Here is a 132,243-nt window from a genome sequence, read left to right as displayed (position 1 = left end):
AAAAGTTGGTTAAGCTTCTTAGGACAAAAAGCATTCAAAATCTTTGAAAAGGGAATTCCAATATTTATAAAAGTTTGGACTAGACAAATCAAGGTTATTCCCACTACAACCTTCTATGATTTTGTGATAATAACATTCTGAATTCACATAGTACCAGCTGTATTGTATGTAAGCAGATATTATTTAAAGGAATGGCCATTATTATTAAAACAATTCATAAAACCACACTGTGTGTATGTCAAGGACATTCTGTGTGATTTTCCTAATGGCTGGAGTTAATGCCCCTAAACTGGCAGTCAGACATCCCCTGCAGGGTCCCAGATTGGAGAGGGTGCAGGACGGGCTGAGGGACCCCCCGCCCGTGCATGAATTTCGTGCACCGGGCCTCTAGTATTACATACTCTTGTGTCTATTTATTACCTTTATCTTCCAAGTAGAATATAAGTTCCCTGGGTGCAAGCACTTGTTTTGTTCATGACTATCCTTTCCACACCACCATCCAGCATCTAGAACAGTGTTTGACCGATGTTAGATGCTCAATAAATATTTGTTGAATGAAGTGAGAGATGGACTGCCTGTTGATTTCAGGAGACACATTGTTGCCCTTGTGAACCCACCTATAGACAAAGATAATAGGACACATTTTAAAATATCAAAATGAGGATTGCAGCCCTGCCCCACCCTCATACTATCCTAGTTTTAAATGCAGGTAGATGTATGCCATTAATCCTATCTAATAAAGAGGGGATATGCAAATTGACCATCACACCCTCACAAAGATGGTGCCCACAGTCAATAGGAGGGAATATGCTAATTGACTACCACACCCTCAAAGATGGTGGCACCCAGTCCTCTTAGCCCTGCCAGGGCAGCAGGCACACCATGGCCGGGCCCGCCCCCAGGCGGGTCCAGCCGCTCCGCGTGCCTGCCTCCAGAATCCTCCAGTTCCCTCAGCCCCCCAGGGCCGGGCCAAGGCTCAGGTAACCAGGGCCAGCCAAGTCTTGTGCTGCTGGCAGTGGCAGCAGCAGAGGTGTGATGGGGGCGTCGCCTTCCTCTGATTGCTGGGTCGCCTCCCGCCCTTGAGGGCTCCCAGACTGTGAGAGGGGGCAGGCCAGACTGAGGGACCGCCCTCCAGTGCATGAATTTTCATGTATTGGGCCTCTAGTTTGTTAATAAAGCTTTAACTTCTATTTTGTTAAAACATACATAATACTTATCCTTTTAACAACTTATAAGTATACAATTCAGTGGCATTAAGAAGATTCCCAATGTTATATAAGCATAACCACAACCCATCTCCAGAATCTTTTTCATCATCCCATAAATTCTACCCACTAAACACTTATTTCCCATTCCCTGCTCCCTAACTCCTCGGTAATCTCTACTCTGCTTTTTGTCTCTATGAACTGGCCTATTCTGGGTACCGCATGTAAGTGGAAACATACAATATTAGTCCTTTTGTGTATGGCTTATGTCACTTAGCATAATGTTGACCTTAAACAGCCATTTATTTTACCAGCACAAATGGGTTTACTAGGGAAGTGCCAAGAATAGTAATTCAGGACAAGCAAGTTATAGCAAAAGCCATAGACAAATTGACAAACAAAAGAGAGGAACATTGTTTTATGGAGAGAGAAAAAGAGGAAGTTGGGAGTTGTTGTCTAACAAAAGTCCATTGGAGAAAGGCAAGAAGCGTTCAGGGAAATGAAGGTTCTCATTACCTGAGTTGCTGAGGTGGTGGATTTCTTGTAGGAACTGCAATGTAAATCTTTTCTGTTGGGGTCTGTAATTGACAATTATTATCGTTAGCATTAGTGGTACTGAGTGAGAGCTCCCCCTACTGGCCTTCTGACTCCTTTTTAGTGACGTTTTCCCTTTATTTTCAATGTCTTCAAGGTTCATCCACTGTATAGTGAGTGTCAAAAACACATTCATTTTTTATGATTAAATAAAATTGCATTATATGAATAGACTACATTTTGTTTATTCACTCATCTGTTGATAGGCATTTGACTTGTTTCCACCTTTTGGGTATTGGGAATAATGCTACTATGAACAGTGGTGTACACATCTGTTTGAGTCCCTGTTTTCAATTCTTTTGGCTATATACCTAGAATTGGAATAGCTTGGTTATATGGTAGTGCTATGTTTAACTTTTTGAGGACTCACCAAACTGTTTTCCACATTTTACATTCTACCAGTAATGCACAAGCGTTCCAATTTCTCCACATCCTCACCAACACATTAATTTTTTAAAATTAAGGACTGAACTGTAATAATTATTCAGATTACATCAAGTTTGGTTACTCCATGGCTACAGTTAATAATTACAAATTCTAGAAATTTGATTTAAATATGTAGTTTTCCTTTCTTTCCCCCCCCCTTTTTTTTTTTTGCACCACCCCCCCCTTTTTTTTTTCTTAAAATATGTACTGTTTCTGGCCCTGGCCAGGTAGCTCAGTTTGTTAGAGCATCGTTCTGATACATCAAGGTTGTGGCTTTGATCCTCAGCCAGGGCACATACAAGAATCAACCAATGAATGCATGAATAAGTGGAACAACAAGTCAATGTTTTTCTCTCTCCCTTCCTCTTTCTCAAAATCAATCAATCAATAAATATATGTAATGTTTCTAAGCGTCTTTCTTATTTTAAGAATGAGATTCAATTTTATAGCTTCAAAAAAGAATCTTAATAAAATTCTCATTAGCCTGGCCTGCGTGGCTCAGTGGTTGAGTGTCGGCCTAATTACCAGGAGGTCATGGTTCGATTCCTGGTCAGGGCACATGTCTGGGTTGTGGGCTCAGTCCCCAGTAAGGGGCATGCAGGAGACAACTAAGTTGATCAATGATTCTCATCATGTTTCTACCTCTCCCTCCTCCTTCCTCTCTGAAATCAATAAAAAATATATTTTTAAAAATCTCAGTAGACTTTATTGGTAAAAATTGACAAGCTGATGCTAAAATATATAGAGAAATTCAAAGGACCCAGAATAGCCAATATGGTTTTGAAAAAGAATGAGATCAGAGGCCTCACAGTGTAATATTGGCATAATAGAAACATATCAAAACATAGATCTATGTAACAGAGTAGAATCCAAAAATAGATCCACACATATATAGTCAATTGTTTGTGACAAAGTGAAGAGAATTCAGTGAAGAAATAATAGACTTTTTAATAAATAAAGCTGGGATAGCCAGACATCCATATGGGGAAAAAATGAGCTTTGATTCTTCGTAGCCTATACAAAAAGTAATTAAATATTGATTATAAACCTAAGTGTAAAATGAAAACTATTAATTAAGCTGTAACAATAAAACTTCTAGAAGAAAATGCAGGAGAAAATTTTTTGTGACCTTAGGTAAGCAGAGATTTCTTTTGATAGGACATAAGCATGAGCCATAAAAGAAAAAAAGTGTGAAATAGCCCTAGCCGTTTTGGCCCAGTGGATAGAGCATCGGCCTGCGGACTAAAGAGTCCAGGGTTCAATTCCGGTCAAGGGCATATGCCCAGTTGCAGGCTCAATCCCCAGTGTGGGGCGTGCAGGAGACAGCCAATCAATGATTCTCATCATTGATGTTTCTATCTCTCTCTCTCTCCTTCCTTCCTCTCTGAAATCAATAAAAAAAATTTTTTAAGTGTGAAATAAATACAAATCTATTCTTAGAAAGACATCATTAGCTAAATGAAAAGGTGAACCACAAACTGGAAGAAACTATTTGCAATACACATGTTTCAAATTCGAGACTGGTATCCAGATGTATGAAGGACTCTAAAACCTCAATAACAGAACAAAACAGCAAACACTTTGGAAACTTCACAATAGATGACATGAAGCCAGACACAAAAGAGTACATATTGTATGATTCCATTTTTATGACATTCTAGGTAAGACGAATTGAATTAATAGAATCAGAAAACAGATCACTGATTGCTTGGGGCATGGGATGGGCGTGGGGTTGGCCGGGAAGAGGCACAGGGAATTTGGGGTGGTGGAAATGTTCAATATCTTGATTGTGGTGATAGATACGTGGATGTAAACATTGTTAAACTCATTGAACTGTACACTCAAAACATATGCATCTATTGTATGCAAATGTACCTTAGTGACATGGATTTTTTAAAACAAGTGAAATACCTGCCCTACCACTTCTGTGCTGATTCCTTGAGTGTCTTCACTTCTCAATTCACTCACCTGTAAAATGGAAGAATAGTGTCTCACAAGGTTTTTTTGAGATTTAAATGAGATTCATTCACCTGAAAGGTCCTGTTGCGAGCACTCCACAAAGGAGATGTTACTGTTGGGGGAGGGGCGTCTGGTCCCTCCTGGCACCCAGGGAAAGCCCGCTTGGTCCCTTCAGTTGCATCTTGTGCCTCCCCATCCTGAAGGCAGAGCCACTCCAGGCCTGCCAGCTCTTTTTTAAAAACGCCACTTCACAGAGAAACATCGATCAGACCATCAAACCTTGGAGGGAAGGTAGGGGAGGGTGGGGGTAAGGGAGAGAGATCAACCAAAGGACTTGTATGCATGCATATGGGCCTAACCAATGGACACAGACAACAGGGGGGTGAGGGCATGAGTGGGGGGGTTGGGGGGTAATGGGGGAATAAGGACACATATGTAACACCTTAATCAATAAAGAAATTTAAAAAATAAAAAATAAAATACTCCCAAGTTTATATTTTCACCCCCCCCAAAAAATGCCACTTCAAGGCCTTTGCACTGTTGCTTTCTTCCCCTCCCCCAACTCCCCTAACCACCCCCCTTTGGCAACCATCAGCTTGTTCTCTATATCTATGGGTCTCTTACTGTTTTGTTTATTCATTTGTTTATTTTATTTATTTTTTAATATTTTTATTGATTTCAGAGAGGAAAGGAGAGGGTGAGAGAGAGAAACGTCAATGATGAGAATCACTGATTGGCTGCCTCCTGCACGCCCCCTACTGGGGATCGAGCCTGCAACCCAGGCATGTGCCCTTGACCGGAATTGAACCTGGGACCTTTCAGTCTGCATGCGACGCTCTATCCACTGAGCCAAACCAGCTAGAGCTGTTCTATTTTTTTTAGATTCCACTTCTAAAGTGAAATCATATGGTACTTGTCTTTGTCTGACTTATCGCACTTAGCATAATACCCTCTAGATCTATCCATGTTGTTCCAAATGACAAGATTTCATTCCTTTTTATTGCTACCTAATATTCCATTATGAAGACACACCATATCTTCTTTACCCATTCATCTATCGATAGACACCTAGTTTTTGCTTCCATGTGTTGGCTATTATAAGTAATGCTCCAGTGAACACAGGAATGCATATATCTTTTCAAATTAGTGTGTGTTTTTTTCTTCTACCCGCTCTTGATGCTAAATCACTCAACTCTTGGTGGCTAGGGGAGCCTTCTTCTGTGCGCTGATCCCTCCCAAGGCCCAGGGACTCTGTGAAGCTCCTCACACCAACTCCCAGGCTCCCTCTTGAGCATTTGGATATCCCCTTGGCCTGGTTCCAGCCCAGAAACACGGCACAGGCATCAGGGGGCCAGCAAGCCTCTCTCTCTGGTTCTCTTTTCATTTCTACACTTCAGCTGGGGCTGAGGCCAGGAGGGACTGAGACACAGGCTCTTCCTGGGAACACCCTGACCTCCCCACTCCTTTCTGAACTTCTGCTGTTCCTCTCTTCCCCTCTCTCCATCTTTTCATCATTCCCCTTGGTGGAGGGTGGTAAGTTGATCAGTTCAGTATCCGAGCATTCGTTCTTCCAAATCTATTGTTTATGACACTGAAATCAGTGACTTCTTTTGTTCCACTGTGTCCTGAGTCAGTGACTAAAGAGGGAGTGTCTCAGGGTACAAGGAAGTGTGTGTGTGTGTGTGTGTGTGTGTGTGTGTGTGTGTGTGTCCTGCGATACTATCTCACAGCGTTCTCCCGTTCCAAAGATGTGTCAGGTTGAGGAGGTGCAGAGGAAGGGTGGGAGTCTAAGGAAACAGCACTGACTCCTGGTCTTGGGTGATGCCTGGACTGAAGACAGAGGAGGGACTGAGATATGTGTGTCTGGGGGCACAGCGAGAATATGCCGGCAAGCTTTGGGCTGGAGAAGGGCCGAATGTGACTTGGGTCAGAAGTGCCCAGAGGCCCTGGCTAGGAGAGAGCGGAAGCAGAGGCAGGACTTAGCTGGTGGGAGGGGGGAGGGGGGAGGGGAATAGGGGCGTCTGGCCTTGGGAGAGGGTAGGAGGCCAGTGGAATGGACGTGTCTTACTGCCTGCTTGTTTGGTGTATGGCAGCTGGAAATGGGATTTTCTTTTCCTTTTTTTGCCAGGATTTGGACAGAGTGAAGTTCTAGGATTAACTCCGAGCCCCAGGAACAAGCCAGGGGATGCCTTGTGGGGTCATCACAGGCAGCCCCATGGTCCCGTTCTTGGTGTGACTGCCTCATCTGGGACATTTCCAAAGGGTGTCGAATCTGGAAATCTGGAATGATCCAGAGAGGCTAGAAGGGGACAGGGTGTGTATGTGTGTCACTGTCAACATGGAGCTTATGTCTGTCTCCTTTTAAAACATCAACTCCAGCCCTAGCCAGATTGGCTCAGTGGATAGAGCATCGGCCTGCGGATTGAAGGGTCCCAGATTCAATTCTGGTCAAGGGCACGTGCCCTGGGGCTCGATCCCCAATAGGGGGCGTGCAAGAAGATCCGATCCATGATTCTCTCTCATCATTAATGTTTCTATCTCTCTCTCCCTCTCCCTTCCCCTCTGAAATTAATTAAAATATATTTTAAAAATAAAATAAACATCAACCCCACCAGGGCTACGACTTTGTCTTGTTCTCGGCTCTGTCCCAGGCACATCGTAGGCACACAGCCAGTATCTGGTGACTGAGTGATTCAGGAGCTGAGGCATTCCCTAGCGTGGGGAGCAGCCTTATGCCTTCTCTGAGGGCCCATAGGGCAGAAGGCTGACCCTAACAGGGAAGCCAAAGGGAGACAGATTTTGACCCTCCATCAGAAAGGACCTTGAAAAACCAGAGCATCTGTGAGCATCCTGTTGCCTAACCTGACCAGATTGGGGCAGAGATGGATCTGGAGGGACACCGAGGAAGCTGACACTGACTCTAGGACTCAGCTCACGGTCACATTGTGATAGGTAACTGCACAAGATGTCCACTCTCAAGTCAGACATAACCGGTTCAAATCCCGACTCCTCCATGAAGCTGTGTGACCTTGGGCATGTTACTCAGTGTCTCTGAACCTGTTACCATGTGGAGATACCAATGGTACAATACCTACCCCAAAAGTTAGTTGTAAGCTTTAGATTCAAATGGTCACCCATGTACAGCATTTAGCTCAACATCTGGCACACCGCCAGTGCTCAAGCATGAGCTGTTATTACAGTGCTGGAGATGGGCCGGGGGCTGCTTCCCAGGGCCCGGTGAACAAGGACGGCTCACATGTAAAGTGGAGGAGAGAGATGGAACCAGCAGCACCGTTGGTCATTTATATAAGCTGAAGGATGGGTATGTGAGGTTAATGATACCATTCTCCTTAATATTGAGTGTGTTTGGCCCTTAGCTCAGTGGATAGAGAGTCAGCCTGTGGACCAAAGGGTCCCCGGTTTGATCCGGTCAAGGGCATGTACCTTGGTCGCAGTCTCCTCCCAGGCGCTGGCCCTGGTCGGGGCTCCTGCAGGAGGCAGCCAATTGATGTGTATCTCTCACATTGATGTTTCTCTCTGTCTTTCCCTCTCTCTTCCACTCTCCCCCCCGCCCCGCAAATATCATAATGAAACATTATGTGTTTGAAAATGTTCATAATGAAAAAGTTAAAATCTTTCTGCCGAGGAAAACAACAGCTACAGGCAATTTTACTGGTGAGTTTTACAAATCCTTTAAGGAACAGCTATAGCCAGTTAGGTTCAGTGGATAGAGCGTTGGCCCTCGGACTGAAGGGTCCTGGGTTGGATTCCAGTCAAGGGCAAGTACCTCAGTTGTAGGCTCGATCTCTGGTCCTGGTGGTCGGGGTGCGTGTGGGAGGCAACCAATCAATGTGCATCTCTCACATCAATGTTTCTCTCCCCCTCCCTTCCACTCTCTCTAAAAATCAATGGAAAAATATCCTGTCCTCGGGTGAGGATTTACAACAACAACAAAATCTTTTAAGGAACAAAGTATTCCAAACTTATGTGTACTTTTCCAGAGAATAGAAAAGGGGGTATTTTTCTTCAAATCATTCTATGAGGCTGATACAACTTTGATACCAAAATTAGACAAGGCCAGGACAAATAAAGGGAAACTACAGCCATTTCATTTACAAAGAGAGTTGCAAAATCCTCTCCTAAATATCAGTGAATCAAATTCAACAATATGATAACACCATGAGCAAGTTAAGTTTATCCCAAAATACAGGATGGTTTACTATTAGGAAATCTATGTCATACTCTACATTAACAGATAAAGGAGAAAAATCTTGACCTTCTCTATAGATGCAGGAAAAGCATTTGATAAAAACCAACACCGATTTCTCATAACCATTCTTAGTAAATGAAGAGTAGAAAGGAGCTTCCTTTTTTTAAAATATATATTTTATTGATTTTAGAGAGGAAGGGAGAGGGGGAGAGAGAGAGAGAAATATCAATGATGAGAGAGAATTGTTCATTGGCTGCCGCTGCCTTCTGCACGCCCCCTACTGGGGATCAAGCCCACAACCCAGGCATGTGCCCTTGGCCAGAATTGAACCTGGGACCCCTCAGCCTGCAGACCGACTCTCTATCCATTCAGCCAAACCAGCTAGAGCAGAAAGGAGCTTCCTTAACTTGACAATGGATATGTACCAAAAATTACAAATAGCCTAAGAACAAGAACTGCAAAAATACGTTCTGTTTCAGTAATCACATTATTGGCGATAGAGTTGGTATTGTTATTCTGAGAGTGTTTTGTGTATAGTGTGAGGTAGATCAAATGAATAACTGATTAGTATCACTGATAATTTATATTCTTTGGTAAAGAGTACATAAAATTTACCATTTTAACCACTTTAAGTGTACAGTTCAGTGGCATTAGTACATTCACATTGTTGAGCAACTATCATCATTATCTCCAGAATCTTTTCATTATTCCCCAACATAAACTCGGTATCCATTACACACTAACTCCCCATTCTTGCTATCCTAGCCATCAGTAGCCATTATTCTACTTTCTGCCTCTGTGAATTTGACTCTGTACCTCATATAAGTAGGATATACAATGTCCGCCCATTTGCACCTGGCTTACTGCACTTAGAATGTATTCAAGGTTTGTCCTTGTAGTAGCATGAATCAGAATTTCATTCACTTAAAAAATATATATATATATTTTTTTATTGATTTCAGAGAGGAAGGGAGAGGAAGAGGGAAAGGTAGAAACATCAATGATGAGAATCATTGATCGGCTGCCTCCTGCATGCCCCTCACTGGGGATTAAGCCCACAACCTGGGCATGTGCCCTGACCAGGAATCGAACCCTGACCTCCCGGTTCATGATTGATACTCAACCACTGAGCCATGCTGGCCGGGCTCATTCTTTAAAATATATATATTTCAGAGAGGAAGGAAGAGGGAGAGAGAGATAGAAACATCAATGATGAGAGGGAATCATTGATCAGCTGCCTCCTGCACACCCAACCGAGGATGGAGCCTGCAACCCTATTACCTGACCAGGAATTGAACATGACCTCCTGGTTCATAGGTCAAGGCTCAACTACTAAGTCACTCTGGCCAGGATGTTGAGCATTTTTTCATGTGCTTATTTATTGGCCCTTTTATTATCTTCTTTGGAGAAATGTCTACTCAAGTCCATTGCCCATTGTTTGAATTGGGTTATTTGGCTTTTGTTGTTAAGTTTTAGGAGTTATTTATATATTATGAATTTGATCCTTATCAGATATGTGATTTGTAAACATCTACCATTCTGTGGGTGGCTTTTTTACTGTTTAAAGCTTCCTTGATGCAAAAAAGTTTTAAATATTGATAAAGTCCAATTTATTTTGTTAATCCTCATCCGAGGATATTTTTCCCATTGCTCTTCACAGAGAATGGAAAGGAGGGAGGGAGGGGGAAAAAGATAGAAGAGAGAGAGAAACATTGATGGGAGAGAGACATATCAATTGGTTGCCTCCCAAAAGTGCCTGTTAGGGGCCAGGGATGGGTATCAGGGATGGAACCTGCAACCAACCCAATGATATATTTCAGAGAGGAAGGAAGAGGGAGAGAGAGATAGAAACATCAATGATGAGAGAGAATCATTGATCGGCTGCCTCCTGCATGCCCCCCACCTGGGACTGAGCCCCCAACCCAGGCATGTGCCCGTGACTGGAATTGAACCTGGGACCCTTCAGTCTACAGGCCACGCTCTATCCACGGAGCCAAACCAGCTAGGGCTATATGAATTTTTAAAGAGGATCATGCAAGGGTCAATGATGATTGCGTGTCATTAAGCAAAGGTTATAATTAACCTATTCTGTTCATCTGAAGCCGGCGCCTCAGAAAAGTAAACTGACTTGACTAACCCGGGCCAGCCACGTGAGAAACTGAAATGAGTGGGAGGGTGGTAACTGTTTTCACTTTTCTCTTCCTGTTTTTTCAGGGCCTGAGAAAGCAACTCAGAATTTCCAATCTTTTCCAATTCCCACATGATTCCCTAATTTAGAACGAACTCATAGAAAATAAAGTCTTTTTCCATCTGGGGAAGACTCCGCCGCCCGCCCGCCCGGGAGCATCCTGCCTCCGGGCTGAGGACGGCCCGGCGTGGCGGAGCTCCAGCTGAGCCTCCACCCGCTCCAGCACTGACGCCGCCGCGGGCTGCGGGAGGACCCCCCGTCGGGGTCACATGACCACCACTTGGTGGAGACGCTCCGGCCAACTTCTGTCCCTGCCGGAGGCGCTGGGAGCGGCGGTACCTTGTGGGTCAAGCGGCCCAACTGGGGGTCCCGGCCCTTCTTAGGTGCAGGCGTCAGGCTGCAGTAACGAGGCCCCGGGGATACCCCAGCTGGGCGCCTCCGGCCCACCCAGTGCCCCGGGGGCTGGCGGTGTGATGTACCCCAAACCCGTGCTTGAGCGGCGAGGCTACGACCCCTGGGCCCTCGGGAGCGTACGCGGCGCGGAGCTTCGGTCGCCCCTCGCGCGTAGCAGCTCCCCGCAACCCCCCATCCGAGCAGGGCCCGGCGGAGAGGCCCCCCGCCCCCCGCGGCAGCGAGGTCGGGGCGGGGGGAGGTTAACTGCTGCGGCGGCGGCAGACAGACACCTTCCCGCGGTTTGGTAACCGAGCGGGCTCGGCGCTCGGCTCTGCGGTCGGAGCAGCCTGCGCCTTTCCCTGCAGGGCGGGCGGCCGCAGCCCAGCAACCCTGGCTGGGCTCCAGCCCGGCCCGGCCCGGGGTGACATCATCAACTCCCCGAGCGGCAGGAGGGGGCCCCGAAATCCCCTAAAAACATTGTGAGTAATCGCCGGGCCCGCCCTCCAGGCGGGGCGCAGACCGAGGAGCGAGCCGAACCCGGCCGCCCCGCCAGCGGCCTGCGGACCAGAAGCCCTCGGTCCCCGGCGCGGCGCGCACTCGCCCGGCCCCGGCGTCGCGCAGCCTCTCGGAGCCGGGCGCGCGGCGGCCTCCCGCGCGGAGCGGCGGCGGCGGGACGCAGCGCGCAGGCGCGGCCAGTTCCCGGCAGTGACGCGGCGGCGGGCGCGCGCGGCGCATTTCCGCCTCTGGCGAATGGCTCTGCTGTAGCGCGCGCCGCGGGCCCAGCTGCGACCCCGGCCCCGCCCCCGGGCTCCCGGGACCCCGGCCATGGACGGTGAGGGCGCGCCCTGACCCCGGGGGATGGCCGTGCGGAGGCGCGGGGACCGCGGCGGGAACCTCCGCGCCGCCTTCCGCCCCTTCCTGCGCGGAGGGGCCGTGCGGGAGCGGCCGCCGGGGGTGCGGTGGGGCGGGGCAGGCGCTGGGGGGCTGACTCACTTGCCCTCCTGGGTGGACGGGACCTGGACTCAGTAGGTGGCGGAAGGGGGGGCTTTGACTCAGTTTCCCCCCAGACTCCGGGGGCAGTTCCGAGTTAGTGTCCCTATTAGGGGAGAATGTGCCTGACTCAGTTTCCTCTTAGGATCCCGGGTGGGAGGTGCCGCCCCGTCGTTTTCCTTAGGAAAGTAGAAAAGGCCCTGACTCAGTTTCCCCGAGTAAGGGGAGAACGCCATCCCGGGGTCCCGAGGACACAGGTGTTCCTGGCTCCTTTCCCACCCCTGAGTTTCGCTCAGGGTCCAGGGAGCAGGCCCTGATTCAGTTTCCCTGGGAGGCCCTCCCTGGTGGAGCTGGGAAGGGGCTTGTGCTGACCCTTTTCTCCCTCCCCTTTCAGACCTGTTCCCCCTCATCTTCCCCTCCGGTAAGTGGACCTTCCTTCCTCCCTGAGCTGCCCAGCGTTGGGGCCGGCGGGGCGCCGCCTGATGGGGGCTGTGTGTCCGCAGAGCCCGCCCAGGCCCCCGGCCCCTACGTGGAGATCATCGAGCAGCCCAAGCAGCGGGGCATGCGCTTCCGCTACAAGTGCGAGGGCCGCTCGGCGGGCAGTATCCCCGGCGAGAGGAGCACAGATACCACCAAGACCCACCCCACCATTAAGGTCAGCAGGGCCTGCAGGACCTGGGTCGGTGGGGAAGGTTTGCCTCCCGGCCCCGTGGAATCCGGGTCTGGCATTCCTGAGCCTCCAGCGTGCTCTCTGTGCTTTGGACAGATCAATGGCTACACGGGGCCAGGGACGGTTCGCATCTCCCTGGTCACCAAGGACCCCCCGCACCGGCCTCACCCCCACGAGCTGGTAGGGAAAGACTGTCGGGATGGCTTCTATGAGGCTGAGCTCTGCCCGGACCGCTGCATCCACAGGTGAGCTCCCCCAGGCCCGCAGGGCTTCAGGGTGAGGTGGGAGGACAGGGGGAGGGCCAGTGTCACTGTCACAGGGTTCCTTCTTTCTGGACACGGGGCAGAATTCTTACTGCTGCTCTGTCCCCAGCTCTGCAGGCAGATTGCCTTTGTCTTGAAATGATGTGTATGTCTACTCTCTGAAGCAGATCTACTTCACTGCAGTGCAAGTGGGAAGCCATATCAGATGGGGCTGGGTCCCTAATTACCTCTGACCCCAACCCGTGTGGCTGGAACCTCTCTTTCTCACTAGAAAGAAAACCACAGAACCAAGTCTCCCCTGGAGCTTACATACCAGTGGACAGAGACAGGCTGTAAATAAAAATATAAATAATAAGCAAAATACTGTTGGAGAGTAATAATCTAACGATGAAGATGAAACAGGAATAAGTCGGGAGAATAGCCTGGGGTGGGGAGGCGAGGGAGCTGGTCTCATTGCTTTGAGCTGGGAGGTCAGGAAGGCCTCCTCCAGGTCAGATGAAGGTGAGCTGGAGCAGGGAGGCACGGAGAGGACATTGCGCGCAGAATGAACAAGTGCAGAGGCCTTGAAGTGGGAATGAGGTTAGCGTGTTTGGAGAACAGAAAAGCCGCTGTGACTGTGGGTAGGGAGCTGGCAGGGGCTGTGGCTAGGGCCAGATCACAGGCAGAGGGTCTTGTCAGCCAGAGTAAGGAGTGGGCTTCATTGCAGCACAGTGGGAAGCCATTCCAGAGGGTTAAGCATGGAGTGGCGGTCTGGTGAGGGGATAGGGAAGGAAGGGACAGACTGGGTGAGGCAGGATTGCCCAGGCGCTGCTGGAGACAGTGCGACTGATGCCTGGGGGAACTCAGCTTCCAGAACCTGGGGATCCAATGTGTGAAGAAGCGGGACCTGGAGCAGGCCATCAGTCAGCGCATCCAGACCAACAACAACCCCTTCCAAGGTGAGGGCTGAGGGGGTGAAGGCCGGGGCCCGCCTGGAGCACCCCCACCCTCTGTCACCCTCCCAAGGCCACGTCCCTGCATCTCCCTCATTGGCCAAGACTCACAGTACAGATGGAATCTTGCTGGCCATTCGGTCCCTCCCATTTTACCATTGGGGAAACAGACCCAGAGAGGGGACGTGACAGCCAGGGTCACACAGGTCAGTGATGGGTCTAGAACCTTCTCTTCCTCCTCTAGGACGCCTCCTGTTTCACACACCCTCAAACAGCCCTTCCTAGCCCAGAGCTCCCTGCCCCCACCCCTGCCCCGGCTCTCCTGACCAGCATTTTTCTGGCAGTTCCCATAGAAGAGCAGCGCGGAGACTACGACCTGAACGCTGTGCGGCTCTGCTTCCAGGTGACAGTGCGGGACCCATCAGGCAGGCCCCTCCGCCTGTCACCTGTCCTCTCGCATCCCATCTTTGACAACCGTGAGTGGCCAGGGAGTGCAGGAAGGGAGAGGAATGGGCCTGTGAGGAGAAGGAATTGGTGGTTATGGCTTCGTTTGGTCATCTGGCCTTTTCATCATCTCTCTGTGCCCAGTCCTGCTGGCCTGGGAGACAAGGCAGAGAAGACTCCGCTGCCCTGTGGTGTAGCTTCCAGGCCGGCAGGGAGTTAGATGAAAGGGTGGCGTGCCCAGAACTGTAGTAATGACTCCAGGAAATGAACTCCCAGAAGCAAGACAATGTTAGAAAGTGATAATTCAATGATGAAAGCTGACAGGAAGTTCACAGATCAATTGGGCTGACATTGATTAACTGCAGTCTTTAATTAAATAACCAAAAGGATGAATGAAAACAAATGGGGCTCTTGCCCTGGCCGGTGTTGCTCAGTGGTTGGGCATTGTCCCATGCACCAAAAGGTTACCAGTTTGATTGCTGGTCCGGGCACATGCCTGGGTTGCTGGCTTGATTCCCGGTGGGGGGTGTGCAGGAGGCAGCCTATTCATGTTATGTCCTCACATTGATGTTTCTCTCTCTCCCTTCCTCTCTTATCTAAAAATCAACAGAACTATTCTAAAAAAAAATAAAAGGGCTCTAGGCCCTAAGGACAGGAAACTAGAATGAACGGGGGCGGGGGAGGGGTCGGTTCAGGAGGGAAGGGTTCATTGCCAAAGTGGGTGTAATAAACTGGGCCTTGAAGTCAGGTGGAGAAAGGAGGTGTGGCCAGACTGGTTCCCACTGGACTGTAAGCTCCATGAGGGCAGACATGCTTCAGTTTCAGTTGTCGCATTCTTGCCTAGCAGAGTGCTGGGCACATAGGAGGGGCCAGTGGAGAAATGGGTGCTGAATTGGTTGGGGTGAGGAGCCAATGGGAATGGTTGAACCGTGGCTGCAAAGGTGTGGTCAGCAAGCTCTGCAGAATCCTGACTTTGGGATGGACCAGGATGTTGCATCCTCTGCAGGCCAGTCCTGGAGACCTCTGGTGGTTCAGGGCTTTTTTCCTTGTTCCCACCCCCCAGGCGCCCCCAACACAGCAGAGCTCAAGATCTGCCGAGTGAACCGAAACTCTGGGAGCTGCCTCGGGGGGGACGAGATCTTCCTGCTGTGTGACAAGGTGCAGAAAGGTACATTCCAGGAAGCAGGGCAAGGCTCTGGAGCAGGAGTGAGGGGCAAGGCTGAGCAGAGATGGAAAGTCAGGGAACTGGCTTTAAACGCTCCCGCCACCACCTCGGGGGAGCCTATGAGTATCTCGGGGAACAAGCATCAGCGATGGGGCGGGCGGCGGGCTGTGGGTGAGGCGAGCACACAGCCCACACTGCCACTCCGTCTCGCGCAGAGGACATCGAAGTGTACTTCACGGGACCAGGCTGGGAGGCCCGCGGCTCCTTTTCACAAGCCGATGTACACCGACAAGTGGCCATTGTGTTCCGGACGCCTCCCTATGCGGACCCCACCCTGCAGGCCCCCGTGCGCGTCTCCATGCAGCTGCGGCGGCCTTCCGATCGGGAGCTCAGCGAGCCCATGGAATTCCAGTACTTGCCAGACACAGGTACACAGACACAGCTGGGGAGGGTGACTCAGCCGAGGAGAGCGAGGCCAGGCTGGATGTGTGGGGCTGTAGTTGAGTCTAAAGCTGGAGCTGGGTGGGATTTACACAGTAATCACATTCTCTTGCCTTGCTTAATAATAACAATATTCAAGACTATTGAGCTCTTATTACACTCCTGCCTCTATTTCAAGCATATCAGTGCATCACCTGATTTTATCCTCAGGAACTTTTTGAGGTAGGAGATAGCATCTGATTTGCCTGAGGTCACACAGATCGTGAACCAGAGTCAGCAACTGCACGCAGGCTTCTGGCTCCAGGTCCTTGTGCCACGCTGTGTCTCTTGTCACTCACACAGCCATGGTTTCGTCAAGGCTTTTGTGCATCTCACACAGTAGGAACAGCCAGAATGACCCTCTCTCCAGTGCCCCTCATCTAGCCTGTTTTCTGCCCTAGGAGCTTGGAAAGCAACCCCAAACCAGCCAGCAATTCATTCCACAAATAATTATTGAGGGCCCGCTTCATGCCAGGGCCTGTGCCAGGTATTGTGAACACAAAGATGGCTAAGACGTGGTCCCTGACCGCAGAGGTTCAGTCACATGAGGAAGACATGCAAACAGAGGGACTTTTGGAACGGAGGGAGGTGTGTGCTGGAGGCAGCAACATGGAGGAGGTGGCACTGAGATTGGAGAAAGACAGCAGCAGCTCCCCAGGCAGGTGGACCAGCGCCGGGAAGGGCAGGTGTTGGAGCGTGCGCAGCGTTTGGGGCAGCTTTGTGGTGGGAGGTGACACTGGGCAGCGAGCAGGCCCGGGCAGGAGAGCCTTGAATGCTAGGCTTTAGACATTCATCCAGGGTTTCGTCCTGAAGGCAGTGGGCAGCCACCGAAGGTTTTTAAGCAGAGAAGTGACGTGAGCAGATCTGGAAGCTCACCCTGGCAGCAGTGAGGAGAGGATCTGAGAGGGAGAGACTGGAGGATGGAGGCCATGCCGGAAGGTGTCACGGTAGTCCAGGAAGAGAAGACTCGGCGTGAGCCTTGCAGAGGGAATGGCAGCACGCTATCGTACGCTGCTGTCCTCCTGTTACCCAGCAGCCCCACGGCCCTTTCTGAGTTTCACACACACCAAGCTCGTCCCGCCTCAGGACCTGTGTTCTCGCAATTGCCTCTGAAGGGCTTGGCCCCGGATCTTCATGTGATGGGCTTGCCCCAGTGCTTTCCTGGCCATCTCTAAGCTAGCCTCCCTGACCTCACCTTTGGGACTGTTGATGTCACCCGGTGTCTTCCTTGGTGCTCTTATCACTTGTGTTTGGTTGTTTCCCTGCCCCTCTGTCACCAGGATGTCAACTCTTAGGAGCAGGAACCTTGTCTGGTTACTCAGGGCTATATCCGCAGTGGCTGGGATGGAGCCTGGCACATAGTAGGTGGTTGGTAAATAAATGTCAAGTTAATGAAAGGTGTGAGTGAGAGGAAGATGTTGAGGATGATTCCAAGATTTCTAGGTTTGGTGACAGGGCAGACAGGTGGGGAGGGAACACGGGAGGAGAAAGGTTTCTGAGGAGAGGTGATGAGGCTGGCTCGGGACTGATGGTGTTGAGTACTTCGGAGTTACCCAGTTGCTGCCATAGCTAGAAAGACAGTTCTGAAAGCTCTAGACTCAACTAGCAAGCCAGCAGAGAAGATGCCTCTGTGGAAGCCGTAAGCAAGCCTGTCATGCCTCAGCTGTCCCAGAGCACAGGAGGTCACCGCCAGGCCTGGATCGAGGCTGGAGATGAGCTAGGAGTGAGCAGTGCCAGGAAGAGGGTACGCTGAGATTAGGGCCTCATGAGGACCCTGTTCTCCCAGACCGCGGCCCCTTTGCTTGGCGGCACTCCTGTGCCCTTCAGAGGAGACAGACTCAGGCACAGAGACCTCAGAAAGCTGTGGGATTCTTAGTCACTGTGTCATGCAGCTCTTCTCACTGACCGGGAAGGCTTGGAGAAAGGGTTTCAGGGAAGCTTGGCTCATCGCCTTCCTCCCGAGGGCCCTTTGAGGGCTTGGGGGTCTAGCTGAGAAGAACAAGACTCATTTCTCCCCGTTACTTTCCCAGACGATCGTCACCGGATTGAGGAGAAACGCAAAAGGACATATGAGACCTTCAAGAGCATCATGAAGAAGAGTCCTTTCAATGGTGAGATGGGGGCTGGGGAGAGTTAGAGAGAAGGCATGGGTGGGGAGTGGAGACCCTGGGGGCCAAGAACTGACCCAGACTTGCTCCACAGGACCCACCGACACCCGGCCTCCTCCCCGGCGCATTGCCGTGCCTTCCCGCAGCTCAACTTCCGTCCCTAAGCCAGGTAACGATTTCCTATTGTCACACGGAATTATAGGCTCAAATCTGTTCGGCCTGTGGCTCACACACCCGCTGGGAAAGAACAGAGCGGTCAGCCTCATCCGCAGGTGTCTGAAACTGCTGTGTGTTGGGCTCATGTTTCTCAGGGCGTGAAGCCTAATTATCTCTGCCAGAGCCATCTGGAGAGTGGTAAAGATGCAGATCCGGGCCGTTACACATCTGGGATCAGAAGCTTTGGAAGTGTGGTCAGGAACCAGCTACTTCCTGGGGACGCTAACGCACAGAGAGGTCTGAGAACCACTGTGCCAGTTAGAAACTCCATATTGGATACCTGGGGATCCAGAGTTAAAAAGCACACAGTCTCTGCCTTCAGCTCTCAGTTGAATTAGGGAAACAAAAATCACGTCTAAAGTAGCAAAATGTATGTGCTGGTGTGTGGCTCAAAAAAGAGTAGTGTCCTGCTTCAGGCCACACTTACTGGATACTCCTTGGGCCCATGCCTCCTGGGGCTTGGCTTTTCAGCTCTAAGATGACACTTGACCAGCCGACTTCTGAAAGCATCCCTTCCTCAGAGCTTTCTGGCTGGAGTGGATAGGGCTCCAAGGAGGTGGGGCTGGAACTGGACCCCCAGCCTAGTCAGATTGGGTGAAGGGTGCTGGCAGTGACTCCACAGGGAGGGGTTGGGCATACTGATGGGCTGGGATACAGAGGACGGGGTGGGTCTCAGGCTTCCTCTGACCCTTGTCTCTCTGTCTCTCTTCCAGCTCCCCAGCCCTATCCCTTTACGCCATCCCTCAGCACCATCAACTTTGAGGAGTTTTCCCCCATGGTCTTCTCTTCTGAGCAGATCCCAAACCAGCCCTCAGCCTTGGCACCAGCCCCTGCCTCAGCCATGGCACCAGCCCCTCCCTCAGCCATGGCACCAGCTCTGGTTCAGACCCCAGCCCCTGTCCAAATCCTAGCCTCCAGCCTTGCTCAGGCTGTGGCCCCGCCTGCCCCCAAGCCCACCCAGGCAGGGGAAGGGACACTGACGGAGGCCCTGCTGCAGCTGCAGTTTGATGCCGATGAAGACCTGGGGGCCCTGCTGGGCAATAACACTGACCCAGCCGTGTTCACGGACCTGGCATCCGTCGACAACTCTGAGTTTCAGCAGATGCTGAACCAGGGTGTCTCTATGGCCCCCCACACAGCAGAGCCCATGCTGATGGAGTACCCTGAGGCTATAACACGCCTGGTGACAGGGTCCCAGAATCCCCCTGACCCAGCTCCTGCTCCCCTGGGGGCCTCTGGCCTCTCCAACGGCCTCCTCTCAGGGGATGAAGACTTTTCCTCCATCGCAGACATGGACTTCTCAGCCCTACTGAGTCAAATCAGCTCCTAAGCGGGTGACTCCTGCCTTGCCCAGAGCACTGGGTTGCAGGAGATTGAAGCCCTCCCAAAGCAAGCACTTACGGATTCTGAGGGGAGGGGTGTTCCAACTGCCCCCAACTTCTTTGGGTGATGTCTTTGTGGTGGTGGGGGGTTGCATTTTATTCTTTCATTGGCAGTATCTATCTCTCACTTTGGAGGTGCTTAAGCAGAAGCATTAACTTCTCTGGAAATGGAGTTGGGAGGACTCAGACCCTTCCCTTGTCCTGATGTTCAGCTCCTCTCTGTAGGAAATTCTGGAGGCTCCCATCCCCACCCTCCAGCTTCTAGTACTCTCCTAGAGAGAGGGACAGGCTGGAGCTATGCCTTGGAGGCCACAAAGCCTTATTATCAAGTGTCTTCCTCAAATCATGGATTCATTTACACTTGAGCCAAAATGATGCCCCTGTTACCAGCTCTTCTGTGGTACTGGCATTTCCCATGTGCCTATCACCAGCATTTGAGAGGCTGGACTTCCTGCCCTGCCAAGGTCTCTGCCGGCTTGTGCTTTGCTCAGCTGTGGCTGAGGAGACTGGTGTGACAGCTCTGGCCCTCTCCTCTACGTGATCCAGGGAGGTTAGGTCTGAGCCTTTTCTGTTCCCCTTTTTGTAAGTGCCTTAATAGAAGGGCGAGTTGTTTGGAGAGTGGGGGGGAGGGCAGGCTGGCAGCTCTCCAGTCAACAGGCTCAGTTTTTACTGAAGAATCAAAGCAGTTGGACTCTTGCTTTTACTCTGAACTAATAAATTTGTTGCCAAGCCTATCAGAGGTTTGCCTTCTTTCATCACACTCGTGCTGGTCACGTCAGACCGGGCATTGGTGATACAGACTTGGATGAATATTTAGTCATTGGGGAGCTTGCCCTCTGAGGATGCCCTTGGAAACCCCTAGTCACTGTCCAGTGGATGAAAGGCAGCTAAGATGGGTGGGGTTGTCAGCGTAGTGAAAGCCTCCTAGGGCCTATTGGCTGTGGGGAACTTCAGCTCGTGGATAAACAGAGGAAGGTGGGTTTCAAAGGGACCAGCCAGCATCTGTAGGGGAGCAGGGTAAGAACGGTGAGGAAAGGTTCAATGGGGCCAGGCTGTAGAAGATCAAGAACGCTGGACTAAGGTATGGCCTTCATCTTTGGGGTGGCCAAGGGAGAGAGCGGATCTGTGGGGGAAGTAAGTGCCAGGTAAAGGTCTGTGGTTTGATAGCCTGTTCTGCTAGGACCAAGGACCTAAGAAATCCTAACTCGGCAGCCCCACGGGGCCTAAACAAAGCCAGGCCACGACCCAAAGGGCTAGAGCAGAGGCATTTCCGGTTTGGCCTGACGCATGCGCAGTAAAGCAGAATTCCGGCGCTCGGGGCCCGGCCGCAAGGACCAGCCTTTCTGAGTGCGCACGCGCACATGTAGTAGTCTGTGACCGGAAGCCAGGTAACGCGCTTGGGGAAAATCCCCGTCCTGTAGCAGATGACGTCTGTGTTCCGGGTTTTGCGCTGTTGCAGGAGGGTGAAGGCGGCGGCAAGCGATTTATCAGTGGGACTTGCTACAGCAGCTAGCGAGGCCCGTGGGAACACCGTAGACGCTGGGCGCTGGGGCGGCGGATGTTGTGAAACCGGAAAATGTCTAGCGTGGACCTCGCTGCAGCCTCTTGGTCAGGGGGCGGGGTCAGCGGCGGGGCGTGAAACAGGGTGAGCTACTCAGGGGTCAGCACCCACTGCACTTCCGTGCGAGGGGCGGGACCTGACCGTAGTGGCCGGGTCAAGACCCGGGCGAACCTGCCAGGCAGCCCTCGGGGAGGCGGGGCTTGATGGAGCCCCGGTACTGGGCCGCCTGGGGAGCTCGAGGCGGGGCCTTGTCTGGTGAGAAGGCTAACCCTAAACTGAGGAAGTGGATGGCGGGGCAGGAGCTGCCCGAAATTTGGCCAACCTGAGGCTTAGAGGGGTCCTCCAGCCACGCCTCGTTTCGCTCTTCTTGGCATTCCCAGCGTCCGGCAGTGTCCTCCCGTGACCCCCGGAAACCCTTCCCACACTTCCTGAGTGACCTCATCCTGTTCAGGGCGCACCAGCCCCAAATCCTTATCTCCAGCCCAGACCTCTCTTCTGCGTGCCGGCCCACTGGACATCTCACACCGACGTCCCTCTCCAAAGAGCCTGTTTCCAATGGCCAGAGCTATCCCCAGCCTACTCTCCCCAGCTCAGCGATGCCCCTGGCCTCCTCCAGGGGCTACCACTGCGGATGCTGCATGTTCTCCCCAAACCCAGGTCCTGGCAAGTCTGCCTACTTCTCCCCATCTCCACCCCTATCACGCCTAGTTTAGGCTTCCACTACCTCCCACCACGGCTGCTGCTACAGCCTCCTCCCTGGCTTTGCTCTCCCTGCAGCCAAATCTCGCCTCATTAGTCTCATTTTGAACATCTGTCAACGACATGACCAGATCTGTGTTCGGCAGACACACACCCAGAGAGCGACCAGAGCCTTCCACGCGGCCCCGGGAGGGCTGCTCAGTATAGCCCACTCAGGTAAGAGCTGGAAGTGTTGGGAACTGCTAGTCCAGGATCCCTAGTGCACCCTTCACAGCTCTTTCTGGTTCAGCTCCAGCCTCTCGCCCTGACGCCAGTCCAATAGTCCCCAGACTGGTGCTACCCAGAATGCCTTCAGCTCAGCCTTCACAACCCAGCCCTCACATTGCCTTCCCATGAAGCCTGACACCCTGATGCTGTGACTCAAAGCCTCGCCATCAGCCAAAGCCTAAGTTAATGGGTGGACAGAGCCGGTCTCAGCAGGGTGAGCCTCAGCCAGCCAGCAGGAGCGGGGCAGGCATGTGATACTGGGCAAGTCAGTGCCCTGTTGGGGCCTCAGATCCAGAAAATGGGTTTAGATGAAATTCAAGTTTGGACATGCCCATGGGAAGGCCTAGGCTGGTGAGGGGGACATCGGCTGGTGAGGAGAGAAGTAGGTCAAGGACTGATTTCCTCCGGGACATAGAAACACCTTCCAGGCAGCTGAGGCACAGACACTGCCTCCGGAACTGGGCCCTGTACGCTCTGGCCCTTCGGGAGGGGAGTAGGGAGTGCCAGGCTTGGGAGCTCGGTGACTAGAGAGGAAAGGAGGGGCCTGCATGGGGAGGTGAGCGGGGGGAGGGCCTTGCAAGGTGAAAAGGGGGTGGTCAGGCTCCTTGACCCCTAAACTCCATCTCTTCCCTGTCCTGCAGATCCACCCTCTGCCCCTGATCACAGCCCATCAGGTCTGGTTCCAGGGCAGGGACCTGGCTGGGCCTCGTTTGGACAACTGAGCAGAGCAGGTGTGGGGTGTGGCCACGTGCCTCCCCACAGACCAAATGAATGTTCATGGAAGAGAAGCCAAAGATGGCCGCGCATCAGAGACCCCTCAGTGAGCGCCAGCCCAGCCCTGTCCCCTGGGCCTGCCTTTCTGACAGGTCCTGGGAGCTTGGCTGGGGTCTCTGAGGGCAAAGCCCCTCCCCCTGTCATGACCATCAAACACAAACGACACAAACGGCGGCAGTGGCTTCTTTAATCCCTGAAGTCCCCTTTTCTCACAGAATATTTACAAACAGGCACGGGGCAGGGAAACTCCGCCACCAGTAATGGGCCGGGGAGTGGGGGCAGTGCTAAGATGCGCCTGTGCGCAGGGCGCGTTCCTGAGGGGGCCCAGGGCCCGGTGTGACCCCGTGCCCTGAAGGACCCGGGCGGTGCGAGCAGGTCCACAGCCAGGCGGAGGCTGGACCGAGCGGCTCAGGCCAAGTCCGTGGTGGGCGAGCCCAGGTGCTTGGAGGCCAGGAGCAGGCGGTTGTTGTTCCGCAGGCTGCGAACCTCCTCCTCCAGGGCCGCCCGGTCCGCCTTCTCCTAGGGGGGTGGGGCGAGGACGCACGAGTCAGAACGGGGGCCCTTTCCTGTGGCAGCCCTGCGATTTCCCCGCAAAGCCCGGCCACCCTGTCACCTTCTGCAGGTCCTCCTGCAGCTTCCTGAGCAGGGACTCCAGGTGAGACACCTTCTCTGACAGGCTCCTGGGTTCTGGCCTGAGGACATGGGGGTCAAGACTCAGCTGGACTGAGGCCGAGGTCAGTACCACCGCCGGCCCCAGGCCCACCGGAGAGGGCCCCCCGTCTCCTCAGACATGTGTATGCTTAAGTCCACTGAACGGGCACCGATGGTGGTCACATAGACACGGTGAAGGGGCCAGATCAGGGTGGGGAGCCTTACTCAGCATCAGGTTTGGGGGTTCCCCTGGCATCTCCACTCTCTGGGATGGGCTGTCCTGTGGGGAAAGAGGAACAGCAGGTCGGTAAAGGAAGTAAGAGCCCCATCCTGGCTCCTCCCCACAGCACTCACCCTCAGTGGCCTCACCCTCCCGGGACAGCGCCTCCAGGATGGTGTTGCAAGTGGAGGCGATCTCCGAGATGGACTGCCACTCGTCCTCCAGAGTCTCCACGCCCGCCTCCGACATGACTGGGCACAGGAGGCGGGCTCAGCCAGGGAAGCCCAGGCCAGCCGCCCGCCGCCCGCCGCCCGCCCTGTACCCCGCCGTGCTCCACACTCACTTTTGCTGATGGAGTTTCGAAGAGACAAGGTCCGTGGCAGGAAGGAGGCCCTCATCTCTGGGGCCGGGTCACCTCTGTCCTCCTCGCCACTGGGGCTGGCCGGCCCATCCTGAGGGGCAGAAATGGGCATGGACGCAGGGACGCCCACCATCACCACTGTGCCCGCCCCTGCCGGCAGGGCTCCAGCGCCTTGTTTCTGCTCACCTGGGTGGGGGGTGTCTCCCTGCCAGCACCCGGAGGTGACGGCTTGGCCGTGGCTGCCAGGAGGAGGTCTGGGGTGGTGTTGGGCAGGACTGGGGCCTCATCTGACAGGGAGCTGGGGAGAGCGAGGAGAGCTCGGCACTAGAAGCCGCACCCACGGCCCTTGCTGGCAGAGGCCGGCCTGCGCAGCCTCCCTGGGCGGGGAGCGAGGGAGGGCCGAGGGGGCGCACCTGCAGGGCGATGGCGAGTGCTGGCTGTGCAGGAACTCGGTCCTCTCCTCGGCTAGGTCTCCGGGCCCCGGCGGGCCGCTGCCGTCACTCAGGCACACGTGCAGCAGCTGCTGCGTGGTGGGCATCAGGGCCACTTCAGGCGCCTCTTCCTGCACTGGCCCTGGGGCCCCGCGCCTGCCGGGCTCCTGCAGAGACAGCCTGTACAGCTCCGAGAAGCTCCTGGGGAGGAGGGGCAGCTTCAGCCAGGAGCACCCCGTCCCCAGCACCTGCACCCCCAGCCCACCCCCGCTGTCGAGGCTCACTTCTGGGAGAGCTCTCCACTCGCCCTCACAAGGAGAAATGTTAGCCTGGCACAGGCCGTGTTCCCAGACCTAGATTCAACCCGCAGTGCTGCCCCTGTGTGTCCAGGGCAAGTCCCTCTGTCCCCTCGCCACCTGGGAAATGGGGTAATAGTCCTGACCTCACACCTCGCTGTGAGGATTTAAACAATAACACAGGTGTGCCCGGCTGGTGTTGCTCAGTGGTTGAGCGTCAACCAATGAACCAAATGAACCAGGAGGTCACGGTTCGACTTCGGTCAGGGCACATGCCTGGTCGCAGGCTCGATCCCCAGTGTGGGGCGTGCAGGAGGCAGCCGATCAATGATTCTCATCACTGATGTTTCTATCTCTCTCTCCCTCTCTGAAATCAATAAAGATATATTTTAAAAAGATAACACAGGTAACTCATTTAGCATAGAGACCCAAAAGCTGCTGTGTGGGGACCAATCGGCCTCTGCCTTTTCTCTTTCGGGTGTGCCTGCTTCTTTACTAATGCAAGCTACGAAGAGTGGAAAGAAATCAGAACATTTCATGGCACGTGAAACTCATAAAGTTCAAATGTCAGTGTCTGTAAATAAAGCTTTAGAACTCTGGCACATCATTTACTCCCTTCACTCTAGCGACACAAGGCCCCGCGCGGTGGCAGCTGCCCCGCCCTCCCACCGTCCCGCATCCTCGCCGGCGCCCTGACCTGCGGGGCCGGCCGCTCTCGTCCGGGGGCAGGACGGTGATGCAGACCTTGGGCGCGGAGCGCAGCCGCTGAGCCGCGGCCTCGGGGCCAAGGTTGGGCAGCGTCTGGCCGCACACGCGCAGCAGGCGCGCCCCGGGCCGCAGCCCCGCCGTCTCCGCGAACGTGAAGCGCTCCACGTGCGTGACGAAGCCCTCGGCGTCCACTTCGAAGCCCAGGCGGCCCTGGCCGTCGCGGGGCAGCGCGAGCTCGCGGGTCTCGCAGCCGCGGCTCACCAGCTGGGGCGGAGCGAGGCGTCAGCGGGGCGATCGGAGGAGGGGTCGCCCCAGCGCCAGCCCCGGGAACCTCGTCCAAGGCCACACAGACCTCCCCCGGGGCCCCCCACCCGACAGATGAGGGCTCGCGGCTCGGAGACTAGGGTCCCCCCCCAGGACCCCGCAGTTCCGGCTTGGCCAGGCTGGGGCTGGGACTGCCCAGAGACCTCCCACCGCGGGCTCCGCCCCGGCGCCCCGCCCTTCCCCTGGGTCTCACCTGCAGGCGCGCCACCACCTCGCCCACGGCTTGCTCAGGGGGGCCGTCGAACCGCAGGGTGATGGCCTCCCCGCGGCCGTGGTACAGATCGAGCTGCTGCTCCGAGAAGGTCCAGGCCAGCACGTCGCGACAGGCGCAGTTAAAGACGACCCGGCCGTCGCGGGGCGCCACCAGCACCAGCGCCTCGGCAGAGATGCCCAGCAGGCAGGGCACCTCGGGGTGGTCGGGGCTGCCCGCCTGGGCCCCGGCCGCGCCCCGCGCCCCGGGCGCCGCGCGCACTCCCCACACCAGCGCGCCGGCCGCCTGCAGCTCGGCCCCCGCGCCCCGAGGGGCCGCCCGCCGCCTCACGCCCAGGGAGGGCAGGCCAAAGCGGGACGCTGAGTCCAGCGACGTGGTGGTCACCTCATTGGTGGCCAGGTCCTGCAGGTACTGCTGGCGCGTGCGCGTGGCCATGGTGTGGAACTGGCGTGCGTGGCCCGCCGCCTGCTCGCCATTGAGCGCCTTGGCCAGCAGGAAGGCCCGGAAGTCGGCATTGGCCGCGAAAGGGCCTCCACCTAGGGGCAGAACCGGACCAAAGGCTGGGGTGTCCTGGGTGCGGCTCACAGCCACCCTACGGGGAGGAAGACGGTAGTCAGGGGCAACAGGAAGGAGCCAGGGAGGCTTGCCCAGGGCAGGACTGGGGCGCTGGAGCACCCACCTGTAGGAGGTGTGCGCGGTGCAGGGCGCCTGGGCCCGCACCACCAGGAACACGTGCTGGAAGTGCGAGCGGATGGTGCTGGGGCAGAAGGCCTTGCTGCCCGGCTCCTGGAACACGATGGTCACGATGTTGTTGCCGATGTGGCGCTTCCGCAGGAGCTGCGGGTCAGATGGTGGCGGGTGAGGGGGACCTGTCTGCCCAGTCCCTCCTCACGCAAGCAGGGCAGAGCCTGGGCACCGGTGGATCCCGCCCCCCCCCCCACTTAGAGGAGCGTTAGCAGCCGGGAGGGTTGTTGGAGGTCAACAGCGCTCAAGCCAAGGCTCACAGATCGCCATCCCCACAGCACCCCTCCCTGGCTCCCGGAAGCCCCTGACACCCCCACCCCAGCCTCTCGCACCTGCTGCTGATTATTGGGGGTGTAAGGCAGCATCGTGGACACGTGGAACATGATCTCGTGGTCCTGGTACACGGTGTAGAGCGAGTGCGTGCCTGTGGAGTCGGCTGGGACAGAGGGAGGAAGGGTGATCTGGGCGACGTGCCTACCGTCCCTGCCTGGCGTCAGGAGCCTCTGTGCCCAACCAGCAGGTGGAACCCCTTCATGCCACCAGCCCATGGCCAGGCCACGAGGTTTTCAGCCTTGGCGGCTCCCTTCCCCCTTCCCCCACAGGTTCCAGCCGCCAGCCTGGGGTTAGGTTGGGGTGTTGACAGAATGAAGACAGAAATAAGAAATGGCCCGCTACGAGGGAGGCAGGACAGATGTCCTAGGAGAGGACAGAGAGAGAATGGAAGGCAGGAGGTGCTCAATAAATCACCTCCCGGGGGCCTGGGGGCCTTCTCGCCAGGAGGCAGGCGCACTCGGAGTGGGATGTGCGTGTTTGATGGAGGGTGGTGCCTCCAGACCACCGTGGCCCCGCTCAGGCAGGGGCACCAGGGCCTTGGAGACAGTCCCAGCCCCTCCTCCCAGCCCAGGGGTTTGCCTTTGCAGCCCCTGACCCATGTCCCAGCTCCCCAAAGACCCTCCATTCCTGGTCCCAACCCTAGGACAATATGAGACAGAACAGTGACAAGACAGTGGTTCTCACCAAGGCATCCTGCCCCTCAGCACTGGTCTGTCCCCACCCTCCACCTCCACCCCCAGCTTCCTGGGTCTCAGAGGATATTGTTCCATTGATTTTTTTTTTTTTTTTTTTTTTAGAGAGAGTGGAAGGGAGAGGGAGAGGGAGAGAGAGAGAGAAACATCGATGTGAGAGAGACACATTGATTGGTTGCCTCCCACATGCCCTCTAACAGGGCCGGGGATTGAGCCTGCAACCGAGGTATGTGCCCTTGACCAGAGTCAAACCCGGGACCCTTCAGCCCACAGGCTGATGCTCTACCCACTGAGCCAAACTGGCCAGGGCTGGGTCTCACTTTTGGTGTCCAGCTGGGCCCGGTAGCTCTCAAAGCCTTTGAGCCGCACCACGTCGCCCAGCAGGGTGAGGAACTGCATGAAGGCGGGTCCTGCCTCCTGGTTGTTGTACATCTCCTCTTCGGAGCCCTGGCCCGCCCGGCAGTACAGGATGCCCACCTTGCGCTGGAAGCTCAGCTGGGGGGCAGGGAAGGCACAGGCCTCAGACACAGGCCTCAGTCCCTCCGTCCCCCCCACACCGGGTCTTGGGGAATGGATGGGGCGCTGGCCTGGAGGCTGGGCTGTCTTGATGCCCAGCCCTGAGCGCCAGCCTCTCTAAGCCATCTGTGTCCTCGCCTATCAAGTGGGTTTTGTTTGTCTGCCCCAGCGCTCAGGAGGGTAGAGCAGGTCCCAGGTGGGACAGGACGGGGAGGGGGTTGGTTCTCCTGTGTCCACAGAGGAGATGATTCATGGAAAGGATCCTGAATACGGTGCCCTCGTCTTGAGACATATTCACATCCTCCTCATCTCAGAGCTAGCCTGCCCCCTGCTCCCTCAAACCCCAGGCACCCCACCCCAGCCTCTGGAGGCCTTGCGTCCCATACACCTCTGCTCCTTGTCTGCTCCTGCTCCTTTCCCTCTGGGGTTAACTGCACAACTCAGGGCCCTGTGGCCCCATACGAACAAGACCCGTTCCCCTTCAGCTCTGGCCTCCCCTCTTCATGCTAATCCTGTCTATACCATGGTCCCCACTTTAATTTCACCCCCCAACTCCTGCAGCCCCACTCCCACCCCAGCTCCTAACCCCCAACTCCCTCCCCAATCCATCAGATCTTCAAGCACCGGCTCTCATGCGCTGGGTCTGGGGCCGGGCCCAGGTATCTGCATTTCTAACAAGCGCCCAGGGGATGTGGACGCTGCTGGTCTAGATCTGGTTTGTAGAGGCCGGGCTCCAGATGGCCGCTGATAGCCTCTCTGAAAAGCCAGCTTCGCGGGGTTCCACTCCTGTCCAGGATCAAGGTCAGGGCTAGGTGTGTGAGAGCTGGGCAGGCTGGGTTCAGACCAGGTCTAGCGATAGGGCTGGGGGTACCCCGGCCACTCACCACTTGCTCGTCCAGCGTGAGCAGTGTGCGTGGCACCTTCGGTGAGGCTGAGCCCAGGCGCAGGCAGGTCAGGCTCAGCCTGGGCGCCACATGCTCCAGAAGCTTCCTCGGGGACAGGCCCCTCGGGGGCCCCGGAGGCAGCACCTCCTCCGAGATGGTGCCACGGAGGGTCCGGAGCTGAGGAGGAAATGCAGGGGCACTCAGGACACGTACAGGTTGTGGAGGATGAAATCCGCGGTCTGACCCATGACCCTGGCCCACCTGCGTGGTCCGCACGATGACCCGGTAGCTGTGCAGAGTGCCCCCTCCGCTGCCCTCCTTCTCCTCCCGCCGCAGGCTCACTGCCACCGGGCCCAGCGCCTCGTCCAGTCCGAAGAAGTTCTGGTGTTCTGAGGGGGCCCAGGCAGTGGATGACTGGTCCTGCCGCCCGCCCAGCAGTCCCACCCTCGCTGGACCACACCCATCACGAAGTCCCTCTCTTAGGCCCCATCTCACCACCTAGTGCCGACCCTAGACTAAGCCCCCCCGGCCCCCGAGCCCGCCCACATTCTACCAAGCCCAGCGCCTGCCCCTCCACACCAGGCCCTAAGCCCCCCCACCTCTGCATCCCCGTCCTCGCACACCTTGTCTCAGACTGAGGGCCCAATGCTGGCCTTCTCCACCTAGAGCCTGCCATGACCCTGCCCACCACCTCACATTCTCCAGGATGTGTGGGACCCTCCCTTCTGGACACAGACAAGGATCAGGTTCTGGTTTGCGTGTGTTTTCAGGCCTCAGTTTTCACCTCTCAGAAATGTAGATAGGAAATCTCTCCCCAGCCCAGAGGAGGCTGAGGCTGAACCAGATGGAAGCGGAGGGGCGTGCCTGGCTGTGGGTGGAGGCTGGGGGTGGCCGTAGGGAGGTGGTTAAAGCCGGGCCCAGCCGAGCAGCCCTGGCCCAGGGGCAGAGCCTAACCCTTCGTCTGGCCAGCGGCTTGACAGGGAAAGGCCAGCTCACGAGTCTCACAGAGCGCGTCGCAGGGACAGGGAGCGTGCCCTCCCCGCGGCCGGCCCTCACCTTTGTTGTAGAAGTACTTGCGGTAGTAGCCGGCGCCCAGGTCCGCGTGCTCCAGGCTGTAGGCTGAGGTTCGGTTCTGGGGCTCCTCCAGGACCGACACGGCTGCGTTGGGCAGCGCAGGAGGCACAGGCGGGGACACCGGTCCACCCAGGCCCAGCTCGCCCTCACCCCCGAGCTCACTCACAAAGCCGGGCGCCTCCAGCAGCAGGTCTGAGCGGGCAGTCCGGTCCTCAGCCGAGGCCAGGGTCCCAGAGCCGGGCTCCGTGTGGCCCCCCGCCCCCCGAGGCCGTGGAGCCCAGTCGAAGAGCAGGCTCTGCACGTCATAGTGGGCGAACCAGCGGGGCTCAGGCACCGGCGGGAAGGAGGGCTCTGGCTCCTCGGCGGGCAGCCCCAGCAGGGCCAGTGGGTCAGTGAAGAGCCGGGTGGGGACCACAGCAGGGCGGCCGGCCTCCTCGTGGCTGTGGGCACGGGCTCGGGGGCTGGCCGGCGTGGGGGGCCGGGCCTCGCCTGCGTCACTGCCGCTGCGCAGGAGGGGGCCCCGGCTTGGCCTTGGCTCGAAGGTATGTGGTGTCAGCGGCGGCCGTGCCGGCTGGCGCAGCTTCCGGGCGAAGAGGTCATCGGTGGGTGCAGGGGCCGTGCCCCGCCGAGGGCTCCCAGCGCCGCCGGCCCACATGGGCATGCAGCGGGCCTGGCTTTCCCGGGGCCCGGCCGCATTGGCGGGCACGGCGATGCTGGACGCTGGGTTCCCAGCCGGCAGGCCGGTTCCTGCCCTGCGGGAGGAGGGGGCTGCTCAGACAGGACTGGGGAGAAAACAGGAACCCAGGTCTCCAGCCTGGTCCTCCGCCACGCGGGCTGGCTTCCGGCCCCCTCTGAGACCATCAAAGCCGCTTCCGCTTTCCTGGCCACTTCCTCTGCCTCGGGCGAAGGTTTCCAGCCCCCTCCTCCAGCTTCGTGCGGGGCAGGGCCAGGCCTGGGCTGTCGGGGCCTTGGCCCTGAGGATCGGGAGCCTGGTAGCCCCGAGGCGGCCAGTGCGCCCCAGTTCCCACTCACACACCTCGGCTTTGGCCGGGGCCCAGACCGAGGTCCCCACCAAGGCCTGGCCCAACTGGACAGATGATTTGTCTCGGCTGGGACGGGAAACCCATGGGGCCAGTGGTGTCTGGGTCCTGCCCACTTGACAAAGGGAGGACGTCCTGTCCCCAGAGACTTTCCTCCCTGCCCTTCCCACTTCCTCCGGGGTCCCTGAGGAGGTGAGCACCCAGAGGCCAGGTCTCAGTGCCCTGGCCCTCACGGCCTCAAAACCTCAAGGATACAGGGGTCCCCAGGGGCACTGGCAGGGCAGCAGGAACGACAAGAGGACTTCCTTTGGCACAGGAAGTGGCCCCAACTCTGGGCCCAGCCCCCTGCCCAGCCCCACATCCTGAGGAAGGTGGTGGGGTCACACCAGCTCGGTCATGGGACCCAAGTCACACTGGCCTGAAGGACAGGCCTGGCTCAGCCTCCTGCAGGCTACTGTGGCCATGCCTGGGGCGGGGGAGTGAGTCACAATGACTGGGCCCCTTTTCTGGAACTGAGACCCTTGGGGATCTCTGCCTACCGGGCCTCACTGATGCTGACAGGGAGGTCTGAACCCAGGTGACAGACAGTCCAACTGAAGTCCCGATAAGGGGATGCTCTTGCCTGAAGCCATTTCGTGTCAGAGCTAGGATTTGAGCCTGGGTCTGTCCACTTCCAGGGCCTAAACAGTGCCGTACCCGCCCACTCCTGTCCCTGTGTGTATAGTGTGGGGCAGATGGGGGGTTGGGCCGAGGCTCAAGATCTCACAGGATGTAAGACTGAGACACCCCAGGCCCCAGGGACCTGCTAGGTGCGGAAATGTGTGGAGGCCAGGGGCAGGTGCAAAGGGCGGTGTGTGAACCCAGGATGGAGGTGGCCACTAGGGGTGCAGGCATCTGCTAGCGCCGTGGTCGGCAGACTGCGGCTTGCGAGCCACATGCGGCTCTTTGGCCCCTTGAGTGTGGCTCTTCCACAAAATACCACGGCCTGGGCGAGTCTATTTTGAAGAAGTGGCATTAGAAGAAGTTTAAGTTTAAAAAATTTGGCTCTCAAAAGAAATTTCAGCCCTATCCGGTTTGGCTCAGTGGATAGAGCATCGGCCTGTGGACTGAGGGGTCCCGGGTTCGATTTCGGTCAAGGGCATGTACCTTGGTTTCGGGCACATCCCCAGTAGGGGGTGTGCAGGAGGCAGCTGATTGATGTTTCTAACTCTCTATCCCTTCCCCTTCCTCTCTGTAAAAATCAATAAAATATATATTAAAAAAAAGAAATTTCAATTGTTGTACTGTTGATATTTGGCTCTGTTGATTAATGAGTTTGCAGACCGCTGTGCTAGTGGGTCTGTATACATCATCCAATAACATTGTGTGGGACTGGGCGAGGGGAGGGTTGGGGCAGAGGCTCTGTGCATCCCTCAGCTAGTTCCAAAACCAAGCCAGGGGGGGTCTCCAAGGCTGAGTGTCTCCCTCCTTCTAGGACAAGCTCTGACGCTGACCCTGAGCCTCTGTTCTCTAATCCCTAAAATGGGGTTAACCAATCCCATCCCTTCTCAACACTTTGGGGAGACTGGAGGGTGAAGAAAGTAAAGCTGGCCATGTGTTAGGTGTGCAGAGGCAGATGCAGGCCCGGCTCCATGTGCCAAGCTCTTGGGCCTGGACTGTGCTGTGTGGTGAGAGCGAGGGGACAGAGGGAGGGGTCGGTGCAAACCCTGCTCTGTGTGAGCTGAGCTCCGTGTGTACAAGCCCATGGGCTGCTCTCGCTCTGGCCCAGTGCCAGGCTCTGGCCGTGCCTTGGGGGGTGTTCTTGGGCTCTGCCCCCCACCCAGCAGCTTCACACAGGGTCCATTGAGGCCGGGACATTCCTCCCCGCCTGTGTCACTGGGGAAGGGGGGCTGGCCCCGCCCCCACAGATCCGGAAGGCCCGGCTGCCCCAGGAGAAGGCGCTGGATGCTTCCCAGCACATCTGGAGGTCACGACCCTACTTCTGCTGCCAGGGGGTGCGACAGATGTTTCCTCCCAGGCCTGGCCCTGGACTCGGGGCGGTGTGCAAAGGCTAGGGAGGAGGCCACCCAGGGAGAAGGGGAGCCCCAAAACAGGGGAGCCCTGCAGACAGCCAGCAGCAGGGGCAGCTGCAAGTGCCACCGAGAGAAGTCAGGGGGCGGCCGCATCCACTCCTTCGCATACTCGCACACTGGCCGGTGAGGCAGTCAAGCAGAGGTCAGAGTGGGGACCTGGGAGCCGGAGGCAAGGGACTAGACATGCCGACTCGGGACTGGAGCTGGAGCCCAGAGGGAGGTTGGGAAGCTACAGGCAGCCAAGGCGGCGAGGGCCCCCCTCCCACACACACAGCACCCGAGCCCACGCCAGTCCACGTTCTTCCCTCCAGCCCGACCGCGGTGACTCCATTCCCCCGCGCCCGCTGGTACCTCTGGGGCTCCCGCCCTGCGGCCGCCTCCCGCGCTGGGGTCCCACTGCCGGCTCTCCAGCTACCGCTCCAGGCGCCGGCTCCGCCTGGGGGCGGGGCCACACAGGGGCGGGGCCACACAGCGGGGCGGGGCCTGCCCAGGAGCTGGCTGGGGAGGGACTTGCTGGCCAGAGCTAGGCCCAGCCCAGCAAGCTGCCCGGTTCTCCAGGCCCGGGCTAAGCCGCACAAACAAGTATACCTGCCCCCCAGGCCAACGGGGAGGGCTAGGGCAGGACACCTAGTGTGCAGCTCTCCCAGGCACAAAACAGGTGCTCAGGAACAGACTACTGCTGCCCGAGCACTTGCTAAGCGCAGGTCCTGCTCTACACACACCCATTTGTCCTTAAAACACCGTAGACAGGTGTCATCTTCTTTATAGCGGGAGAAATTTAGTTCAGAGGAAGGTCTTGGCCACATAAGGCCAATTATCAGGGCTGATAATTGTAGGAGCCAGCCCCTGTAACAAAGTCTTCAAATGTCATACAGGTGAGAAGAAATGAAATAAAATGGATTTTAGATCAGGCTTGAAAAGGGAATAGGCTTGTAAGGAAGGGGACCCAGGCCTACTTGAACCCCACCTTGGTCTTCTGAACTTTTCTCACCCCCCAGCCTTTATACTCCTCTTTATGCTCACTCACTCTGACCTGGCCAACTCTACCTTCCACCCAAACATTCCCAGATAGAAGTAGAAACCACCAACCAAAATCAAAAATAGTGTTATTAATTCTGGTGTCTCCGAAGCACGGAAGAAAAAAAAAGAAAAAGAAACCACCCTTCCCACATTTCAGCCCCAGGTCCAGGCCAAGGGGCTGCCCCTGCAGGCAGTGCAGGCCCAGAGGCCGAGTCAGTCCTGGCCACAGGCTTGAAGCGGGACCAGCCCATGGGTTTGGCTCTTAGGGCCTGGCTGGGAGGCTGCCTGCCTCAGTTTGGGGAGTCCAGGCCCTGGACGAGGGATGAGAAATCAGGGGTCAAGGTAAGAGTTCTGGGCCACTTAGTTCTGGTGCTCTGGCTAAGGCAACCAGAGGTCAGGGTTCAGACGTGGATGGAAGCCAAAACCATTCAGTCCTGTGGTCCAGCAGAGAGGGCCAGAGGCCATGGTCCAAGTTACTGAATCCTGGGCGGGGATCCAGAGAAGAGTGGGGCATTCAGTATTGATGGTCCAGCAGGGGCTGGGCGGCTGGGCTCTCACGCTCCTCGGAAGGGGCAGGCCAGTCACCCGGGGCCCCCGTGGGTGTGCCACTCTCAGGAGCACTGCTGTCCAAGCAAGGAATGTCCTGCGCTGCTCTGGGGGGTGAGGCATCGGTGCTGACATCCAGGCTGAAGCTGAGGTCTAGGGGCGCCTGCGGGAGGGGAGATAGGTTGGTAGAAGAAGACCTGAGCTGCCCAGAACCCACCCCTCCCACAGGATCCTTACCTGAGATTTGGGGGTGCCTCCTTTGGGGCTCCCTGAGGCTGGCTCCCCCTCGGATCCCCCTAGCCCCTTCCGACCTCCCAAGCTCCACTTCCCACTGGGACCTTCAGAATAGAGGAGACCAGGGCCAGGGGGCCTTGAGGGCCGGGGACCCTCAGTGGGGGCAGGTGAAGCGGGGGGCTGTCCAGGGAGCCGAGGGGGTGGCCATTGCAGCAGAGGAGGGGGGCGGCCATCACCAGAACTGCTGAGGGAGGGCCTCGGGCCCCAGCCAGCACCTGGTGGGAGGAGTTGGTCGCCACTGCCTGTGGAAGACAGATAAGAGGGAGAGGCTCAGCTGGGCTGTCCCCTCACTGACGGGTTCAGCCTGGCCTCGCTGGCTCACCTGCTGTGTTCTCAGGTGTGGGGTGTGCCAAGGGGGGGTTATTGCTGAGGGAGGTCAAGCCACCGCCTCCACCACAGTCCGAGTCGTCTACGTTTCCGCCACTATTGCAGCCAGCACCACAGCCCTTATGAAGCCTGGAGGGGGGAGGCGAAGAAGTTGGTGGAAAGGCCAGAGACCTCACAAACAGAAGTTCTCAGTTCAGGACAAGTCTCCTAACATTCCTGAGCCCTGGGGTGCTGTCTCTAAGAGATTTTGCCATCTGCTTTACAGGATCTTTTCAGGAAGGCATTACCAATGGCTCTTAAGGCTAAAGGCCGCCTTCAGCTGGGGGTGGGGTGGAGCCAAGTCAGCTCTGGGAAGGGTCAGCTCTGGGCTCCATCCTGGCTCCAGCACTTCCTCCCGAGACCCTGGAGGAAGTGGCTTCATCTCTCTGAGCCTCAGCTTCCTGCCCCATGAACCCAGCCTCCCAGGCTGGGGCGGCGGTGAGGGCTCACCTTTCCCAGCTTTGCAGAAGCCAGCGGGCAATGGCGCCCAGGCTGACGGGGCCACCCCACAGCGCCCGCAGCTGGGGGTGGCTGCCAGCCAGTGAGGTGGTGAGGGGCGACACGTAGATGGGGTAGCCGAGCGGTTGGTCGCAGGAGGAATTGATCATGTTGCGGAGCGCCTGTTTGGCGTTCTGGATGCTGCCGCGCTCCGGGTTGCGGTTGCGCAGGAACACCAGCTCCTGCTGCTGCCCAGCCCACAGGCCGCGCACACACTCTCGGTTCACCTGCGGGCGGCCACAGGGAGGGTCAGGGGGCTGCGGCAGGACAGGGCGGGGCGGGTGGGCGGGCGATCCCCACCTTGATGACGCGGAAGCTGAGGTGGCGCCGGTTGAGCATGATGATCTTGTACTCGTCAGAGGCGTCATCCAGGACGTGGCGCAGCGCCAGCAGCGAGGGCGTGTTGCTTAGGATGGCGCTGCGCCAGGCCGGGTCGCCCTCATGCGAGATGACCAGCCGCTCCTCGTTGGCTGCGATGGCGTCATACAGGGCAGCGGGCTCCTCATACTCATCCGGGGACGTGAAGTGGTCCTGCGGGAGGACCGGAGGGCTGGGGTCAGGGGCCCCTGACCTGAGGGGCTTCACCCCCACCTGCCCACTCTGCCTGGGCACGCCTCTCCCCACCTGGTGAAGCTTGAGGGCCATGCGAACCCCAGGTGCCACCACGCGGTGAAGCAGGTCCATGTCCGCAAAGACCCACTCGTCTCTCGGGGAGGTGATGCGGAAGTCCCCCTTGAACAGGGCGTGCAGGCCGTACAGGAAGGGCTCCAGGCTGGAAAGGAGCGAGGAGGTGAGCGCCCAGGTTTCTTAGCTCCGGCTCCACGAGCAGCGTCTAAGCTGAGGCCGTTCTTCACGCTGGGCCTCAGTTTCCTCGTCTGGACAAGGAGGTCAGTTTCTGCCCAGGCCCCTCACAGGGTGGTGAGGAACAGACAGGTCACGACTATGGGGTGCCTTGCCCACAAGAGAGCCACACTGAAGGAAGACCAGAGGGGATTCCTGGTGGCCTCTGGCATGGAACTCTTCGTGGATGGGGTGGAGGGAGTGACAGGCCCCCCGGACCTGTGGGCACTCACCTGGCAGACATGCTGTGAGAGGCCGTCCCCAGGGCCCGGCGGCCCAGCACACAGAGGCCGAAACACAGAGTGACCAGCGGCGAGTTCCAATCCTGATCCACGGGCTGTGGCACAAGGACCCCCATCCCCAGAGCCCAGCTCAGACCTGGGACAGGGAACCTGGGTTGGGGTTGGGGCTGGGACCCAGGCCAAGGGAGGCTGAGGGTGAGAGGAAGCCCCGGAGCGGAGAAGGCAGCCCAGGGTAGGGGTGGCCAGACCTGGCTGCGCCGGGAGGCGCAGTACTGGATCCACTCCAGGTGCACCGCGCAGAAGGAGGGCAGCGAGAGGCCGGAGAGGCGCAGGTCATAGTCCTCGTCCACGCTCAGCGAGAAGGTGGGGTCCGAGTCAGCATAGCCAGGCGCCCGCACAGGCCGCAGGGCTGCCGAGATGCCCTCATGGCTCAGCCACGCCTCCAGCTTGGGCGAGCGGCTCACATAGTAGATGATGCTCTGAGAGGAGACGCAGGCGTCAGGGCTGGGCCAGTGTCGGGGCAGTGCCTTAGCCCTGGCCGGGCACTGCTGCAGGAGTCGGGGTACAGGAGCTTCTCCCGGACACTGAGCCGGGGCCTGCGTCCTGGGACGCTTATCCATGTCCCACCTCAGCTTCCTGAAGCCACACGGGCAAGTCTGCTCTCCCCTGGGCCACGGAGGAGCTCGAGAAAGCGGACGGCAAGCACCCCTCCTTAGAGCGGCCCTGGAGGGTCCTGCACTGTGGCAAATGCTTCAGAAGATGTCCCATCTGTGAGGGAAACTGAGGCTCGGACAAACCACAGACCTGCCTAAGTTTACACAGCAGGGCTGACTGAGGTGTGATGGGATCCCAGGACCTTTAATCTCACGATGCCATGGGGTCCAGATCTCAGAAGCCTGGGAAGACCAGGCTGAGTTAGGGGGGCTGCCTACAGGCCAGTGGGGCCGGCGCAGGTCTCTTTAGGCAGCTGAAGCGTGACAGGACCTACCCTCAGAAAAAAATCATCCTGGGCCCAAAGTCAGGGCCTGCCGGACCCCTCAAGAGACTGCTGGCTTCTAAGCAGGGTTTGGGCAAATGGAGAGGAGCTTTTGGAAGCCACGGCTATGAGTGGGGCCCCATCAGCTCCCAGTACATGGCAGCTGGAATGGAAGCAGCGCCAGGTCACTGGGCTGTGGGGGGAGGGGGGGGCAGTCTGGAGAGGGCTGGGCTGCCCCCTTCGCAAGAGGAAGGGCTACCAGGAGCCTAATGGGTGAGCGGGGCAGCATGGCTAGGAGGTCACTTTGGGCTCCAGGCAGACCAGTTCCTGACTGACCATCTCCAGTCTGGGCCCACCACAGCCTCCAAGAACCAAAAAACGAAGCCCTTGGGAATGCGGGGAGGGGCTGGCTGGCACAGTAAGTGCTGCCCACCTGCCCTCAATGCTCCTGCCCCAGGCGAGCCTTCTGAAGGAGGGCGCTGGGGCTGGCATCCAGCCTGCACACACTCGGGAGGCCTCTGCTTCCCTCGGGCACAACTGGCTCCCCACAACCCGGAAGTGGTATCGGGGTGCTCCCGGCAGCTCCGCGGCTGTACCTTGACATAGTAGGTGATGAGGATCTTGCGGAGGTCGAAGACCTGCAGCATGGAGGCTGCGTTGTTGTCGCTGATGCTGTAGCCCTCCAGGACGTACTTGCTGGCTGTCACCTCCCAGGCCAGCCAGCGCTGCCCGAAGGCAGCATTGAAGGACAGGACCCGTGGCAGGTGGCCAGGCTCACAGCAGCAGCAGCCCTCGTCCTCCTCCACGCCCTCTGTGATGGCCTCCACCTCACGCTGCTGGCAGTACGTACCTGTGGGGAGAGGTGCCCTTCAGAGGACCCCCAGGCACCCCGCCTGCCTCCTCCCCAGCGAGTGCGCAGGTGTGGCACCAATCACCCTCCAAACGGGGATGCTGTGTGCGTAAGTTAACAAACAGGCCCCTTTCTCCTGACTCCAAGGGCCACAGTGGGGTGGGAGTGGAGGGCACAGGGCCCTGGGCCCTCATTTAGAGACAGACTGAAGCTCAAAGAGAAGTGGCTTTGCTCAGGCTCATGAGCCGTGCTGAGAGCCCTGTGCACCGTTAGGGTATCCAGTGTGTACGTCTTACTGCGGGTAAGAAGCTAGTTCACCCACAGGGGTTATGTGGGGCACCCAACCTGGGCCAAGCCCACGGCCATGGAGCAGGCCAGCAGGCACTGGCGGGAGAACTCAGAGCTCCAGGCCCAAGCCTTCACCACGCAGCCCGTTCAGTCACGACAGCCCCCAAGTCCAGGCAGGGACAGAGCTTGGCCAAAGGAGACCCTGCCACCCCACTGCTCAGACTGGCAAAGCCAGGAAGGAAGTGCGCCTTGCTCAAGGTCACCCGGAAAACCAGGGCAGAGCTGGACTGGCATCCAGCCTGCACACACTATGAAATAGCATCCTGCGTCAGGCCAGGCCCCGCAGCTCACCCCGGAACTCAAGGCCACGCAGCTGGAAGGTGACGAGGCCATTGCCAACCTCGATGAGGTGCACCAGGGCATTGAGGTAGTCGGAGGCCAGGACGAAGCAGTCGCCGGGGCCGTAGTTGCCCCAGCGGCCCAGCACCAGGTCCCCACACAGCGTGTGCTGCAGCGAGCGTGTCAAGTGCTCATAGAAGATGGAGTTGAGGTTGTTGTCGTCAGCGCCTGGGACCCAGGACAGACAGACAAGTGGACAAAGTGGCAGGTAAGCGAGGCTCCTCCTCAGGAGACCCATCGGAAAGCCCCCTGAATGGCTGAGTACACACCGGGGTTCCGGTCCAGCTGTGTGACCAGGCGGGTGTTGGAATGATCCACACGTTTAGTGCTGTTCGGAGAGAGCGACAACACAGTGGGCGCAGAGGCGGCGGCTCGGATGGCAATCCGCATCGGCCCACCCTCACGTCCCGCTGAGCCCGCCCCCATGCCTGGGCGGATGCCATGACAGCACCGTTACTCAGGAGGAGGCCGAGATCAGGGGCAGGAGAACTCTCCCAGGACCACACACCAAGCAGCCCAGGGTGTGAGCCCGAGGCCTTGGCGTGGCCTGGGTTTTGCCCTCATCGGACCAACCACCTGAAGCCCACTATGCCCGGGCGCTCCGCCCCGCTGCAGGGCCCCAGCTGGCCTCCCTCCCAGAAACCTGCCCTGTCTCAGGCAGCAGCCCCTTCCTCCCAGGGGCCCTCTGAGTGAGGTGCCGGTCTCCCTGGAGACTCACTTGTAGTCGCGCTCCCAGAACTTCAGGGGCCGCGCATAGGACATGATGAAGACAGCGCTGCCCAGCAGGGGGTTAAGGGGCGTGGAGAAGAGCGCTGAGAGCAGGGCCTGAACGAACAGCATGGCCGAGTCTGGGCACGAGTCAAGGAGGTGGCCAGGACATTGGACCCTCCCCGCCCCCCTCACCCCCCCTCAACCCCTGCCAATCCATCCTGTACACCCCCATCCTAAGCCATGGTCTTCTCTGCACACCCCCACCCAGGCAGCGGGCGGTAGGCCGGGTACGTGGCACGGCGAAGGGCTGGGCAAAAGCGTGGAAAGCCGAGCCCCAGGTGATCTGCCAGGGTGCGATGTAGGTCAGCACAAAGCGCAGCTTGTACAGCAGGTCCCACAGCTGGCAGGGTCAGAGGGGAGAACGTCAAAGACATGAGGTCACTCACAGAGTGGGGTCTACCAAGTGCCCACTCAGAGCCTTGGGGCACCCCACTGGCTGCCCACATGGGAGTCAAGCTCAAGTTCACTCCCAGCCCTTTCTCTCTGGATCTGGCTCAAAGCACTTGTTACCATTAGCAACCACACTGAGGGGCATTTAATTCGTCCAACCACTCGAGGAACTTTCCATTGCAGGCTCCCTTCACAGACGGGAGAGCTGAGGTTCAGAGGACGAAGAGCAGGTACAGGACTAGCTCAGGCCATCCCTCTGTCAGTGATGAGGCTGGGCCTCGACTATGGTACCAAAAGGCAAGACACAGTCCCAGGCCTGCCCTCAGAGGGGACAGGCTGGCTCTCCGTTACCATGGGCCAGACCGGAAAACCAGATCAGAACGCCCAGTGAGCGAGAAAAGGCTCGGGCCTACGGGCGGCTCGACTGCAGGACCCAGGGCAGAGCCAGGACCAGTCCGTTGTTCACTGTGAGCCCAACCCACTGGGGAGTCCTGCAGCTGGCAGAGAGGGGTTTTTTGTTGTTGTTTTGTTTTAATTCTTCTTTAAAAAAAATATTTTTATTGATTTCAGAGAGGAAGGGAGAGGAATAGAGACATAGAAACATCAATGATGAGAATCATGGATTGGCTGCCTCCTGCACGCCCCCCATTGGGGATCGAGCCCACAACCCAGGCATGTGCCCCTGGCCGGAATCGAACCCAGGACTCTTCAGTCCGCAGGCTGATGCTCTATCCACTGAGCCAAACTGGCCAGGGCTAGAGAGAGGTTTATACACATCCAGGTCCTAGGGGCTTCTGCAACTCAGCTCTTTTTTTTTCTAATATATTTTATTGATTTTTTACAGAGAGGAAGGGAGAGGGATAGAGAGCCAGAAACATCGATGAGAGAGAAACATCGATCAGCTGCCTCCTGCACACCCCCATTGGAGATGTGCCCGCAACCAAGGTACATGCCCCTGACCGGAATCGAACCTGGGACCCTTCAGTCTGCAGGCCGATGCTCTATCCACTGAGCCAAACCGGTCAGGGCTGCAACTCAGCTCTTAACTGGGCTCCAGGACTGTTGCTGGCCAAGGGGCAGAGCTCAGAGGTCGGTGTCCCGAGAACAAGGCCAAGACCTATCTACTGCTTACAAGGAAGGTGGTCAAGTATCGTGATTCAGAGAAAGACCGGGATTCAAATCCTGGGTGGTGCCCAGCCAGTGTGCCTCAGTGGTTGAGCATCGACCTATGAACCAAGTGGTCTTGGGTTCGATTTCTAGTCATGGCATATGCCCAGGTTGCAGGCTCAATCCCTAGTGTGGGGCGTGCAGGAGACAGCCAGTCAACGCTACTCTCTTTCTATCCCTCTCCCTTTCTCTCCAAAATCAATAAAATATATATATATATATAAATAAGAAACACAAATCCTAGTTGGCCACCAATTCTCTTGGGGACCTGCAGCAAGTCACTTAACCTCTGTAGACCATACCTTCCCCTCTGCCCCTCAAGAAGCTGCGGGGAAGGCCCGCGGCGGGGCTGATGTGGGACAGCAGCTCGAGGGGCGCAGGCCCCTGGGGAGTCGCCGCCCAGCCCCGCGCTGAGGCAGAAGAGCTCTTGCTCCTGCCGCACAGCCGAGCCCGCAGTGCAGCCACTGGCTCACCTTGCTGCAGAGCAGGGACATGAGGAAGTAGTCGAGCAGAAAGCCCTGGGAGAGGCGCGGGTAGTCAAAGTGGAAGAGCAGGACGGTGAAGGCCAGGGTCAGGTACTGCTGGGGTGGACAGCAGAAGGCAGAGCGCAGCAACTTCAGCCCGGCCACGGTCATCAGCAGCGCCCGGCAGCTATGGGTGAGGGGCAGGCATTGTATTAGCTGCCTGGCGGGGTCGGGGGGAGGGGGGGGGGGGAGACAGTGGCTGTGCTGCCTGGGCTCTGTTGGGCTGGCCCTGCTCTTTTGGGCCAATGACACCTAGTCTCTTCCCTCTTAGGGTCACCCTCTTTAGACCTATTTGGGAGACACACTGCTTTCCAAGAGGCTGCTGCTCAACGGACAGCGAGTGAGGAGCTGGGTCCCCCTTTAGCTTGCTGGGCACTGAGTAGGTCTCATTTCCTCTCTGGGTTTCGGTTTCCCGTGCATCACATGGGACTGCAGGTGGTGGGATGGGGCGTCCTCACTAGAGGCAGAACTTGTCCGGGTGGCTGACCACCGTGTGGGCGTCCACCGTGAGGGCGTTGAGCACCACGGCGGGGTAAAGGAGGTACTTCTCCACACACTGCAGGCCGGCGTACAGCTTCTCAAACCACATCACCTGGGCAGCGCCTGCAACACGAGGCGCCATTGTCAGCACCCGGCCCTCCACCCTTCCCTCCCGCCGCACGGCCAGGACCGGTGTGCCTCGGAGGAAACCCGGGGGAGGGCAGACCGTAGGATGTGGTGTTCTGGGTCCCTAGAGACTCAGTGGGGGAGGCGGGTGATCTTGGGCACGCCAACAGAGGTGAGGAGGCCTGGGCAGGGCGCATTTAGGGGCTGAGGGGAGGTGCTCTAAGGCCTGACAAGGGCTTCCCAGATGCCTGCTACAGCCAGGGCAGGTGGGTGAGGCCAAGTACACAGTGACCCTGAGCTCTAGGGCCCTTCTGAAGGGGCACTGCCACTTGGCTCGAGCTAATTATAGCCACATGGAAATGCTGGCCCAGGGCTAAATCTCCCATCGTTTTATAAAAACAAGGCCCGTGGACCTTTGTAGAACAAATCCAGACGTTTAAATACAGGCTCCAGAGAGTTTGTTGCCCCGCCCAAGTGAAAACGTGCACCAGGCAGATTTAGTCCACTGGTAAGCAGCTGGTGATTCTGGACAAGAGATCTCTTCAAGGCCCTGGACTTCTCCCATCTCCTTGGAGAACAGGGTGAGCAGAAGAGGGCAGAGCAGGCAGGGGAGGGCACAGCGGGGCCCAGCGGGGCCCAGCGGCAGGAGAGGGCACCTAGGGCCGTGAAGCAGACGGGCAGCCCAGGAGGAGGCTGCCCCCTGCTGGCACTCTAAGCCGAGAGGACCACACTGGGATCAGCCAGGAAGTCAGGGCGGGGGGCGGGGGGGGGGGGGGTGGAGGGGTCCCAGCACAAAGGCGGGCACTCACCGCGCACTTCGTACTGGCTGTACTCCAGCGGCTTCAGCACAGGCTGCGACAGGCAGAACCAGGGCAGCTGTTTGCGGAGTTGTGGCAGCAGGTAATGTGTGAAGAAGCCCACGGCCCCAGCCAGTGCATACAGCACGAACCCCAGCACTGACTGCAAGAGGGAGAGGCCAGAGGCTCAGCCAAGGGGAGTGAGGCGAGGGGCCACAGGGGGCCTTGGGCACAGGCTGGGCAGGGTCCGAGGGGACGTGAGGCCACGGCTGCTCAGGGCCCTCAGGTCAAGTGGGCTCCTGCAAGAACCAAGGGGGAGGGGGTGGCCTCGCCACACAAACCTTCAGGGCAATGAAGACGGTGCTGGCGCTGATGGCAAAGGTGAGCACGGCGATCACCACACACATCACCAGGTCAGAGTGCAGGACCTCGCGCTGCAGGGCCAGGAGAAACCAGCTTGGGTGCCCGCCACCCAGTGGCTGACAACACCCTCTCTCAGCCCCCTGCCCCAATACTAGAGCCCCACCCTCGGGCCCCTCACCACGGACTGGCGCATCTTGTCTGGCAGTGGGTCTGGGGGCTCGGCCCGGGCTGTCTCCAAGCTCCGCTCCTCCAGCTCAGGGAAGAGCTTGCTTCGGATCAGAGACCTGGGGGGTGAGAAGAATCAGGTACCCAGGTCTGGAGAGAGCCCCCTCCTCCCACAGCCCCCAAGGTCAGTAGGTGACAGGCACATGCACAGACCCACAGACCACCCCCCAACCCTTGCCATGCAGACACACATACAAACACACATGTGTGCACATAGACTGCACATGCAGGCACCCACCAGAGCACGGTGGGGTCACTGCTCTGTCGGCTCAGGTGGTAGGACAGTGCCACCAGGAGGCCACAGAAGACCGAGAAGAGGACTGGGACGTGCTGCTCTGGCCAAGGAGTCTGGGGAGAGAACGCATGCTGGTCAGGGCAGGGGGAAGAGGTGAGGTGGGAGGAGGGGATGCCACCCCCCATGGGAGAAGCCATTGCTGAGCTAAGCCCAATACACAGCCCTGTCCCGACAACACCTGGGCCTCAGCGTGCCCTCCGCCCCACAGTCATCGCTACCTTGATGGCCCCGAGGCAGAAGCCGTAGAGCAGGGCAGCCGCCAGCAGGCTGCGGGAGAGGCTGAAGACTGCAGTGAGTGGGCTGGTGGCGGCTGCGAGGTAAGAAACAGCAGCTAAAGCCCTACTCCCACCTGCTGGCACCCCACCTCACCCTCGCCCCTCAACTCCCAGAGGCTAACCTCCCTGGGACTCCATCCCTAGCCCCTTCTGTCCCCCCAGCCCTGAGAGGCCTCCAGAGCTTCTGGCATTTTGGGGTTTAAACCACTTGCCTGGGGAGGGGAGGGGAGGGGAGGGGAGGGGAGGGGAGGGGAGGAAAGGGGAACAGACGGGCTCTTCGAACCCATGGTGCCCTCCTGGGCCCCACCCTGCCCCCCAACCTCCAAGCCACCTGTGGGCACCGTACCTGTGCCCCCAAAGCCGTGCATATCTATCTGCTCCAGCAGGTACATGAGGCAGGTGTTGACTTGGGGCAGGAGGCCCAGGAGAAAGACGAATGGGAAGCACAAGGTGAACACTGGTGGGAGGGGAAGTGAGGACCAGTCAGCCTGGAGGCTGGCCCTAGGTCCACCCTGAGGCTTTGCTCCCCGGGGCCACTGCAGCCCTGCCCAGTCTCACCAGTGGCCACGTCACGGGCACAGAAGAAGAAGGAGGCGGAGAAGAGCGTGAGGCCGTAGAGGGAGACGGGCGGGAAGGGCTGAGCCGAGCCGAGGGCGTCCAGCAGCCAGATGAGCAGACAGCAGATGCAGAAGTAGACGGGCCGGCTGTATGCGATCACCCAGTTGTGGCCCTGGGAAGTGGGCCTGTGAGGAGCTGGGCCTCCCCCACTGACCACCCTGCACGCATGTGCACACATCATGCACGTACATGCACTCTCAGGTGCCCCAGGCCTGGCCCTGGACCAAAGACAGAAAGCCTGGCAGGGGAGGGGCAGAAGGACGGGGGATCTGGGGCTACCGAACCCGCCCCACCCGGTCTCAGCCCCGCCCAGGACCTGGCACAGGGGCTGCTCCTCCAGGACTCACGTGCATGGGAGATGCCGCATCAGGCTGGACACTCTGGAAGAGATGGGGGCTACATTGCATCGAGAGCCAGCACCCTTGGGGGGACAGAGGCCCCAGGAGCCGCTGGGTTCTACCACTGGGCTGTTATGAGTGACCAGGGAAGGACCCTAAACTGTACTGAGCCCCAGTTCTCCCATTTGTAAGATGGGGGCTGGCTATAGGGGATTTAGGCATCTTGCCTTCTAGCTAGCTCACCTCCCTCAAGACAGGCCATGGGAAGGAGGTGCCAGGAAGAGGGAGGGGAGGAGCCGGCCTGACCTTCAGCAGGGAGTACTGGCAGGAGGCGATGACCAGGCAGAACTGGAAGACCCAGATGTCGGTGAAGAAGCCCTTGAGCAGCAGCAGGTAGCCTAGGAAGGCGACCAGGCTGCTCAGGCCGACACCAAGGACGTTCTCCAGCAGCCCCCGAGTCCTGGGGAGACAGCGGGTCAGGTCACACAACCTCCTCACCACTAATGGGGCAACAGGGCGGGGGCGCCGAACCTGACCACAAAGGCCCCTGTCTGGGCCCGTGCCCAGTCCTCATCCTCTGACCTCTCAGGGGCGTGGCCAGGTTGCACCTGCTCCAGGAAGCCACCTTGTGTCCCAATCTGTGCCCCCTCTAGAGACTGAGGGCTCCAGGTGCCACCACTCGTGGGACCTGCCCATCTCCCGCTAAGGCATGCCACACTGACACAGGCAGTGCCCAGCACACACTGGTCACAGCCTGGGGAAACCCAGAACACAGGAAGCCAGGACGTGGGTCCGAGGCCGAAATTGTCCACACAGACAACAAAAGTCATCTGACTTTCTGGGCCTCAGTTTCCCCTGAGAAATGGGGTGACAAATAGTTTGTCAGCTTTTTTAGGCAAGAGGACTCAATTTACCCAAATATACTATAGAAACAAATAAAACAATAGACTAAAAAGGAACAGTTTGTTTTGAGCAGAGCTTTGGGAGAGAGAGTATTACCCACTTGGCCATCTCTTTGTGCCCCAGGGGAACCCAAAGAAACCCCACTGCAGACTTGTCTTCGGTGCCCCCTCAGTGACCCCCAGCAGTCAGGTTCTCTGATGCCATGACAGCCTCCACATGTACAAGGTCTGGAAGAGACTGGGGGCTAACCGGCGGGCACTCACCGGTCCAGCAGGGCCAGCAGGGCGAGACGCTCGTAGCGCACAGACGTCCAGTGGCCAGGAAAAAGCCAGTACTTATAGCTGTGCTGGGCTCGGGGCGGTGCCTCCTCCATCAGTGTCTGCTCCTGGGATTCGTGCAGGGAGTCCTGGTCCAGCAGGTCAAACTGCAGTCCCCACAGCCGCGGCCATCAGCCCCTCGCCCTCTACATGGTCCATCCCCCCTCCACCCCTCCACCTCCCACTGGGCACACTGTACTGGTTGACCATTTCCTCCAGCACAGAAAGTCCCCAACTTCTAGCAGCCCCGTGACCTGCCCTGACTCTCCATTGCAAGGGCCTCCTCGTTGCTCCAGGTTCCCAGGACATGGCTCACTGCCTGCCCGGGACTAGCTCCTGCATCTGTCTGTCTCCTCCACTCGGGCAGCATCTCCTGCCTCTTCCTGGGCTCAATGAAATTCACCTTGTCCTTCAGGACCCAGTGTGAATGCTGCTCATCTCCCAGACAGAGCCATCGAGGTCGCTTTGACTAGCCACCCTGGCGCACACAGAACACCGGCCTCGGACAGACCTGGTGCCAGTGTCACTGCTATAACCTCTCTGACTTGTGTTCTTCATTCAACAAGTACTTCTAGGGCACAACCTTGGGCCTGGCTCCGGGCTGGGCCCGGGGATAGAACGGAGAGCCAGAAACACAGCCCGCCTTTGGCGGTGACTGTCGGCTGTGCAAGGACAACGCTGCTACTGCACGTGGAAGTGAAGGAGAATGTGCCTCAGGAAGAGGCACCTGGGGCTTCTGCGCGAAGCCCATGGTCTACCCGTGGGCCTGGGTGTTAGAGGCCTGGGTGCTCCTTTTTTTTTCTTTTTAAAAAAATATATTTTATTGATTTTTTACAGAGAGGAAGGAAGAGGGATAGAGAGTTAGAAATATCAATGAGAGAGAAACATCGATCAGCGGCCTCCTGCACATCTCCCACTGGGGATGTGCCCACAACCCAAGGTACATGCCCTTGACCGGAATCGAACCCGGGACCCCTCAGTCCACAGGTCGACGCTCTATCCATGAGCCAAACCAGCCAGGGTTGGGTGCTCCTTTTATCACTACTCTTTAACCTCGGAATCTATGTTCCACGCGTGCTTAGTACTTCCAGCCCTGGCTGACCCTGCAAATTACTGTCCTAATCAGGACACTTTTAGGAGTAAAAGAGCACTGTAACTGCTGAGATGACAAGCAGGAACAGTGTCCCCCAGCTATCCCACGTGTCAGGTGCCCAGGCAGGCAGGGAGCAGCAGTGACCGTCTAGTAAGTTAGTTAAACTGCCCCTTCTGTAGGTATCACTGCTAACACCCGTCATCTCCACTCACTATGGGTCCCTCCAGGATTAAGAAGATACTCCATGCCCAGCCGGCGTGGCACAATGGTTGAGCATCAACCTATGAACCAGGAGGTCATGGTTCGATTCCCGGTCGGGGCATATGCCTGGGTTATGGGCTCAATCCCCAGTGTGGGGCATGCAGGAGGCAGCTGATCAATGATTCTCTCTCATCATTGGTGTTTCTCTCTCTCCCTCTCTCCTTTCCTCTCTGAAATCAGTAAAAATATATTTTTTTAAAAAAGAAGAAGATACTCCAGCTGCATTTGCTGAATAAGCAGCTCCCTGAACCATTCAGATTCAGGCAAATCCTGTGCCAGCCATCAAAGGCCAGAACAGACACCTCAAGGCCCCTGGACCCCTCACTCAGCCGCCTGTCCCTCCTGGTAGCTGGGGGAGGGCTTGGTGGTCTCCCCCACCCCACTGCCCCCTCCTACAGGTCCTTGCCTGATCCTGATAGCTCCTCACCTCCGGGATCTCCAGGGGCACTCGGCGCACCTGCATGCCCTGCAGAACCACGGGCCTCGGCTGCAGCAGGTTCAGGCCACCGGCCACCTCAGGGACATCAGCCGAGTGGAAGCTGGAGGAATGTGAGTGGCGGTCCCTGTGGAAACCACAGCCATTGGCACAGGGCGGGGTTGAGGCCAATACCAGGCCATAACTGGAGGGGCTGCTCAGATCAGAAAAAGAACAGAATAGGGGGTTCCAGAGGGGGCAGGTGGCCCTGGGTTCCTGGAAGACCCTGGGAGCCTCCTGCTTAGAAGTATCACAGTCAGGGACCCAATAGATCCTTGTAGGCCTGCCCTTCACTGCCCCCACCTAGAGGTTCTGAACTGCCCCTTCCCCAACCCAGTGAACGGAGACATGGGGAGACACGCAGAGCCACCTCCACCCCCCACCGGGGCCTCCAGTTCAGCCTTGGAGAGAAAACTTCCCAGCAAGGGCAGCCCAGCTGCGGGCCCAGGAGAGCTCACACTTGGGAGACTCACCAGGTCCCATTGGCTGCCTGATCGCCCTGCTGCCCTACGGGGTTTTCGTAGCCGCCTCCAGCCAGCCCGAAGGTGTAGGAACGCCGCACGCCTGGAGCAGGGGTGTGGGGCATTTGACAACATGTCAGAGATAGGAGCACCAAGGCCTTCGAGAACTCTGTGCTATGTCCCTCTACCCAGCCCCTGAGGACAAGAGCAGGAGAAGGGAGGGCCTGCCGGTCAAGAGCCTGGGCCCTGCACTCGGGCACCCGGGTGTGGGTCCCAGTCTACCACTGACTTCGCCTCTGACTTCAGGCTGCGCCTCAGTTTCCTCATCAGCAGACCGGGCACAAGGAGACCATCCACACCTCAGAGAGGCCGCAGGTGGGGATGCAGGTAAGGCGCTCAGCAGAGGGCCAGAGGTTAGGAGGTGCCTGACGGCGAGCACTGCTGCTGGGCTGACAGGACCCTCAGCAGGAGAAAGGGGGCACTGGGCTGGCTGGAGTCAGAGGCTGGGCCTACAGGGCTCTCAGGACTCAGGGGGGGGCTCACCGCTCTCATCGTAGAAGTAGTGCACAGCCCCCTCCGAGGTGTCATCGAAGGTGCAGGCCTCGTGCACGTTGGCGCCAGCCCGAGTGAGCAGCAACGACGAAGCGAAGTGCAGGGCGGAGGGCAGCGTCAGGGCCCGGGAGTGGGAGGAAGCCCGGCCCCGCTGAGCCTCGTGCAGGCTGCTGGGGAGGGCCAGCCGTGGGTCAGCACCACCCAGAGCCAGCTGGCCCCTGGCCCCACCGCCCTCCGACCGGTGGCAGGTGCTCACCTCGGGGGCGAGCCCATGACAGATGCTGGAGGAGTGGGGTTACTGCCTGCGTTGTGGCGCCTCCGGATCGCCTGGGTCCGCCTCACATTGCTCGAGTGGTCCCGCTTTCCAGTCTCCTCAGCTGCTGCCCAGAGAGAGACCCCCAAGCATAAGTGACAGTGGCTTAGACAGAGCTGGGGGGGTGGGGGGGCAGGCACTCCTGCCTGGAGATAAAGTCAGGCCTAGTCCAACCATGCCCTGGCTCTAGGCCCCAGTGAGGTGACCAACCACTCATGCCGTTTCCCCATCTGAAAGTAAGGACAGTATGGTCTGCCCTGCCCCACTGGTGGCCCAGGATGACAGAGGTGATGCTGAGTCCTCAGGGGCAGAGGTTTCAGTTACGAACCGCGGCACCGAGGGCAAGGTGCCGAGGTCTCTGCCTGTCTCCTCATGGCTGCAGCCCTGCTTACCCGAGGGGTTTGGCAGACAATGTCACTCAAGCGCTGAGTTCACGTCCATCTGCTGCCTGAGACAGGCTGAGCTGCTGACCAGGCCCACTCCAGCCTGCCCCTTGCCCGAACCCAAGCCTCTAGCTGGCTCACCTCCCGCCCCGCCCTGGAGCTGACACTCACCGCCGCCCACAGCGCCTTCCTCCTGCAGCTCCCCCCGCCAACCAGGTTGGTTGGCAGCAGGTCCCCGGTGGGCCTCAGCAGACAGCACAGTGGGCTCCCCAGCAGCCAGCTCCACCCCTGCCTGGGCCTCCAGCTCAGCCTTGGAGCCAGCCAGGGGGGCCCTCAAGACATCACCCCCCGCCCCATCCATGCTCAGCACCCGGGCATGTGTTTTGGCGCTGGCAGTACTAGGCGTCCGCTGGGTCCCATAGGGCCGCTTCGGGGGCACAGCAGTCCCTTCCTCAGCCCCGTGAGGGGCCCGTCGCTTCCGAGGACCCCCTGCCGCGCCCCGGGAGCTCTCCGGGGAATAGCAGGAAGAAGAGGAGCTGTCGGTACTGTAGCGGCGCTGAGATCTGAGACTGGAGGCCGGGCTCAGTTCACTGCCCTCGCTGGTGTCTTCATCTTCAAAGAAGCCCCCACCGTCCAGCAGGGGCCTCCGAGGGGCGTGGCCAGGTGGGGAGTGTCTTCGCACCGGCGGCCGCCGTTTGCTAGGCCGCAACAGGGCCAGGTCCTTGGGCCGCACAACCAGGAGCGGCTCAGCTGGGCCCGGCGGTGTCCCTGCTCCTATGACTGTGTCAAAAGAACGCAGTGTGTCATCTGAGGGGACTCCAGCATCTGGTGAGGCTGGCAGCTCAGCTTCAGAGGGTGGGTCTGTGTCGCTGCCCTCAGGGGCTTGCCCACCAGGGGGGCTGTCCAGGTGGGTTGAGTTGGTCTTCTCACTCTTAAAGCTGCTCAATGTCTCCCTGTCGGTGCCACTAAAGCAGGAATCTGAGGAGCCAGCTTTCTGGGTCATGGGCTCCCCTGAGCCCCGCCGGTCCAGGGGCTGGTAGCCACCCACTCCCCGACGTTGTTCTCGTCGACTGCTGGTCCTCACCAGGGCCCGGTCAGGCCGAGACAGGGTCAGGAAGCTCTTGCTCAGCTCCTGGCTGAGGCTCCCCTTCAGCAGGGGACTCATAGGAGTGTCAGCGACACTGCTCCCACTCCAGGGGGCTCCCTCTCCAGCCAGGGGAGAGCGTTCCGAAGAATCCGTACTGGGGAGAGAGGGGTCTGGGGCAGCCCCCAAGGGCGTCTGGGGAAGGTCTCCAACTGTCAAAAGAAAGGAAGGCAGAAGGTGAGTGAAGGACACATTGCAAAAGAAACTGGTGGCTAAGGGATCTAGGGCCCGTGCTTTCTCTGAGAGCCCAGCAGGGATAGGACCCTGAGGAGGCCCCATCCAGAACAAAGAAAGCACCAGGGAAGCAAAGCTGGGGTGACCCTAAGACAAGGTAGTCTTCCCCCAAGCCCCTGCCACACCAAGCCCACTCACTCAGTTTCTCCTGTGAGCTTAACTTTAGCATCTCGCGGTCGGCTGAGGTCACGATCACGTTGTTGCTGCCCTGCTCCCGCACCAGCTCCTTGATGTCTGCAACCGGGGCCCCAAAGGCGTCAGCAGGACCCCAGGGCAGCTGCCTGCCATCCCGTGCCACACCACCACCTTCAGCCCTGAGCAGCAGCCACCTACCTCTGAGGGGCCCAGAGTCCTCCATCCGGGGAAGCAACTCCTGAGCAGATGGAAAAAGATGTGAAGGAGCAAACAGGACAGGAAGTAAGCCCAGGACACACCCAAGGTGGGGAGGGCTCCCAGGAGAGGAGTAGGAGAGGCTGAAGGCTGGGATCACTCACCGAGACCTGGTTGAAGCCAAACACGGAATGCTGGGAGCTACAACGTACTGGGGGGGTGGAACTCACTTTCCGAAACACTGTCATCTCCACTCCAGGGTCCCTGAAAGTGGAAAAGAGCGTCTGCTATGAGCTAACCTACCCTCTTCACATAGCACTTCGTCTGCCATCCCCATCACTTCTCCAGCACTCCCTCACAATTCCAGGGCCAACCACAGAGCCAGTACTGCCCACTCACGGAGCCAATGTTCCCTAGGCCCCTCCTCCATCCTCCAATGCTCAGGCCCAGGCACCGAGAAGCCTTCAATCCCCGACAGCGCCCCGCCCCGCCCACCTGAGCAGATTGCTGTCCCCCTGGGCAGGCTCCTCCTCCTGCTCCCCCATGGTAGAGTTGCGCTTCTCCACAATCTCGCCCTGGTCGAACATGGCATGCAGCCGATAGTTCACCGTCTTGATGGTAGTGAAGATGACAGCCACCACGAGGCAGTACACACCGGCCACCATCAAGCTGGGGGGCAGGACCTGGAGATGTCAGCAGGAGCAAGTCAGGTCCCTTCTCAACAGCCCGACCACCACAGTATGGCTAGGATCCACAAATTCCCAAGAAGCTCTGCCATCCCTCAGTGAAACTAGCGAAATACCTCACCAGGGGTCCTGTCTCCTAACTCAAGAAATTACATGAGGTGCTCAAGGTCACCCAGCCCAGCAAAGGAAGAATTTGACTCCTTCTCCACACGACCCGGAGATTCCCCTGTCCGCACCCCGGCACCCAGGGCGCAGTCCCGAATCCCTGCCAGGCTGCCACCCTCGGTGACATCTGCCTTCACTTTTGACGGCGGGAGTTACAGGTAGGTGGTGGCAGTGTCTCACCATGTACAGCAGGAAGGGGAAGGTAAGCAGGAAGATCCAGACGTAGAGGTGGAAGCAGTTGGAGAAGGTGCTCTGGTGCGGGTCGAAGAACCAACCGCCGGTGAGCGAGGCCCACACCCCCTGGCGCAGTATCTGTAACACCTGCGACCCCATGGCCCCGCCACTGCTGCGCGCGCCCCCCTCCTGGGACCCTCATGGGGGCGGCCCCCGGCCCATGCCCCGCCTGGCGCCCGAAGGCCCCGGGGCTGGCCGCGCTCACGCCATGGCCTCCCCTGGCAGGGAAGAGGGGTCCGCGAGGCGAGGTTGCGGGCAGGGGGCGGGGCCGGTCGGGGCAGTCAGCGGAGCCAGGCCAGGGCGCGGCGGGGGAGCCGCATCAGGGGCGGGGCCTGGGCCCCCACCCCCGACCCAGAACTGCTCCGAGAGGCCGAACCGGCGAGCAGGCGCGGGGCACGGGCCGGGCACCCGTCGGCGGCATCCAGAGGTGGGCGTGGGGTGGGTGCTCCGGAGATGCAGACGACGGCTCCCCGGCTCCGGTCCGGGAGAGCCCCGGGACCCTGAGGTCCACTTCCGGGGTCACAGGTCACTCGCTTCGGGATCCACACTCGCCCCGCTCCTGCAGGCGCCGGCCCAAGGGGGAGGCCGGAAGAAGGTGCCGCGAGCCGCCAGCCTGCAGTGGCGCATGCGCCCGACAGGCCCAGTTAGGACCCGGAAAAGGAAAATCTGACGGCATGAATGCGCAAGCGCGAGAAGTCGTTGGAGCGCCGAGAAGCCGGGAGCCCTTTGGGCGTGCGCAGAGTCCAAGTCTAAGGGCGGAGAATCCAAAGGGTAGAAGTGCTTGGGCGCATGCGCACACCTAGGCGTTGCCAACCAAGCGAAAACCACAGCTGGTGGAACTAAAGGTGCTCTGGTGTGGGTCAAAGAACCAACCGGCAGTGAGCGAGACCCCTCCCCCCGGCGCAGGATCTGTTAATTGGCGCAAAGCTCTTCCAATGCCCTTTGGCTCAGTGGATAGAGCGTTGGCCTGCGGACTGAAGGGTCCCAGTTCCAATTCTGGCCAAGGGCACATGCCTGAGTTGCGGGCTCCATCCCCAGTAGGAGATGTTTCTCTCTCCCTCTCCCTTCCTCTCTGAAATCAGTAAAGAAATATATTTTTTAAAAAGCTCTTCCAATGAAGGTGGTGGGGAAACGGATGGAGGCGTGGACTCCTCAGGGCTACTGCGATATTTCAGCTCCACTGGAGCACCTCCCTCTAGGTCAGCCCCTTTTAGGGCTGGACCTCAAACGTCAAGAGCATCTGTGGACTGGAGCTGCCTCTACTTCCGGGTCAGAGCTCAGATTTGGAGCGTAGAGAGCGACACTCCAGAGCAGGCGGGAGTAGTCGAAATAGGATAGCGTCGTTTTTCTTAAAGTGACAGGCTCAAGGCAATTGGGGTCAACACTGTGGCGGAGGGCGACTTAACGATTCTGACTCCAATCACTGGGCTAAGTTCAGGACAGGTCTCAGGTTTCTGCCTCCTTGGGAAGAGGCATGAAGAAGCGAATAGCTTCCCTGGTGAGGGGAAGACGAGCGCCTTAGACAACCCGTTCCAAGAATTTGAGGTGCAGCCAGTTCTGTCCTCCAATCTCCCCCACCCCCGCCCCACTATCTCTGCAGAGCTAGCCCCCATTTCAGACAGGAGAATGAGGCGCAGAGAGGATGGGTCACAACGTCGGAGCCGAGACCAGACTCGGGTTTACTCCACTTCCAAGCCAGGTTCTTAACTGACTCTGATGCAGAGGGAGGGTGGCCCATCCTTATCAGACACAACTTCGACCGGGGCCGGGTCTACCCTTCCCTCCTCTGTCTCTTCTCCACCGCGACCCGGGAACTCCCCTGCTTCGTCTCCCACAGCCTCCGGTCCGGGAGCGGTGCTACCAGCTCGCGTCATCTGATGCTGTTTCCTGCAGGAGGGAGAAGAGCGGAAAAAAGTGAAACTCCACCCTCCACCTCTGCCTCCCGCCCCCGGGGCCAAAGTACAAAGGGAGGAGGAAGAAGGGAACGGGGGTTGGAGCCGTCGGGCCGAGGGAGCTGGGCCAGGAAGGGGCAGCTCGGCCCAGCTAGGGACGCTCCAGCCACCCCTGCGCGAAAAGACCCAACCGGAGTCCGGCCGCTGCCCCTCGCCGGCTCCTCCTTCCACTTGGCGGGCGCCGGAGCCAGGCTCCCGGGACTGCGGAGGGACGCCCAGGCCCTTCTGAGCTGGCAATGGTGAGACGCCGGAGACCCCGGGGTCCCACCCCCCGAGCCTGACCGCACTGCCTCGGCTGGCCCTCCTCAGCAAGCCCGAGATGCGGCGGGCCAGGAGGCGACACTCCTGGCTCCCCAGAGAGGCGTGGGTCTGGGGCTGAGGGCCAGGGCCCGCATGCCCGGCTTCCAGGACTAGGGCCTCCGCAGCCAGCAGGGGTGGAGACCAGGGGCACCCAGGGAAGGTCCCCCACACGCCCCGACGCCAGCTCCCAGCCATGGAGCCCTTGAAGAACCTCTTCCTCAAGAGCCCGCTGGGTTCATGGAACGGCGGTGGCAGTGGGGGCGGCGGTGGCGGCGGCGGAAGCTGGCCAGAGGGGTCCCCGAAAGCGGCGGCTTATGCCAACCCTGTGTGGACAGCCTTGTTTGACTACGAGCCCAACGGGCAGGACGAGCTGGCCCTGCGGAAGGGTGACCGTGTGGAGGTGCTGTCCCGGGATGCAGCTATCTCCGGCGATGAGGGCTGGTGGGCGGGCCAGGTAGGCGGCCAGGTAGGCATCTTTCCGTCCAACTATGTGTCTCGGGGCGGCCCGCCCCCCTGTGAGGTGGCCAGCTTCCAGGAGCTGCGGCTAGAGGAGGTGATCGGCATTGGTGGCTTCGGCAAGGTCTACCGCGGGAGCTGGCGAGGTGAGCTGGTGGCTGTGAAGGCAGCTCGACAGGACCCCGATGAGGACATCAGTGTGACAGCTGAGAGTGTGCGCCAGGAGGCCCGGCTTTTCGCCATGCTGGCACACCCCAACATCATTGCCCTCAAGGCGGTGTGCCTTGAGGAGCCCAACCTGTGCCTGGTGATGGAGTACGCCGCTGGTGGTCCCCTCAGCCGGGCCCTGGCTGGGCGGCGTGTACCCCCCCACGTGCTGGTCAACTGGGCCGTGCAAATTGCCCGTGGGATGCACTACCTGCATTGTGAGGCCCTGGTGCCCGTCATCCACCGAGACCTCAAGTCCAACAACAGTGAGTTTTGGGGAGCAGGGGTGGAGGGTGGCATGGCCCAAGCACACACAGCTGAACCTGCCTGGGGCTACCTGGCCTCTGAAAGGAACCTGGCTCCCAGCCCTCTCCCGGATGGCTCTGTGGTACTAGAGGCAGGAGCTCTTGCCCGAGGGGAGTCCCAGTTGACTGGGATGCCCACTGCCCCCATGCAGGAGCACCAGGCACCAGAGTCCCTCAGGCCCCAGCCGAGAAGTGCTTGACCCCAGATTCCAGCAGCTAAAACACTGGGACCGCTCAGGTGGGCCACAATGATCCTGCCTAACGATGGCGCCTCAAGGTAGCAGAACACTGGCTGCGGGCACTCACCTTCCTGTCCCCTAAAATTCACACTGGCGCTTTGGCTCTCTCCTCTCCCCTCCTCTTGTGATGGGCAGGTACTCCAGCACAGAGATCTCCGAGGGGAGAGCCTGGTGGTCGTGGGCTGCAGTTCCGGCCCTCCCCCTCCCCCTGGCTGCATGGCCTCTAGGTGGTTATTTCAACTCAGAGCCTCAATTTCAGACTCTGTAAAAAGGGAGTAACGGGGAGGGGAAAATGGCTTAACAGTCTTGGCAAGCCCTGGTGTCTGCTGCCAGCACACAGTAGGTCCTCAGTCGTGAGTGTGGACATTCGTGGATTGGATCACCAACGGGGCCTCGCCTGGAATCAGCCCTTGGGGTGGGTGTGGTGGGACTAGGCCTCCATCCTCAGCCATTTGGGATTGCACACTGCTCAGCAGGGACCCAAAACAAGGAGTGACAAGTTCAGAGCGCTTCAAGCAGGCAAGCTTCACACCGGCCAAAGGCAGTCAGCATTCAGAGAGGCGCCCCATTGAATGTCCAGCAGGGCCTGACAAGAGCAGAGGCCAGGAGGCAGTGCCCAGCACATAGTGGGGGGACACAGGGCTGGGCCTGGGGAGGCCCAGGGGGTAGGCTGTAGAGCAAAAGGAAGCGCAGGAGGGCAGTGGATTACTGGAGAGGCATGGGCAGCTCTCGCAGGGGTGAGATGTATATGTTGAGCCTCCTGGCCTGGGCAGACCATGGACAAGGGACCTGGAGGGAGAACGCCAGGCCCTGGTGATATCCAAGTCAGGGCCAGAGGGGGGCAGGGGATGCCTGCCAGCCACCCACCCCCTCCTGTCATCTGTAGTCGGGGGCAGTTCCCACCTCTCGGCCTCACTTCTCGGTTCTAGCCATCTAGGACCCCCCACTCCCAGCCCAGCCTGAGGGGGATTCCCCGAAGGCCCCAGGGGGAGGGGACTCCATCTTCTGTTTTTCCTCCAGTTTTCTTTCCAGAAAAAATGGAACAATAGCCCAGGCCCCTGCTCCCCACCCTCCCCACCGCTTCCTGCATTTCCTGCTGCCCCTGAGCCAGCTTCCTGCCCCTGCTCCAGCCTCTGCTCCCTCCCCAGTCCAGCTGCCTACAGGGGAGGAAAGAGCTGGGGGTGGGGGGCTTGTGGGAGAGGAAGGAGCCAGGGATTGCACCCCCACTCCCCTCCAGTTCCCCTGCTTCTCTCCCAGAGTCTGGGTGGTGGTGGTAAAGGGCAGGCAGGGTGCCCTCAGCCTCCCTGAGCCTGGCCTCCCACCTTGCAGACCCCAGTCCTAGGCCTGAGGTACTGTCTGCGGGATTGGGGCGGGGGAGTCCCTGGACTGGGGGGGTGCAGGCAGGAAACAATGGCGTGATTTTCCTGGACAATGGGGGCCTTGTGAGGAAGCCTGGCGGGGAGTGGAGGGGGAATTCTCCAGGCCCACGAGTCACAGGACTGACCAGCCAGCCCGGCCTGGGGCTGACCTCCCCCAATTCTCCCCCAAAGGACCCCCCCAGTTGGAGACCTGTGCCAGGCCCCCAGAAAGGAGAAGTAGAGACCATGGGAGGGAAGCGGAAGAGGTGTGAGCGGCCTAGGCCACTCCCGAGCCCCACAGAGGCCAGCCTGGGAGGGGGCTGGGGCCAGGGAGCCCTAAGAGGGCACTGAGAGGGGGATCTCCAGCTCTCCCTCTTCCGGATGGCCCCTGACCACCCATTCCCGAGGTCTACATCAGACACCAGAAGAGCAACTTGGGTTGGGACAAATTCAAAGCACTTGGAGGAAAACAGGAGATGCCGGGGAGAGGATGAGACATTGAAGTTGTCAGGTCAAGCCGGGGGTGGGAGGTGGCAGACAGGCCGCCCGTACAAAGAAGTCCTGAGACTTTGGGTGAGTTATCCGGGTCTCAGATTAGCTGGCTGAACAGGAGCGGCTGGCCTGCCGGCCTGAGACACTGGTACAGAAGGTGCTTCACTAGTCTGTGAGGTCTCACCTGTGGCTAGAGACACAGCCAGGAAGCAGCAAGGGCTGGTCTTCAAGAGGATGGGTGGGTCCTGGCACCAGAGGAGACAGGAGTCCCTTCCCAACCCCGGCACTCAGACCCCTTTGGCTGGTCCCACTCCAGCCACCTGCCCCCAGCCTGTTGCAGTCCTTGGGAATGAGCTCCTCTAGGGTTTACTAAATGGTCCAGTTCTGAGCCTCCAGCAGCCAAGCAGAGTAATAGAGGATGGAGAAGAGAGAGTCTGCAGAGAGATGTGAGTGAGTGACAGAGTCTTCAGCACAACTGGCATTCAGCATGCTCATGCTGGGGGTCAGACCCTGTGCTAAGGCTTTCAAAAGTGGGATCTCATGACAACCCTCCTCGGCTTTATTAACTGCTCAGGACTCAGCCCCAGTCGGGCTCAGAGGAGAGGGGAGATTGTAGGACATTTCTCTGAATTAGGAGAAATGGCAAGAAGATTTGCCGGGCCTGGTGGGATGATGAAGGTGGTTGTTGAGGGGCTGTGGACATCAGGTAGGCCAGCTGATGGGCAGCTGAACTGACTTCTGGCCTAGAGGTCCAAATATGGGAGATGCCAATGGGTGGCTGGCACCTGGGAGACCAGAACAGTCTGGGAGCAGTGGGCAGAGAGGCCAGGCCCTGAGGGCCACCTGCACTGAAAGGGCTGAGGGCAGGGGAGGCCCTGAAGGAAACACAAGCAGTCAGAGGCCCCAGGAGACAAGGACATTGGGGAAGGGTTGGGGAGCCAGATGCCCCCACAAGGCCCAGAGAGCTTGGCCAGAGCAGGATCAGGAGTTGTGGCTTTTAGGCCTGGAAAAGTGAGTACCCTGGTTCTGCCACCTTTTCTGAGAAGTCTCCTCTGACTCACTGGGCTGCGTTAGGTGCTGGGGCCCGCCCCTGACCGAGTGGCACGCTGGCACTCCACCCCACGTACCCTGTGCTGCCCCCGTTATGAAGCTGCCACCTGGGCAGGAGAGCTGAGGTGTGCTCTGGAAGGACACAGATTCAGAAATGTCGTGGCTTGGATGGCACTCCTCTGCAGCGCAGTTTTCTACAACCAGGAGAGGCCCTTCCCGAGCCTGGGTGATTCTGTTACTTTGTCCTCTAAAACGCCTCTCGTTTGAGCCATGTTTTTCCTGATGAGAGGTTTGCAAGTTGCTGCTTCTCTCTGTACAGATATGGTGGCCCCATTTGGGCCAAAGCCATGAGCCCCTGCCAAGTCTAACCATCCACTCCTACATTTATCCCAAGCTCCTCCTTTCTGGGCAAGAACCATCATCTTCTCAGACCCCTCCCTTTCTCTCCACGTCCAGCTGCGTTAGGAGTTATCTTTTGGAGTCTCGCTCCCTCGGGAGTGGCTGCACCGGCCACACTGCGACATGGGCACCGGGGGTCTGTGGCGCCTGTTGGGCTTCCTTTCTCCCCAAAGGGCTCCCTGCTGCTCCCCACCCCAAGGGAGGTTCTGATTCACACCCCTGCTTTAGCAAAATGATAAGACACAGGTTTCTCTGGAAATTAAGGCCATCAGGGCTAAGAGGCTGCTATATTGCTAGTTTCCATTCAATGCAGTATTAGGAGAAAGTTATAGGCCTGGCTTTGGAACCACACAGACCAGGTTGGAATCTCTGTTTAATTTGTTTAGGACCTTAGCCAAGTCATTTCCTTGCTCAGTTTCTTCATCGGTAACATGGGGATAATGATGCCTACCTCACAACGTTTTTGTGTGTGACTGCTAGAACTGAGTGTAAAATGCATGGCTTATCCTGGGAAACATTTCCCAGTATTGTTACTTTTGTCTGATTCCATCCCAGCTCCAGCAGCGAGCTCTCCTTCCCGGGCAAGATCACCTCCATGCCCCCAGTACCCAGCTAGATGTCTGTCAGAGGACAGTTAGCTCCCAGCTCCTCCCTTGTCCCTCCCACCTGAGCCTGGAGCAACCACAGTCCTGCCTCTCTCTTCCCCAGTTCTGCTGCTGCAGCCCATTGAGGGTGATGACATGGAGCACAAGACCCTGAAGATCACGGACTTCGGCCTGGCCCGCGAGTGGCACAAAACCACACAAATGAGTGCCGCCGGCACCTATGCCTGGATGGCTCCTGAGGTCATCAAGGCTTCCACCTTCTCTAAGGGCAGCGATGTCTGGAGGTGCGGCCTGGATGGAGGCTGGACAGGGCCAGCTGTGGGGCTGCAGCGGGTAGATGTGGCTGCCAAAATCTAGGGCTGGGCAGACAGGTGGAGCTCAGGGGGAGGGACCCAAGCCATTTAGTTCCTGGTTGCTTTGGGGTGAAATGGCAATGAGGAGAGAGGACACACCCTTCTCTCTCCCACAGCTTTGGGGTGCTACTGTGGGAATTGCTGACTGGAGAGGTGCCCTACCGTGGCATCGACTGCCTTGCTGTAGCCTACGGAGTGGCTGTTAACAAGCTCACACTGCCCATCCCATCCACCTGCCCCGAGCCCTTCGCACAGCTCATGGCCGGTAAGGGGACGGTGCGGGAGGGTGAGGGACAGAGCCACCCACAGACCTCTTCTTATTCTGTCCCCGCTCCATGCTGTGTCCCCAGATTGTTGGGCGCAGGACCCCCACCGCAGGCCCGACTTCGCCTCCATCCTGCAGCAGTTGGAGGCGCTGGAGGCCCAGGTCCTGCGGGAAATGCCGCGGGACTCCTTCCATTCCATGCAGGAAGGCTGGAAGCGTGAGATCCAAGGCCTTTTCGACGAGCTGCGGGCCAAGGAAAAGGTGGGAGGAGTCAGTGTCCCGGGGTTGGAAGGAGACACTCGGGTCTCCTTTGGGCGGAGAGTTGGGGCGGGCGCCAGGGCCCTATCGGACTGACCCCACTGTCCCGGGCACAGGAACTACTGAGCCGCGAGGAGGAGCTGACCCGCGCGGCGCGTGAGCAGCGTTCCCAGGCCGAGCAGCTGCGGCGGCGCGAACACCTGCTGGCTCAGTGGGAGCTGGAGGTGTTCGAGCGCGAGCTGACGCTGCTGTTGCAGCAGGTGGACCGAGAGCGGCCGCACGTGCGCCGCCGCCGCGGCACCTTCAAGCGCAGCAAGCTCCGCGCGCGCGACGGCGGCGAGCGCATCAGTATGCCACTCGGTAAGGGGCGGGCCCGGCGCGCCGCCCGCCATTGGCGGCGGGGGCGGGGTCAGGCGTTCGCGCTGATTGGTTCGGGGAGTTAGTGGGTGGGCCCGTGAGCTGAAGGCTGGTCGGGGTTGGAACTCGGCGTGTTTGTGGGCGGGTCCTGGCGGGAATATTTGCATGTCGGCCTGAGAGTGGCTGCAGCGGGGAAGGGGCGGGAATCCTGGAAGTTCGGGAAGGCCGAGGGGCGGGGCGGGGCGGCGGCCTCTGGGAAGCTCCGGCTCTCGCTCTCCTCCGGGTGCTGGAGTCCAGGCAGGCGGTCCGCTTTCCCTACTGAGAGCCCGGGGCCCAGGAGGGCAGTGAACTGGCCCCAGTCACATTCCCATCGCGCCAGGCCCGGTCCCCGCACTGCCTACGAGCTGGCCCAGGGCCCCTGCAGGTTGGGATCTTGGCTCTCCTTCACCACGAACTGGCCCTGCTTCCTTCCCAAACCCAGACTTCAAACACCGAATCACTGTGCAGGCCTCGCCCGGCCTGGACCGGAGGAGAAACGTCTTCGAGGTCGGAGCTGGGGACTCACCCACCTTTCCCCGGTTTCGGGCCATCCAGTGTAAGAAACCTCACCTCTTTCTGTCAAACCTGATCCTGGGCGGTGGGTCCCGGCCCCAGTCTCCCTCCCCTATCAGTCTAGACTGGCACCTTCGAGTTCCCCAAGCAGCATTTGTTTTACTAACTTTTAAAACGTCAAACAGTTGTATGATACTAGAATTTTCTAATTTTATGAGTCCGCATTTTTCTAAACATTTTGCTAATATTGACTTAATTCCTCGCAATAACTTTGTGAGGGAGCTGTCCTTTTAAGTTTTATAAGTAAGGAAAGTGAAAAAAGTAACTTGCCTAACATTACACAGCTAATAATAGAGCAGAATTCAAACCCAGGTCGATTTCTGCGGTGTCTGTAGGACTAGATGAGATGCCCCCCAACCCCTGCTGCCCACCCCAGGACCCAAACCCACCTATGAAGCCCCAGTTCTGTTAAGTTCTCTGTGGCCCAAAGCCCACCCGGGGATGGATTGGAGCCGGCCTGCTCCCATCCTCTAACATGTTACCCCGGAGCCCGGTTCTTATGATGGGAGAGCACACGGACCAGAGCCTTGCCCTCAGCTCAGACTCCATTGGTTTTCCCTCCACAGTGGAGCCTGCAGAACCAGGCCAGGCATGGGGCCGCCAGTCCCCCCGACGTCAGGAGGACTCGAGCAATGGAGAACGCCGAGCATGCTGGGCCTGGGGTCCCAGTTCCCCCAAGCCTGGGGAAGCCCAGAATGGGAGGTGAGTGCCTGAGTGCCCCCAACTCCAGTATTATCTGCCTTCCAACAGTCCTGAGACTCACAAAGCACAACTCCCTTCCCTTCCTGTAACCAGGAGAAGGTCCCGCATGGACGAAGCCACCTGGTACCTGGATTCAGAGGATTCCTCCCCCTTAGGATCTCCTTCCACACCCCCAACACTCAATGGTGAGTGGCCTTGTTGCCCAGCAGAAGGCTTTTTGCTGTACTCTCTCTGTGGGGACCGTGGGGAGACTACCAGAAGCCAGCAGGCACAGCAAAGCGAGCCCTAGAACCCAGTTTTGAACTGTAGGCCCACAACTGAGCTGGATAAAGCCCAACCTCAGGGAGCCCAGAGTCTGAAGAGGGCTCTTTCCTGGCTCTCTGGCCCCCCTGGCAGGCCTGGCCTGGGAGAGGGCACTTCCCTGGCCCCAAGGCAGTCACTGTGCCCTCGGCAGGCTCTAGGGAGGGAGGGAAGATGGAATGGTTACCTGAAAGGACATCACCTGCCCCAGCCCAGCCACCGGCTGAGCACTGGGTTCCCCTAGCCAAGCCGCCCTCCAGTCGCCCGCAAGAGTACATGACCTTAACCTCCCAGCCCCCTGCAAGAACTTCCTTCCACTCCGGTTCAGTTCATTTCTGACACTATTTGCCTGGAGTGAGTTACCTGGACCCCACCGGCTAAGGGCTCAGTCCCTCCAGACTGCTCCCACTTCAGATGCCAGTGGCAAGTCCAGGTTGTCACCTGTGTTTCTGACCGACTGGCTATCAATTGGAGGTTCCCACAAGCCCTCCTCGGGTTTGATAATTTGCTAGAGCATCTCACAGAACTCGGGAAAAGGTTACTTACTGGATTACCGGTTTGTTATAAAGGATCAGATCAAGAACAGCCAGATGAAAGAGATGCACAGGGCAAGGGACATGGGAAGGGGCGTGGGCACTAGCACCCTCTCCGCACGCACCACTTTCCCAGCGCCCAGATGGTCACGGTCCCGGAAGTTCTCCGAGCCCCTTCCGCCGGGGTTTTTATAGAGGCTTCATGAAGTGGATATGATGGATCGATGAAAACATCGTGACTGAACTCAATCTCCAGCCCCTCCCCTCTCCTCCCTGGAAAGTTCCAACTCTAATGATGTGGCTGGTTCCTCTGGCGACCAGACCCCTATCCCTAAGGGCTTTCCAAAAGTCACCCCATCACTGTGAACTCAGGAGTGGTCAAAGGGGCTTGTTACGGATTTTAAAAGGTGCTCCTTTTACCTTTGTCACTCTGTCACTTAGAAAATTCCCAGGGTTTTAGGAGCTCTGTGCCTGGAATGAGAGGAAGACCAAGTATATATTTCTTATTACAAATTACAATGCCAGCGTCACAGAGGAGGCGACGTCTGAGCTGGGTGGGAAAGGTGTGCTGGGCAGAGGGAATGGTGTGTGCGCAGACGTGGGGCTCACCAGACCTGAGCAAAGGCAGTCTGGCTGGAACGCAGAGCAGGGCTGAGAGCCAGGCAGTGACGGAGAGCACTAGGCCTGCACCTCCTGGTCTGTGAAGCCCCGTGCGGCCCTGACGATGGAAGTTTGTCAGCAGAAGTTTGTCGAGTGAGTGAGTGAGCAAAGCTGGAAAGATAAGCAGGCACCCGTTAAGGAAGAGCCTGAAAATGATGGGAGTTTTTATGCAACTGAGACCTGTCTTCAGAGGCAGAGAGACTGGGTAAGGGTTGTGGCTGAGAACAGGGACACTCCCCCCACAAAAAAAAAAAAAAAATACCACCAAGGTCTGATTCAAAGTAGAAGCTCATTTTCCCCAGTTTTAGTTCTTTCTCTTGACACCCGCCCAGTGCTCCACTCCAGGCAGGCCCACGGTAACGCTTGGCCCAAAGAGAAAGGGGAGGTGGAGGGGCAAGGCTGGGAGGACTTTGAAAGCCCAGCCAAGGAGCGTGGACTTCCTTCTAGGGGCCATGGAGAGCCATGGCAGGTTCTAGAGCCAAGGAGGGCCGGACAGAATTGGGGTTTGACGGGTCCCCGAGGCCCACGCCTAGGACACAGATGTCCAGAAATCCAGAGCAGAAAGGTTGGGAAGTGGTGGAGAGCAAAGGCTCTGTTGCCCCAGAGTGAGGCCTGCTCCACCCCATGGTGGCTGTGCAGCCTTAGACAAGCCCTTAACCTCTCTGATCCTGGGACTCTTGCGGAATGAGATCAGTCAACGTCATTCCCTAAACCAGTGATGGGCAACCTTTTGAGCTTGGTGTGTCAAACTTGGCCAAAAAACTGAGCATAACTCGGGTAGTGTGTCACTTTGAGGGAAAAACATTATTTCGCAAATGTTTCATCCTCGGCATGCGGCCGCCTCAGTGGCCGCGTGTCGTCAGAAATGGCTACGCGTGTCAGTGCTGACACGTGCCATAGGTTCGCCATCGCTGCCCTACCCCGTTCAGCTGGGGCCTGGCACAAACAGCGGCCTCTCTGAACCCGTTTGCTCATTTCGGGACGAGGGACAGTGGTGCGTGTCTCTCGGGGCTGTTGTGCACATTGGAGTTCACCTGCTGCCCCAGATAAGCTACCCCCGAAGTGGGGACAGGCAGGCCGAAGGACCAGGCTCTGCCCATCCAGGAAGAACGTGGGCGGAGGGCTCAGGCCCTAATCCTGTCCCCGGGCCCTGCAGGTGCTCCTGGCGGCCATGGAGGATCTGGCCAATGCTTGCCGCCTGGTGACCCCTTTTCCTCCTCCTACACCTCCATCTCTGGCTCCAGGGCACCTGGCTGCCTCCCAGGCTTTGCCCTTGCTGCTGCTTTGGCCTGCACAGCCTCCCCGCGCCCCCACTTCTGAAAGACCTGGATGTGTGCGATGGGGGAGGCACGATGGGCGGGGTCAGGGGAGATGTTACCTCAGTCCTCACACCAGGGCCAAGGGGGGATCCCAGAGCACCCCACCTGAAGATCCCCTAACTATGCCCCTCCCTCGCCACCAGGTAACCCCCCACGGCCGAGCCCAGAGCCTGAGGAGCCCCGGCGGCCGGCCCCGGCTGAACGCAGCGGCGGCTCCGGGACCCCCAAGCTGATCCAGCGTGCACTGCTGCGCGGCACTGCCCTGCTCGCCTCGCTGGGCCTCGGCCGCGACCTGCAGCCGCGTGGGGAGCCCCAGCCAACGCCCCCCACCCTGTCTCCCAGCCCTTCCTCACTCCCCTCCCGGCTCATCCGCTCTTCCCCCAAGACGCCTGAAGCCCCCGCTTCCCGGTTGAGCCCCGACGCCCCAGGCCCACCCACCCCTGCGCCCCTGCTGCTGGAGCTGGGTGTCCCTGCAGGCCAGCCTTCGGCCAAGAGTCCCAGACGCGAGGAAGGGAGGCGCGGTGAGTGGCCCCGTGCAGGCCTCCTGCCCGGTGACGGAGGGAGGGAGGGCTGGTGGGGACATGCAGGGCAGCAGGGCCAGGCCCCCTGGTCTCCACGGGGCCCCACACCTGGGCGCTGGGCATGCTTGAAAGGAACTGAATTCCAAGTTCAGCCACCAGTGCTCAGGAGTGGAGCGGGGCCCGCCAGGCTGGTTGTGAAATAAAAGGAATAATGGTGACAACAGTGATGGCAGACGCCTGCTAGTTGCCTGCGTGCGCCAGGTCACAGAGATTGTCTCAGGTGGGGACAAGGGTCTGGTGGGGACAAGGAGCCCTGAGAATAGCTGCTCCTGTTAGACCCATCTTTAAGTGAGGACATTGAAGGCACAGGGAGAGCAAGGGACCTGTGGCTCCCACTACCCAGCGGTAGGGCTGGGATCCAGGCCCAGGCCCGCCTGCTCCAGAGGCTCCTCACCTGCATTACAAACAGGCTCCACGGAGCATGAGGGGCCGTGAAGTGATGAGTCAAGCAGCTCGCTGTGCAGATGGGAGAACAGGCCCAGAGCAGGGCATGCCTCCTGGGGACCCAAGAGTAGGTGCTGCCTGACCCTCTGCTCCTCTCCCACTCTTCACAGGAAGCACTGTTTCACCCCCGCCAGGGATATCCCGCTCTGCTCCTGGCACCCCCGGTACCCCACGCTCACCGCCCCTGGGCCTCATCAGCCGACCTCGGCCCTCACCCCTTCGCAGCCGCATTGACCCGTGGAGCTTCGTGTCAGCTGGACCGCGGCCTTCGCCCCTGCCCTCGCCACAGCCTGCGCCCCGCCGGGCGCCCTGGACCTTGTTCCCAGACTCAGACCCTTTCTGGGACTCTCCACCTGCCAACCCCTTCCGGGGGGGGCCTCAGGACTGCAGGGCGCAGACCAAAGACATGGGTGCCCAGGCCCCGTGGATGCCGGAGGCAGGGCCGTGAGTGGACCAGCTGCTCCCCACGCTCCAGCTGCCCCCGAGGAGCCACAGCATACACTGGAACAGGAGCCGGACCAGCCTCTGTCGCTGCCCTGGCTTCCCCCAGGGACCCGCCCCCTTTGGGGGTCAGGAACACTACACTGCACAGGAAGCCTTCACACTGGATGGGGGGCCTGCACCCCCCGCATACCTGCAACCTGTGGGTCCCCCGACTTCACCTGCCCCACTGGGGCCTGACACTGTACCCAGCTGGTTGGGAGGACCATAGCCTGTCTCAGGGAATTGCCCCCAGGGGTAGCGCAGGGAGGAGGGGAGGTGCGAGGGAGAGGGGCCGGCCTCAGCTGTCACCAGCACTTTTGACCAAGTCCTGCTACTGTGGCCCCTGCCCCAGGGCTTAGTGCCTGAACCCCCTGCCCTGGGGGTCATCTAGGGCCAGGGTTCTCTAGGTGCCTTCCTGCTGCCCCGGCCAGGGTTGGGGCCTTGGCCTCAGGATCCAATGAAGCCAAATAAACTCCCCAAGCTATCTCTCCAAGCACAGCCTGTCACCGTTCTTGGAAGTAACCAGGGATCCGACCCATCACACGATGCTGGGGACTTCATGCCCCCAGCAGACGGGCAGTCGGCCTGGGCCTGGGCTGGTGCCGTGCACCACACCCCTCTCCTGGGATCAAGTCCACCGGCTTCAGTCAGGCATTCAAGGCCCTTGTCAGCCTCCCTGGCACCCACACAGACTGGCCTCACCCACCTCCCACCCTTGCCAGGCTCTTCCCGCCATTGCAGGTGACCACAGAGTAGTCCTGCTGCCGGAAGGCCCCTGCCTAGCCTCTGCGGCCAGCTCGTGTGCCCTCCCCTGGGACTCGGCCATGCTGCTCCCAACCCGGGAGCTCGCTGACCGCAGGAACACAGCCCTCTGGGCAGCATTTGGGAGGTTTGTCCTGACTGTCTGACTGTCTATCCCAGGGTCTGGACACAGGAGTGACCTACCCTGGCACCTGGCTCCACTCACACTTTCCTTACTACCATGGGGTTCTGAGGTTGATGGGAGTCCCAGTCTGGGCTCCCCTCCCCTCATGGTCCATGGCAGCCAGGCTCACTCCAGTGTTCGGGGTTTGGGGGGGGGGGGGGGTTACCAGGAAGGACTTGGAATGGAGACCTGACAGCACCATCTGTCCCAGGTGCTCTGTGTCCTCAACGCCCTGCCACCCTTGTCCCCACCAGACCCATCCCAATCCCATATTCCTGTCCCACTCGGCTGCCCAGGCCACTACCTTCCGTCCAGGATGCATACAGTAATGCCCCCCTAGGTCTCCGGGCCACGTGTCCTCAAGGCCCTGTGTCCTTACCCTCACAGCCCGTTCCTCTCACCCCAGCTCTTTCCCACCTTGACCAGCCTCTTCTATCCCCAGCTGAACGGTCACTCCTACAGGAACCTTCCCAGCGAGAGCCCCTGCCTGCCCCAGAGCTCGCCCATTGCCCAGGGGTTTCCTTCAGGGAGCGGAGGACCGTGTGAACCGCATGCTTCCTTGCCAACAGGTTTCTTGTGTGAACACCACAAAGGAAGGGATGTGCGTCTGTCCTCTCCCGCTGTGTCCTCGGGATCCAAGCCACGGCTGAGTGGACGGGGTGTGTGTGACCGAGTGGTCGTGCCCCTGGGTAAACCACTGCCGTGTGGTTTTAAGCCAGTCATTTACCTCTCCGGGCCTCGCCTTCCTCCACCTGGTCCTCGCCACCCAGCTTTGGGGAATTGGGCAAATAATGGCCGTAGAAACTGGGAGGAGTGATCCAGCTCATCTCCGAGCCTGAGCTGCCTCCTCCCTCCCATTCACACTCACCCCAGCGGTGTCCCAGGCTTCCCTCACTCTCAGCCACCCACGCAGCACCTCCTCCCGGCCCCACCTGCCAACCCTCCCAGTTGCCTGAGGTGGAGCAGCCAGCTTCCAGGACACCTCAGACTCCCAGGCAGCACACCATGGGGGGGCTGCGGCCCTGGGCGCGATATGGGCTGCTGATGGCGGCTCACCTGCTGGCTCTGGGCCTTGGGGCTGCGGTGCTCCAGGCCCTGGAGGGGCCCCCAGCACGCCGGCTCCAGGCCCAGCTCAGGGCCGAGCTGGCCACCTTCCAGGCGGAGTATGGGGCATGCTTGCCAACCGGGGCACTGGAGGAGCTGCTGGGCACCGCCCTGGCAGCCCAGGCCCATGGGATCTCCAGCCTGGGCAATGTCTCAAAGGCTGGGAACTGGGATCTGCCCTCAGCCCTGCTCTTCACTGCCAGCATCCTCACCACCACGGGTAAGGCTGCCAGGTGGCCAGGCAGAAGGGCGCCTCCTAATTCCTGGGGTCCCTGGGGGTACAACCCTTCCCCCAGCTCCAAAGTGCCAGACAGAGCCCAGGCCCTATTAGGCCTGACATCACAGCTGGGTCTCTCCACACCAACACACCCCAACTGGTGCCTCAACTTCAGCTGCCAGGAGGGGTGTGGCCTCCCCAGCCCCACCCCAAGGCACACTTGGAGACCCAGGAGAGGTGCCCAGACCCCATGGGCCTGCAGCAAGGCAGGGAACGCATCACGGGATGGACTCTTGGGCGGAGGGAAGTGGAGTGGACCTGGGAGAACAGATGAGCAGCACTGACCCCGGAGGGAACGTGAGGGAAGGCTCCTCGGTGAGAAGTCTTGACGGGATGTTAGCCAGGGCACAGATCTGAGGGATGGGGGAGTTCCTGGCAGAGGGAACAGTGTGTGCGAGGGGCCGAAGAAATAAAGCCACGGGACACACAGCCCTGGCTTTTTTGGTTGGTGTTTTTTTGTCAGCAAAGTCTCCAAATATTTTTTTTATTCATCTGTTTTCCAACTTCGGTTGGAAAAATCAGGAAACCTATTTGCATTGAGCCAGGATTCCTGTGTGGCACGGCCGGCAGGAGCGGAACGGGCCTGCCCTTCTGGGCAGAGCACAGGCTCTCCGGGGCGCCTGTCCCCACCACTCCCTTTTGTCTCCTGGTCCCACCACTGCCTGGCTCCTCCAAGCTCTGGACTGGCTGGTCCTGTCCTCCCGCTCTCTCATCTCCCTGCTTTCCACACGCTGTTCTGGCGCTGAGGCCTTCTCGGGCAGCGGCCTCTTCGGCAGCTCTTCCTGGGGAGAGCCTTGACAGATTGTCCTGCCCGTCTCCCCCAGCGCATGGCAGGGCCTGAGCAGACCCAGGTTCCAGCGCAAGGCCCAGCTCGCAGGATAACGCGAAACCCCTTTGGGGAATGAAAGGGTGGGTGATGCCCTGCCCAGTGAGTGCAGAAGTATCGGTCAAGGGCAGAGCTAGGGTTCTTAGAAAGCCAGGCTCCCTCTGGGGCAGGACAGCAATTCTCAGAATTGTCCCAGCTACAAGAGGGCAGACTGTCTCTTTTAATTTTCCATTTTCCAGAAAATAAAAGAGTAGTCCAAAGAGGTGAAGGGACTTGCCCAAGGCTCTCCGGTTGATGAGGAGCAGAGCCAGAGCCGGAGCCGGAGCGGTCCCAGCAGTTTCAGCCACTAGAGGGCAGCCTTCCACTGAGGCTTGTTGGGGGAAGTGGGGACCCTAGCCGGCGTTGCACACAAGGACTCATTGCCCACCGTCTTCCTCCTGTTCAGGTTATGGCCACATGGCCCCACTATCAGCAGGCGGAAAGGCCTTCTGTGTGGTCTACGCGGCCCTGGGGCTGCCCGCTTCCCTAGCCCTTGTGGCCACCCTGCGCCACGGCCTGCTGCCTCTGCTCAGCTGCCCGGTGGCCTGGGCAGCTGTCCGCTGGCAGCTGACCCCAGCCAGGGCCGCGTTGCTGCAGGCACTTGGACTGGGCCTGCTAGTGGCTGGTACCTTCGTGCTGCTGCCAGCGCTGTTGCTGTGGGGTCTGCAGGGCAGCTACAGCCTGCTGGAGGCCATCTACTTCTGCTTCGGCTCACTCAGCACCATCGGCCTGGGGGACCTGCTGCCGGGTCGTGGCCGTGACCTGAACCCAGTGCTTTACCACCTTGGCCAGATCGCACTTCTTGGTGAGTTCAGCTGCCAACGAGCACCCAGTGGGAGGAGAGGAGCCTGGACTACAACTCCCATACACCACTGGGGGAGGCCGAGCCTCACAGGTGTAGGGAATTGTGAGTGGCATCAGGTACCAGGGTGGGTCACCAGGCTAGAGCAGTGGTCGGCAAACTCATTAGTCAACAGAGCGGCAAACCTCAGCTCACCAGCCGCATGTGGCTCGCGAGCCGCAGTTTGCCGACCACTGGGCTAGAGGGTGGGCAGAGAGCATCGTCGCATCCCCAAAGCTGCCCCAGAACCTTTTCTCCCCAGGTTACTTGCTCCTGGGGCTCCTGGCCATGCTGCTGGCAGTGGAGACGGTCTCGGAGCTGCCCCAGGTCCGTGCCTTGGTGAAGTTCTTTGGGTCCAGTGGCCCTTTGACTGCTGAGGACCAGGGTGGCATCCTGGGTCAGGATGAACTGGCTCTGAGCACCCTGCCCCCCTCAACTGCAGCCCCAGAACAGGCCCCGCCTGCTGACAGGTGTTAGGTGATGGAGTTAACTCCTTTCAGGTGAAGAAGCCTGAGGAGGACTCCTCTAGAGGTGAAGGGGAAGCGTGGATGTGGGAACTTCAGAGAATAAAATGTTAACAAAAAATAAAATGGTTGCCCTAGCTGGTTTGGCTCGGTGGATAGAGCGTCAGCCTTCAGACTGAAGGGTCCCAGGTTCAATTCCAGTCAAGGGCACACGCTGGGTTGTGGGCCCAATCCCCAATGGGACGTGCAGGAGGCGGCCGATCGATGAGTCTCTCTCATCATTGATGTTTCTATCTCTCTCTCTCCCTCTCCTTCCTCTCTGAAATCAATAAAAATATATTTTTAAAAAAGAGTGAGACTTTAAAAAAATAAAATAAAATGGTCAACAATCCCAACTCTGTGTTTGTCTCTTCTTTGGAAATGGTTGTTGCCCACAGTCACCCCAAAGCCCCATCAACCTTGGAGGGTCCCGCCTCCATTGGCATCTGGGAACCTCCAAGCCCGCACAGCCCCGTTTAGGATCGCAGACAACCTTATCGGCCTAAGCGCCAACCCCTTCCGTCCATTGAAAACCCCAGCTGCCCCGAGAAAGAGAAAGAGTCGGTGCTGTGAGGCCTTGTCCAACTTTATTGCTCACAGCGAACAGGAAGCAGAGGAGGGGAGGGCGCGGCAGTTCACAACCGCCCCGCTCCCCTGGGGCTGGCCACCCGGGCCCTGCCGTCGAGGAGGGGCTCTGCGCGGCGCCCCGGGGACCCCCAGCCCCCGCGAACACACACTCACTCACACACAGACAAATAAATACGGCCCGAGGGCGCGCCGCTCCGCCCCGCGGCACCCAAGGGCCGCCCGAGCCTCCCGGTAAAGGAGCGACAGCGGCCCCTACAGGCCGCGCGCGGCAGCCGAGAGGGCCGGGTCGTCGGGAGCGCCCGGCGGGGCGGCGATGCGCCCGGCGACCGGCAAGCGAGGGCTCCGGCGGCGGCTCAGCTCAGCACACAGCGTTCGCGCCGGCTCAGCTGCCGGCTCAGCTTGCGGCGCCGCTGCTCCAGGCCGCGCTCCAGGCGCTCGTCCTCCTCCAGGGCGCTGGGCGGGGCGGGGGCGCGTCAGCCCGCGGGGCCATGCCCAGCGCCCGGGGGTGCGCTCCCGGGCCCTCCCCGCTCCCCGCGCGCCCCGGCCACACTCACATCCGCTCCTTGTGGTCCAAGTCCCGGACCAGCTCGTCGCGCTGGTTCACCAGCGACACCAACTCCTCCAGCAAGAGCTGCTCTCGGTGCTGCTGCGCCGCCGTCTTCAGCCAGTCTGAGGGCGGAAGGGGCGGAGGGTCAGGAGGCACCGGCCGCGGCCCCGTCCTCGACCCAGGCCCCTCCGGCCCCGTCTCCCACCTTCGATGGCCAGCATGGCCCGTAGCTCCCGGCTCAGCAGCTCGAACCTCCGCTCCAAGTCCTGCTCCTCGATGCTGGGAGGCGGAGGTGACGGGTCAGGGGAAGGGGAACGGAGAGCCACTCCCTGGCCCCCATCCACCTCACCACCAGGTCTCCCGAGGACTGGGCCGAGGGCAGAGCTATCTCCTGGAGTCAGCCATCTCTTTGGTTCCAACTGTTCCCCAGTTGGAAGTTTATATTGTCTCCTCCCATCCCCCACCCCTTTTATTTTATTTTTAATTATTGATTTGAGAGAGAAACATTGATATTGTTGTTCCACTTACATATGCATTCATCCTTTGCTACTTGTATGTGCCCTGACCAGAGATCAAACTTGCAACCTTGGCCTACGGGGATGACTTTCTAACCACTGCACTACCCGGCCAGGGTGCCCCACCCCTTTTAAAAATATAAAACAGCCCTCTGTGTTGCTCAGTGGGTTAGAGCATCGCTCCCTGCACTGAATGGTCGTGGGTTCAATCCCAGTTGGGAGACATATGGGAGGCAACTAATGGATGTATCTCCCTCTCTCTCTCCCCCCCCCCCTTCCGCTCTCTCTCTAGAATCAATGAAAAAAACAAACATTTCCTCTGGTGAGGATTTAAAAATAAATAAAATAATAAGCAACTCAGTGGGATTATTCGCATGAACATTACTTATAAACAGCAAGTATTAAAATTATTCTGAAAAATGATCCAAAATGCAGGATTCCAAAGGCGATTATTGCCAGAGTGGCTTCTCTGATGCCACTGGGGGGAACCAGCTCAGGTCTCTCTGGGCCTCAGTTTTCCTGACTGTAAAGGAGCAGGGTCAAACTAGGGCCTCAGCCCCCACCTGTCTGTCTGCACCACATTTTTCTCTCATTAGCAAAATTAGCACCAATTTAAGAGGTACACACTTTAAACAGGAAATTGGGGGGCGGGAGAGAATAAGATGGCTGAGCAATTTTTCAAAAAGATCTTCATAGAAAGAAGAAAGCAGTGAGTCGCTCTAATCAAAGTAGCAAAGCTTCTCTGCTCTGTGGGCCGTGGGTGGCGGGGTGGGGCCTGGACAGCGAGGGGCCAGCACTCACAGCAGCTGCAGCTGGTCCTGCCGCCGGATGAGAGCGTTCTTCTTGTTGACCAGTGTGAACCACTCCTGGATCAGCATCTCCTCCTGCAGCTTGTTGGCACCTGAGCCCGGCCTGACAGTCACCAGGCTGCCCCTGAACCCGGGGGGGGGGGGGGTGCTCCCTTATGGCATCCCAGAAGCCAGAGTGTGTGTCTCCAGCAAGCTGCTTCCCTGCTCAGGGCCTCAGGGTGCCCAGCTGTAAACGGGGTTGATGAACCCAGTCTTGCCTCCCCCCCCACTCCTCCCCAGGTCAGGAAGGGCCGCAGGACTGGGCAGATCTGGTGGCATGTGTTGGGGAGTGGACTCTAGGTGCCTGGCCCACCTGATGCCATAAGGCTCCTCAGCTGCGTCTCCACCTCAGCTGCCCGCCCATCTATCTGCCTCTGCTCCTGTTCCAGGGCCTGCAGCTCTGCGCACACGTACTGACTTGTGTCCTGGAACCGTTGCTGGGGAAAAGGGAGGGGGAACAGGGTGGATTCTGCCCAGGCCCTGCCTAGGAAGTGCCCACTCGTCAGCTCCTCCCCCCTCAGCCCACCTTACCAGCCCAGCCTCTTCCCCTGGGTTTGGGGATGGCTCCTCCAAGGGGGGACTGCCGCCTGCAGACAGAGACCAGGCTAAGGCACCTCCAGCTGACGCCTGCCCCCAAGAGGTCCCCAGTGCAGGATCAATGAGCAGCTTGGGTTGAGCTGGGTCCACCCGTCAAAACTACTCACCAGAGGGCTGCTGTGGGGCTGGGGCTGGGGCTGTGGGTGGGCTGGGGGCAGGGCTCAGGCCTTCCTGTGGAGGAAGGGGACAGTGACGGCTTGGAGGGCTCCCCCACAATCCCACCCTGGACCCAGCCAGAGCCTTACACACGTAGGGAAGGACCCGCAATTCCATACCCTGCCCACCCAGCTGTGTCTCCAGTCCTGCCCACACAGCGCCCCAACCCCTAGCTCCTCTAGGAAGAACGCCTCCTCAGAGGAAGGCGGCCTCCACCCCTGGCCCTGTGGTCCTGGCCAGTCGACTCCCACTCTCTGAGCCTCACCTGGGTCCTCACAGAGTACTGGTGAGAGTCAGGGGTGAGAGGCTGTGAAGCGGCCAACTGGAGCCTCTCCTTCCCCCATTGCCCCCTCTTCCATGGCGCTCCCTCTCTCAGGCCACCTCTGACTCCTGCCACCTAGTGCTGGCATCCCATCAGGGCCAGGGCCCCACACCGCGACAGAGCTGGCCTGATGTGGCCATCCTGAGCCAGCACCTCCACCTACTGACCAAAAGGGGGTGCTCTCCTGTTACCAATTTCTATGCCTAGAGCCAGCCCCACTTCACATATCACTCAGAACAGGAAAGTTGCCTGGAACTACCATTTTAGACTGGAAGGGCAGGACTGGCCCCTGATGTGCCCCGCCCCTGGCGACTCCCGGGGACTGACCTGGGGGCCCCCAACTGTCAGCTCAGCTGACAGCCAGGCTCCAATGATGGCTCCTGCTCTAAGTCACCCCACTGTCCACCCCTCTGAGAGGGAGCCCGAGACACCCCTTGCTCAGGTGCCATCTCTCTGGCCTGAGTCAGAGGTGGACTCCTCACCAGCCACTACCCGTGCCCTGCCTGCTAACCACCCTAAGGCCACAACTGAAGGGTCTTCCTAACCCTCCACCTCTCCAGCCCCCAGCCTCGTTGCCAAGGCCTACCGGCAGCTGCACCCTCAACTCCCACTACCCTGAACCCCACCCAGTCGCCACCCTCCAGCTGCAGTCGTGGACTTCACTTCCCCAAGTAGCTTCCTCAGCCTGGAGTCAACTTGACCTTCATGACTGGGCTCATCCACCTCCTCCAGAAGCCCCTTCGGGCTCCCGTACCGCTTTCTGCTTCCCTCTTTGCCCTTCATGCCTCCGGAAGCGCCCCCTCAGCCCCAGGCTGGGCCGATGCTTCCTCCGTGGCCTCCTGGGCCTCCCCCATCATAGCCCCACCCCCCACCCCATCATGGCTGTTAGTTACCCATGTCTCCCTGGCCAGAGGTAGCCCCTGCAGACAGGGTGGGGCCCAGAGAATGCACTCAGAGTACACTGATTAACATAAAACATTATTATTATATTAGCATTAAAGAATAGCTGACATTGATTCAGCATCCTTACACTGGGCACTATGCATGTATTAGCTCCTTTAGTTCTCCCAACAACCCTGAGAGGCAGGGACGACTACTATCCCCACTTTACAGATGAGGAAACTGAGGGTCATAGATGAGGCTCATACAGAGCCTGGCCTAGGGCCCAGGGATGTCTAATCCAAAGGTTTGTTCCCAGCTTGGCCACTGATTTGCTGCTTGCCTCTAGGCTGAACAGAACCACTGGGCCTGTTTGTGTTCTTGAATGTCAAAGGGGAAGAAATCCCAGCCCTGTGTGACCTGGAGTTGCAGGCTCCAGACAGACACTGAGGGAAACACAGGTGCCTTTTCAGAAAGCACCCTGCAGTGGATTCCCAGGCTCCTCTGCAAAGAACTTCCATGCCTTTGCCTCTCGTCGTCAGGAGAAGAGCACAGAGGGGAGGTGGCTTTACCGGGGTCACACACCAGTCAATAGTGCTGGGCCCAGAAGAGGCCACCATGTAGGACAGTGATGGCGAACCTATGACACGCGTGTCAGCACTGACACGCGTAGCCATTTCTGATGACACGCGGCCGCATGCCGAGGATGAAACATTTGCTGCTCCTGAGGATGAAACATTTGTGACTAGAGTCTTGGAGTTAGTTTTTTCCTCAAAGTGACACACTACCCGAGTTATGCTCAGTTTTTTGGCGAAGTTTGACACACCAAGCTCAAAAGGTTGCCCATCACTGATGTAGGAGTTCAGGCTCAGAAGCTGGGTTCACACCCTTTGCCTCTTTCATCATCTCCCTGAGCCTCAATGTTCTCACCTGCAAAATGGGCTAGTCATTCCTCCCTGGAAGGGGCATTGTGAGGAGTCAGTATGGGTGTGGAGGCAAGCCAGGCACACAGCAAGAGCTCAACCACCAGGCAGGCAGAGGCAGGACAGTGGAGAAACCCCAACCTCAGCAGCAACTGAGCTTACTCACACCAGCCCTGGTGGGAATTCCAATACTTCCTCCTGTCTGGCCCAAATTCCCCTTCCTGCACCCTTAGGTACGGCCCCTGCTCCAGGAAGCCTTGCTGAACTGCCCCAGAGGCATGCTGCCCTCCTCATGGCATCGCTTCAGCCCCACCCCAGCTCCAAGGTGCCTGACTTCATCCTCCTCCAGGACACTGGGAGTGCCCAAGGGTGAGGCCAGGCCTGGCATGCTCCCCCTGCACACAGAAGCACGGGGGGATGGGAGTGGCCAATGAGGAGAAGTCCTCTCCAGTCCCATTGGTCCAATATCTCCTGTGGGACAAGAACAGGAAGAGGCCTGGCTTGGAAGGACCAGGTACTGAACTTGGGCCCAGAAGACTGTAGGATGAAGTCTCCCCTTTATTTATTTATTTTTTATATTTTGATTAATTTCGGAGAGGAAGGGAGAGGGAGAGAGGATAGAAACGTCACTGATGAGAGAGAATCACTGATTGGCTGCCTCCTGGTCCTTAGATAGACGCTCAACCACTGAGCTACGCCACTGGGAAGCCACTGACATTCACAAGGCTGTGTCCAGAGGCCAGCAGACTGGCTAGGCCGGGTGGCCGTGGCCCTCTGACTCCTGTCTATCACACCTCCTGTGGGTGCCTTCGGGCCCTCCCTGTCTCCCATCACGGGCTCAGTGCCGTGCCTCTGACCCTGCCCTCAAGGCTTCTGCTGCCCGGGCGGCCTCGCCACCACCTGCGGACCTGACCCACGAGACCTGAGCTTCCCTGCTGCCATGTTTTGGCTTGTGCGGCCCCTCCACTTTAGAACCACCCCTCCCATCCCCTCTCCCCCCCCCCCCCCGGGAAACCTGCCTGACCCATCGGCCTGGCTCAGAAAAGGCTTCCCAGTGTATTCCCTCCTTTCTTAGAACTCGGGAGCCACCCCCGGCAGCTGGAGGCTGGAGTGGTCTGACCGCTGCTCCTGCCGTCACAGGCAGGATGATGGAGTGGGCAGACCCCAGCTGGAAAGCCCACGGCCTGGACTTCAGTGGCTCGGAGTCCTTGCGCAAACCCCTGCCCTCTCTGGGACCATCTCCCCTTTAAGATCTGTCGTGACCACGTGACACCCCGGCAGACTCTGACCTGAGACCTGCAGGGGATGGGAGTACATGGGTGCCCAGCAGGGTATCCAATCTCCAACCTCCCATTATCACAGAAAGGAGGAAATTGGTTTCCAGCATCTGGAGTTAAAGACCCAAGTAAGTCAGAGACTCTTGGTGTTGGGAGTCCCTGAATGGCCCTCTTGGGTATGGGAACCTTGCCCCCAGCTTGCAAGGCAGCGATGGATCGCTACGGGTTAACCCTGGGCCACCTGCAGGGGAAGAAAGGCCCAGCCCACCCTAAAGGCCACATGGCGTGCTGCCCTGCGTGCGGACAACCTGGAGCCTTCTGGGCCTTCCCTCTAGAGCCCATGATTCCCCGAGCTGGGTGCCAAGACTTAAAGACCCACAGCATGTGCCTAAGGCTGGAAGCGGCCAGGGCTCTTCCCTCCGATCAGAGTGCCTCCGAGCCCCGCTGAGTGCCCCTCCCCCCAAACCCCTCCCCCACGCCAGCTCTGCCCTCGGGGCACCTCGGGATCCGCCCCTGAGCTCCCCATGACCCACACCGCGGGGAGCACTCACCGCAGCCGGGGCTCCGGAGTCGGGGTCCTCCACGGAGAAGGAGTTGCTGTTCCGCAGCCGCGAGCGCCGCTTCTTCAGCAGGTCGGCGTCCCGCACGTGGGAGAAGGAGCCGTGCGCGCGGGGCGGGGGCACCGGCCCGGCCTCCCCGTTCACCGATGACCGCCGCAGCCGCACGCCGCCGCCCGCGCCCGGCGCTCCGGCCCCGTTCACCAGCCCCTCGGCCGCGGGCACCGCCGCTCGGGCTCCGGGGCCCTCAGCCGGGGCCTCCGCAGAGCGCGCCTCCTGGGCGGCCTCGGCCCCTCGGTCCTTGGACGCCCCCTCGGGGGCTGCCCCTTCCCCGTGGCTCGCAGCCTCCTTGGGCTCCTCCGGCGACTCTGCCCGGTGCTCCCGCAGCCGCTGTGCCAGGCCACTGGCGTCCAGGTCGTCGGGCGGGCTGGACTGGGTGCTGGCCACACGGTACGTGCCAGCTCGGCCACCGCCCTCCAGCTGCACCAGCTGCAGCTCCTGCCCCGTGCAGAAGGCGCGGATCTGGCACAGGTAGGTCATGACTATGAGCTTGTCGGGCACCGACAGCAGCACCATGTCCGCGGGCTCCAGCAGCCGCGACACGCCCAGGGCTGCGAAGCCATCGAAGGCCTAGGAACGGAGCGCTTGGGGTCAGCGGTGGCAGCCCGGTTGGCGGTGGTTGCCCAGCTACGCTGTGGCACCACCCTGGACCGCCCCGGGTCCCCACGACCCGCATGCCAAGGTTTGCCTAGCAACGCCTTCGCTCTCCCATTGGAGGAAGCGTAGCAACAGTGCTACGCTCATGTAACTCAGCAACTGCACACGAAGGAGTGGTTTTGGAAAAACCAACGAGTGGAAATATGCTTTAAAACCCACACAACTAAACTCTGGGAAATGAGCAATTTAAATTTTAAAAGACCGAAAGGGTAAAAGGTGGCAGAACTTCCAAAAGCCAAGGCTGGGGCCGCCAGCCCAGATTCCTCTCCTGCAGACATTGGGACCGCAATCTGGGACCCTCCTTCCCGCCAGGCCCTGCTCCCTCCCATCTCACCTGCTTGTTGTTCTGCTTGATGTTGAGTGGGTCAAGGGAGGCATAGTCGCTGTGGAGAGAGCGCTGGTCAGAGGCTGGTTCACACTGCCCTCCCGGCAGGCTCCCCAGTGCATTCCTACCCCCTTTGGTGGCTCACATCTTGTCTGGGTAGAATCGGTGCAGGATGGCGCAGAAAGCCAAACCATTGCGCCAGGATGTAGTAAAGTTGGTGACTCGGACGCCGCGGTAGCCAGCGGTGACTTCCTGGCACCACTCCAGCAGGGACTGGCTGGAGCTGACCAGGGCAGGTAGTGCCTGGGGACACAGGGATGGGCTTAGGGGGTGTGAACATGTGCCCTCTGCCCTTGGGCATAGAACAGCCCCAGCTCTGGGTTTGTAGGAGTCACCAGAGACCACCGGCCACAGCCTTGGAGCCAGGCAAGTTTCCAGCTCTGGGGTTATCTACCAAAGTCACCGAAAAGATCAGTGGCCCCCAGGCAAGGTCAGAGGTCACAGCAGCCACACCTCAAGGTCAGCCCAGAAAAACCAGCTTAAGGATGTCCCACTCCATGCAGCCCAGGGAAGACAGGGTGGGGGAGCCAGGGTATCCTGAGAGAGGAAGGGGTGAGGGGCTCCTTGAAGCTGAGCCCGCGCCACCCCACCCCAGTCGACCAGGTGGGTCCATGCAGAGCCGCCGTTAGCTCAGCCCCAGGTTAGTGGGAAGCAGAAGACTGGGCCCTCGGCAGCCCCCATCCCTACCTGGCTGCCGGGCAGCCTCCTGTCCTCTTCAGGCTCCTCTGGGGAAGAGGCCCCTGAGGGCCTGGGCACCCCAGCCCCTGCCCCACTGGCCACCTGCGTCTCAATCAGGCTGGCCTCAGCTTCTCTCCCCTTCTCGGTTCCCGAGACCCCAGCCTCTGCTTCCTGGGCCTCAAAAATACCAGATTGGTTCTCTGGAGGACCTAAAACTTCCATCTCTGCTTCACAGGCTCCCCAAACCTTGGCCTCTGAAATCCCCAAAACCCCAGCCTCCAACTCCTGGACCCTCAAAACTGCAGGCTCTGCCTCTGATCCCTGGGACCTTAAAACTCCATGCTTAGGAACTGGGGCCTTTAACGCCTCATACATGAAGCTCCCGCAGAGCCCAGTCTCTGCCTCCAGGACCCCAGGGACCTTGGAGTTCTCAGCCTCCAAAATGGTTCTTTCTGTCTGTTGAGTCCCCAGTCCCTCAGCCTCTGACATTCCAACCTCTGGCCCTGAGACCCCTGAATCCCCCACCTCTGTCTCCTGAGTCCCTGCTGTCTCAGTCCCCACCCCTGCGACCCCTGAACCTCCGGCTGCTACCTCCTGTGTCCCCAATATCTCAGCTTCTGTCTCAGCCATCACCCCTGGGACCCCTGAATCCCCAGCTGCTACCTCCTGGGTCTCCAATATCTCAGCTTCTGTCTCAGCCACCACCCCTGGGACCCCTAAACCTCCAGCTGCTACCTCCTGGGTCCCCAATATCTCAGCTTCTGCTGTCTCAGTCCCCATCCCTGGGACCCCTGAACCCCCAGCTGCTACCTCCTGGGTCCCCAATATCTCAGCTTCTGCTGTCTCAGTCCCCATCCCTGGGACCCCTGAACCCCCAGCTGCTACCTCCTGGGTCCCCAATATCTCAGCTTCTGTCTCAGCCACCACCCCTGGGACCCCTGAACCCCCAGCTGCTACCTCCTGGGTCCCCAATATCTCAGCTTCTGTCTCAGCCACCACCCCTGGGACCCCTGAACCCCCAGCTGCTACCTCCTGGGTCTCCAATATCTCAGCTTCTGTCTCAGTCTCCATCCCTGGGACCCCTGAACCCTCTACCTCTGTTTCTATCTCGGGGACCCCTGAGCCCTCAGCTGTTTTCTCCTGGGTCCCCAGTATCTTTGCCTTTGTTGTCTCAGTCTCAAACCCTGGAACCTCAGAACCTCCTACTTCTGTTTCCTGGGTCCCTGATACCTCGGATTTTATTGCTGAGACCCCTGACCCTCCCACCTCTGTCTCCTTGGCCCCCAGTATTGCAGGCTCTGCTATCTCTGCTTCTATTCTCAGTACCCCTGAGCCCCCTGTTATCACCTGGGCCCCCAATATCTCAGTCTCTGCCATCCCAGTCTCTGTTCTCAGAACTCCTGAAGCCCCAGCCTCTGTTTTCTGGATCTCCAGTTCCTCAGACTCTGCCATCCCAGAGGCTTCTGACTCAAGGACCCCTGATCCCTCTGCTTCTGTCTCCTGGGTCCCCAGAACCTCTGATTCTGTCACCCCCATCTCTGTTCCCAGGACGCTCAAGACCCCCGTTTCTGCCTCCCAGACCCCCAGATCCCTAGACACTGCCCCCTGGTCAGCTATGGGTGGGGCTTCCTGGGACCTGCTCACCTGGGGCCCGGTGCTTGCTGCTCCAACAGAGGGGCCATGCTCCAGGCCTGTCCCCCCAACACCAGAGGCCCCGCCCCTCACCTCTGCACCCTCTCTCTCCTGGCCTGCAGCAGCCCTGGACCCCTTGGAGTCACTGAGATGCCTGGAATGCCCTGCAGGTTCTGCTGGGGGTGAGCTCTGGACAGTAGGAGCCTCATCCTGGGTGCTGACCCCTGTCCTCCCCAGAGAGGCCCGCAGAGGAGCCTCAGGAGTCCCCTGCGCCCTTGCCTCAGACATCGCCCCTGTAGCCTCTGGTCCCTTAGTGTCCACATGTCTCATGTTTGACCTCTGCTCAGCACCCACTTGACTAACTTCTGAACTCTCTTCAGCCTCCCCAGTTCTGACCTCTGACCTCTTAGTGTTCACTCCTCTGGGTCCTGACCCCTGCTCAGTGTCCACCCCACTGGCCTCTGGCCTGTCCCCAATGGTGCCTTCCTCAACCTTGACTTTCTGCTCTCCCAAAGAGTTTCTGCAGCCTCCATCCTCAATGCCTGAGCTTGGCCTGGCTCCCTGGGTCTCTGTCCCTTCCTGAGGGCTTGCCTGGGCCTGGGTCTCCCCAGCAGAACCCACTCCTGCTGGGGGAGCCCCTGAGGCTTTGGGGGCCTCATCTTTCCCTTGGGGGACTGAGGGCCAGGGGGCATCAGAGCCTTTCCGGAGCCGAGGGGCCGGGATGGGGGCCAAATCCTGGCCTGAATGTCTTGAGGACCTGAGGAGAGAGCAGGAGGGGGTGTTGGAGGAGTCATTTGGCCCCCCCACTCTCAGCCCCACCCCCCTTCCCCTCAGATTGCTGGGGTGCTGGAGAGGCAGGTTGGTAGAGAGAGTGCAGCTTCCTAATTGGTCAGGGCACAGGGGTGGGGCTGGTTCCAAAGCTCACCTTGTCTCCAGTGGGGTTCCAGGGGGCCTTGGGGCTTCAGGCCCCACCTGGCCCCCGACTACAGTAGCTGGTTCTGACCCCTGGCCCCGGGAGGCCCTGGCTGGGGGCGCAGGGACACTCACAGGGGCTGGGCCGGCATCCGCAGTACTAGGAGGGCTGGCAGCTGGGGAAGAAGGAAGGAGGGCGGTGCTGAGGCCTGGGCCCCGTGACTGAGGTCCAGGCCCCATCCAGCCCCAGTCTGGGCCTCACCTGCCTGCCCGGGCTGTGCGCGGCCCTCCTCCTCCTCACAAAGCGTCTTCAGCTCTCGAGGGGGATCTGGGGAAGGGTTTGGAGGGGCAGGTTCAGCTCAAGGCAGAGCCCTGAAGGTCTGACCCCCGCCCTCCAACAGAGCGCTGGGCCTACCTGGGAGCAGCCCCGGCCTCAGGGCGCCGCCCCGGCCTGCGAGAAGAGACAGGTGCGAGAATGCAGAGAAAAAGAGAGAACCAGGAGGACAGACAGAAAAAAGCCTTAATAAGCTAAAGGGAGGGATAAGGAAGCTGGTGAGGGGTAGAAGCGTGGGCGGTGAGGGTGGGCTGCAGCCCCTCTCTGCACCTTGGGCACGTTATAGGACAAGTACAAGGTGGGGGAGGCACCCACTCAGGGGTGGAGCGGGCCAGGGGCACGGGGAACCCTGGGAACGCATCCTGCAGGACTCAGCCAAGGACCCAGGCCACCACAGGAGCGGGGGCTAAGTTTGGACAACCAGGGTGGCAGGGCAGGGCAGAGCTGCCTGGGCAATTGTGAGCTCCCGCCACGGGGCGGGCACAAGCTGCCCCTGCCCCACAGGGCAAGTGGCTTCTATGGCCCACCCTCCCTCCGTCTTGGTGGTCAGTCCACGGCCACGGCTGTCAGCCCACCTGGCTGGGGGGCATGAGCCCGAGCCTCGGGGGCCCCTGGACCATTAGCCTCCTCCTCGTCACTCTCGGCAAAGTCGTCCAAGTTGCCCACGTCACTAGGCTTCACGCTCATAAGGCTCGCCAGACTCTGCATGTCATCGTCCCTGGGGGTCAGAGGTCAGGAGTAAGGGTTGGCATCAGAGATTGAAAACTAGGGCCAAGGAGGGCGGGCAGACACTCACGTGGCACGGCCCTCCCGCAGCAGCACCCCCGAGAGGGTGAGGCTCAGCTCCGCATGTACCACCTTCACCGACTTGGCCTTCAGCCGCAGCCGCAGCGGGACTTGGGCAGGCACGGGCCCCGCGTGGCGGGCCAGGTCCACCTCGGCCGAGGCCAGCACCTTCCGCTGCCCCTTGGACTCCTGTGGGCCAGGGGGAGGGGCCGGAGGAATGAGTACAGCGCTGCCCCAGAGCCCCCAAGACCCCAGCCCCCAGCCCACCACAGGCACTCACATTTTCAATAACAAACGTCCACTCTTTGGCCTCATACTGGTCCACGTGGGGGTCCTGGGGAAAGGGGGCCCTGGTGAGCACAGGGGCTGCTGGGTAGGGGCAGGGCCGGGAGAAGAGCCTGTGGCGGCTCAGGGGGGGTTTGGTTGGGGCCTTCCCACGTGCTGGTCCATCCCGCCTGGGCTGCCCCTAGCTTCTCCTGATCCCAGCTGTCTCTCCTACTGCCTGTGGCAGGTCAACGTGACCTCCTCCAAGGAGACCGCCTGGCCACTCACGCTGAAAAGGCAGCCCTATTCTTGGTCTCACCAGTCTTTCCTGTTTGGAGTGACAGCCCAGCAGGGGACCCCCTGGCTGTACTCGCCAGCCCAGTCCCTCTGTGTGGAGGGGAGACTCACCCTGTACAGGGTCACGGAGATGTCCACGTTCTCAGGCACCATCCACACCACGGTGCCCCGGTATGGGTTCTGGATGCCCGGCTGCCAGCTGTGGGCCTGCAACGAGCAGTCTGAGTCCTCCCCCAATCTTAACGCTTCCCCTCCCCCTTTGCCCTTGTCTTCAACCTTGACCGCATCTTTCTCTCCATTCTGTGGATTCTGATCCGAACCCGAGTCCACGACCCCATCCGCCCTCTCCCACTTTACCCATGCCCCCTCACTGGCCCCACCCCTAACCTGTATCCCCAGCTACCATCTCCCCCACCTTGGAGCAGATGCGTCGGTTCCGCCGGGTCCACACCACCACCAACTTATCCGGCTGCCTGGGAGGGGTGGGGGAGGGGAGGGGGGATGCTCAGTCAGGCTGCCCAGCTTCTCCATCTCCTCCAGGGTCTTCCCTCTGCCCACATTCCCCTCCCCCAGGAGAGGGCACCGACAGCCCCTTATCTGAAGCCACAGGGAGCAGGGCGGGGCTGCTGAGGCAGGGCGGGGCCCAGGGCAGAAGGGCAAAGGCCCAATGCAGGTCAGCGGGGATTATGAAGGCAGGGAGAAAGGCACCGACAGATACAGAGAAACTCAGCAAGGACCCTGCCGGAGGCACAGACCAGGCTCAGAGAAGCCCTTCACTCTGTTGCATCTTAGGGTCAGAGCAGAGCAAAGCAGAGGCAGGACCCTGCTGGGCTCAGAACAACAAAGGTGGGGGAAGAGTGCGAATCGAGAAGAAAAAGACATTGACTGACTTCAGAGGCGGGAGAGGGCCGCGCAAGCATGTCGTGCCTGCACAGGGTCTCCTTAAGATCGGATGTGGGAGCAGAGGCATGAGTGGGGGAGGGATGGGCAGTGTGAGGGCTCCAGGTAGATTGGCAAGTGCAAGGTCCAAGTTTGGGGGGAGGCCCTGAGTCAGAGGAGGGGGCAGGGGTGAGAGGTGGTCAGAGGGTCCGCTTGTTTTCAGACACCCTCCCGGGCCTTCTATGCCCAGTCCTTTGCTGGGCCCCGGGACCGGCCCGGAGAGTCAGCGTGCGTCCCACCTCCAAACCCAGAGCCCCGGCCCCCAGCTTTGCAGGTGCCTGACTCCTGTGAGGGGCCTCCAGGAAGACCTGCAGGTTCTATCTAAGCTGGACAGCACGTGCAGGGCAGACTCAGAGGGCGGGCAGAGATGTGAGGAGACAGACAAATCAAGAGGAGAGTCGCCTGTGCGGGCCCAGTCCCCGCACGGAGCTAACACATGGCGGGGCCTTGGAGGAAGGGGCCCTGTGGGTTAGAGGGTCCAACTGCTGCCCAGGAGGGTGGGGATGGTCGAGGGCAGCACGAGAGCCTCCTTGCCTGTGTCCAGTCCCACGCCAGGGCACTTGAGTTCACCCAGTTCACTGCCCCTCTGGAGCCGGAGCCAAGATAAATGGCTCACTCGTCAAACCCTGAGGATGCTGAGGCCTGGAGAGATTGGGGGGCCGGGAAAGGTCACACAGCTGACCCTAGAGGGCTCTGGCCTGGAGCCAAGCTCCTTTCCCCAGCCCCAAACAGCAGGTGAGGCCGGGCAGGGGTATCCATGGGGCCTTCCCAGAAAGGGGAAGTGGACAGGGGTGCCTGGGGAGGGCGGGGCCTGGCCACACAGTCTGACTCAGGCTGGGCACGCCCTCCTGGGAGCTTGGACCTGGGCAGGGGCAGCTCCTAACCTGGCTCAGAAGCCCAGGGGCCCTGACTGCCCGTGTGACTCACCTGCGCTGACATTGCCCACACCTTTGGCCTGCTCTCCGGGGCCACGTCTAGTACCCTCGGACCTCACCCAGGGTGGCGGGTACAAGGTAGACGCCAGGGGCCAGAGTTCCCTCCCCTGCCAGCCCCTGTCTGCTCTGGGCCTCGCTGAACGGGCTGGCCCAGCAAGACCAGGAATATGGCAGCTACCTAAGGGACCCCAAGTCCCTTCCTACCCCAGCAGCCCTTCCCCTTGGGAGCCTAAATTTAGCCTGGCGGGTAAGATCCCCTCAGCTGTGCCCTAATCCAGCCAAGGGAAGCTGACACCAGTGAACACATATATTTAGGGTGTGACGCAGGGGCCTAGGCAGCTGTGGAGAATGAGTTACCCCTGGGTCCTCTGGCAGTCCAGGCCGGGTCCTGCTCCCCCACATGTCTCCCCCACCCCACTACCTTGCCCTCTCCAGGCCTTTTCTTCCCCGACCCACAACCTCCGAGGCCCCTTTAAGCCACTCCCGCCTCCCTCCTCATCCCTCCCAGTGCTCAGTTTCCCCTTTTAAGGACATTGTGGAGATGAATCCAGCCTCCCCAGCCCAGTCTGGCTGGGGGGGGGGGGGGTGTTCTCTGGCTCAACAAGTGGGCAGGGAGGAGGGGACAGCATCCTTGTTCTGAGCTGGACTGAGGCCCATGAAGGCTGCGCCCCAGCCTGGCGCCGGCACCTCAAAGCTGGCCACCTTGAACCATCCTCTGGCCAAAAACATGGGGCCTCCCTTCCCCCAGCCCCAAGCGCAGCTGAGGGAAGTGTGGGCACAGACAGTCTCAGGCGGAAGTCCTGACTCCACTCCCTCAAAGCTCCCACCCCCCCAACTCTAGGGGTCCCACAAGCTGCAAGGGCCCTTCTCAGTGTCTGTGCCTGGACAGCAGGGGCCGAGCCGGGGGGGGGGGGGGGGGCACGTTAGTCCTTGCGCTGGGGACGGGGTTCTCTCAGGCTCCAAAGGCTGGATGGGGTCCCAGGCAGCCCGGGGTCCGGGGCCCCGTCCACTCACCATTTCTTGGTGCACTCCACCACCAGCTCGTGGTAACAGGCCACGAAATGGAACTTGGCGGCCCGTTTGCCCACGCGCTGCAGGCGCTTCCACACCGAGGTCATGGCCCCGCCGGCCCGCTCCTCAGAACCGGGGCTCCCGCTGGCCCGCGACCGCTGACCCCGCCCAGGTCCCCATGGCTCCCGGGGCTCCTAGCCGCGCCGCCCGCCCCGTCGGTGCGGAGGTCTGAGGCTCGGACCCGGGCCGCGGGCCGGCCTGCCGCCTGTGGGTCTGGCTGAGACGGCGGGGCCGGGGCGCGTCGGGTCCCTGGAGCGCGGAGCGGAGAGCGCGCCGTTTCCTGGAGCCGCACCCCCGTCGGAAGGCGGGCGGGGCTCCGGCGGGCGCGGGCGCGGGGCGGGGCGGCCGGGCTTCCGGGGCCTTTCGCCGCGACCGGGCGGGGGGGGGCGGGGGGGGCGGGACTGCAGCGCCCGCTCGTTGCGCTCCGAGGCGGTGTGGACGCGCTTGCGGGGAGAGGGTAACGGCACCTCGGGCCGCCCTCTGAGCGCTGCCTTCCCGCCCACAGCCTGCGGGGTACGCACCGGCAGCCCCATTTCACAGGCTGGGAGACAGAGGCCCAGAAAAGGGAAGACACTTGCTCAGGGTCACAGTGCGAGCCTGGACCAGAGCCGACGGTACTCGACGCCGGGGTGGCAGGCGGGGGAGTCAGGCGCCAGCCTGGGGGGCTCTGCCTGGGGGCGGCATCCACTTGCCAGGCAGAGCCTGCCTTCAGCGGTCAGTGGGAAGCCAGTCCCAACCCCCAACAAGCAGAGCTGCAGAGTCAAACCCCGACCTCCAAAAAGTGCGGGGCCCTGGGCCTCAGCGCCCCCCTGTTAAATAGGAGCAATTACAGTTCCGCCTTTTCCAGTGACTGAGAGGATGAAGCCTTGGACATTTGTTGGTGCTTGGAAACCTTACATTTCGTGAGGTTTCATTGAGGAGAATCCGTTATCGCTAACGGGAGTGTGTTTACTCTCCCGCCCCCGGGAAGTCGGCCTTGGGTGTCAGCCGCTGTTCACACCCAGATTAGAGCCGCATCGCCTACCGGTCCGCCCAGTATGGTAATGAGCCGCAGGTGCCCAGCCGAGTTAGGGAACTGTCGCGGGCAGCGCGTGAGCCTGTTCCCACCCCGCCAGGCCCAGAGCTCGGCAAGGCTTGTGCACGGACAGAGAGGCCTGGTGCTTGGTAGACACTCCGTTTACACAGGAGGCCTCGTCTGCCAGGAGTACCAGCTGAGCTGTCTCCAGGAGGCAAGAAACTGGGCGTGGGTCTGCGCATCCCCAAAGCCTAAGTGTGCGACTTTGAGGTCCTGTTCTCTCTTCTTGGTCTCCGAAGGTGTGGGGTGATGCCCAGCCGGCATGGCTCAGTGGCTGAGCGTCAACCTATGAACCAGGAGGTCAGGGCACATGCCTGAGTTGTGGGCTCGATCCCCAATGTGGGGTGTGCAAGAGGCAACCGGTCAATATTTCTCTCTCATTTATGTTTCTCTCTCCCTCTCCCTTCCTCTCTGAAATCAATAATAATATGTGTGTGTGTGTGTGTGTGTGTGTGTGTGTATAAAGTTGTGGGGTGTTTGTGTGTGCATGAAGGCATGAGTACCAACTGTCCCCAAGTGTGCAGGCTCCTCTGGTGGGTTTGGCTCCCAGTCCCAGCAGAGTGGTCCTCAATTTCCTCTGTAAGTCTTTTAACTTACAACCTTCAAGGTCCCAAGTGCTGTGGGGCGGGGCCAGGCTGTCTGTATGAGACTGAGGAATGGGGGTGTCTGGGACCTTGTCTTATGCTCCAAAGCCTGGGGCACTGACCGCCATCTCTCCTTCAGGGCTTGCTTGGCTTCTGGGAGACCTGGGATGGCGACTTCACCCCCTTCTACCTCTGCAGCTCTTTCCTCCCACCCATAGGGCACTCACTAGCTCCCAGGCCCTTCCCAGAAGCGCCTTCCTCTCCCTCCGAGGGGCCCCTTGGCCTGCCAGCTCTGGCCCACCCATTTCCTGTGCTGCTGCTGCTCCAACTCCGCCCCCACTCGACTCGGGGTGGAAAATTTCTCTCCTTAAGATGGGCGGCTCCTTCTCCTCCCCTCCAGGCCGGCCAGGAAGGCCCAAAGTGAGTGGGGAAGGAGGTTGGGCTCCCAGGCCTCCGGCCAGAGGGGAAGTGACTCGCCCGCAGACACACAACCGCGGGACCAGGCTGGGCCAACTTGGAAAGCTCCACATTCCGTCTGGGGGAGGATTCGCACCCCGCCGCCGCCAAACCTTTCTCACCCAGGCTCCCGGCGCCACCTGCCGGCGGAGCACGGGACCGCACTTGCCAGAAACACCGCTATCTTCCCGCCCCAGAACCAAGCAGTCAGAACACTGGAACGCTGAGAGTATTTATTTATCTATGCGCCCAGGGGGCTGGCCCCTAAACTTAAATATCCTGCACAGAGTCTTGGCCCTCCAGGCTGTGGGCAGGTGCAAGATTGGGTCCTGGAGCCCTTGTCGAGGGCAGTGGAACCAGGGACCAGAGGTGGCATGCCCCTGAGCCAGCAGCTGCCAACAGCAGCAGAAGGTGAAAAGGAGATGGGGGCCAGACACGCATCCCAATCCCAGAGATACCGAGGGAGAGCGAAGTGCTTTGGGCCCGCTGACAGACGGAGGCTGGCTAAGCTGAGGTGCATACATGTGGAACAAGTGGAGGTCTAGTGCCAAGGGCAGAGGCTGTAGCCCAGGCGCCTGCCCCAGTGCCAGCCCCTCCAGGGGACCCAGGCCTCGCCCTCCTGTGGAGTGAGGTGGTATGGGGGAAAGCAGGCACTATAGTCTGAGTACTTGTGGAGGGTAAGTTTCTGAGCCTTTTGCATGGGTACATGCCCCCCGCCCCCCAGCTCTTCAGAGGTTGATATGGAAGGCATCTTGCAGCCACTGGTCACGGGCATTGTGCGTCTGGGGCACAGTGAGGGGAGGTGGGTCTGGGGGCAGGCTGGCATCAGGAGGTTCGTCGTCATCAGATAGGCCAGCATCAGGCGGGTAGGAGCTGTCTGAATGCAGGGAAGACGACAGGTCCTGGCACAGGCTCAAGTCTTGGCACAGGTGCTTGTAGTCCTGGATAGACTCGTACAGGCCCCACAGCTGGCACAGCAGGGACATGTCCAACTGCCGCAACCCCACCTGCAAAAGACTGAGGGTGGGCTGGGGTTGGGGTCCAGGCCACCCTCAGCCCCGCCACAGCCCTCGCCATCTTCCCCCACTTTCTAAGTACTCATGTCTGTGGACATAGACACCACCTGCAGGCTGTGACTCTAGCAAGTCACTAACCTTTATCTGTCAGGACGGAATGAAATACGAGTAAAGCGTTTAAAAGCACATGGAACTACTGCCATAACGGTAACTGTAATTACTGTTACCATGTCCCTTCTGACCCAGCCGGCTCCTGCATGTCCTCTGAGACCCAGGCCGCGCTGGTTCCGCGCTCTGCACTCCACCCCACCTCGGGACCCTCCTATTGGGCAGCAGCACCCACCCTCTCCCACCCAAACCCCCTGGCCCGGGCCCAGCTACTCACCATCTCTTTGCGCAGCGCCGCTAAAGCCGAGTCGAGGTTGACAGGGCGCCGCGGGCCGGGGGCACCGGCGGCAGGTCCGGCGTTGGCAGCGCCCGTGGCGCCGCGGGGCCCTTCAGGGACGCGGGCCGCTCGGCTCAGCTCGTCGTGGATGCGGCTGCGCTGGCTGTAGACGCGCTCCAGCTCCCGCCACGAGCCGCCGCTCGCGTTAAGGAGACCGCTGAGGCCGCGCGGCAGCGGCGGGAGTCCGGCCAGGGCGCAGCCCGTGCCGCCCGGCGCCTCGGCCGAAGGCAACCCATTCATGGCCGGGCCGGCGCGGACGACGAGGCCGACTCCTTCCCTCCAACGTTCCGCTCGGGCCGCCGCCCTCGGGGCCCGCACCCCGGGGCCCCACCGGCCGAGCCCAGCCGCCGCCCGCAGGCCGCGCTTTGTTCCTACCCCGACGCCCCGACTCCGCCCCTGGCCCACCCCCTCCGCATGGGCGGGGCCTCTCTTAAAGGGCAACGGCGGCGGGCCCAAGTGCCCTCCCTCTCCCTGTGCCGGAAAGCTGAGTAAAGGGAATGAGTGACAAGGGAGACAGAAAAGTGGGGAGGGAAGAGACCAAAAGCGGCGGCCACGGTTCATTCACAGTCCTTTATGCTCCCCCCAACACTGTTTAATTATCCTGTCCAATTACAACTCCCAAGGAAAAGGATCTAAAAGTGGGGGTCAGGAGGCTGGGGTAAAGCCATACTTGGTCCACAACGTGCAACCTGATGCCTTGTGAGTGTCTGAGTACCCGGGCTGGGCAGGGAAGAAGCTACCAAGGGGACTGGGATCCCCGTCTCACTGAAGGCTGGAGAAGGAGGACTGGGTGGCTCAGAGGCCCATCCCTCCTGTTCCTGACTTTGAGGAGGCAACTATCAGAGTCCTCTCCCTCCCCATCACCCCCCCCCCCCCCCCAGTGGGGAAACTGAGCAGAAACAAGCCCAACTCATGTCTCGGGACATCAAGGAGATTAGATGGTGGGAGGGAGAGAGACCAAAAGCAGGAAAAAGGTGCGTGCCGCTGGGGCTAACATGCACACTCGGAACCACGGGAAGAACAAACCACACGAGAGGAACAGCTGTTTTTCTGCGGGTTTTTCTCAAGCGGGTCTCTCAGTGTTGCAGCTGCTGCAGGCTTTGCAGGGCTTCAGCACAAGCCCGGATGAGGCTGCACAGCTGGATGCTGGCCTCCAGGGAGGTGCTAGAGCCCAGTTCAGCGGAGGCCCAGGTCAGCTTCCGCAGGAGGGCCTCCTGTGTGCTGGCCATGACGTCTGCATTTGGGGGCACAGCAGGAGGGGCCGGCCCCTGGGCTGCCTTGAGCCCTGCTGCGGCTCCCTCACAGTGCTCTGGACGGGGGACTGGGGGCTGAGGGGCGGGCCGAGAGCCTGAGGGGGGGTCCAGGGCAGAGGCGAGCTGGTGCTCTCGAGCTTGGGAGAGGGCAGCCTGGGCATTCAGAGCTAAAAGAGGAGAAACCGAGTACAATGGTCAGGATGCCTGGCCCACCTCGGCCATGAGCCACCTCCTAACTCTCTACTGCTCTGCTCTTTACGTGCTTCCCTGCCACTCTATAGGGCAACTCATTCATTTTCTTTTTCTAACGTATTTACTTATGTCCTGGAGTCATCTGTCTCATCAGGACTATGCCTCATGGAGCTGGGACCCTCCCTGTGTCTGGCACACAGGAAGTGCTCATCGCTCTTACTGAATGAACGCTCCTTTATAGAGCTAAGAGGAGAGAGCGCCTCACCTCCGTCCCACTCAAGGACCCACTGTCACCTCCCAGCACTCCTGTCCCCAGGGTTCTAGCACCACGCTTGTCCACCAAGCACGCGCAGCCCCTCACCCGGATTATCTTTATCCACGTCTGAATCCAGCTCCTGACAAGCCACGCAGTAGATCTGCCGCTGTTTGTTTTGGAGGAGGATCGTCTATGGGTCAGAAAGCACAGGGGCTGGGGTGAGACGCCAGGCCACAGGGACCGGAGAGGAGAGGCTGGGGAAGGGCCGTGCGGCCTAGTCTGTGCCCCACCCCTGCTCCCACATTCCGAGTCCCTCCTCACCCCACAGTCCGCGCACGTGTCGCCCAGCATGCGGTAGCCACGCAGCAGGTAATCGCCCATGAGCGAGGAGATGCGATTCTGCCGCTCCCGCCGAGCTTGCAGCACCTTCGTTTCCGCTTCGGTCGGAGGCTCCCAGGAGAAATCGTCGACTTCTGGGGAAAGAAAGGCACAAGGGACCTGGTGCTGTCGCCGAAGCAGGTGGCCTCCCGGACCCCGCAGCCGCGGACCCCGCAGCTCAAGTCCTCACCTGCACCGTTCAGGGCCATGTTGCCGTTGTCGCCGCTCGGCTCAATGGAAGTGACGCACAGGCAGAGCGCCTGTCTCCGGCTCCTCCCCCTCCGGGCGGGGCGGGGGACGAGGGCGGAAATGACGCCCAGAGGCTTCCCGGAAGTCTCGACGCCCCGAGTGAGGCGTGTCTGCTGCAGCCCACCCAGCGCCGCTCGCGACCCAGCGGGAGCCCAGGAGGAGGGACTTCCCCGCGGTGACTCCGCTCCGCTCGCAGCGCACGGGAGTGACTGCGCAGGCGCCGTTCTGCGCGCCGGCCCCGCCTCCCCGGGGGTTTCCCTTTCCGCACCGGCCGGACCCTTGACGGGCGCGGCCGTGGCGTCGTCACACCCTCGCTAATGGCACACGGGCCCTGGCGCTCGCGTGGAGCCTTTTCAGGCCTCAGTACTGATCACTTCAACCTGCACGGCGGGCCAGCAGACCATCCTCACTTTCTGTACCGTTCAGCCTGTTTGCATGTTTGGTGCCTCCGTCTCTCCAGCCCCTACCTACCCTAAGGCCTGGGACTGATCACAGAGTCAGCTCCTAACTTTTTTTGAAGTTAAGCCCTCAAAAAGCCTGGTGCTTAAAAACACTGCACTGGGCATGCGCAGTTCCGGGAGCGGCCACAGCTGAGGAATGCTTGCTGGAGAGTGAGGGTGAAGGGCTTGTTTTTCTGTAACCATTATGCTTTTCTTGGGTGGGTTGCTATTAAAATGACTCGTGCTCCCTAACATTGGTCTTGGGGATTGTTTTCTATTTTCTCTGTCCTTTTCCATACACATCCTCTCCCTTTTTAGGTTTGGCGAAGCCAGATGGGGCAGGCAGTGGACTCCAGATGCGCAGCCCGTCCCATAATCTCATCTGCAACCTCCTCCTTTGGTTAGACAGCACATGCTTCTGCAATATAACCTGAAGGTTGAGTGCCCTCCCAGCTCCATCTTCTTCTTAGACTCTTTGGAGCTGCTATTTTGCCCTAGCCAGTTGCTCAGTGGTTAGAGCATCGACTTGTGTACTGAAGGGTCCCTGGTTCGATTCCTGTCAAGAGCATGTACCTCAGTTGCAGGCTGCATCCTGGCCCCCACACCCTGCATTCAGGAGGCAAACAACTGATGTGTTTCTCTCATACTGATGTTTCTCTGTCTCCCTTCCACTCTCTCTAAGAATCAATGGAAAAATATCCTCAGGTGAGGATTAACAAAAATAAAAAAATGGAACTGCCATTTTCTGGTCCTTGCTGCCTCTTGCTTACTTGGAGAGCCTGAGCCCTCTTCACTCTCTCCCTCTCCTGGCAGTGTCCCTGACTCGGGACCTGGCCTCACGTCAGTCCTGCCAAGCTGACTAGACGGATTCTTGGATTCTAACCTGTATGCATAGACCTTCCAGGTCCTCGCTCTCTTCGGCTCCCAGCCTCACCCTGAATTCTTCAATGCACCTTCTGTGTCATCGTCATGGCCAATATCCATTCAACAGCCTGTCTGCCTGGCACCAACGAAGACCCTTACACTCATCCTCCCACTTAGTCCCTTTCATTTCCTCATGACAACCTTATGGGGGTGGTACTACAGTTATCCCCATTTTACAGAGCAGGAAACTGAGTAATTCTTTTAAAATAGAAATCAAATCATGTCACTATTTTGCTTAAAACCTTCTGGCATCTCCCCATCACATTTAGATGAAAATCCAAAGTCCTTACTATGGTCTCCAAGGTCCTACAAATCTGGCCCTGCGCCCTCTCATCTCCCACCCTCCCTGCATTCTTCCTCTCCCACCACTCGAGGGGGTTCCCATCCCCTTTCTCCATTCAGGGCCCCTCCCTGCCTCAAGTTCTACAGGAGCTGGACCAGGCACAGGCCTGGGAGCAGGCAGGCCCAGGTTTGATCCTGCATCTGCTGCTTCCTGGCTGTCACCTGGAGTGGTTGACCTCACCTCTCTGGACTTCAATTCCTCAATCTGCCAAACAGGCATTGTACCTGCTGAGCAGGGCAGCTCCAGCTGGAAGGCAGTGTGGCTGAGGCTGCTGAGTCAAGAAGTCCCAAATGTGAAATAGATAATGTCAGTAATAGCCCTGCCGCCCATAGAGGGCTTTGCACGGCAATGTTTTCCGCTGACTGGGGAAACATCACAGCTGATCAAACCATGTAGAGACTCTAGAGCGCCCTGCCGATGTCCGGAATCAAGCTGTTGATCGACCTTGTGCTGCCCAGATGGTCTCCATCATTGTACCAGGCATGGCAGCATGCCAGCCATCACTGAGTGGGCACAAGGTAAAGGACTCTATACTCCTGAGTCCTTCCCAGTCCTTGACAGGGGTGGGCACGTAGAAGGTCCCAGAAGAGCTGGTGTTAAAGCCAACTTACAGCAGTCATGGTCGGCAGACCAGTTGCCTGGGAAGCAGTGAGCTTGGGCTCGTTCATACCCGTCCCTCACCAAATAATTTAGCCCATCCTCTGTGAGCAGCCCAACCCCTGTGGCACTGTTGGCATGGCAGTAGTGAGGCCCGTTCCTGAGTGACAGCACACACAATGGTGGCATTTTCACACACAGCTCAATACAGTCCCCCCTTCACTGCCTCACACGGCAGCAAGTGGCTTACGCGGCATAGCTGTGGCTCTGAAAAATCCTAACTTTCATTGTTGTATTTTCACACTAACAGTTTCTGAAAAGGGGTCAACTTTCCTTTTGTTTTGTCACTGCAACGTGAATGGATATGACATCGCTGTGAAACAGGCCAGGGCCAGATGATGCAGTGATAAAAATAATAATACTCAACTTTTGGTGTATTTTTCTTTGGGCCGGCACTGTGCTAAGAGTTTTTCATGAATTCTCTCATTTAATCCTTAGGACAATGCTATGAGTTAGATCTTATCATTATCCCCAATTTGCAGGTGGGGAAGCTGAGGCTTGGATGGGTTAAGCAATTTATCCACGGGCACCCTGCTGGGACGTGGCAGGGCTGGGGCTCCACTCAGACAGCCCACGCCTGCAGCCTAATTCTCACCAGTGGGCTTTACCTGCATTTGAAAGGTGGAGACGAGGGTCGGGGCAGAAGATCCTCTCTGATTTATCAGGAGTGAAGATAGCCTGCCGGCATGGCTCAGTGGTTGAGCGTCGACCTATGAACCAGGGGGTTGCAGGCTCAATCCCCAGTATGGGGCATGCAGGAGGCAGCCAATCAATGATTCTCTCTCATCATTGATGCTCTATCTCTCTCTCCCTCTCCCTTCCTCTCTGAAATCAATAAAAATATATATTTTTAAAAGAGTGAAGATAGGTTCATTTCATTTCCCAAGCCCATCGCTCAGTGCCCTTCATCACAGTATCTGGCACGTCAGACGGACTCAGTGACAGCCACGTTCAGCAAAGTGTCTTGGGAGACATAGGCTTCAAGGGCAGCCTGTCCCCTGCGGCCTCTGACATTTCCAGCCCTCATCTTCAGAGCGGATGTGCAGTCCCCAGCTACCCACCCCCAGTGCCTAGAAGCTTCCCCAAAACATTCAGAAACCAGAGAAGAGGCACAGAGCTGGCAAAGGTCAGCTCTTTTAACGGTACCTCTCCTCCCCGCCGCCAGCCCGTCCTGGCTCCCAGGCCCAGATAACAGTGAAAAGAATTTGCCTGCTGAGTACTCATTATGTGGCCGGCATCTACTGAGGACTTCCTAAATGTAAGCGCATTTGATTGTCTGCTTAAAAATGAGGAAATGGAGGCATAGAGAAGTTGAGAGATGTTCCCAGTTCACATAGCTGGTACAGGACGCAGCCAGGAAAAATCAGTGCCAGAAAACAACCGCTGTGCTGTGCCGCCTCCTGAAACCTAACTTCCCTTATGCAGGCGGCGGCTGCCCTGTCCAGCCAATCCCCCTACCGAGGCATTGGGAGCCTGGGTTTGAGTCCTGGCTCTCCAGGTGACCAACTGGGTCACTTCAGCCAAGTCCCTTGCCTCTCCTGGGCTTCAAGAACCCCTCTGCATAAGGAACCCTTCCCTAACATTGAAGCAGTCCAATCCGTCCCTGGGCCCTTTGTCCCAGGCCAGCAAAGCCCTTCATTGCCCTCGGGCCCACGCACCTATTTGAGGACATCCGTGGGACCCCCTCAGGAGCCCTGTGTAGGTTTTGGGTCAGGAAGACCTGAGCTCAGGCCCCACATCTTTTTTTTTAATATATATATATTTTATTGATTTTTTACAGAGAGGAAGGGAGAGAGATAGAGAGTTAGAAACATCGATGAGAGAGAAACATCGATCAGCTGCCTCCTGCACACCCCCCATCGGGAATGTGCCCGCAACCAAGGCACATGCCCTTGACCGGAATCGAACCTGGGACCCTTCAGTCTGCAGGCCGACGCTCTATCCACTGAGCCAAACCGGTTTCGGCAAGGCCCCACATCTTATCACCCAATGACCTGAGTCTGATTGTTGCATCTAGCAGAGGCACGGTTTCCCCGTGCAGAGCGGCTGGGAGGGTGAAACACGGTAACCGTGTGAAGTACACAGTAAATGCTGGGTGCTCTGGTGGCCTCGCTCCATTCAGTCAACAAACCTCAGCAGCCTCTGTGTGCGGCCCTGAGTAAGATCTGGAGTTCGGGAGGCCATCGTGGGAGGTCAGGGAGACAGACAGTGAGCAAGTAGTTAAACTCATAACGCTTCAAGCTGTTTCCAGCAGGAAACCAACAGGTAATGTGACCCAGAGGGCCTACATGGCTGGTTTAGAAAAAGACATACAGAGATACCTCCCAAAGGCAGAAAGCCAACAGCAATTACTCAGGCAGAGAACTGAGCTCAGCATCTTTTTTTTTTTTTAAATCCTCACCCGAGGATATTTTTCCATCAATTTTTAGAGAGAGTGGAAGGAAGAGGGAAAGACAGAGAGAAATATCAATGTGAGAGAAACAGGGTTGGTTGCCTCCTGCAGGAGCCCCGAACAGGGCCTGGGCCGGGGAGGAGCCTGCAACTGAGGTACGTGCCCTTGACAGGAATGGAACCTGGGACCCTTCAGTCCACAGGCCGACACTCTATCCACTGAGCCAAACTTTGTAGGTACAGGTGAGCAATGAGAAGCCATTGGAGGTTTGTTTGTTGTTGTTGTTTTTTTATTGAGGTTTGTGTATATATATATATATATATATATATATATATATATATATATATATTATTGATTTTAGAGAGGAAGGGAGAGGCAGGGAGAGATAGAAACATCAATGCTGAGAGAGAATCATGGATTGGCTGCCTCCCGCACTCCCTCACTGGGGATTGAGCCCGCAACCCAGGCATGTGCCCTAACCAGGAATCGAACCATGGACCTTCTGTTTCATAGGTCGACGCTAAACCACTGAGCCATGCCAGCCGGGCCGTTGGAGGTTTTTAAATCAGAGCAGTAGTATGGCTGGAATCAAGGCAACTCTGGCACCAGGTGGAGGAGGGACAGACCGGAGCAGGTAGACGTGGTGGAGGGGAGACCTGTGAGGCAGCAGAAAGGATCTGGATGACCACAGAGGTCATGGTCTCCTCGGACTTAGAGGAGAACATACATCTTGGAGGCATGACAACGTGCCGTAGATTCTAGGAGGTGGGGTGGCTGGGGTGGTGGCACAGATGAGGACAGAAAAGGTGGCCGAGCCAAAGACAGCATGTGTGGGCTGTCGCAGTCTGCCTGCAGATCCACTGTGCATCCTGGTCTCCCTGCTCTGTGCCACAGGCTAGTGTGTGCTGTATCCACCCAGGCTCTCCTGGGAGGCCCGACTGGCCAGGAGCAGACTAGGTAATACCTCCTCCCTAGCTCCCTCCCTGCGGCTGCAGGGGCACAGGCACTGCGCTCTCTGCTGGGGGTCTCTGCTGATCCCCAGCAGGGGGTGTGCAGGAGGCTCTCTCACCCATGTTTCTATCTCTCTATCCATCTCCCTTACTTTCTCTTTAAAATCAACAAAAACAGCCCTGGCTGGTTTGGCTCAGTGGATAGAGCGTCTGCCTGTAGACTGAAGGGTCCCGGGTTCGATTCCGGTCAAGGGCATGTACCTTGGTTGCGGGCACATCCCCAGTAGGGAGTGTGCAGGAGGCAGCTGATCGATGTTTCTCTCTCATCCATGTTTCTAACTCTCTATCCCTTTCCCTTCCTCTCTGTAAAAAAACAATAAAATATATTTAAAAAATAAAATCAATAAAAACATATTTTTAAAATGTTCAGCCATACACCTGGCAGGTGGTAAGCACTCAGTATTACTCCCACCTCAGTGTGTGACCTGAGCCCTGGGGGCAGGTGGGGCTGCCCCGCCCACCCTCTCCTGCCCTGGGGACAGGGACAGCTCCTGTCCCACCCCTGCAACACCCGCCTGAGCATTCAGGCAGGGACTCCAGGAAAGGTTCCCCTCAGCCCTCCCGAAACGACCCGAGTAAACCTACCCTCACAGTGAAGGCCAGGGGCTCCTGGGACAGGTGTGCCTGAAGGGCCGACCCCGAACCCCCGTCCTCAGTCACACTGCCATCCCTGCTGCCCAGCAGGAGAGGGTTTGGTGCCACCCTGACTGGGTAGTGTCTTGCTCTGGATATACCCTGGTCACACCCACCCCCTGCTGAGTTCTGTGAGTCAGAGGCTGAATCCTGGGGTGTCCTGGCCAGGCCTTCCCCCTTGTGGCCTGGGCCCCAGGACACTGTAGCCCTCCAGGCCTCCCTTCCAGACCGGTGGACAGGCCTGGCTCCTCTCCAGCCTTGACCAAACTCAAGGCCTTGCCCCAGCCCCTGCCAACCCCTGCCCTGGGGCCCCTGGGCCCTCAGGCAGCACCCCCCTCCTCCCGGCTGTTAGCCTGGGAAGGGGGCCAGACCCTGAGCTCAGACCTTGGCGATTCCAGAGTGTCTGAGGCCCAGAGCCAGCCCCGCCAGCCCGGCCAGACATGCAGAAGGGGGAGGGGGTACAGGGTGGGCACCAGAAGCCATTTAAAGGGGGGGGGGGCTGGGTACTCTCCCTCCAGGAGCACACCCGACCCTTCCCCCTCCCCCTTCCTCTCCTCATTCTCCCGGTCTTGTTCCTTACCATTACCTCCTCACTCCCTAGGTCCCTATTAAAAAAAGGGGGGGGGGGGGGCTGACAGGAAAGCTGGTTTCCAGCTTTGTTCTTCCAGCTCCTTTTCAGGGACCCCTCACTGAGCCCCTGGCCAAAGGGAGTGCGCCAGCACAGCGGAGAGGTGGCGGGGTGACAGGACCCCCACATGTGCAAGAGGGGCTGGCGAGAGGCCTGGGCTCCAGCCGCACCTGGACTCCCCTCCGCGCGGGACCTGGGCATCGCTGCTCCTCCGCCCCAGCCTCGGTTTCCCGCTCCGATGGGGCGGGCAGCGGTCTAGGCCGGCCCCCCGCCCCGCCCCGCCCCGCCCCGAGGAATCTGGCGGCCCGGCCGCCGGCCCAGGTGAGGGCCCTCTGGACGGGGCCCAGCGCGGCGGGTTCCGGCGGGGCGGGCATCTGGGGTGGGGACCGCCCCCAGCCTCCACTCGCCCGCACCTCCTCGCTCCTCCAGGCGGGAGCGGCGACGCTTTAAGCCGAAGGAAAACTGTCTCCCTGGCCGGGGGCCAGCGCCCCAGCCCCCTCGCCGCGGCGCAGCCGGGAAAACAACTGCTCACTTCTCCCCGCGCCCTGCCCGCCGCCCGAGTCCAGCCGCCCGGGAGGCGCGGAGCGGGCCGGCCGCCCTCGCTCCTCCTCCCGCCGCTCCTCGCCGCGGCCTCCTCGCGCCTGCCTCCGTCCGGGGCCTTCGCGGGCTCGGGCCCGGCTCGTGGCTGGGCTGCCGGCCGGGCGGTGGAAGTTTGGGGCTCCCCGCGTCCAGCCTCCATCTCCCGGCCCCGCCGCGCCCGCCGTCCGCTCCCCGCGCGCTTCCTCCCTGCCCTCCCCCCGGGCGCCGGGACCGTCGCCCCCGTCCAGGCGCGCCGCCCGGGTCCTGCGGCCCCGGATGCCCGGGCCCCGAGGGGCTGCAGGCGGCCTGGCCCGTGAGATGCGCGGGGCGGGGGCGGGGGCGGCGGGGCTGCTGGCGCTGCTCCTGCTGCTGCTGCTGGGCCCCGGCGGCGGGGCCGAGGGGGGGCCGGCGGGGGAGCGGGGCGCCGGCGGGGGCGGGGCGCTGGCCCGCGAGCGCTTCAAGGTGGTCTTCGCGCCGGTGATCTGCAAGCGGACCTGCCTCAAGGGCCAGTGCCGGGACAGCTGTCAGCAGGGCTCCAACATGACGCTCATCGGAGAGAACGGCCACAGCACCGACACGCTCACGGGCTCCGGCTTCCGCGTGGGTGAGGACCGGGGCGCGGGCCGGGGAGGCGGGCGAGGCCGGCCCCGGGACACAGGCGGGATACGTGGCAGAGGAGGCCGTGGTCACTGGGGCCGAGAGCAGCTCTCTGGGGACCGGGGCCCCAGGGGCGTCAGGGGGCCGGGGCCCGAGTTGGGAGGGCTGCTTGGCTGCGGGGACTTCGCAGCGCTGGGCTGGGGCCGAGGCCTGAGTAAGGTGTGGGGGAACGTTGGGGTCCTGGATGGCACAGACTCCAGGAAGGTGCGGGGTTCTGAGGAGTCAGGTCAGCACACGGGGCTTTGCGGGATGTGAGCTGGGGGCGGGAGACCTCAGAGAAGGTAAATACGCCCCCAAGAAGCGGACTTGCTGGAGGAAACAGGAAAAGTCATTAAAAATGCCTCAAGTCAGGCCGCCAGGGGTAGGCACCTGCATGCTCCGGGGGAGGAGCTAAGGTCAGGCTGGGCCGAGAGACTTAGTTACCGGGAAGTCTGGGAGCAGGAGGGGTGTTGAGGCCCAACAAGTGGCTGCGGGGCTGGAGCGGGGGCTGCCTTGGTCCTCATCCCTGCTTTCCTGGTGTCCCTCTGTGCCATCATGGAGGGCATAAGCTCTAACCGCTCTGCCTCGGAGGCCCTCGGTCTCCCTGCCAACCAGCCCTCATGACTCCCCAGTTCCGCCTGCAGCCCACCCCTTCCCCAGCATCTCTCTTCAAAGGCCAGGCCTGGGGCTCAGCTCTCCTCCCCCGGGGCCTGCGGGCCAGGCGCAGGGAGGTGTCCCGGCAGTAATTACCTCCTGGACAGGGTAATTAGGCTGGGCCCAGGATGGCACTAGCAAAACAGCCCCTCTTACACATGCCTGTACTCAGACCCACTCGCTGAGGGGGCTCACAGTTCTCACGAGGTGTGTGCATGCGTGTGTGTGCACAGGGCAGACAGGCGCACATTGGGCTTTGGTGTGGCGCACTGTGATTAAGTGCGTATTTCTTTGTGCTGTCCTCCTGGGTGCGTGTCTCCAGTCACCGTGGGAGTGTCGATGTGAACCTGTGTTGGTGTCAGAACGAGTCTGTGAATGTGTAAGACAAGATGACTGTGCAGGAGTGTATGTGGGCCAGACCTCCCAGGCCCCCTGGCCATCCTGCCCAAGCTGCTGTCTCCATCCCTGCTGCCCACATCCCCCAGGCTTGGTGCCCAGGCCACAGTGGGCGGGTGTCACTGGGAGGTCACCCTCACCGCTATGGGTGACTCACTGGGAGGCAGGAAGGAGAGGATCCTGCCTCCCCCGGCCCCAGACACACCCCTTCTGCCCTGAAAGTCCCGGCCCCAAGAGACCAGGCAGGATGGGCTGGGCTGGGATGCTCTTGGCCAGGCCCTGATGGCCATGGACGTGAGCTGACCCTCTGAGGTCCTCCAGGTGTCCAGGAGAGCCGCACCCCACCTTCCCTTCTGGAGAGTGAGGGCATCCTGGGCAGGCAGGAGAGGGGCTGGGTCCAGTGCGTGAGCTCAGGGCCCCAAGGCTGGATGTCGGGCTGGGATGTGAGTGTGTGTGATAGAGACCGAGGTCCCGTCCTCTCACTCAGTCACTCCTTCCCCCTGCACCTCGCTGGAGCCCAGAGCTGAGGCAGACCTGGCCCCGCGCTTCAAAGCACCTTTATCGTGTGGGAGACAGACATGACTGTAACGGCCAAGTCAAGTGCCAGGCAGAGCTGGAGCAGAGGGCGATAACTCAGGAGAGGGCACAGGGGTGGCTGGGCTGTGAGGAGGAGAAACTGACCCGGGAAGGGTAAGATGGGAACGTACAGAGATGGGGACGGCTCTGAAGTGGAGGGAATAGCATGAATGAGCCCCTGGAGGCAGAGGATGTGGCTTCTTTGTAGTGGGAGTGAGTCCTGCGGAATGGGGTGGGTGCGCACGGAAAATGCAGAGGGGATGGGCTGAAGGAGAGTTCGTTCTGGGTCATCGAGAGCCTTAAATGTCCCAGCAAGGAAGCCAGCCTCGAGCAGGGGTGTGACTCTGCCAGGGCTTTGCTTGAGGTGGGGGAGGGGTAGGAGAGGGGTGCTGGGATGTGAACAGGCAGGAGAGAAGCAGGGAGCCAAGGAGTCTGTGGCAAGGCTCAAAGCAAGGGAGAGGCAGAGGGCGTGGGGAGGAGGGGAGATGGACTCATGAGGCTGCGCAGAGGCCAGACTGCGCGGGGTGGGAGCAGAGAGATGGGCCTCCAGGCTCGCCTATGAGTGGCCAGGGCAGGCCGGGATTCCTGGTGGTCTGAGGTCAGAAGAGGGGGCTGTCAGGATGATGATTTCTGACCGTGTCCCCTGGGGTGCAGGTGCCCAAGAGAGGTCCCAGGGAGCTGTAGCTACAGGTGTGGGCATTGCTGGCAGTGGTGAAGGGTGGGCCGGGGGATGGCAAGGCAGAGGGAGGGAGAGGGACAGGCAGAGCCCAGAGGGGGCTGAGGCCTGAATCGAAGGAGACTGTAGGAGAGGAAGTGCCAGGTAGAGATCGCATCCCAGGAAAGGCAGAGGAAAGCCCGGAGAGGGAAAGGCTGTTCCGTCACCGTTTGTACTACTGACTAAGTACCTGTGTCAGGCACTGTGCTAAGCATTAAAAACAATAATTTTCTTTATTGATTTCAGAGAGGAAGGGAGAGAGAGAAACATCAATGATGAGAATCATTGATGGGCTGCCTCCTACACACCCCCTACTGGGATTGAGCCCACAACCTGAGCATATGCCCTTGACCCTTCAGTCCATAGGCTGACGCTCTATCCACTGAGCAGACCAGCTAGGGCTGTGCTAAGCATTTGTTCAGGCATCACCTAATTTAATAGACACACATGCCTACAGACGAGGCCACAGGCACAGGGAGAGGACGTAAGTTCTTAGGGCCACATAGCGGGCACATGGCCTCCTCGCTAGGATTTAAGTCCAAGACTTAAGGCTCAGAAGCCAACATGGGTAGAAGGATGTTGGGGAACCCAGAGAGCGGTTTCTGTGTGTTTATGATGTGTTACAAAAACCATGGATGTGGGTTCCCAAGGAGGACAGAGCCAGTGGGTGGCAAGGAAGTAGGAATGAGGGGGGAGACAGGATGTGGGAGAGGGACTGGGCCTGGGTGCTGGGTGCTGGGATGGGGCTGACTGAGCCCTGACCCATCTCCCTCCCCAGTGGTGTGCCCTCTGCCCTGCATGAATGGCGGCCAGTGCTCCTCCCGAAACCAGTGCCTGTGCCCTCCGGACTTCACGGGTCGCTTCTGCCAGGTGCCTGCCGGAGGAGCTGGCGGAGGCACGGGGGGCTCAGGCCCTGGGCTGGGCAGGGCCGGAGCCCTGTCCACAGGCGCGCTGCCGCCCCTGGCTCCAGAGAGCGAGTCTGTGGCCAGCAAGCACGCCATCTACGCAGTCCAGGTGATCGCTGACCCGCCCGGGCCCGGGGAGGGGCCCCCTGCCCAGCATGCGGCCTTCCTGGTGCCCCTAGGGCCGGGACAGATCTCTGCAGAAGGTACCGGTGACAGGCAGACCCGGGAGGCCTGAGTGGGCGGGTGCTAGGGTGGCTAGCCCTGGAGGGGCTCCTGGCTGCCCAGCGAGGTGCTGTGCGGGGCAGTCCTGAGGCCACTGTGCCCGCCCCCAGTGCAGGCCCCGCCCCCCGTGGTGAACGTGCGTGTCCACCACCCGCCTGAGGCCTCCGTCCAAGTTCACCGCATCGAGGGGCTGAATGCCGAGGGCCCAGGCCCCTCCCAGCACCTGCTGCCGCACCCCAAGCCCCAGCACCCCCGGCCACCCACCCAGAAGCCCCTGGGCCGCTGCTTCCAGGACACGCTGCCCAAGCAGCTCGTGAGTCTCCGCGGTCTCTCAGGCTGCCCTGACCCAACCCACGGGGATTGCTCAAAACTGGGGGGTCTGCGGGGTGAGGGGGGAGGAAAAGAGCCTCAGGAGGGAGGTGGGTGGGGCTAGGCGCCCTGTGACGGTCCATACCCCCCGCCCCCCCCAGTGTGGCAGCAATCCCCTCCCCGGCCTCACCAAGCAGGAGGACTGCTGCGGGAGCATCGGCACCGCCTGGGGCCAGAGCAAGTGCCACAAGTGCCCCCAGCTGCAGTGTGAGTGCTGGGCTCCGCCCGGGGCCCACACACTCCTCCAATCCCCCCCACCTCCCAGCTTTGGTCACACCACCCATCCGATTCCTCTGCCCCTCCCCCCTCAGTGCCCGCCCCCCCCTGCCACTCTCCTCTCTCTGCAGACACAGGGGTGCAGAAGCCAGGGCCTGTGCGTGGGGAAGTGGGCGCTGACTGCCCCCAGGGCTACAAGAGACTCAACAGCACCCACTGCCAGGGTAGGGCTGGCCAGGAGATTCTGTGGGCTGGAGGGCAGGCCAGTTGTCCCTGGGGGAGGTCCCAAGGTGTTGGAGGGAGGAGGTGGGGCTGGGGCAGGACCTTGAGGTTCTTGGAGCAGCTTGCTGTCACCCTATGGCCCCAGACTAGAGGGACCAAACTCCCACTTACCACAGACATCAATGAGTGTGCAATGCCGGGCATGTGTCGCCATGGTGACTGCCTCAACAACCCTGGCTCCTATCGCTGCGTCTGCCCACCGGGCCATAGCTTGGGCCCCTCCCGCACACAGTGCATTGGTGAGACTGGGGGCTTGGGTTCCTGGGAGGTCACAAGGCATGGGCTAGAGGGGTAAGGCTACAAGCAGCAGGGTCAGAGGTCAGAATGGAATCAAAAGTTGAATTGGAGAAACAAGGCACAGAGAAGTGGCTAAGAATCATCTGAGATCTGGGGTTAGAGGTCACATGGGGTCAGGGACTATATGGAGTCAGGGTCATATGAGACCATGGACTCGAGTAGGAGGGATAAAGTCTAGAGCAGCTAGAATTGGGTCAGCGGGTTCAGCAGTGGTCACAGAGGTTTCAGGAGTCACGAGGTCAGAGTAACAGGTCCAGGGGTCACGTATATTCAGGGTCAAATGGGGTCAGGGGCCACATGAGGATGAAGCTGGCCAGAGAGGCAAGGTCTGGAGCGGCTGGGAGGAGGGGTGTGGGCAGTGTTCCGGCCCAGATGCCCATGCCCATCACTCGCCCCCGCAGCAGACAAGCCAGAGGAGAAGAGCCTGTGTTTCCGCCTGGTGAGCCCTGAGCACCAGTGCCAGCACCCGCTGACCACGCGCCTCACCCGCCAGCTCTGCTGCTGCAGTGTCGGCAAGGCCTGGGGGGCGAGGTGCCAGCGCTGCCCAGCGGATGGCACCGGTGAGCCTGGGGCGTCTGGGGCTAGGGGGCTGCCTAGCTGTGTGCCTGTCCAGGAAATGCTCACTTCTCTGCCCCTTGCTCTGGCCACAGCTGCCTTCAAGGAGATCTGTCCAGCTGGAAAGGGCTACCACATCCTCACTTCCCACCAGACACTCACCATTCAGGGCGAAAGCGACTTCTCCCTTTTCCTGCACCCCGACGGGCCACCCAAGCCCCAGCAGCTGCCTGAGAGCCCCAGCCGGGGGCCACCACCTGAGAACGCAGAGGAAGAGAGAGGTTTGGCTTGACCCTTTCTCTTCTCTGACAGACACTGAACCCCTAGACCTGACCCCTTGACTCCTGATCCATGGACCTGACCTCACAGTGTAACTTCCAACAACGAATCGCTGTCCTAACCACTGACCTCCAGAGCTGACCCTCTCACCCTAAGCAAGATTGTAATCCCAGGACTTAACCCCCGATCGACAGGACCTGAGGATCCATTGCCCTCCAGATCTAATCCTCTAACCCCAGAACCCCTTTGATTTCCAGACCAGGCCATTGATTCAGCCCAAATGCTGACCCTAGATCTGACCTTTTGACCCCTGACCTAGGGATCTGACCCTAGCTATAACCTCCTAAACCTTATTCTATAACCCAAGGACCTTGACCAATCAATCACTCTCCCTCTCTGTTCCCCTGACCTGTGCTGCAAGCACTCCATGACCCCAGGATCTAACCCTTGACACTTGACCCAGAGACATGATGGTTGAGCCGTAACTACAAATACCCGACTGCTGACCCCAGACTTGACTCCCTTCTCCAGCCCAGCACTTAATGGCCCCGTCTTCTTCCCTTTTAGGGGTGAGCACCGACTCAGTGAGTATGAGAACCTAGGCGGGAGGGACAGGGAGGCAAAGAAGACACAGCGGGCTCATGCTGCTGTCACCTGCAGCCAGGGATCGAGGAGCAGTCCGCACAGCAGAGCCACCCGACCGCCACCACATCTCCTGCCAGGCCCTACCCTGGTGAGATGGGCACCGAGGGGCCGGTCCCCAAGGGCTTCACTGCAGGGGGAAGGTCACAGCCTAGGTCCCAGGGGCGGCGAAGCTGGGTGTGAAGTTTCCAGCTGATGGCCTGTGGAGAGGGGGGCCCCTCGCCCCCCCCTCCCCTCTGATGGCTGTGTGTGCTGCCCCCAGAGCTCATCTCCCGGCCCTCGCCCTCCACCGTGCGCTGGTTCCTGCCCGACTTGCCCCCGTTAGAGATCGCCCCTACTCAGGTCACAGGTAAGACCCGTCCGCCTAGTCCATGCCCTGGGTAAGCCCTGCCCCTAGCTTAGTTTACCTCTGTTCCGCCCTCCCTCGGGTCAATCTGGAGCTATATCACTTATCTGGGGCTTATTGTGCACCAGGCATGGGGACCCCTCCGTGTGCAGCAGAGAGCCCACTCTGCCATCAAATGATCTGGGTATTATGGTGACCAACCCAGTCTGAAAGCCTTTGTTCCTTCATTCAACAGATATTTATTAAGCACCTACTATGCGCCAGGCACTGTTTAAGTGCTGGGATACAGTAATAACCAAAACAGACCAAAATTCCCTGTCCTTGCAGAGGAGGCAGACAACAAACAGATTAATGAATAAAAATCTAGTCTGTCTCATAAATGCTATGGAAAAATAAATAAACCAGAGAAGAAGAAAGGAAATGTGTGGGTTGTGATAATATGTAGAGTGGCAAGGAGAGAAGACTTTCTGAGCAGGGCTTTAAAGATTGTTAGAAGTTAAGAAGGAGAAGGTTGGTGAAAAAACATTCCAAGTGAAGTGAAGTTTGGGCAAAGCCAATGGAAACATGAAGCTGGTGGAAGAGGGGGAAACCACACACAGATCAGTGTTTCTGAGCCAGAGCAGGGCCGGTACAGGGAGCCTTGCTAAGAGGCTTGGGTTTGATCCCAAAGGCTGTGGGAAGTGTCTGCAGGGCTTTGGGCATCATAATTGCTAGCTATAGCTGAGCAATCGCCCTGGGCCGCACTGACTGAAGAGTTCTACATGCTAAATATCCTCTAGCCTCTCCTACTCTGTGAAGTGGGCACTGTTGGCCTCATTTTCCAATGAGAAAGCTGAGGCTCAGAGAGGTTCAGTAACTTGCCCCAGGTCACACAGCTGAGCTAGATTCAAGCCCCTGTTTTTGTGGATTCCAAAGCCACAAGGGAGCTGTCAGCCTGATGGAAACCTGGAGGCTAGATTTGCCCCTGGGTGAGGGCTTGTGTGGATGGTGGATGCGCCGGAGGCCTGCACTGACTAGGACAACCCAGAGACAGCGCTGGGACTGTGGGACTGTGAGGAAGAGGCACCTGGGAGGGTTCTCAGAGGAGGGGAGGTTAAGAACGCTTAGGAGCCCTAACCCGTTTGGCTCAGTGGATAGAGCGTCGGCCTGCAGACTCAAGGGTCCCGGGTTCGATTCCGGTCAGGGGCATGTACCTTGGTTGCAGGCACATCCCTGGTGGGGGGTTGTGCAGGAGGCGGCTGATCGATGTTTCTTTCTCATCGATGTTTCTAACTCTCTCTCTCTCTCTCTCTCTCCCTTCCTCTCTGTAAAAAATCAATGGAATATATTTAAAAAAAAAAACAACAAAAAACGCTTAGGAGAGGCACAGCCTGCAAGAGCCCACTGGCCAGGTGTGTTTGGGGTAGGGCAGAGTTCAGCATCGAGGCCTGGGCTGAATGGAGGTGGGTGCGGGGAAGAGTGTCAGGGGTAGGACCCAAAGGAGGAGGAGGAGGAGGAGATGGGAAGTCCTGGGACTGGTGACAAAGAGGGTGAGAGGGGTTCCTGGATCTGGCCCCTTATGCACAACATGGGGCAAGCCACAGTTCCCAGGAACCCCGAGTCTGCCCGCCTTGGGAGGGGGAGGACATCAACCAGTGGGGGGCTAAGGTCCCTGAGGCAATGGGGGCTGAGGATATTGGTGTGACTAGGCTGCAGGGTTTAAAATATTGAGGTAACGGGGGTCAGGGTACAGTGAGTGGGACAGAATGTCAAAGGTTCTGAGTTGAGGAGATAGGGACGTCAGGGGGCTGGGGTCGTGGTTTGGGGTCATCTGGGAAGGAGGTGTAGGAAATCCTAAGACTTGGAGTGTGGGTGTGCAGGGACCCGAGGTCACGCTGTGACCAGGCTCAGGTTTCCCAATCATTAGGAATGGGGCGGGGGGTATCGAGGTCCCTACCGGGGACGCGGCAGAAAGTGAGAGCCCCTCCCCCACCCGCCCGCAGAGACCGACGACTGCCGGCTGAACCAGAACGTCTGCGGCCACGGGGAGTGCATCCAGGGCCCCTCCGGCTACTCCTGCCATTGCAACCCGGGCTACCGGGCGCACCCGCAGCACCACTACTGCGTGGGTGAGCGGGGCGGCGGGCGGCCGCGGACGGCCCTGGCTCCCGACGCGGCTCTGACGCCTCTCCGCCCTTCTCAGACGTGAACGAGTGCGAGTCGGAGCCGTGCGGCACCGGCCGGGGCATCTGCATGAACACCGGCGGCTCCTACAACTGCCACTGCAACCGCGGCTACCGCCTGCACGTGGGCGCCGGGGGGCGCTCGTGCGTGGGTGAGCAAGGCGGGCGGGGGGGCGTGCACGGGGCGGGGGGCTCCTCCCGACCCCGCCACCGCCGGTGCACTCAGCTCGCGCCCCCTTCCTTCCGCGCAGACCTGAACGAGTGCGCCAAGCCCCACCTGTGCGGCGACGGCGGCTTCTGCATCAACTTCCCGGGTCACTACAAGTGCAACTGCTACCCCGGCTACCGGCTCAAAGCCGCCCGCCCGCCTGTGTGCGAAGGTGGGGGAGCCGCCGCTCGACCTGGGGTGGGAGCCTCTCTGAGGTCGGGGTCCGGAAGCCCCGAGGGGCCGGTTCGCCTTGTTGATCCGTGACGGACGGAGGCGGCCCCGAGCGCCCAGCCGGCCAGGTTGTTCCCAAACGGCCCTCCTCTCCCCGCAGACATCGACGAGTGCCGAGATCCCAGCTCCTGCCCCGACGGCAAATGCGAGAACAAACCCGGGAGCTTCAAGTGCATCGCCTGCCAGCCGGGCTACCGCAGCCAGGGGGGCGGGGCCTGCCGCGGTGAGGGCGGGAGCGGGCCGCCTTTAGGGCAGAGGGCGGGGCTTCGAAGGCAATTGTGAGCGGGCCGTCTCGGAGCTGCTCCCGCGAGGGTCCGCGCTGGCTCCGGATGGGGCGGGGGCGGGGCTCGCGGCGGTGAGAGCCTCCTGCAGGGCGGGGCCTCCCGGGATTAGATGGTCCCCACCCCCAGCCCCACCCCCGGCGGAGGGGACCCCACGCCCGCACGATGCACCGCGCCGTGGGGCGGGCTCCGAGACCAGCCTTCTTTGCCGCAGACGTGAACGAGTGCGCCGAGGGCAGCCCCTGCTCGCCCGGCTGGTGCGAGAACCTCCCGGGCTCCTTCCGCTGCACGTGCGCCCAGGGCTACGCGCCCGCCCCCGACGGCCGCAGTTGCCTGGGTGAGCCACAGCCCTGCCCGCCGCGCCGCCTGCCACCCACTCACGCGCCGAGGGCGGGGACTGGGTCACTGGGTCTCGGACGGGTGGGCAGGAGGTAACGAATTCACCCCTCCGTTCCCTGACCTGTTCGCTCGTTTCCTCGGAGAGCCTGGCCGGGGAAGGGCCACCAGAATTTCCACGTAGGGAGGGTCTTAGGAGCGGCATTTGCAAAACACGTTCCTTAAATTAGAAGAAAAGAGATAAAAGAATGAAGGGGCTGGATAATTAATAGCCCCCGTTGCACTAGTGTTTCTTACGCCCCAAGAAGCCGTTCGGGGACATGAGGCACAGACAGCAGAGCACAGGGCTGTGGGCCTGGAAGGAGTGGGGGTGCTCTTGGGAAAGAACAGGGGGCTGGGAGCAGGGGAGGCCTGAATTGTCTTAAAAGATCACTAGGAATTAGCCAATAAAGGAGGGTGAGAGGGAAAGCACGCCAGGCACAGGGACTCGGAGGTGGAAAACAGGGCAGAGTGTGCCGGGAGCTGTGAGGTACAAGCAGGAGCAGGGCTGAGGCTGGCTGGTGAGGGGCAGGTCCCCATCCCTTGCACCCCCAGCCCCCTGAGGTTGAGTCTCATCCTGAGGGTGAGAGGCACCTGGAGCATTTAAGGGAAGAATGGCAGGATTCACTAGTTGCTTCAGCGAGTTCCCCGACGCCACGTGGAGAGTGGCTGGGCGGCTGGGAAGACTCGGGACAGAGATGCTGGTGGCTGTGAGGAGAGTGGTGCCTAGATGGTCATGAGCTGGTGCGATGTTAGAGAAAGGTTAACTGGACGTCCAGGTGCGGGAGAGGAGGGAGGGAGGGGCCCTCCAGATTTCTAGTTGGGGTGACTCAGTGGGCGGTGCTTCTCACTGGGAGAGGGTCCCCAGGAGTGGGGCATGTTTGGGAAGGAAGACACTAAGTCTCGTGTTGGACGAGCTGAGTGGGTGGTCCCTGTGGGCCTCTCAGCTGGAGATGCCAGCAGAGGGTGGCCGTGGGGACTGGAAGCCTTGGGCCAGACACACCCACCCAGAACGGGGGCCGTGGGGGCCGTGGGGACTTGAGGGTGTGCATGCTCAGCCAAGCAGGGTGGGTCCCGTGAGGGGAGCTTGGCGGAGCCTGGGGGACACTGCCGCATCGCTGGCAGGCAGGGGAATGGGAGGGGGGAGGGGGGAGGAGGGGTGGTGGGATGGCCCAGGAGCACAGCTGAGAAGCTGGGTAGGGGAGGCTTCCAGGGAGAGGAGGAGGAGCTAAATGCAAGAGAAAATCTTGTGAAGTTACTGACTGGTGACATAAGGTCCCTGTGGCCTTGGCAGAAGGCCTCTGTGGCATGATGGGAGTCGGGAGATGCAGGTGGCACCGAGGAAGAGCAGAGCTGGGGTCGCTGGGTGGGGTGCAGGGCTGGGGTGCAGGAAGGTGGGCCACGGGACAACAGGGGCAGCTGGGAGAGGAGCCGTGGGTAGGAGGACCATCTCTTGCTCTGAGGGGAGCAAGAAGGAATGGATGGAGACAATGACTTTCGGGAGGTTCAAAATCACCCTTCATTCCCCCAAGTAAACGTGAAGGGCCAGAGTTGAGTAGGGGACTTGGGAACAGTCAAGGTTTGGAACTGCCCTCGGGGCTTTCCGGAAGTTAAGGCTTGGTGGCTGGCTCGAGCCTCACTCAGCACTCAGATCCGGAGGCGGAGGGGCAGGCATGGCTCTGTCTTGGCCAGACCAGTGAAGCGAGGAGAGGTGGCCATGGGCGCCTAGGAGAGGGTGTAGGAGACCTGGAACGGCCGAGGAGAGGGAAGGAAGCAGCCTCTGAGACAGAGCCCAAGGCGGGGCAGGTCCCAGCCTCTCGTCCCAAGAGGGAGCGGCTGCCTTTGAGGTGGTTACAAACCGAGGGATCAAGGTCAGAGGCTGGGCCTGGCCGTCCACATGGATGCTGGGAGCTTCCAGGATGAGGAGGAAGACAGAGGGAGAGGGACTAGGAAGGTGGGTGCTGACGGCCATAGAATAGAGAATGGAGGCTGGCATGGGGCCCGGGCACCTCCATGGCTGGAAGGAGTCTGGGGTGTGGGCAACATCATCTTCTACCAGAGAGGGCTGTGGAGAAGCATGTTCCCGGGGGAAGCCAGGTTCCCTAACTTGCTGTGAGAAGGACAGACACACAGGAAGCATCACTGACCTGGGGAGAAAGGGAGCCATGGCAGGTGGAGGAAGGGTAAGAGCAGAAGTGAGAGGAAGGCCGGGGCGGGATGGGCAGAGGGGCTGCAGGAAGATGCCTCTTGTTTGGCGAGGATGAGCGAAGGAGGGCAAGGCCCACGCTTTTCGGAACCAGACAGGGCCAGGGTCCCTGGTAGCACCTGGCCTGGGCCCCAGGGCACCGTGTCCCGCTTGGGAGTGGGGTGAGGGTCCCAGGCTTCTCTTGAGCTCTGCTGGCCTCAGCTCTGATCTCCAGGCCAAGGGCAGGAGTGGGAAAGGGTAGGAGAGGCCTGCGGCACTGCCTCCATCCTGGCCCTCTAACCGCCCCGCCCCCATGCCCTGCAGATGTGGATGAGTGTGAGGCCGGGGACGTGTGTGACAATGGCGTCTGCACCAACACGCCAGGCTCCTTCCAGTGTCAGTGTCTCTCTGGCTATCATCTGTCAAGGGACAGGAGCCGCTGTGAGGGTAAGGGGCGCCTACAGCTGGGGGGCTGGCCTGTTCCTCCCTCCCCCAGAACCTCCACTGCCCAGGCCCCAAGTCCAGGAGCTAACCGTTCCCTCATCCAAGGTGGGACGTGGAGTGTGGGCCACACCTGGGGTCTGCGGGAAGCCTGGGCAGCCTCGGGCTGTGTGAGGAGGCAGCCCCTGAGATTCTCCACCTCTTTGATCCCCTACAGACATTGATGAGTGTGACTTCCCTGCAGCCTGCATCGGGGGTGATTGCATCAACACCAATGGCTCCTACCGATGTCTCTGTCCCCAGGGGCACCGGCTGGTAGGCGGCAGGAAGTGTCAAGGTATGGGGGGATTGGGTGTGAGCTGAGGAGGAATGGCAGGGAGCAGTGATCTAGACACACTGTTGATCTGTCTGTCTTTTCGTCTATCCATCCACTCAGGCATCCTTCCACTCTTTTACTTAGAATAACAGCAACAATGACAGTAATTACGTGGTGCCTACTATGTGTCAAATCACCTTGACATGTATTCATCCAACAAGAGTTTACTGAGAACCTACTATTTCTTGAGCAATGGCCCAGGGCTCCCAGCTCGGGGAGGCTGACGTGTAAACTGATTCCTACAGTTCAGGGTGCTGGGTGCCAAAAGTGGGCTGAACTAGTGATTCATTGCAACGGAGTGCTGACAGTTGAATCAGAACCCGAAGCATAAATAGGACCCCCTAAAGCATAACTATGTTCCCTCTCTCTTCTCAGCAGAGAGAGAAGCATGGGATGGTATTCCAGACCCAAAGACCAGTGTTTGCAAAGCACAGAGATCTGGAAGGAGCTGGTTGTGTTTTTAGGAGAGAGTAGACCCCTGTACCCTAAACACAGAGTAGAGGTGTTGGTGGTTTAAAGGGTGATGGGACTTAAAGATATTGGGAGACCGAAATCACAAGTTCTCAAATGCTGACCTGAGAGTTAGGACTTCATTCTGTTGTCAGTGGGACTGACCACCTGCTCACAATAGTTGCAAATTCTCTTTAAGATTCATAAAGTCTGCCTATGTTCACACATCTACCCACATGCAAACAGACAGGACAGGGCTTCCTGTTGTGTGTTCTTTGAAATCAAAGTGGAAATTCAGGTTCTGAACTTGTGTGAGGCCCTTGAGGCACACCCCCAGGGGAAGGGGCTGGTTTCCCCTGAGCAGCTCTCCCTGTCCCCCTCACTCCCTGAAGACATAGATGAGTGCAGCCAGGACCCGGGCCTGTGCCTTCCCCATGGGGCCTGTGAGAACCTGCAGGGCTCCTATGTCTGCGTCTGCGACGAGGGCTTCACGCCCACCCAGGACCAGCACGGCTGTGAGGGTGAGTGCCTCCCAGGTTCCTCTTCTGTCTGACCAGATGACTCCCCCGAGCTGCAGCTGGGGTTCAGAGATGCATCCTGGTCCCAGCCTCTGGAATTTGGGGAACGGGAAGACATTTCCTTTGCCTGGAAGAATCCAGTGGGGCCAGACCTGGCTTGAGGATGGAGGGTGGCCATCACTGGGTGGCTCTGGGGAGGCAGGGAGTGTGGGGAGCAGAGGGCCGAGGCCGGAGGGCCGTGTGGACAGGAAAGCACAGTGTCCGCACCCTGAGCTGCCCGTTCCTCCCTCAGAGGTGGAGCAGCCCCACCACAAGAAGGAGTGCTACCTGAACTTCGATGACACCGTGTTCTGCGACAGTGTGCTGGCCACCAACGTCACCCAGCAAGAGTGCTGCTGCTCGCTGGGGGCTGGCTGGGGAGACCACTGTGAGATCTATCCCTGCCCAGTCTACAGCTCAGGTCAGGAGCCAGCAGGCCCTTCCCCTTCCTAGACCCTCTTTCTTCGTTAGGAAAAGGATGGGGGGGAAACGAAGCTGAGAGCTCCGAGGTGAAACGCAGCCAGCACGCATGTGCCGCTCAATCCTGCCTCCTTCCTTCCGCTCTCTTTCCGCAGCCGAGTTCCACAGCCTCTGCCCGGATGGGAAGGGCTACACCCAGGACAACAACATTGTCAACTACGGCATCCCAGCCCACCGCGGTAAGCGCCGCCCACACCGCCACCGCCTGCCCCGCCCCTCCACAAGCCCCGCCCCCCACTCACTGAGCGGGCTCTGCTCCGGTGGTCGGCCTGGCTCCCGGTCCGGGCTTGCCAGGCCTCAGTGGCCCCGCAGGTGGAGGCTGCTGTGCGCTCACGGTGTGTCACTCCGCAGACATCGACGAGTGCATATTGTTCGGGGCGGAGATCTGCAAGGAGGGCAAGTGCGTGAATACACAGCCCGGCTACGAGTGCTACTGCAAGCAAGGCTTCTACTACGACGGGAACCTGCTGGAGTGCGTGGGTGAGTGCGCACCGCCCGGCGGCCAGTGAAAGCGGCCAGGAGACACGCATGACCCTGGGCCGGCTGCTCCCACCTGTTTCCTCCCTGCAGACGTGGACGAGTGCTTGGACGAGTCCAACTGCCGGAACGGAGTGTGTGAGAACACGCGAGGCGGCTACCGCTGCGCCTGCACGCCCCCGGCCGAGTACAGCCCTGCGCAGCGACAGTGCCTGAGCCCCGAGGAGATGGGTGAGGCCCGGCCTGCTGGCTGGGAAACAGGAGGAAGGCGGTGGCCTGGGATGAGCTGTGACACCTCCCCCCATCCATACCCCACTGTCCGTAGACGTGGACGAGTGTCAGGACCCCGCAGCCTGCCACCCTGGCCGCTGTGTCAACCTACCGGGCTCCTACCGCTGCGAGTGTCGCCCGCCCTGGGTGCCCGGGCCCTTTGGCCGAGACTGCCAGCTCCCCGAGAGCCCGGCTGGTGAGGGCGAGGGCCCTCTGCTGTGTGAAGCCTTGGGGCGCAGGTGGGTGGTCCTTGCTTTGGGCTTCTCCCTGACACGCCCCCTTCCGCAGAGCGTGGCCCGGAGCAGCGGGACGTGTGCTGGGCCCAGCGCGGAGAGGACGGCATGTGTGCGGGCCCCCTGGCCGGGCCCACCCTCACCTTTGAGGACTGTTGCTGTCGCCAGGGCCGCGGTTGGGGTGCCCAGTGCCGCCCGTGCCCGCCGCGCGGAGCTGGTGAGCCGACCCGGGAAGGGTTGGCCCAGGGGGGAGATGGGGCAGGAGCTGAGGTGCGCTGACCACGCTGACCACTGACTGCCCCTCCCAGGATCTCAGTGCCCGACATCGCAGAGTGAGAGCAATTCCTTCTGGGATGCGAGCCCCCTGCTGCTGGGGAAGCCGCCGCGCGGTGAGTGTGGGGAGGGGACGAGGCGGGAGTCGAGGCCTTCGCTGGGGGCGGCGTTGACGCCTGTGTTCTGCCGGCTGGCGCAGAGGAGGACAGCTCGGAGGAGGATTCGGACGAGTGTCGCTGCGTGAGCGGCCGCTGCGTGCTGCGGCCGGGCGGCGCCGTGTGCGAGTGTCCGGGTGGCTTCCAGCTTGACGCCTCCAGAGCGCGCTGCGTGGGTGAGCCGGGCGGGGGCGGGGCCAGAGGCTGGCGGCGGGGCGGGGCCTTGTGTAGTCCTGCCTGGACCAGAAGCTCGGGCTGTGCAGTTCCGGGCCCCTCGCAAAGTCCACACCTGTCACCCCACCTCCAGACATCGACGAGTGCCGAGAGTTGAACCAGCGCGGTCTGCTGTGCAAGAGCGAGCGCTGCGTCAACACGAGCGGCTCCTTCCGCTGTGTCTGCAAACCTGGCTACGCGCGCATCCGCCCGCACGGGGCCTGCGTGTCCCAGCGTCCCCAGCGTCGCCGCTGACACCACGTTCAACCGGGACCTCAGCGATCACCAAGCGGTTTCTGCCCGACACTGGGCGAGCTCAGCCTCTAGCTTCTGCCCGGACTCGGGGTCGGACCCAGGGACCCGCCAGGCCTGTAGACCCCTTCCAGAGCCCCGTGTCCCGAGGGTGCCCATCGGCTCCACCTGGTTTACAGGTGGATGGATGTGGGGTCTCGGGGCGCTGTCGGCCTTCCTCCCAGAGGGTGTTTCCTAGAAACTGATAAATCAGATCCTGCCTCTTTATTCTTGGCTTTTGAAGCAAATTGTATATTCACCTCCGTGGTAGGCATGGACTCTGCAGGGCAGTGCCAGACCCCAGCCTCCTCGGAGGGGCTAGACGGAGCCCGGCACAGGGGTGTGAAATAGAATTTATTGTGGCTCTGATTATGTACATGTGAGATGTGCCTGGCCGGACTGGCCGGGCTGGCATGGTTTGTACAATAAATACATCCATGGGGCTGTTCCCCGTGGCCAGGAAGCACCCACACCAGCAGTTCAGTCCAGCTTCCGGGTCCCCAGCTTCATGGGGCCCTTGGCGGCCTTCTTCTCAGCACGTTTGGCTTCCATCTCCCGCCGACGTTCTTCCCGCTTCTTCCGGGCCAGCTCAGCCCTCACCTGCCCTGCAACAGGAAGGGGAGGCAGGCTGAGGGCCTGGGGACAAGCTGGGTCTGATTCCCAGCCAGGCCTGCTAGAGGGGTGAGGTGAGGACTGCCCTGGGGTGTCAGCCCTCCTCGGGGCGCACTCACGGCTCTCGGTCTCCAGGCCATCCCAGTTGTCATCACCCCACGAATCGGGTCTTGGCTGAAAAGGAAGCATGCACTGAATTGGAGACCAGCTCCCTGTGGAGGCCCTTCCCGGTCTGCACCCTCCCACCGGACTGGAGTTGAGGACCTGGGTGCCAGCCTCCCGACGCGCCAACAGGTCAGCAAAGGGGTCGCCTTTGTCACTGGGCTCTGGTCCACCCCAGTTATACTCGCTGGCCAGCTGTGTGCCCTCAGGGGGTGGCTCCTGGGGACGTGGCTCCTGCCAACCCTGCTCCCACGAGCCCTCAGCTTCCCAGCTGCTCCATTCTGACTCGGGGGATTTGTGGTCGGGGTTGCTGGTCTGCAGACGAGAAGGGGGAGGTAGCACCAGACAGGGAGGGCCAGGCGCAGCTGTCCATGCAGACACACACCGTCCCATGCAGCTCACCTGCCCGGCGCGGCTGGCTTGGCCCGCAGTACTCCAGTTGTCCTGCTGGGCTAATACAGACTCGGCCTCCTGCTACCGTGTGGGAAGGAGAGAGAGACCATAGGACCACCCCCCACCTCCAACCCAAAAGGGCCTTCAGCCCCTTCCTAGCCATGGGTTCCACCTTCTTTCTTTCGCCTTCACCTCCTTTGCTCCTCAAGCCCTGCTTCCCATCTATAAGGTGCACACACTGAACCTGGCCTCATCACTCTTCTAGGCTGGGAATGAGATCCAGAGTTCCGCCCCCTCCCCAAGACTGCGGTCAGGCAGATGGGGAAACTGGGCCCAAAGCTCTACCCCCTTTCCTTCAGCAAAGCCCACTCCATCCTCAGCCTGTCCTGACCCCGTGCCCCAGGGAGGACTGGTCTGGAGCTAGGCCTGGGAGTGGCCTCTCCTTGCTGAGCACTGGGGCTAGCTGGGCACTGAAGTGGAGGGACAGGGACAGGCGAGAGGGAGGCTCAGTGGGCTGCTCCAACCCGTACCCTCCGGCCTCTCACTGCCCGCCCTGCTCCCTGGAGGTGAGCGGGAGCTCATCTGCCAGCTCCGGCCACAGTGGCCGCTCCATGATGTCTACTCACCAGGGATGCTGTGCAGGTGCGGACAGGCCTGAGACAAGCCAAGCCCACAGGAGCCCCTTGAATGGCAGCCTGTGGCCTTTAAGCTGGGGTCCCCCTGGGAGGCCCCCTCAGCCCCACTCACCTCCAAGCTGCCCCAGTCTTCGTCATCCCATCTGTCGGCAGGGCTGCTGTCCTCTGCTGTGTCCTTGCCCTCCTCTTGTGCCTCCCAGTGTCCTGAGGCAGTGGGTGTGGGAGGGGCAGGGGTGGGAGCCGGGGCAGGAAGTCCTGGGAAGCAGAGACTCACTGAGTTCCCACACACTGGGGCCCAGAAAAGTCTCAGAACAGGGCCGAGGTTTCTGGGGGTGGGGGCAGAGTGTAGGGAGGGGAAGCTCACCAGGGGACTAGACCCAACCCTGTCCCCTATGTCACCACCCCAGGGGGAGTCAGACAAGAATAGCTCCTGGGTACCAGCACCTCCAAGCCCTCTGCCACTGATGCAGCCGGTCTGGGACACTCACCCTCAGGCGTGGGTCTCTGGGAGACGTTGGGCTCACCCGGGGCAACCGTGGGGTGTGCACGGATCAGCTTGGAGGTGAGCGAGGAGACCCCTGTCACAGCCCATCCTGCCCAGCTGGCTGCGGCTCCTCCCATTCCAGGGCTGGAGGCGGCATGGACATCCTTCTCTGGGCAGTGACAGGAGAGAGAGACAGGTGTGGCACCTCAGCGGTCCATGGGGAGTGTGATAGGGCAATAGGTGAAACAGGGCTCTAGAGTGGGCACCCCTTCTCCGGCCTGCCTTCCCTCATCGGCAAGATGGGCGGGGGATAGTATCAAGTCTGCTCTCTGGGTTCTTCCAGCTTTCAGATACTCCAATGAGGTGGAAGGGGCCAAAACACGTGGTCGTCAAGGGTGTAGCAGGAGGGACATGAGTGTGGGCCACTCACCCACTTCGGCCAGCTGGGTGGGGTCCTCTGACACAGACTCCAGTTTGGAAAGGAAACTTCGAATGGCCTTGAAGGCCTGTGGGGTAGCAAGGGGCAGAGCTGGGGCTCCCAGGGCTCCTGTGAGCCCAAGAGGCCAGCTAGGGCCCACATATCCCCCCGAGCCCCAGCTCCAGGGCCAGGCCCCATTTGTGCCTCACCTGGTCCCGCACCGATTTCTCGGGATCCACAGTGAGGCCACAGAGCACGGGCAGGATTTTGTGGGCGCAGTCGTTCATCGAGTAGAGGTTGTGGGTGGCAGCGAAGCCCAGAACACCGGCAACCCGAGACGGTGCAAACGGGTCCTTGGTGGCCCGGCTGAAGGCGGAGGTGAGGACCCTGTGTCTGGTCTGGGTGGAGCAGGAGAGAGGGCCCCTGAGTGCCGGGTCAGTCCTGGGCCCAGAACTGCCAGGCTTCACTTCCCAGAGCGAGGCCGTCCGTCCACAGGGCTCCCAGAGGCTAAAAAATGGGTTAGTCACTAACAAGTGGGGGTGAATTTACTTAAAACTCTGGATCTTGGCTTCTCCTCCAAAGGTGACAGGGGCCGGGGCAGCAGCTGCCCTGGGGTGGAGGTTGTGCCTCCTTCCCACCTGCCCCCCTGACCCAATTCACTCATTCCGGTTAACTATCTGGGCACTGCAGGTGTCTGCATTTACAAAACCTGGCTGAGAGGTTGCACATAGACTGGGGCCCAGCAGGCCTGGGTTCAGTTCCCAGATCCACCGCCGACTGGCTGTGTGACCTGCACAACTCACTCCACCCTCAGACATCAGGGCTGGGAGGACCTAGGCCCTAGGTCTCTGGGAGGAAGATGGTCACAAACAAGGAGGCCTGGCCCCGGAGGAGGCTGTGTTCCTGTGACAGTGACAGAACTGACAGCTGTGCAGGGCACTCACACTGGCGCTGAGGTAGGAGCCGATTTTCCCCAGGCAGACGGTGGTGTTGCAGCGGATGGGGCCCTGCTCGTCCTTGGCCTGCAGCCGAGCGAAGTGCTTCATCAGCTCCACGTTGAGGTTGGCCTCGTTCAGCTTCGGGGCCAGGAGCAGCATGGACTGCAGGGCAGGGACAGTGGACATTGTGGGCCTGGGCGGGCCAAGGACCACATGGAGAAGGGCCTCCTGGGAGGGTACAGAGGCCACCGGGGCCCTGGGCACTGACCTGCCAAAGCCCTCCCAAACCTACCTCCCAACCTGGTCCTGTCCCCTACCCACAGTGCTGAGGAGGGGACCCCACTTCCCTTTCCCCTTTCCAGCAAAACCTGTTTGTCTGCACTCCGGTCTCCCACCTCTCATCTGCTCTCTCTGGCATGCGTGCAACTCTACTCGGACTTTCCCCCCACTCTCGCTACCAGTCGGCTCAGGTGGAGGGTAGTGGCCTCCATGCTGCTAAATCCAATGGCCAATCTCCATCCTCACCCAACTCGACCCTCAGCAGCTCTGACACCCTGAGCTCTCCCTCCTCTTTGAAACTTTGGTCTCTGGTCTTCCAGAACACCACCCTGTCCTGGTTCCCCTCTGACCCCGCCAGCTGCTCCTTCTTGGCCTCCTTTTGCTGAGCTCTTACTGCTCAGACCCCAAGAGCCACCCGTCAGGCCACTTGTTTTTCACACCTCACCTCGGTGACCTCAGCCTCCCAGGGCTTTCAATGCCCGTTAGCCACAATGCCCAGCTGCGCACCTCTAGCCCAGACTCAGTCCCTGAACTGCACACGTGCATAGCCAGAGGGCATCTCCATTGGCTGTCTCACAGACCTGACCAAGACTCGGCCCAACTCCTCCCGCACACCTGCCCCTCCCGGTCTTCTCAGTAATGGCAACTCAACCTTCCAGCTGCTTCGGGCAGAAGCCTGAGCCTCGCTGACTCCATATCCACCCATCAGCGAACACCATAGATTTCACCTTCAGAATGTGGCCCCTTCTCTCTCCTCTGCTACCACTCACATCTCAGCCTCTGTCGTCTCTCACCTGGGCCACTGCAACAGGCCCTAACAGTACCTCAGCTTCTACCCTTGCTCTGAGAGTCAGTTCTCCACACAACAACACAGCGGTTCTTTTCAAACAAGTCAGACCAGGTCAGTGCTTGGCTCCTGTTCCATCGAATGCATCAGCTCCCTGCCACTCCCTATGAGGCCCTGGCCCCCAACCCCACCAATCTCTCAGGGCCCACTCCCACACCCAGGCCCCTTCAGCCTCACTAAACCTCTTGCTGCTATTTCTATACTCCAGGCACTTGCCAGCCTCAGGACCTTTGCACATGCTGTGCCTTCTGCAGGAGGCACATTTCCTTCAGATCTCCATGTACCTCAATTCTTTACCTTCCCTTAAATGACACCTCCTTAGCAAGGTCTACCCTGACTACTGTTTGCAAAACCCTTCTCTTCACATTCTATTACTTCCTAATGTAATACATATTTTTATTTACTTTTAAATATATTTTATTGATTTTTTTACAGAGAGGAAGGGAGAGGGATAGAGAGTTAGAAACATCTATGAGAGAGAAGCATCGATCAGCTGCCTCCTGCACACCCCTTACTGGGGATGTGCCTGCAACCAAGGTACATGCCCTTGACTGGAATAGAAACTGGGACCCTTCAGTCTGCAGGCCGACGCTCTATCCAGTGAGCCAAACCGGCTAGGGCTAATACATATTTTAAAATTCTGTTTATTGTCTACCAAGCCCACACCCCGTCCCCTCAAAGAAGCTCCATGAGAGCAGGGAGTCTGATCTGCCAGTGCTACCGTATCCCAGTGAGGTGCTCAGCCAGTGTCTACTGAACAGAGGACTATGGGCCATGCCCACCTCTCCCCCCACAGCTGCTCAGCTGCACCCATGGCCTGGATCCACATGCAGGATGGTGCCTGCCCGTCACATAACCTTCTCAGACTCACAGGCCAAAATCAAGACCTGTGTGTCCCGGGGTAAGCCCCCTCCAACCTTGGAAAACCAGGGTGGCCATACCCACCTTGACGGTCTGCTCCCGGATGGCAGGGTTGGTGTCCAGGAAGCCATGCACGACGTGGGGAAAGATCTGGGTATTGACTGTTGGCTCATCAAGGTACTGGATGAACTGCTCCATCTGGCCAAGTGGGAAGTGGGAAAACTCAGTCAGTCCCTCCAGCCCCCACCACAGCCATGGGACCACTCTTGGCTTGGTTTCTCCACCTGGCAGGCACTGGCCAGCCGAGTGGTCTCCTGAGCCCCCACCTGGAATCTGGCCTCAAGCTAATGTGGAGAGTGAGAAGAGGCCAGGAGGATGCTGGGAAGAGCTAGGGACTGGGAGTTGGAGCGCTTGGACTCTGGTCCTCCTCAGCAAGCCAACTGTGTCACGCCCCCTCTCAGACTCCCCACTACCTCTTTTGTACAAGGGGGTATAATCCCCAACCAGACAAGGGTGTGAGGCGGGCTGGTACATTTTCTTTTACTGTTTTTATTGATTTTTAGAGAGAGAGGAAGGGAGAGATAGAAACGTTGATGAGAGAGCCCGCAACCCAAGCATGTGTCCTGACTGGGAATCAAACCAGCAACCTCTTGGTTCATGGGTTGACGCTCAACCTCTGAGCCACACTGGCTGGGTGAGGGCTGGTACATTTGTCAGCTGGAGAGGGAATGACACCGGAGAGCCACCAGGTATTTCCTAGTTCACAGGGGCCCCCGTCCTCGATCTCATCAACCTTGTCTGGTGCTCCCAGCTGCCCTGGGGTTGGCAGCAGACATTGTCCCTGCTCTAGAGGGCTAAAGTGCATACGCATCCCCTTGCGGTGCTCAGCCAGGGTCTACTGAACAGACGCTGGAGGTGGGAGTGTTTGAGCCCTGCAGCCAGGGCCGGCGGGGCAGTCCCAGAGCTGCCAATGAGCCCTGTGATGACCTCGACTCCAGAGAGCACAGCCTCACTGGTCCCTTACCTGCATGTCTGTTTGGGAGGGGTTTCTAGGGTGCCAGGGCAGGGCCTCCAGTCACCTGCCTGCGGCTGGTAGTGAGGCAGGGGCCTCCCCAGCAACCCAGGTGGCGTCTGGGTAGAGGGGAAGGGGCTGGCGGGGCTACCTGCTGTAGGAGGCGGATGCGCATGGCCCGATCAGTGGATGAGAACATCTTGACCACGACAGGGATGATCTTCTGCTGATACTCCTCAGCACTGAGGAACTTGCCCACCTGAGGGAAGGAGCAGACGGGCTCAGCTGCAGCCACAGAACGGGAGCTGTCACGAGGCTTATGTACCTCCTGCTGCTCTCCCAGGGTGGGAATGGAGTGATGGCGGGGGGCGGGGGCAGTCACGTCCTCAGCAGCCACTCTGCCCTGTTCCATTTCCGTTAGCCCTGCCCTTGACCTTTCTGGGTCAGCTCTCTTAGGAGGCTGACGGAAGTGCTGCGCCCCTCCCTATCCTCAGGTACCTACAAGCCAAATGCACACACAACTCTGCCTGCAATTTCTGGGGGTTCCCAGTGATACAGGACTTGCTTGCCGTCTTCCCTACTTCCTGCACGCCGAGTCCCTTCAGGAGAAAGGGTTCTGGGCAGAACAGGGAAAGGCAGGTGCCCAGTTAAGGGCAGACTGGGGTCTGAGGAAGGGGATGAGGACCTAGCCCACAGAAGGAGATCACGTGGTCACGAGGGAGGATGGAGTGAGGTGGTGAGCAGGTGATCCCCTGGGCCCTGGGACCAGGATAGGATCACAGGTCAGACAGGAGAACTGTCTTGGTGACACGGAGGAAGGACTGAGGGCTCTGAAGCAAGGGGTCTTTGGAGAAAGAATTTTGGAGGCACAGGGTTTCCCCTCCCCAAAGACCAAAAGTCCCCTCAGCCTCCCTGACACTGGCCAGCAGGAAGCCACTCATATGGGCTTGGGCCTGCCCTAACCAGCTCCTCATTTGGGCTTGGGCCTGCCCGTCCCTAGAACGGCCTCACAGGGCCGGCCCCCACAATGGGCCTTCTCTTTTGTGGTTCCGACCCACCAGCCAGCCTCTGGCCCACAGTCCCTGAGCTTTTAGCCTTGCCGTCCCCCCTCACTGAGGCCCCTGGCCCGCTCACCTTGAAGAGGGGGGTGAGGACCACAGCCCCCGCATTCCCAAACTCGAAGGCCGTCAGCAGCTGGGGCAGCACCTTGTGCCGGCAGAAATCCTCAGGGAACGAGTCTAGGCTCTTGCTCAGCTCTTGGAAGAACTTTTGCTTCTCAGCCGGCTCTTTGATCTGCAGGAGTGAGGACAGGACAGGATGCAGGAGGAAGAAAGCAGCCTGGTCATGGCCCCCCCAGGGACAGGCAAGGACAGGGGGTCACCCCAGCCTGAAGAACTTAAGCTTGTGAGTCCAACTGCCTGGGTTCAAATCCCAGGTCTCCCATTTATCAGCATGTGACCTTGGGCAAGGTTCCTGCGTCTGTAAAATGGGAAAATAACTATACCACCTCCCAGGGTTGTTCTGAGGATTCAACCAGAACATGACACAACTGCCAGCACAGTGCCTGGCACATCCGAGAATCAGTCATTCTCATCACTGCCACCTGACCTGTTGCTAGAAAAGCAGCCACTGTGGGGATCGGGCCCTCTATCAGCGTTGCTTCTACTCACAACAACCCAAAATGTACCACTAGCCCCATCACACAGATGAGGAAACTGAGGCTCAGAGAGGTGAAGAGGCTTACCCCATTCCCCTGACCCTCGCTGGGTTGGGCACAGCTGCGACCCCACGCTGGGTGGAGTTCACGTGGGAAGACAGGGCTTAGTTTACACCCAGACCTGGTCCTTCCACTCACTGAGGCCAAGGAGCCAGGCTGTCAACTGAGTTTCCTTTAGTCCTAACCCCTCAGAGGCCATAATATCCACAACTTGTATTTCTTGAGGACAGACTACATGCCAGGCAGGGTTATATACTAAAACCTTTACACAGATTAAATAATCCTCCTCACAACTTTATATATAAAGCTACCAACATAATCCACATTTAATCCAACAAGGAAGCACCCTGTCCAGTGTGGCTCAGTTGGCTGAGTGTTGTTCCATGCACCAGAAGGTCAAGGTTCAATTCCCGATCAGAGCACATACCCAGGTTACAGGTTCGATCCCTGGTCAAGGTGCATATGGGAGGCAACTGATCAATGTCTCTCTCAAATCAATAAAAATATTTTAAGTCAAAATTTTATTTTTTCATTTATTTACTTTTGTTAATCTTCCCCTGAGGGTATTTTTTTTCACTGATTTTTAGAGAGAGTGAAAGGGAAGGTGGGAGGGGGAGAGAAACATCAATGTGAGAGAGACACATCAATTGGTTACCTCCTGCATGTGCCCCGACCAGGCTGGGGATCGAACCTGCAACTCTTTGGTACATGGGTCAAAGTTCTACCACTGAGCCACACCAGCCAAGGCATTAAACCACCACCCCCAAATTTTTTAAAAATCGAACAAGGAAGCTGAAGCACAGAGCGGGAAAGGAGCTTGTCCAAAGTCACACGCTAAGAATCGGTCAGGAGAGGGTTTGACTCAGCAGTCTGGGACCCCGGTTGTGCTGTACCCGGGTACTGTCATTCCATTCACAAACGAGGAGGCTAAGGCTCAAGGTCAGCTGCCAAGACTCGAACCCAGTCCTGCATGACTACAAGGTTCCTGTGCTCCTGCTGGACCCTCCCCCCACAGCCACTGCCGAGCCCAGGAGCGGTGGTCTCGGTGGGGATGAGGAGGACCTGATTGGCTCTCGAGGGGATCTACCAGCTTGGGAGGCAAGCTTGGTGCCCTGACAGCAGGGTTCTGGGGAGCCAAAGCCCCGAGAAAGGCCAAACCACATGCAAGGTGGCACATCCGGTCACGGCTGGGCTCTCCCCACCGTCCACCACCTGGACACTGCCACCGCCTTCTACTGGCCAGAAACAGCCCTTCCTATGGAGTCCATTCCAAGGAGAAGGGCAGCCCAGCAGAGCCAGCCATGTGAGAAGAACTCCATGTGACAGAGTTCCTGCTGCCCCCACGCTGCCCAGGAGGCACAGGACTCAGTGTTTCCAGCGCCTCTTCAACATGCCGCTCAGGGTCTCCATCCTCCATCAGGCCTATGAAAGTGCTTGCCACGCCTCCCCACTCCAGATTCTCAGGCACCTCTGTGTGCCCCCCACACAGCGGGTCAGAGCAGCTGTCCAGAGTACAGCCTCTCGCCTTCATTCCTTACAACTCTATGGGCCAGCAGACAGTACTGTCACCCCCATCAGATAAAGAAACTGAGGTTCAAAGAGGTGAAGCCGAAGGCTCCCTGCTCACCATCTTTCCATTTGCTGTTCCCTCTGCCTGGAATACTCTTCCCAGTTACCGTCCCATCCTGCGTTCACACACTTCAGGTCTCACCTCAACTATCACCTGAGAGCCCTTCCCTGAGCACCTGCCCTGCTGTTTTCCTCCCTGGCGCTCATCCCTCCCAGGGAACACAGGCTTCCTCATGTGTGTGTTTTCCGTCCCTCTTCTCCAACCGGAGTTCCCAAGGAGGGACCCGAGAGCAGGGATCTCAGTCTGACTCCTTCCTCCGCCCTCCTGCCCACACTGCAGCCCAGCACAGGCACGGCACACATCAGGGACAGAGCCAGCATGTACGAGTGGAGTTAATGGCCAGGAGCAGTCACTACGCACCTACTGTGTGCCAGGCACCATACTATGCACCTTACACTCACTGAATCCTCACCACACCCTTCTAGAAGGTACTGTTATTAGGACTGAGCTTTAGCCAAGGGAGATCACACAACAAATGAGAGCAGGAGCCAGGGTTTGAACTCAGAGCCCAGCTCCACAGTCCACTGTGGTCTCCAAAGATCTAATTATGAGGGAGCCTGCAAAGTGCAGAGGGGACGGGGTGAGGAATGCAGGCCCAAAGCCCAGGGTGGGGGTGGCTCACCTGAATCTCTTCCAGGAACAGGTTGGTCTCCACAAAGCGGTTGTTCATAAACCCCCCGGGTGCCCGGCAGTTCTGCAGGAAGCGGGCAGGGTTGGGACGCATCTTGGGGTTGGCTCCAACCAGCTCGCAATAATGGGGCACCAGCGATTTGGGGATCTGTGGGAGCAGGTCAGTGTCAGGCAGGGCTGGCTGGCTGGCTGGCAGGGAGGGGTGGGGAGGACCAGACACTCACCTTCCCGGGGTTGCGCAGGGCAGCGGCCCGAGGGAGGGGCCCGTTGAAGACTTCCCAGATGAGGCAGCCCAAGCGCCACATGTCGGCTGACCTGAGACAGTGACCAGAGCTGCTGAAGGCCCTGCCACCTGCCAGCACCGGCCTCCAATCTGCCTTGGGCACCAGGCACACACTGCATGGCAGACCCTGGGCTGTGTCCCTCAGCGGATCCTCCCCCACCAGCCCCAATAAGCAGGTCTCATTAGCCCATTTGACAGATTTTTAAAATGAGGCTCAGAGAAACAAGGGCATCTGTCTCAGGTCACACAGCTTTGGAATTCAGAACTGCCTAACCCCAAAGCCTGTGTTTATCTTGCCCCCCCCTCCCACCCTCCCCACCCCCGAGGGCAGCACGGGCCAGGGGAGTGCATGCCAGCCCGTCTGGGGTCCCGAGGCTGCAGGGACTTCCAGAACAGAGCAGCGTGGGGCACCCACCACTTCTCTCTGGCGGCTCTGCCACTGCTATCAGCCAACTCCGGAGGGTCATACTGCTCAAGCTCGGGGATCCCCTTGCAGGGGGGTGCCCCGCCATTGCCCTGGGCCGAGTACATGTAGTCCAGGCCCCCGAGCTTCCACTCGCCGGCGCGGTCCACAAACACAGCGGCCATGCAGACGTTGTTGTGGATGAGGCTGCAGTCGTTGACCAGGAAGCTGAGGGCTTTCTGGGGGCAGAAGGAGCCATTACAGCCCAGTACCTGCAGCCCCCACCCCTGCTCCCATGGCCGTGCCCCCACCTCACCACAATCTGGTGCAGCCCCCAGCTCAGCTCCAGCTCCTTGGGGCCACCAGCCTCTGCTCGGGTCTTGAGGTACACGCCCAGCGGAGTCACGGCCTCTGTCACTGCGTGGAGGCATTTGTCTGTCTGAGAGGGGACACGGGGATATTAGCGCGGGAGAGGGAAGGGGACGGGAGGTGAGAGACATGACAGGGAGGGAGATGGAAAAGGGGGATCAAATCCCGGGTGCTGAGACAGAAGGAGGGGCAGAGATGGGGCAGCAAGTACCTCCAGCCCATCGATGTAGGCCAGAATGTTGGGGTGCCGGAGCGTTTTGAGGCGCTTGAAGGCAGCTTTGGCCACCTGGGTCTGCTCTTCGGCGCCAGGCTTCACGTCGTACACGAAGATGGACACCGGGCTGCCTGTGGCCTGGGGGGGGGGGGGGCACAGGGGCCTCAGGGTGTGGGCCGGGCCGCGCTGACCACTCAGCTCCCAGGCGGCCCCCAGAGCGGCCGAAGGGAAGCGCCGGCCAGGTCTCTCCCCAGGTCAGTCCTTAGACACGGAGCCGGGACCAAGTGACCCCGGTTCCGTCCGCCTGTCAGTCCTCGGTCCTTCCTCCCGCCACGTCGGCACTGCCCGTCCCCCTCCCGCGGCCCGTTGTCCCGGCGGCTCCGCAGCCACGTCAGGCGGGACGCGACGCGGCGGGCCGGCGGCGCTGACTAGGCGAGACCGAGGTCCGCCGCGGCCTGCGGAGCGCGGGGCCGCGCTCACCTTCTTGCGGCCGCGATGCAGGGCCCAGGGCCCCGGCGGGCTGCCCTCGGCAGGTTCCGGGCTGAGCTCGAACGGGAAATCCCGGACCGGGTCCCGGACAAAGAACCACATCGTCCCCGCCGCCGCGGGCTCGGGCGCCTCTACTCCGGGTCCTCGGCAGCCCGAGCCGGGGCGGGGCGGGGCCTGGGCGGACGGGGGCGGGGCCTGGGCCGGTGGGCGGGGCAGAGAGGCTGTGGGGGCGGGGCACGGGGGCGGGGCAGAGGGACTAACAGGGGGCGGAGCATATGGGCGGGGCAGGGAAGCCGTGCGGGGGCGGGGTCAGGGGCGGGCCGGAGGGGCCTGTGGGGGCGGGGCCAGGGGCGGAGCAGAGGGTTGGAGCGGGGGCGTGTCGGGGGCTTGACATGTGGGCGGGGCGAGGTCGGAGGGCGCCGGGCGCCCGCTCACCCGGCAGGGCCAGTCACCAGCTGCGTGGCGCTGGAGGTCACCCAAAGTCTCCAGTCCTCTGTGTCCTATCGTCTGAAATGTGGTGGTAACAGAGTCCACTTCCCAGCCTCACTACAAGGATGGAAGGGACAGGATGGGGAAACCGAGGCGCAGAGGAGAGATGGGGAGACAGATGAAGAGGAAGTCGACAGACCAGAAGGGATGCAGAGATCAGTGATACTCCTCTCCTTTCATGAAAGAGAAACATTTTCATTTACTAAATTGATAAGAAGTTGTAAAATCCTTTAGTTTGTGTATGCACGTAGCATTCTGCCCTCACAGCACGAGAGTTGGATGAGGAGGAATTCGGGACTGCAGGCGCTCTGGCAGAAGCAACTAGCACAGCTGTAGTGAAGGACAAGTGTGCAATACCTGGTTAACACTTTGCTCTGGGAATTCCACTTCTAGAGATGTGTCCCGCACAAACCCTCATTCAAGTATGCAAAGATTCAAACCAAGTTGCATAGTTGTTAGAGCCTGGATTACAGAGCCAGACTGCAGGTATCCCA

General features: G+C 59.5%; 10 protein-coding genes and 1 long non-coding RNA gene across 42 annotated transcripts; 5 read left to right on the top strand and 6 right to left on the bottom strand.

The window, feature by feature from the left end:
• Positions 1-10,848: 10,848 nt before the first annotated feature.
• RELA (RELA proto-oncogene, NF-kB subunit) lies at positions 10,849-20,362 on the top strand. 2 transcript variants are annotated; one of them, XM_079787061.1, is made up of 11 exons: positions 10,858-11,807; positions 12,360-12,386; positions 12,469-12,620; positions 12,732-12,880; positions 13,745-13,836; positions 14,175-14,306; positions 15,338-15,442; positions 15,655-15,867; positions 17,950-18,030; positions 18,122-18,196; positions 18,957-20,362. In XM_079787061.1, exons 1-11 carry the CDS (start codon positions 11,801-11,803, stop codon positions 19,571-19,573), a joined length of 1,650 nt encoding a protein of 549 aa, XP_079643187.1. In that variant the 5' UTR covers positions 10,858-11,800; the 3' UTR covers positions 19,574-20,362. The 2 variants fall into 2 exon arrangements, with proteins under 2 accessions (XP_079643186.1, XP_079643187.1); XM_079787060.1 differs by having other exon boundaries at positions 10,849-11,807; positions 12,469-12,880.
• A 660-nt stretch (positions 20,363-21,022) lies between these two features.
• Positions 21,023-24,058, top strand: LOC307108744. 6 transcript variants are annotated; one of them, XR_013814332.1, is made up of 6 exons: positions 21,023-21,270; positions 21,668-22,101; positions 22,175-22,366; positions 22,794-22,972; positions 23,549-23,660; positions 23,925-24,058. It is a non-coding gene; the product is annotated as an uncharacterized lncRNA (long non-coding RNA). The 6 variants fall into 6 exon arrangements; XR_013814333.1 differs by having other exon boundaries at positions 21,567-22,101; XR_013814337.1 differs by lacking the exon at positions 21,023-21,270 and adding an exon at positions 21,289-21,441 and having other exon boundaries at positions 21,567-22,101.
• SIPA1 (signal-induced proliferation-associated 1) lies at positions 23,100-33,923 on the bottom strand. 4 transcript variants are annotated; one of them, XM_079786901.1, is made up of 16 exons: positions 33,835-33,923; positions 30,354-31,123; positions 29,559-29,686; positions 29,298-29,474; positions 28,218-28,392; positions 27,205-27,308; positions 26,808-26,965; positions 26,111-26,720; positions 25,583-25,857; positions 24,572-24,790; positions 24,345-24,456; positions 24,141-24,249; positions 23,932-24,048; positions 23,803-23,857; positions 23,540-23,618; positions 23,100-23,445 (listed from the first exon to the last, which is right to left on the bottom strand). In XM_079786901.1, the coding sequence occupies exons 2-16, from the start codon at positions 31,030-31,032 to the stop codon at positions 23,335-23,337; spliced, it is 3,108 nt and encodes a 1,035-aa protein (XP_079643027.1). In that variant the 5' UTR covers positions 31,033-31,123; positions 33,835-33,923; the 3' UTR covers positions 23,100-23,334. The 4 variants fall into 4 exon arrangements, with proteins under 4 accessions (XP_079643027.1, XP_079643024.1, XP_079643025.1 ...); XM_079786898.1 differs by having other exon boundaries at positions 23,932-24,249; XM_079786899.1 differs by having other exon boundaries at positions 23,947-24,249.
• A 649-nt stretch (positions 33,924-34,572) lies between these two features.
• Positions 34,573-55,212, bottom strand: PCNX3 (pecanex 3). 7 transcript variants are annotated; one of them, XM_079789038.1, is made up of 35 exons: positions 53,669-55,212; positions 53,133-53,320; positions 52,802-52,901; positions 52,641-52,680; positions 52,446-52,541; positions 51,101-52,225; positions 50,490-50,613; positions 50,225-50,403; positions 49,694-49,784; positions 49,173-49,308; positions 47,338-47,498; positions 46,478-46,631; positions 46,181-46,213; positions 45,774-45,945; positions 45,562-45,672; positions 45,159-45,250; positions 44,884-44,993; positions 44,599-44,704; positions 44,399-44,491; positions 44,070-44,220; positions 43,113-43,257; positions 42,604-42,781; positions 40,805-40,913; positions 40,521-40,650; positions 40,072-40,130; positions 39,755-39,970; positions 38,862-39,115; positions 37,538-37,768; positions 37,281-37,384; positions 36,832-36,979; positions 36,508-36,738; positions 36,160-36,434; positions 35,666-35,799; positions 35,287-35,585; positions 34,573-35,212 (listed from the first exon to the last, which is right to left on the bottom strand). In XM_079789038.1, the coding sequence occupies exons 1-35, from the start codon at positions 53,819-53,821 to the stop codon at positions 35,018-35,020; spliced, it is 6,123 nt and encodes a 2,040-aa protein (XP_079645164.1). In that variant the 5' UTR covers positions 53,822-55,212; the 3' UTR covers positions 34,573-35,017. The 7 variants fall into 7 exon arrangements, with proteins under 7 accessions (XP_079645164.1, XP_079645168.1, XP_079645169.1 ...); XM_079789042.1 differs by having other exon boundaries at positions 47,338-47,480; XM_079789043.1 differs by having other exon boundaries at positions 47,338-47,459.
• Positions 55,213-55,398: 186 nt separating this feature from the next.
• Positions 55,399-68,269, top strand: MAP3K11 (mitogen-activated protein kinase kinase kinase 11). Its single transcript, XM_079789044.1, has 10 exons — positions 55,399-56,903; positions 61,189-61,369; positions 61,555-61,703; positions 61,789-61,964; positions 62,078-62,321; positions 62,800-62,913; positions 63,497-63,632; positions 63,726-63,817; positions 66,588-66,965; positions 67,580-68,269. Exons 1-10 carry the CDS (start codon positions 56,168-56,170, stop codon positions 67,915-67,917), a joined length of 2,544 nt encoding a protein of 847 aa, XP_079645170.1. The 5' UTR covers positions 55,399-56,167; the 3' UTR covers positions 67,918-68,269.
• Positions 68,270-69,038: 769 nt separating this feature from the next.
• Positions 69,039-72,931, top strand: KCNK7 (potassium two pore domain channel subfamily K member 7). 2 transcript variants are annotated; one of them, XM_079787452.1, is made up of 3 exons: positions 69,039-70,201; positions 71,530-71,928; positions 72,227-72,931. In XM_079787452.1, exons 1-3 carry the CDS (start codon positions 69,883-69,885, stop codon positions 72,439-72,441), a joined length of 933 nt encoding a protein of 310 aa, XP_079643578.1. In that variant the 5' UTR covers positions 69,039-69,882; the 3' UTR covers positions 72,442-72,931. The 2 variants fall into 2 exon arrangements, with proteins under 2 accessions (XP_079643578.1, XP_079643577.1); XM_079787451.1 differs by having other exon boundaries at positions 71,530-72,326.
• A 111-nt stretch (positions 72,932-73,042) lies between these two features.
• Positions 73,043-88,981, bottom strand: EHBP1L1 (EH domain binding protein 1 like 1). 9 transcript variants are annotated; one of them, XM_079788255.1, is made up of 21 exons: positions 88,570-88,978; positions 86,097-86,154; positions 85,793-85,888; positions 85,401-85,454; positions 85,131-85,309; positions 84,910-85,052; positions 84,416-84,451; positions 84,263-84,328; positions 84,014-84,176; positions 83,101-83,845; positions 81,466-81,633; positions 80,864-81,021; positions 80,728-80,776; positions 79,671-80,306; positions 75,670-75,733; positions 75,497-75,552; positions 75,279-75,402; positions 74,919-75,018; positions 73,808-73,881; positions 73,610-73,724; positions 73,043-73,508 (listed from the first exon to the last, which is right to left on the bottom strand). In XM_079788255.1, the coding sequence occupies exons 1-21, from the start codon at positions 88,671-88,673 to the stop codon at positions 73,409-73,411; spliced, it is 3,288 nt and encodes a 1,095-aa protein (XP_079644381.1). In that variant the 5' UTR covers positions 88,674-88,978; the 3' UTR covers positions 73,043-73,408. The 9 variants fall into 9 exon arrangements, with proteins under 9 accessions (XP_079644381.1, XP_079644382.1, XP_079644379.1 ...); XM_079788256.1 differs by having other exon boundaries at positions 81,466-81,627; XM_079788253.1 differs by having other exon boundaries at positions 81,466-83,845; positions 88,570-88,981.
• A 1,979-nt stretch (positions 88,982-90,960) lies between these two features.
• FAM89B (family with sequence similarity 89 member B) lies at positions 90,961-92,763 on the bottom strand (the record flags this gene model as incomplete). Of its 2 annotated transcripts, none has more annotated exons than XM_079788530.1 (2): positions 90,961-91,748; positions 92,143-92,763. In XM_079788530.1, the coding sequence occupies 2 exons, from the start codon at positions 92,761-92,763 to the stop codon at positions 91,470-91,472; spliced, it is 900 nt and encodes a 299-aa protein (XP_079644656.1). In that variant the 3' UTR covers positions 90,961-91,469. The 2 variants fall into 2 exon arrangements, with proteins under 2 accessions (XP_079644656.1, XP_079644657.1); XM_079788531.1 differs by having other exon boundaries at positions 91,462-91,758.
• Positions 92,764-93,278: 515 nt separating this feature from the next.
• On the bottom strand, positions 93,279-94,627 carry ZNRD2 (zinc ribbon domain containing 2; the record flags this gene model as incomplete). Its single annotated transcript, XM_079788532.1, has 4 exons — positions 94,472-94,627; positions 94,225-94,376; positions 94,009-94,093; positions 93,279-93,622 (listed from the first exon to the last, which is right to left on the bottom strand). Exons 1-4 carry the CDS (start codon positions 94,488-94,490, stop codon positions 93,279-93,281), a joined length of 600 nt encoding a protein of 199 aa, XP_079644658.1. The 5' UTR covers positions 94,491-94,627.
• Positions 94,628-101,859: 7,232 nt separating this feature from the next.
• LTBP3 (latent transforming growth factor beta binding protein 3) lies at positions 101,860-119,112 on the top strand. Of its 5 annotated transcripts, XM_079787794.1 has the most exons (30): positions 101,860-101,878; positions 101,987-102,740; positions 105,892-106,221; positions 106,351-106,553; positions 106,711-106,816; positions 106,957-107,049; positions 107,224-107,346; positions 107,806-107,964; positions 108,055-108,240; positions 108,806-108,822; positions 108,899-108,971; positions 109,143-109,229; positions 110,585-110,617; positions 111,209-111,334; positions 111,409-111,540; positions 111,640-111,768; positions 111,928-112,050; positions 112,323-112,445; positions 114,993-115,115; positions 115,327-115,446; positions 116,328-116,456; positions 116,746-116,913; positions 117,068-117,151; positions 117,324-117,452; positions 117,543-117,680; positions 117,775-117,915; positions 118,008-118,169; positions 118,261-118,341; positions 118,425-118,556; positions 118,688-119,112. In XM_079787794.1, the coding sequence occupies exons 2-30, from the start codon at positions 102,413-102,415 to the stop codon at positions 118,846-118,848; spliced, it is 3,939 nt and encodes a 1,312-aa protein (XP_079643920.1). In that variant the 5' UTR covers positions 101,860-101,878; positions 101,987-102,412; the 3' UTR covers positions 118,849-119,112. The 5 variants fall into 5 exon arrangements, with proteins under 5 accessions (XP_079643920.1, XP_079643923.1, XP_079643921.1 ...); XM_079787795.1 differs by lacking the exon at positions 101,860-101,878 and having other exon boundaries at positions 101,893-102,740; positions 107,809-107,964; XM_079787793.1 differs by lacking the exon at positions 101,860-101,878 and having other exon boundaries at positions 101,894-102,740.
• Positions 119,113-119,218: 106 nt separating this feature from the next.
• Positions 119,219-131,430, bottom strand: SCYL1 (SCY1 like pseudokinase 1). 3 transcript variants are annotated; one of them, XM_079787798.1, is made up of 18 exons: positions 131,252-131,430; positions 130,769-130,909; positions 130,505-130,627; positions 130,201-130,427; positions 129,727-129,817; positions 129,495-129,650; positions 126,660-126,818; positions 125,677-125,784; positions 124,598-124,711; positions 122,533-122,688; positions 121,798-121,986; positions 121,601-121,676; positions 121,175-121,339; positions 120,799-120,941; positions 120,061-120,132; positions 119,761-119,973; positions 119,616-119,670; positions 119,219-119,489 (listed from the first exon to the last, which is right to left on the bottom strand). In XM_079787798.1, the coding sequence occupies exons 1-18, from the start codon at positions 131,360-131,362 to the stop codon at positions 119,365-119,367; spliced, it is 2,424 nt and encodes an 807-aa protein (XP_079643924.1). In that variant the 5' UTR covers positions 131,363-131,430; the 3' UTR covers positions 119,219-119,364. The 3 variants fall into 3 exon arrangements, with proteins under 3 accessions (XP_079643924.1, XP_079643925.1, XP_079643926.1); XM_079787799.1 differs by having other exon boundaries at positions 120,061-120,129; XM_079787800.1 differs by lacking the exon at positions 131,252-131,430 and having other exon boundaries at positions 130,500-130,627; positions 130,769-130,903.
• Positions 131,431-132,243: the final 813 nt, after the last annotated feature.

Source organism: Cnephaeus nilssonii, assembly GCF_951640355.1.
Source record: "Cnephaeus nilssonii genome assembly, chromosome: 13".
Classification (NCBI taxonomy): domain Eukaryota; kingdom Metazoa; phylum Chordata; class Mammalia; order Chiroptera; family Vespertilionidae; genus Cnephaeus; species Cnephaeus nilssonii.
The sequence above is the reverse complement of the archived record's forward strand: the minus strand, read 5'-3'. Positions and strand labels throughout refer to the sequence as shown.

Excerpts from the sequence above, each read along its gene's own strand:
- RELA (XM_079787060.1), top strand. Across the intron at positions 15,443-15,654 it reads GTGTGACAAGGTGCAGAAAG|AGGACATCGAAGTGTACTTC; the intron begins GTACATTCCAGG and ends CGTCTCGCGCAG. Across the intron at positions 15,868-17,949 it reads CCAGTACTTGCCAGACACAG|ACGATCGTCACCGGATTGAG; the intron begins GTACACAGACAC and ends TTACTTTCCCAG.
- SIPA1 (XM_079786898.1), bottom strand. The coding sequence starts at position 31,032 with ATGCCCATGTGGGCCGGCGGCGCTGGGAGCCCTCGGCGGGGCACGGCC. Across the intron at positions 26,721-26,807 it reads ACCGCGCACACCTCCTACAG|GGTGGCTGTGAGCCGCACCC; the intron begins GTGGGTGCTCCA and ends TCCTCCCCGTAG. Across the intron at positions 24,250-24,344 it reads GGGAGACACCCCCCACCCAG|GATGGGCCGGCCAGCCCCAG; the intron begins GTGAGCAGAAAC and ends TCTGCCCCTCAG.
- PCNX3 (XM_079789037.1), bottom strand. The coding sequence starts at position 53,821 with ATGGGGTCGCAGGTGTTACAGATACTGCGCCAGGGGGTGTGGGCCTCG. Across the intron at positions 47,499-49,172 it reads TGCCCCTGGAGATCCCGGAG|TTTGACCTGCTGGACCAGGA; the intron begins GTGAGGAGCTAT and ends TGGGGACTGCAG. Across the intron at positions 44,492-44,598 it reads ACAAGATGCGCCAGTCCGTG|CGCGAGGTCCTGCACTCTGA; the intron begins GTGAGGGGCCCG and ends CTGGCCCTGCAG.
- MAP3K11 (XM_079789044.1), top strand. The coding sequence starts at position 56,168 with ATGGAGCCCTTGAAGAACCTCTTCCTCAAGAGCCCGCTGGGTTCATGG. Across the intron at positions 62,914-63,496 it reads CCGGTTTCGGGCCATCCAGT|TGGAGCCTGCAGAACCAGGC; the intron begins GTAAGAAACCTC and ends TTCCCTCCACAG. Across the intron at positions 66,966-67,579 it reads ACGCGAGGAAGGGAGGCGCG|GAAGCACTGTTTCACCCCCG; the intron begins GTGAGTGGCCCC and ends CACTCTTCACAG.
- KCNK7 (XM_079787451.1), top strand. The coding sequence starts at position 69,883 with ATGGGGGGGCTGCGGCCCTGGGCGCGATATGGGCTGCTGATGGCGGCT. Across the intron at positions 70,202-71,529 it reads CAGCATCCTCACCACCACGG|GTTATGGCCACATGGCCCCA; the intron begins GTAAGGCTGCCA and ends CCTCCTGTTCAG.
- EHBP1L1 (XM_079788253.1), bottom strand. The coding sequence starts at position 88,673 with ATGACCTCGGTGTGGAAGCGCCTGCAGCGCGTGGGCAAACGGGCCGCC. Across the intron at positions 81,022-81,465 it reads GGAGGCTGCCCGGCAGCCAG|GCACTACCTGCCCTGGTCAG; the intron begins GTAGGGATGGGG and ends CTGTGTCCCCAG. Across the intron at positions 73,509-73,609 it reads TTGGACCACAAGGAGCGGAT|CGCCCTGGAGGAGGACGAGC; the intron begins GTGAGTGTGGCC and ends CGCCCCGCCCAG.
- LTBP3 (XM_079787794.1), top strand. The coding sequence starts at position 102,413 with ATGCCCGGGCCCCGAGGGGCTGCAGGCGGCCTGGCCCGTGAGATGCGC. Across the intron at positions 106,222-106,350 it reads GGGACAGATCTCTGCAGAAG|TGCAGGCCCCGCCCCCCGTG; the intron begins GTACCGGTGACA and ends GCCCGCCCCCAG. Across the intron at positions 117,916-118,007 it reads GCTCCCCGAGAGCCCGGCTG|AGCGTGGCCCGGAGCAGCGG; the intron begins GTGAGGGCGAGG and ends CCCCTTCCGCAG.
- SCYL1 (XM_079787798.1), bottom strand. The coding sequence starts at position 131,362 with ATGTGGTTCTTTGTCCGGGACCCGGTCCGGGATTTCCCGTTCGAGCTC. Across the intron at positions 126,819-129,494 it reads TGTTCCTGGAAGAGATTCAG|ATCAAAGAGCCGGCTGAGAA; the intron begins GTGAGCCACCCC and ends TCACTCCTGCAG. Across the intron at positions 121,987-122,532 it reads GCTCCTACCTCAGCGCCAGT|ACCAGACACAGGGTCCTCAC; the intron begins GTGAGTGCCCTG and ends TGCTCCACCCAG.